Source organism: Phyllostomus discolor, chromosome 12 (assembly GCF_004126475.2).
Source record: "Phyllostomus discolor isolate MPI-MPIP mPhyDis1 chromosome 12, mPhyDis1.pri.v3, whole genome shotgun sequence".
Taxonomy (NCBI): domain Eukaryota; kingdom Metazoa; phylum Chordata; class Mammalia; order Chiroptera; family Phyllostomidae; genus Phyllostomus; species Phyllostomus discolor.
Genome location: NC_040914.2, coordinates 6,263,186 through 6,383,458, shown reverse-complemented (window position 1 = coordinate 6,383,458; position 120,273 = coordinate 6,263,186). Strand labels below are relative to the sequence as shown.

The 120,273-nt window shown below is 49.2% G+C and overlaps 7 protein-coding genes across 15 annotated transcripts; 5 read left to right on the top strand and 2 right to left on the bottom strand.

The window, feature by feature from the left end:
* The first annotated feature begins 50,855 nt into the window (after positions 1 to 50,855).
* Positions 50,856 to 57,159, top strand: FBXO17 (F-box protein 17). Its single transcript, XM_036012766.1, is given in 10 exon segments — positions 50,856 to 50,875; positions 51,090 to 51,227; positions 51,229 to 51,302; positions 51,305 to 51,438; positions 52,138 to 52,247; positions 54,323 to 54,339; positions 54,342 to 54,417; positions 55,321 to 55,397; positions 55,400 to 55,455; positions 56,704 to 57,159. Coding segments are annotated over 10 exon segments (828 nt in total). The 3' UTR covers positions 56,830 to 57,159.
* A 931-nt stretch (positions 57,160 to 58,090) lies between these two features.
* Positions 58,091 to 75,860, bottom strand: MRPS12 (mitochondrial ribosomal protein S12). 6 transcript variants are annotated; one of them, XM_036013144.1, is made up of 4 exons: positions 75,847 to 75,860; positions 68,634 to 68,638; positions 60,893 to 60,959; positions 58,091 to 58,807 (listed from the first exon to the last, which is right to left on the bottom strand). In XM_036013144.1, exons 3-4 carry the CDS (start codon positions 60,939 to 60,941, stop codon positions 58,437 to 58,439), a joined length of 420 nt encoding a protein of 139 aa, XP_035869037.1. In that variant the 5' UTR covers positions 60,942 to 60,959; positions 68,634 to 68,638; positions 75,847 to 75,860; the 3' UTR covers positions 58,091 to 58,436. The 6 variants fall into 6 exon arrangements, with proteins under 6 accessions (XP_035869037.1, XP_035869033.1, XP_035869035.1 ...); XM_036013140.1 differs by lacking the exons at positions 68,634 to 68,638; positions 75,847 to 75,860 and adding exons at positions 60,729 to 60,814; positions 61,372 to 61,500; XM_036013142.1 differs by lacking the exons at positions 68,634 to 68,638; positions 75,847 to 75,860 and adding an exon at positions 61,372 to 61,506.
* Positions 61,406 to 72,581, top strand: SARS2 (seryl-tRNA synthetase 2, mitochondrial). Its single transcript, XM_028529498.2, has 16 exons — positions 61,406 to 61,747; positions 65,183 to 65,278; positions 67,253 to 67,282; positions 67,838 to 67,978; positions 68,059 to 68,113; positions 68,669 to 68,732; positions 68,966 to 69,071; positions 69,782 to 69,829; positions 70,072 to 70,180; positions 70,459 to 70,504; positions 70,587 to 70,674; positions 70,753 to 70,862; positions 71,563 to 71,656; positions 71,752 to 71,844; positions 71,947 to 72,012; positions 72,099 to 72,581. Exons 1-16 carry the CDS (start codon positions 61,430 to 61,432, stop codon positions 72,240 to 72,242), a joined length of 1,608 nt encoding a protein of 535 aa, XP_028385299.2. The 5' UTR covers positions 61,406 to 61,429; the 3' UTR covers positions 72,243 to 72,581.
* CCER2 (coiled-coil glutamate rich protein 2) lies at positions 72,725 to 76,727 on the top strand. The gene is made up of 5 exons (XM_028530291.2): positions 72,725 to 74,349; positions 74,604 to 74,644; positions 74,758 to 74,845; positions 75,252 to 75,760; positions 76,385 to 76,727. The coding sequence occupies exons 1-5, from the start codon at positions 74,274 to 74,276 to the stop codon at positions 76,472 to 76,474; spliced, it is 804 nt and encodes a 267-aa protein (XP_028386092.1). The 5' UTR covers positions 72,725 to 74,273; the 3' UTR covers positions 76,475 to 76,727.
* Positions 76,728 to 76,814: 87 nt separating this feature from the next.
* Positions 76,815 to 87,971, bottom strand: NFKBIB (NFKB inhibitor beta). The gene is made up of 6 exons (XM_028530410.2): positions 87,711 to 87,971; positions 79,541 to 79,646; positions 79,130 to 79,460; positions 78,062 to 78,150; positions 77,712 to 77,972; positions 76,815 to 76,964 (listed from the first exon to the last, which is right to left on the bottom strand). The coding sequence occupies exons 1-6, from the start codon at positions 87,887 to 87,889 to the stop codon at positions 76,869 to 76,871; spliced, it is 1,062 nt and encodes a 353-aa protein (XP_028386211.1). The 5' UTR covers positions 87,890 to 87,971; the 3' UTR covers positions 76,815 to 76,868.
* A 248-nt stretch (positions 87,972 to 88,219) lies between these two features.
* SIRT2 (sirtuin 2) lies at positions 88,220 to 106,077 on the top strand. Its single transcript, XM_028530119.2, has 16 exons — positions 88,220 to 88,369; positions 89,204 to 89,250; positions 92,256 to 92,304; positions 92,537 to 92,650; positions 95,292 to 95,333; positions 95,488 to 95,594; positions 95,706 to 95,762; positions 96,240 to 96,308; positions 101,460 to 101,589; positions 103,575 to 103,634; positions 103,927 to 103,982; positions 104,133 to 104,209; positions 104,318 to 104,369; positions 104,953 to 105,023; positions 105,167 to 105,233; positions 105,354 to 106,077. Exons 1-16 carry the CDS (start codon positions 88,354 to 88,356, stop codon positions 105,507 to 105,509), a joined length of 1,170 nt encoding a protein of 389 aa, XP_028385920.1. The 5' UTR covers positions 88,220 to 88,353; the 3' UTR covers positions 105,510 to 106,077.
* A 193-nt stretch (positions 106,078 to 106,270) lies between these two features.
* Positions 106,271 to 114,911, top strand: RINL (Ras and Rab interactor like). Of its 4 annotated transcripts, XM_036013139.1 has the most exons (12): positions 106,271 to 106,565; positions 107,513 to 107,601; positions 107,806 to 107,953; positions 109,306 to 109,408; positions 110,365 to 110,437; positions 110,524 to 110,588; positions 110,707 to 110,817; positions 110,910 to 111,332; positions 111,726 to 112,037; positions 112,294 to 112,425; positions 112,580 to 112,743; positions 112,827 to 114,911. In XM_036013139.1, exons 2-12 carry the CDS (start codon positions 107,552 to 107,554, stop codon positions 112,881 to 112,883), a joined length of 1,638 nt encoding a protein of 545 aa, XP_035869032.1. In that variant the 5' UTR covers positions 106,271 to 106,565; positions 107,513 to 107,551; the 3' UTR covers positions 112,884 to 114,911. The 4 variants fall into 4 exon arrangements, 2 of the variants coding, with proteins under 2 accessions (XP_035869032.1, XP_035869031.1); XM_036013138.1 differs by lacking the exon at positions 106,271 to 106,565 and having other exon boundaries at positions 106,590 to 107,601; XR_004900264.1 differs by lacking the exon at positions 106,271 to 106,565 and having other exon boundaries at positions 106,587 to 107,601; positions 111,726 to 112,097; positions 112,580 to 114,911.
* The last annotated feature ends 5,362 nt before the right edge of the window (positions 114,912 to 120,273 follow it).

Sequence of the window (120,273 nt, the reverse complement as noted above, 5' to 3'; positions counted from 1 at the left end):
AAACAAGAACTCAAAAAAATGAGGAGAGGCTTAGGAACCTCCAGGACAACTTTAAACATTCCAACATCTGAATCATAGGGGTGGCAGGAGGAGAAGAGAAAGAGCAAGAAGTTGAAAACATAATGAAGTAGAACTTCCCCAATCTGGCAAAGAAAATAGACTTCCAGGAAGTCCAGGAAGCTCAGAGAGTCCCAAAGAAGTTAGACCCAAGGAACCACACACCAAGGCACATCATAATTACATTAGACAAAAGATAAAAGATAAGGAGAGACTCTTAAAAGCAGCAAGACAAAAGATAAGGAAAGACTCTTAAAAGCAGCAAGAGAAAAGGAGACAGTTTCCTACAAAGGAGTTCCCATAAAACTATCAGCTGATTTTTCAAAAGAAATCTTACAGGAAAGAAGGAGCTAGAAAGAAGTATTCCAAGTCATGAAACACAAGGACCTCCATCCAAGATTACTCTATCCAGCAAAGTTATCATTTAGAATGGAAGAACAGATGAAGTATTTCCCAGAGAAGGTCAAGTTAAAGAAGTTCATCATCACCAAGCCCTCATTATATGAAATGTTAAAGGGACTTATCTAAGAAAAATAAAATCGGAACTATGAACAGTAAAATGACAACAAACTCACAACTATCAACAATTGAACCTAAAAAACAACAAACTAAGCAAACAACTAGAACAGGAACAGAATCACAGAAATGGAGATCACATGGTTATCAGTGGGGAGGGGGAGGGGGGAGAATGGGAAAAATGTACAGAGAATAAGAAGTATAAATGGTAGGTAGAAAATGGACAGGGGGAGGTTAAGAATAGTATAGGAAATGTAGAAGCCAAAGAATTTATATGTACAACCCATGGACATGAACTAAAGAGGGAGGATGAGGGTGGGAGGGGTGTGCAGAGCAGAAGGGAATAAAGGGAGCAAAATGAGACAACTGAATTAACATAATCAATAAAATGTATTTTTAAAAAACACTGTTTTGGGAGACTTCTGGCAAGATGGAGGAATAGGTGGATGCACTGTACCTCCTCGCACAACCAAGATTAGAACAACAATAATTTACAGACACAATAACACCCAGAACTGACAGGATTTATCTGAATGGAAGTCGGACAGCAAAGAAGTTGAAGTAGACCCATACATCTAGACTGGTAGGAGAGAACGAGCCAGGCTGGCGCGGGTCAGCAGCGCTCGGAGGTCGGGGAAAACTTGGCACGAAGTTGGCACGAAAGCCATCTGTGCGCAAGAACACAGTGGTGGTCCCTGAGTACGCAAGCTGCGGCTGGTGGACCCAGTGACACGGCGATTGTGGACCAGGGCAGAGCTCGCAGACCAGGATCCCAGAGAAGGGACTGAGATCCCAGGAGAATGGAACTACCGTCATTGTTCCCTCCCGTCCCCGCTCCCACCCCCGCCCCCACATATAATGACACAATCTAGCGACTGGGGTGCTCGGCCCCGGTGAACACCTAAGGCTTCACCCCCCACCGTAACAAGAGCAACCAAACCGGAAAAAAAAAGGGAAAAAAAGGAGAGACAGGGAGAGATATGTTTCCAACAGAACAGATTAGTCCCCCAGGACTCATCCTTTTGAGCGACCAAGAAATAGCCAATCTATCAGATGCACAGTTCAAAACACTGGTGATCAGAAAGCTCACGGAATTGGTTGACTTTAGGCACAATTTAGATGAAAAGATGCAGGTTACCATAAAAGAGCTGCAGAAAGATGCATGGAGGAGAGCCAATAGTGAAAGGAAGGAAACTGGGTCTCAAAACAATACAGTGGACCAGAAGGAAGATAGAATCAACCAAGCAGGAAAGCATGATGAAATAAGAACTCAAAAAAATGAGGAGAAGCTTAAGAGCATCCAGGATATCTTTAAACATTCCAACATCCAAATTATAGGGGTACCAGAAGGGGAAGGGGAAAAGCAACAAATTGAGCACGTATTTGAACAAATAATAAAGGAGAACTTCCCCAATCTGGCAAAGGGAACAGTCTCCCAAGAAATCCAAGAAGCTCAGAGAGCCCCAAAGAAGTTGGACCCAAGAAGAAACACACCAAGGCACATCATAATTACATTAGCCAAGGTAAAAATGAAGGAGAGAATCCTAGAAGCAGCAAGAGATAAGGGGACAGTCACCTACAAAGGAGTTCCCATCAGACTGTCAGCTGATTTCTCCAAAGAGACCTTACAGGCAAGAAGGGGCTGGAAAGAAATATTCCAAATCATGAAAGACAAGGACCTACATCCCAGATTGCTCTATCCAGCAAAGCTCTCATTTAGAATGGAAGGGCAGATAAAGTGCTTCTCAGATAAGGTCAAGTTAAAGGAGTTCATCATCACCAAGCCCTTATTTTATGAAATGCTAAAGGGACTTATCTAAGAAAAGAAGATAAAGAAAAGACATGTATAGTAAAAGGACAGTAAACTCACAATTATTAACAACCACACCTAAAGCAAAACCAAAAGAAACTAAGTAAATAACTAGAACAGGAACAGAACCACAGAAATGGAGATCACATGGAGGGTTAGCAATAGAGGGGTGGGAGGAGGAGAGAGGGGGAAAAGGTATAAAGAATAAGTAGCATAGAATGTAGGTTGAAAATAGATAGGGGGAGGGCAAGAATAGTACGGGAAATGTAGAAGCTAAAGAACTCTTAAGTATGACACATGGACATGAACTAAAGGGGGGGAACGTGGGTGAGAGAGGGGGTACAGGGTGGAGGGGAGAGAAGGGGGGAAATGGGACAACTGTAATAGCATAATCAATAAAATATATTTTAAAAAATAGTGTTTTGGATGTAGCATCTTTAAGATGTCTACTTGGAAAATTGGTCTTTGGTCAGTATCTAGAATGTTGGATTTGGAGAGTGATAAGGGACCAATAAGAGTGATTCACTGTGCCTAGATTGTGTGAACAGTACGGTTTTCACTCTTTTCCTTCTGGAATTTATGTTATGTGCTGGAAGTAGGTCCATGCTGTGTTCAGCATAAGCCACATTGTTTGCACAGATAGTCCAGCCACAGTGAAGCATCCTTATTGGTTAGGGAATGGTAGGAATACTTTCAAAAGCCAAGTTTCCAGATGCCAACCAAGGGCCAGCCTTGCACACAGACCCCTCTGAAGACAGAAGCCTCAGGCCTGCTGTGCTGACCCTCTTCTACAAAGTCCCCACCCACTTCTGTGCGCACAGAGCCACACCCCCCGATCTCTTTTAGTTACCGTTCTGAAATACATGGAGATGTTTTTTAAATTATGTATTCTTTGAGTACCCCAACCCTCTTACCTTCGACTGAAAGGTTGCAACCTTGAAGTTATCTGAATCAGGAGCTTGAGTGGGGTCTTCCAGAAGGTGTTTGCAGCTGGGTTGCCTTCCACTGTCTCATAGGACACATGTATGGGAGATTTTTAGAGGGGTCCGCATGACAGGAGCTTAGCTTTTCCAACTCTGCTGTGTAAGAACTGTCTGGGGTCTAGTTATTTTAGGCTAAGGCCACAGGCGGAGAAGAATCCCTTAGCGGAGTCTATGTCCTTCCATCTCTGTTTATGAATTGGCCAGTTCTTGCCTGCACTCATCTGTCTTACAAGGATACTGGGAAAAACAAAAGGGGGCAATATAGATACCAGCCAGTTCTCTGGGGCCACAAGCTGAGGTGATCGAATGGACTGCCAACCTAATTATCAAAGAAGATAGTTCTACAAAATGTTTTTTCCCTGACCTGTTCACAAAGACAATACCACCTGTCTTAGACTTCTGTTTTTTACATCAGCATACCATGTCTGGTATTAACTGCTATATTAAGATGCAGGCTAGGCTATTGTAACAGACTCTAAAACATAGTACTTCTGTCCTGGCTGGTGTGGCTCAGTGGATTGGGCACCAGCCTGCAAACCAAAGGTTCACTGTTTCAATTCCCAGTCAGGGCACAGGCCTCTGTTAGGCGCCAGGTCCCCAGCTGAGGGCACTTGAGAGGTACCCACACATTTATTTTTCTCTCCCTCTCTTTCTCCCTCCCTTCCCATATTTCTAAAAATAAATAAAATCTAAAAATAAATAAATATACAACATAGTATCTTGGGCGACGTGGAAGCTCATCTCTCATTTAGTATTTTTCTGGTTGTGCGCAGTGTGCAGCAGGCAGATGGCTCTGACCCTTGACCCGTCAGTTTTACCATCTTCAGTATGTGCCTTCCATCTCTAGGTCCAATAAAGCTACTGAAATTATTATTTCTATCCAATAGAATGCGGGAGTATAGAAAATTGGCTTTGCCCAATTGGTGTGGCTCAGTAGGTTGACCATCATCCTGCAAAATGAAAGGTCGCCAGTTTGATTCCCAGTCAGAGCACATGCCCAGGTTGTTGGCCAGGTTCCCAGTTGAGGGTGTGCAAGAGGCAACCTAGATGAACTAGAAATTGCTGTGTCTGTACTTAGCCTCCCATTGGCCTGAACTTAGTCACATGGCCACCTCTAGCTGCAAAGGAAGCTGGAAAGTGTAGCCTGTGGCTGGGTAGCCAGCTAAAACTTGGAGACTTTTATTACTAAGAGAAAGAAAGAAAAATGGGCATTGAAGAAACTGATGGAGTTAACAGCCTCTGCCATGTATGCTGAGGTAATACCTACTCAATATCCTCCCATATCCGTTCTCTATAATATCTCTGGCCACAAAGGCTTCCTGAAATAAAAACTACATATCCTGGTTCCCTTGCAGCCAAGTGTGACCATGTGACTAAGTCCTACCTAATAGAATATAAGGGAAAATGATGTATGCCACTTCTGAGATGCGATTTTAAGGTGGGAGGAAGCACACCCTTTTTATTCCCTCTCCAGAATTCCTGCTTCTTGGAGGGCAGGTGATCTGCCAGAGCTCCGTCATGGGCCATGAAGACAAAGATGAGAGGCCAGAAGCAGCCTAGGTCCTAGACAATGGCTGAGCCACCATACCCAACCTAAACAACCTACATTTGAATTTTACCTAAGAAAAAAATAAACTTACACCTGTATAAATTCTTATGAGTTTTGGCGTCTGGTACGCACAGCCGAATCCAAATCCTAATTAACACAGAGAATGTCACACTTAATGTGCCTGTAGCAACTTGCTTTTTTCCCTTAAGATTACAGATTTTACATGTTAATATTGATTTATGTGTAGCTAATTTTTTTTCACGATTCCTTCAGGAGTCATTACCCTGAGGCTCTCTGTTTTACTGTGGTAAAATAAACATAAGGTAAAACGTATCAGTTTATCCATGTTTAAGTATACAATTCAGTGGCATTAAGTGCATTTACAATGCTGGATTGTACAATTACCACTATCCATTTCCATATCCATTTTCACCATCCCTGACAGAAACTGCGTACCCCTAACCAGCCGCTCCCCACTCTCCCCGTCCCCCAGCCCCTGACGACCTCTCGTCTGTTTTCCATCTCCATAAATTTGCCTCTTCTAGGTCCCTCGTGTACGTTGAATCTTACAATATTTGTCTTTTTGTGTCTGGTCTAGTGCATTCACTTGAATCACCGAATGACATGGTGTCCGTCTCCCTGTTCAGATCATCTTGCCATCCTTCACTGAAGTCCCGTAACTCACTCCAGAATGAACTTAGACGTCTTTTCTTGATATTTGGGCTAGGCACCTTATGTGTCTAGGAACATGGAATCTTTTTTTAAGAATTATATTCTCTAAATGCTAATGGAAAAAATACAATAAAGTTAAGCTATTAAAAATTATATTTTCTAATTAGTCACTGCTGCCATTATAGAAGTACTATTGATTTTTTTTATGTTAATCTTATATCCAGCAGACTTGCTGAAATTTCCTCTTAGTTCTTAACAGGGAATTTTTCTAATTAACTTGGGTATTTGTTACAGGTTTCTGGTTGGCTCCTTACATCAGGTTAGTGCTTCCTTTTTATCTCTGGCTGGTCATCCAAGTTTCATTATAAATCAGTGTTGAATTGCATCCAGTATTTTTCAACTAGAATTTGTTAACATGCTGTATTACATCAGTAGATTTGCTGTTAAATTTTCATTGTGAGATTGTCACAGGTAGGAAAGTGGAGTGGATCCTATCATGTGCCACCCATGCGCCTTCTTGAGGACGGAGGCAATCCCCCGCCAGCTGCCAGGAGGGCTGGCTGCTGACGGCTGACGGCTTACAGCTGGGCCTGTCTGGGCGGTGCCCTCCACCGAAGAGAACCACCTTACTCAAGCGCGTGCCCCTTTCCGAGGGGCAGCCCTCATTCTATGTCTGGTCAATAAGGGGGACGAAATCCTGACTCCATGCCTCAATTAGCTACAACCCAGAAGGGCGGTCGCAACTCCAGGTCCCCTGAGGACAGGCTGAGGCCCTTCTTGTAACTGCAGCCTCGTCTCTCTGTGCCCACCCCGCCCCCTCCCTTCCTTACCCAGAAACCATCTGCTTGTGCAGCGCATCTCCAGTTCACAGCCTGTTTCCCAGGAGACCCTACCTGTCAAAAACTGGATGTATGTATGTGTGTTTATTTTTAAACAAAAATAAAGTAAATACTTATGTGTCTACCAACTAAGTTCTGGAATAGATCAGTGCCACTGCCTAGGAAGCCTGCTCTGGGTCCTTCTGCTTCCGCCCTGTTCAGAGATCATCAATATCCTGCATGTTGTAACAATGTTTCTCTGGGATGGTTTGTGTGTGTCTTCATCTATGTATGTATCTATATATTTCATATACATGTGTGGCTTTGTCTGCTTCTGAATGTTCTATAAGTGGAAGCATACAACATGTATTCTTCTGCAACCTGCTTCTTCCATACAGTCTTGATGTGAAATTCACCCATTTTGACAAAGAGAGCTATTGTTTGTTAATTTTGTCCATCATGCGAATAAACTACAATGTGTGCAACCATCCCACCTTTGATGGACATGGGTGCTGTCTCCGGTCTGGGGGCTATTACTTGCGGCTGCTATGAACGTTCTCATACTTGTGCCTAGGGCAGGGTTTCTCAGCCCTATTGACATTGGGCCTAGATAAGCCTTGGTTGTGATGGGCTGTCCCCGGGATTGTGGAATGTTTAGCAGCATTCCTGTCCTATACTCCCTAAATGCCAGTAGCATCCCCTCCCCCTGGTTGTGACAACCAAGAATGTCTCCAGATACCACCAAACATCCCCGGGGGAGCACAATCACCCCAGCTGAGAACCACTGCCCCAGGGAAGCCACTTAATTTCTAAGAGCTTCCACCTCTACGTAATGGTGCCAATACCTATATTTGCTATACAATAGCTGTAGTATGTACTGTTAAAAGGAACAACAGGCCCAAATGGAGTCACTTGTGCTAAGCCCATGTCACCAAACCAAGACTCAATACCTAACCTAATTGCAGGTCCAGCCTCCCCCATGAATGTAATATTTAACCAGTCAATCTGAAATTACCTAGTGAACTCTAGTGAGGTAATCCACCTGATAAACCCTTTCTGTCCCCAAAGGAAGGTGATCTTGCCACAAACAGTCCACTCTTTGCTAGAAACTTCCTTGCTCTGCCTCCTTCTGCCTATAAAAATCTTCCATTTTGCACAGTTCCTCAGAGCTTTTTACTATCTGCTGGGTGGATGCTGCCCAATTCATGAATTGTTGAGTAAAGTCAACTAGATCTTTAAATTTACTCAGCTGAATTTTGATTTGGGCTATATTTACCTATAAATTAAGCTGAGTGTTAACATGTGTGATGTGCTTACAATAAAGCTTGGCACAGAGGGCAACTGTTAGATTCTTGTTGTTGTTGCTATTATATACAAAGTAGAGGCACATGCTTAGTGCTAAGAAGCTACACTATCTCCTCTCAGGCATCCTGAATTGGTTGCCCACCCTGAGCCTTTTCCTCCTGTGCAAAAGGGTGATGTTCTTCTCTCCTGAGCATTCCTAGGGGATCCCAGAGCAAACAGCAGGAGGGGCTTGGGCTCTCAACAAAGGTCCTCAGGAGGTTATGGAGCAGGGTCCCTCCATCAGCCAAGCAGGTTGTTTAAATATTGACGTACTACCTTGCTGGTGTGAGCACCAGACTGCAGAGTAAAGGGTCGCCAGTTCAGTTCCCAGTCAGGGCACACACCTGGGTTTCAGGCCAGGTCCCCAGCGGGGGACATGCGAGAGGCAACCACACATTCATGTTTCTCCCCCTCTCTTCCCCTCTCTCTAAAAGTAGATCTTAAAAAATAAATATTGACGTACTCCATGCAGACTGGTGAATGTCCACTGCTGAGTGCTCTCTTCTCCTCAGGACTTCCTCCGCTTTCCGTACTCAAAGAGGCACCCAGGGCATTTGAGACCCAGCCTGTGTCAGTCATGACTGGGCCCTGCCATACTATGCCATTATTACAGGCTGTGATGTCACCCTGGCCGGGTGGCCCAGTTGCTTAGAATAGCAGTACTAAGATGGTAGGTTCAATTCCCTATCAGGGTACATGCCTAGGTTGCAGGTTTGATTCCTGGTTGGGGCAAGTATGGGAGGCAATTTATCAACGTTTCTCTTTCACTTTGATGTTTATTTCTTTCCCTCCCTATCAGTAAAAATACTCTCAGCCCTGGCTGATGTGGCTCAGTGGGTTAAGCACCAGCCTGCAAACCAAAAGGTCACAAGTTCGATTCCCAGTCAGGTCACATGCCTGGGTTGTGGGCCAGGTCCCTGGTCTGGGGTGTGCAAGAGGCAAGCACACATCAATGTTTCTCTTCCTTTCTTTCTCCCTCCCTTCCCCTCTCTCTAGAAATGAATAAATAAAATGGTTTTGGTTTTGTTTTTGTTTTTCATATCCTCGGATGAGGATTAAGAAAAAAAGACTCAGGCGTGACCACTAATCCTACTGGGGCAGATCTCTTACTTGCATATTATTCCGCCTTCCTGGCTAACAGGGCCCCAGTGTATTTTCAGTGCAGCGAAGACCCGGCCCCAGAGATGAACTGGAGTAAGCCAGCAATGACTGACCTGCTCCCTGTGCTGGATGCCTGCTCTCTCAGCCTCCTTTGCAGAAAAGGTGGCCACGTGACCCCATTCTGAGCAGGGAGGGTCTGCTGGGTGGCCTCCCCACCTCCCTGCTTCTTCCTGCATCCGTGTGTGGTTATAGAACCTGCAGCCGAGGCCCCGACCTTGGAGGGTGGAAGCCAGCACGTTCGGACTGGTGAGGAGGAAAGAAAAACAGCCAGGCTCCTTGACGACAGCAACACTGAGCTGCTGGAGCCGCTCCGGATCAATGAGGGCCCAGGGTGGGCACTCGCCTGTAGCAAGTCACAGAGTAGGTCCTCAGTGTGATGGGATCGGTTCTCCCCTCCATGTGTCATTTCCTCCATGTCACAGATCCAGGCAGTCCCCTGCAGAAGGAGGGGTAGCAGAGGTGCCTGTCCTAGCCACCCCGCAACCTGCTCACTGTGCCCCAGCCTCACGCACCCTCGCTGCCGGGCAGTGCTTGTTCCTACCACTTTCCCACCCTGGCCCGGGGCCCCGTCCCTGAACTCTTACCTAAGGACATCAATATCCCTGGGGGACCTTCGGGAGCCTCAGCGCCCCCCTCCCACCTCCACGGCCTCCTCAGCCATCACCACTTCCCTCCTCAGGCCCCCAGGCACTCCTGACTCCCCGAGGCCAGCCCGGGCCCCTGATTTCTCTGGGTCAGCGATAAGCCCAGGTTAAGTTTTGAGGGGGTAGAACATAGAACAGTGGTTTCTGATTTTCAGGCTGTGACTCATTGATAAGTCACAATTAGCACTTTTTTAAAATAAAATACAATAAAAAAAAAAAGATTTACCAGAGTACACTACACATAGTATGGGTAAATATGACTGCAAGATATTCTACTTGTATAAGTAGTGATTGCTATGGAAAAGGTAATCATGTTATCACTACAACGTTCAAAAAGACATTGTGCCTTGCAGCTCCCAGCGCATGCCCAGGAAGAACTGATGGTACCCAATTCTGAGCCTCTTCCTCAGGCACCTCAGGACAGGGCCTCTTTGTTTAACCAGCCGCTCAGATCCAAGACCTTGGCCTTATCATGACTCCTCTCTCTCCCTCTGTCTCACACCACATCCAATGCCTCAGCCGAAAATCCTGTTTATTTCTTTTGAATTACATGCAGACTCTGCCACACTTCTGCAGCCACTTGGCTCTTGTCCCAGGGAGGACCCCCTCTCATTTCAGCCATGACACTTAGCTCCACAACAGCAGGATCAAGGAAGAGCACCTGGCACATAGTAGGTGCTATACACAGTAAGGCTGACTCTCTCCGGGCAAAATCACCCATTGAAAACCTGAACTGCCTTCCTGAACTCATGTCTGTGCCTGTGGAAGGGGCAGGGCTGAGCTCTCAAGTGGCTTGGTCAGCCTCCCTCCGCAGTCCTCAACCAGGACCCCCACCCCACGCCGCCTATTACCTGCTCTCCGTGCCATGGGGGCCCTTTGCATCCCCTCCTCCAGGACACAGGGCCTGGTGTGGTTCAGTGGGTTGAGTACCGGCCTGCAAACCAAAAGGTCGCCAGTTTGATTCCCAGTCAGGGCACATGCCTGGGTTGCAGGCCAGGTCCCTGGTTAGGGGTGTGTAAGAGGCAACCAATCAATGTTTCTCTCTCTTTCTCCCTCCCTTCCCATCTCTCTAAAAATAAATAAATTAAATTAAAAAAAAAAATAGTTGCACCCAGCTGCGTGACACACTGCCATCCAGGCTGGTCATACCCTCCCCAATTTCCACTGACACAATCCATCCCAGGGACAATCTCCAGATCCCTGGTGCCGGAGGGGCCCTCTGAGACCTCCCTATTTATTGCTGGGTCACAACCCTGACTCCAGCCCAGCCAGGAGCAGAGACAGGGAAACCGATGATAAGCAGATCCATCAACACACTGACCATCATTTAACTGTCTTCAGGGGTTGTGAGCAGGCCAGACAGTGAGACTCGGAAAGAATTCGGAATGGAGCTGGGCAGTCAACAGACCAGCTGACGCCAGGCCAGCTGTGAGCCAGCTGGGCAGCACTTCAGACTTCCTCTGATTTCAATGGCTGTGAAATGGGACACATGTGAGGTCATGCTTCACCAGGCCTGGGATGCAGGCCAGACGGACCACAGTTTTGTAGCTGTGAAGCCCCTTTGTCATGGTAACTATTTGTCAGCAGCTTCGTTTGTTTTCAACACCAGAAATTCAGAGCACCCCTTCCAACCCCAAACCTCTGGCCAAGAACTAACCTCACCTTGCTAGTAACATTTTCCTTGAGAGTATCTTTTAATGCCCAGTTATAAGGGAGGCATACAATTAAACAGAAAGTCAATCAAACCTACAGAATAAAACACTTTTGTGTTATGTTTAAGACATCCAGGATATTGGTATTTGAAGTATTTGCTATGTTAAGAGAATTCGGCACAGGGGGAAATATGACAAATTTGTCCTGTAAATGTGGCCTTCCAATGTAAATTGTAATGGAGTCATTCATTATTTTAGACTTGTAATTTTTCATGGAAATGTGAAAGAGAATTTTTCTAAATGACTAAATGGTCCTGGAATGTTTAAAAAATCTTGATACTCTTGTAATTTATTATAAGAGTTAAGTACTTAGGAAGGTTTCACTCCTGAGAAGCTTCTGTCGAGTTTCTGGAGAAAATTGAACAGTTTAAATCTGTGAAAGCAGAACAGTGAAGGGGATTTAATTAACTGAGATTCTACATGGCATGTGAAGCTGCTGAAACCAGAGTTGGCTGAACATTAATCAAAGACCTCCCTGAAAGTGACTGTTTGAATTTACTAGATTTATAAATAGACTAACATTTGAAGGAACTTTGAAGCTTAAGAAAGAGTATTTTTAATTGGTAGTTTTAATACATTGAAGGTTAATTTAAACATGAAATATTTTCTATGCACAAATGTCTCACTCAAAGACACCAGAATGCTCACTCAGGCACTGCCTTTCATTGGTGGCTGGAAGCCACTCCCCTCATCAGGGTAAATGACTGGCTTTCCCTTAGAAAAACAGTACCAGATATAGTTAATTGTCCCCAAATCCATCTCCCTTCAGTCCACAATTGTGGGAGGCCACCACTGACCCCGCCTCCTGCTGTTTACCGCCGCCACAAACCGCTCTTCTGGAGTACAGGCTGCAACTAGTGACTCGCTTGTAACAAACAGAAAATGGCAAAAGTAACAAGATATCACTCCTGGGACTGGGCTACAGAAGGACTGACTGTGACTTCTGTCTTGCTCTCTTGCTCAGAGGGAAGCCACACTGGGAGCTGCCTGGTGGTGAGGCCCACCCACTGACTGGGGACTGACGTCCTGCCTGCCGACAGCCAGCCAGTGAGGACCCGGCCGCCCAGAAGCTTGCCCAGGAGCGCCAAAAGGAATCCTCCCCCACTTGACTGAGGTGACTGCAGCTCCGACCAACACCTTGCTTGGAGTTTGGGGAGAGACCCACAGCCAGAGATACCAGATTCCTGACCACAGAAAACACAAGATAATAAATGCTTGTTGTTTTAAGGGGTTTTTTGGGGGAGCGGGAATTTGTTACATGGCAGTAGCTAACTAACACAATAGTAATGTAATTTTATCAGCCATAAGATCCCACCTCTGAAAGAAAACCTACATTTCCCACGTTCCCTTGCAGCCAGGCATGGTGACATGGGGAGGTGATAATGTTGGCGAGCCATCTGACCACACAGACAAGGCCAACACCCAGAAGGAATCAAGGTGTTCGGCTTCACAGGGCAGAGCCATTTTATCAGCCTGAGGAGTAACAGGGAGAGAAAAACGAACTTGGAACAGCTAAGTCTCAGCTTTTCCCAGTGCCACAGATTCATTTAACCCATCTTTTAATCAACACCCTCTTTTTTTAAATGAGTCTCCTTCTGATCAATGATAACCAGAATCTTATGGTTTGATGTGCTTGGTACCTGTTTTTGTTTATTTTTCCAAAAAATATATATTTGGGAAATATATATATATATATATATATATATATATATATATATATATAAAATGGCTAGTAAATACTTATTGCCTCCTGTGTGTCATAGAGCAGCCCACCATCAGCACACATGCCATCAGTGGAAACACTGTTCTTCTCTTTGTTTGCTCAGGGAAGTATTTTTGTGAAGGCGAGATTCTTACTTGCCTTTTCAAATTGTATTCTCATTTGCCAGCAGCCGTCTGGCAACCCCTGGGCTCCTGGTGCCTCAGATGGCCAACATGACAAAAGCTACTGGCTGCCTTTCCTTCTAAGCCTGATTCTTCAAAGCAGATCCATGTTACAGACACTTGATATTTGGCAAACACTCTGCTAAAGAAAACTATGCCCAGTGGGCCCCTGGAAGGATCATTTGTGTGGGCATGACCTGAGCCCGTGGTCTTCAGGGAGTCCCTGCAGTGTGCCAGCACCAACAGGTAATCCACAGCCCCAAGTTCTCGGACCTGCAGGGCCTCTCCTGCTGGGGTGGGCCAACCTCACAATGTGATGGCAGGAGGAATTCTTGACGGGCCATCACAATGAATTGGTTAATAAGATTCAACGTATACAAGGCCTTAGCAAACTCGGGGAGGGGAACATCTGAGGGTAACCAGGGTTTTTATGCTCATAGATGGGTCAGCCCAGGATGGTGGCTTCTCCCTGTCCTGTGTTGTCTTCCCCTGTACCTTAGGGATAGCGGTGGTACCAACCTCAGAGGGTTGCTGGGAGGATTAGATGAGATAATGCACTTCGAGCCCTTAGCCCAGTATCTGGCACATAAGATCCTAGGGCAAACAATCGCAGAACTTTAGTGTGTGATAACAATTAGCATGATGACTACTGTCATTTCATTATAAAAGGACTACAGTCTGTGGTACGCTAAATAATGGCCCCCCTAAATTATCTAGGCACCTCGACTTCAAAAACATTACCTTATGTGGCAAAAAGGACTTCACAGGGTCCTAAGGGGAGAAGATTGTCCTGGATTATCCAATGGGTGTATTAATGGTCCCTTAAGTACCATCACTACCATGAGGGTGGCCAGCTTTGACTGGGGATTTCTTTTCTCTTCAAAGGGCTCACAATAAAGTGGTCTGCAAGGCCGGGCTCCAGGCTAAAAGTGCATTGAAGGGCATCCTCGAGGAGCTGCCACCACAAATGCCCCAAAGGCCAGGCAGACATTGTGACGTGGGATGGGCCCAGGCATGGCACAGGGCAGGGTGGGGACCATGACTGCAGGAGACAGTGTGTCCTCTCTTGCAGTCATTTCCTGCCACCAGAGTGCAGGCCAGGACTACTGGGCCTTTCCATTTCCAAGAGAAGCTGAAAAATTAGGTTTTTTTTGTGACATCACCCCTGTGGTCTTCCAGTGTTTGCAACCAATACACCATTTTTAAAACACAGTACATGACCAGTAGCAGCCAAGAAATGGGCAAAGGCTGATTAACAGACAAATCATGGAAAAGAAACCATAGTGATTCTTAAACATAAGAAAAGATGATCATTTTCCTCATCACAAGAGAAATGCAAAATAAGACTATGACAGGGTACCATTTTCCACTACTCAAGCAAAGATTTAAAACATCTGGGGATCTGTGGTCAAGATGGCAGCATAGGCAGATGTGGCTCACCTCTTTGCACAACCACATCAAAATTACAAATAAAATATAGAACAACCATCACTCAGAACCATCAGAAATTAAGTTGAATGGAAGTCTGACAACTACAGAATTAAAAAAAAAAAAAAAAACATCCAGACTGGTAGGAGGGACACAGACATGGAACAGGCTGGTCCCACACCCTGTGTGGTGAATAACAATTCAGGAGGGATATCTTAGGAGCAAGGAGCCCCAGCCCCACACCAGGCCCCTGAGCCCAGGGTTCCAGTGCCAGGAAGACAAGTCCCCACAACTTTTGGCTGCAAAAAGCAGCAGAGAGTAAGTCGGTGGAAGAAACGTCTGGAGCCCCAAGAAGTTCCTCTTAAAGAGCCCACACATGGACTCACCTACTCAGACTCACTCCCTCTGAGCTCCCGCAGCAGGGTAACAGCACCGAAAGTCATCAGTGCTATACAGCGAGGAACTGAAGTGTCTGGCATCAAGGCAAGCAGAAGCCATTGTCCTTTTCTAAACCCTCCCCCTAAAAAGCTGGCAAGCTGGTGCCATATCTGAGACTCCATCAACCTGGCTGACATTGCTTGACCCACCTTGGAGATCCCCAAAGACTCCACCCCACCCAATTTATAGGCCCACTCAAGCTCCTTTTCTTTTCTTTTTTTTAATTATGTTTAAGATTCTATTTATTTATTTTCAGAGAGGGAAAGGGAGAGGAAAAGAGAAAAGCATCAATGACTGAGAGAAACATGGATTGGTTGCCTCTCACATGCTCACAACTGGAGGCCTGGCCTGCAACACAGGCATGTGTTCTGATGGGGAATCAAATCAGCAACCTTTTGGTTCGCACACCAGTGCTCAATCCACTGAGCCACACCAGCCAGTGTGCCAAGCTGCTTTTCCATACAAATGGATGGCCATGACTCATGCTTCAAACTTCTTAAATCCTACCAAACAAGCAACAGCTGGTCTCAGTAAGCCCCAAGCCTGGCACTAGCAGCAGCCAGCTTAGATTCACAGCTTGGCTTTACCTGGGAATCTCCAAGCCCAGCACAAGTAACAGCTACCTCAGATTGCTTTATAGCTCAGACATGGTGGCACTAAGCAAAACACAGGTGGGGGCTGACCTTGGCCTGCACCACTCAGGAAACTCCAGAACCTGCACACCCAGTGGACAGCTAGAGGCCACATTGGAACACTGTCATCCTGCCCCTGCATAGCTGATCCTCTACAGAAGGCCAAGGTTGGTTGTAAGTGGTCACAGCTGACTAGCCTGAGTGAATCCCTCCCATTGATCTGCCAACAGCAACCAAGGCTCAACTACAAGAGGGGGGTTTACTCAACCCACATGAAGGGTGCACCTCAAGTACCCAGTTTGAGTGATATGAGAGGCTGTGCCACTGGACCCTATAGGACACCTTCTACATTAGACCACACTACCAAGACACAGAGTCAAATCAGCTCTACGTAATACATAGAAACAAACACAGGGAGGCTGCCAAAATGAAAAGACAAAGAAACATGGCCCAAATGAAAAAACAGATCAAACGAAATGGAGATAAACAATCTATCAGATGCAGAGTTCAAAGCACAGGTTATAGGGATGCTCAAGGAACTTAGTGAGGACCTCAGTAGCACAAAAAAGATCCAGTCAGAAATGAAGGATACATTGATTGGAATAAAAAACAATTTACAGGGAATCAACAGTAGAGAGTGGAAGAAGCCCAGAATTGAAACAGTGATATGGAACATAAGGAAGCAAAAAACAACCTATCAGAACAACAAGAAGAAAAAAGAATCCAAAAAGTGAGGATAGTGTAAGCAGCCCCTGGGACAACTTCAAGTATTCCAACATTCACATCATAGTGGTGCCAGAATGAGAAGAGAAAGAACAAGAAAATGGAAATCTATTTGAAAAAATAGTGAAAGAACACTTCCCCAGAGGGGTGTGGAGGAAAGGCAGAACTGTACTTGAACAATTAAAAAAATAAAAAGAAGGAAAGAAAACTTCCCTACTTTGGTGAAGGAAATAGGCATGCAAGTCCAGGAAGCACAGACAGTCCCAAACAAGATGGTTGCAAAGAGGCCCACTCCAAGACATATCATAATTAAAATGCCAAAGGTTAAAGATAAAAGAGACTCTCAAAAGCTGAAAAAAAAAGTTAGTTACCTACAGGGGAGTTCTACTAAGACTGTCATCTGATTTCTCAAAAGAAACTTTGCAGGTTAGAAGAGATTGGCAAGAAATATTTAAAGTCATGAAAAGCAAGGATCTACAGTCAAGATTGCTCTACCCAGCAAAGCTATCACTTAGAATGGAAGGGCAGATAAAGACCTTCCTGGACAAGAAAAAACTAAAGGAGTTCATCATTGCCAAACCATTATTCTATGAAATGTAAAAGAGACTTATTTAAGAAAAATAAAAAGATAAAAACTATGAACAATAAAATGACAAAAAATGCAAATCTATCAACAACTGAATCTAAAAAACAAATGAAGCAAACAAGAACAGAGGGAATCATGGATACAGAGAGCATTTTGATGGTTGCCGGAAGGGAGAGGTGTGTGGAGGAATGGGGGAAGAGGTAAAGGGATTAAAAAGTACAAAGAGGTAGTTACAGAATAGCCATGGGGATGTAAAGAACAGTATAGAAAATGGACTTATACCATGACCCACAGACATGAACAATGGTGGCAGGATTGCCTGTGGGAGTGGGGGGTGCTAGGCGGGTGGGGGGCAAAGCCAAAGAACTTATACTCATGACCCACAGACATGAACAATGGTGGCAGGATTGCCTGTGGGAGTGGGGGGTGCTAGGCGGGTGGGGGGCAAAGAGGGAAAAATCAGGACAATTGTAATAGCATAATCAATGAACTCTGATTTTTAAAAAAGAAAAAAAGAACCCCCTCAAAAGAATAATGAGACATCTTATAATACACTGAATCAGCAAATGTGTAGGGTTTTGATATTTCATGTCTTCATAGTTGATGAAAATAAAAGTTGGAATTGCATACCACTTCACACCTAAACAGGATGGCAATGATGAGGATGATGATGATGATGATGATGATGATGGAAAACAAGTGGTGATGAGGATGTGGGGAAATTGGAACCCTTGTAAATTGCTGGTAAGAATGTAAAATGATACAGTCTCTGTGGAAAACAGTTTGGTTGGTCCTCAAACAATTACACAGAATTACCATAACCATATGACCCAGCTATTCCACTTCTTGGTATATATACCCGGAAGAATGAAAAACAGGGATTGAAGCAGATTCTTGTAGGTGAATGTTTATAGCAGCTTTATCCACAGTAGCCAAAAGGTAGGCACAAACCAAACACCCATCAATAGGATAAATAAAATATAGCATATTCTATATTTTTCATCCCTAAAAAGAAATGAAGTACTGATGCATGCTATCGCATGGATGAACCTTAAACATTGTGCTATGTGAAATAAATCAGACACAAAAGAACAAATATTGCATGACTCCACTTATATAAAATGTGGGATGCCCTGTGCCGTGGAGGTCTCTCAGCCTCGGATGAAATAAGCCATCCTGGACACAGTCTGTTCCAGTGGAATAGGGGTGGTGATTCCCTCTAGTGGAGAATGCCCCAAGCCCTTCTCCAAAATGGCTTTTATTGGGATCAGTATGTGCAGGAGTATACAGTATGCATGCAAAGCTCATAAATCAATGTCCAAAGGTGACAGTTACAGAAAACAGATATTATCCATAGATACCAATTGAGGAAACACAGAGGTCTGCCTCAGGTCAGGGTCTGTTAGAAATGCTGATGCCAGAGGGTCATCCATGAAATTAGGAGTTCACTCCCTTATGCTTTGAATTTAAACATCTGGTTTATGTCAACAGAGATACACAAAGCAAAGCAAGCTTCAAAGGATACAGTGTACTCTTTTTTAAAGTTTTTTAAGACTTTATTTATTTATTTTTAGAGAGGGAAGGGAGGGAGAAAGAGAGAGAGAGAGAAACATCAATGTGCGGTTGCTGGGGGCCATGGCCTGCAACCCAGGCATGTGCCCTGACTGGGAATCGAACCTGTGATGCTTTGGTTCACAGCCTGCACTCAATCCATTGAGCTACACCAGCCAGGGTGGATACAGAGTATTCTTCAGGTCGGATTTCCCATGAGAACCTTCCCTGTTAGTATCAGGTCACGCCTGCCACCTGCATTCCCATCATTAAGGTCGAGACTTACAGGCAAGGCCTTGCTCATGTGGAGCTACAGTTTCTGATACTGCACAAAGTGGTCCCCAACAATAAACATCTAGAATAGGCAACTTTGTAGAGACAGAAAGATTAGCAGTAACCAGGGGATTGGCTGAGGCTGGGGGAGGAAGGAGTGGGGGGAATTATTACTGAAAGGGTAAAGTTTCTGTTTAGAGTGATGAAAATTTTGGGCCCGGGTTGGTGTGGATCAGTGGATTGTGTGCCAGCCTGTGGACCCCAAAACAAGGTTGAATTCCTGGTCAAGGCGCGCGCCTGGGTTGCAGGGCAAGAACCCAGTTGGGGGCATATGAGAGGCATCCAATCAATGTTTCACTCACACATCAGTGTTTTTCCCCTCTCTTTCTCCTTCCTTTCCCCTCTCTTTAGAAATAAATAAATAAATATTTTTAAAAAGAAAGAAAATTTTGGGACAAAATAGTGATGGCTACAAAGCAGTATGAATGCAACTAATGCTATTACATCATACACTGAAAAAGGGGCACTAAACTGGCAAATGTTTTATATCTATTTTACCACAATAAAAATAAGTTGGGGCTTTATTAAGCCACACTGATCAAAGGCTTTGGATTTAACACAATAGAAACAGGTCTGGTCCTGCTCAGAACAAAGAGCTCAGAGGAGACAGGCCAGCCTGTACCATGTGAGATGTTTGGGACACCTGTGACCCTGAGGGGAACACAGAATTGGGCCATTGACAAAATCCATCTATTGGCACATAGCCAATCTCAAGGACAGTCTTGGAGTAACAATTCCTTCAGAGCTCCATGGTCTTATCACCGGTCTGGGCACTTACACCTAAAACTCAGCAGCTCTGAGGCAGTGACCCTGACTCTTCCTCTACATTGTGTGAGTGAAGTCATGCTCCCAGCAGGAAAGCAGAATAGAGTTGAAGTAGCAATAATAGAGACACAAATTCAAATCCATGGTATCATCACATCTGTGACATGTGTCAGTATAAGTTACTAGTTTTACCATTGTAAAATATACAGCTGCTTTGTGTATTTGTTAAGGTAGTCACTATGTTTGAAAGCATCTGCTATTAGATTTGTGAAGGGCTTAAGTGATTGCCTTTGGAACAAGTGACTAAATGGTTACGGAAATCTGATTTTTAAGAACCGCTGATTTAACAATTCTGTCGAAAAATAAATATTAGTTAGTAATCCTGTCCACACACAAGTCCATGTTTGTTAGACAGTCCAGCAGCATGGAAAAATGGCTACTTGCATATATTTCTGGTGAGTGATGAGTAATTTTTTAATAGCTAAGAAAATTATGCTTATACCTTTTCTAAAGGATCACCTTTTTTTAGAGATAAAATTGGAAAAGGAAGAAATAAGCATTCAATCAGAGCACAATGAAGAAACAAGAATTCAAAAAAAAAGAGGAGAGGCTTAGGAAGCTCTGGGACAACTTTAAATGTTACAACATCTGAATCATAGGGGTACCAGAAGAAGAAAAGCAAGAAATTGGAAATTTATTTGAAAAAATAGGGGACTTCCGGCAAGATGGAGAAATAGGTGGATGCACCATACCTCCTCGCACAACCAAGAATAGAACAACAATAATTTACAGATATAATACCACTCAAAACTGTCAGAGGATTTATCTGAATGGAAGTCGGGCAGCCAAGAAGTTGAAGTAGACCCGTACATCCAGACTGGTAGGGGATGATGAGCCAGGCGGGCACGGGGCTGGCGCGGATCGGCGGCACGCAGAGGTCGGGGGAAATTTGGCGTAAAATCAGCGCAACAGCCATCTGGGGCGCAAGAACGCAGCGGTGATCCCTGAGTATGCAAGCTGCGGCTGGGGGAACCAGTGGGGCAGCGATTGTGGACCAGGGCAGAGCTCACAGCCCAGGATCCCAGGAAAGTGTCTGAGCCCAGGAGAACAGAACTACAGCCATTGTTCCCTCCCGTCCCTGCTCCGCCCCTGCCCCCGCCCCCACACATAACATCACAATCTAGCGACTGGGGTGCCCAGCCCCGGTGAACACCTAAGGCTCCGCCCCCCACTGTAACAAGAGTGACCAGACCGGGGAAAAAAAAAAATAGGAGAGACGGGGAAAGACATAAGATATGTTTCCAGCAGAACAGATCAGTCCCCCAGGACTCATCCTTTTGAGCGACCAAGAAATAGCCAATCTATCAGATGCACAGTTCGAAACACTGGTGATCAGAAAGCTCACGGAATTGATTGATTTGGGGTGCAATTTAGATGAAAGGATGCAGGTTACCATAAAAGAGATGCAGGAAGATACGCGGAGGAGAGCCAATAGTGAAAGGAAGGAATCTGAGTCTCAAAACAATACAGTGGACCAGAAGGAAGATAGAATCAACCAAGCAGGAAAGCATGATTAAATAAGAACTCAAAAAAATGAGGAGAAGCTTAAGAGCATCCAGGACACCTTTAAACATTCCAACATCCGAATTATAGGGGTACCAGAAGGGGAGGACCAACAAGTGGAAAAGTTATTTGAACAAATAATAAAGGAGAACTTCCCCAATCTGGCAAAGGGAACAGTCTTCCAAGAAATCCAAGAAGCTCAGAGAGCCCCAAAGAAGTTGGACCCAAGAGGAAACACACCAAGGCACATCATAATTACATTAGCCAAGGTAAAAATGAAGGAGAGAATCCTAGAAGCAGCAAGAGATAAGGGGACAGTCACCTACAAAGGAGTTCCCATCAGACTGTCAGCTGATTTCTCCAAAGAGACCTTACAGGCAAGAAGGGGCTGGAAAGAAATACTCCAAGTCATGAAAGACAAGGACCTACATCCCAGATTGCTCTATCCAGCAAAGCTCTCATTTAGAATGGAAGGGCAGATAAAGTGCTTCTCAGATAAGGTCAAGTTAAAGGAGTTCATCATCACCAAGCCCTTATTTTATGAAATGCTAAAGGGACTTATCTAAGAAAAGAAGATAAAGAAAAGACAGTATAGTAAAAGGACAACAAACTCACAATTATTAACAACCACACATAAAGCAAAACCAAAAGAAACTAAGTAAACAACTAGAACAGGAACAGAACCACAGAAATGGAGGGCACATGGAGGGCTAGCAGCAGGGAGGTGGGAGGAGGAGAGAGGGGGAAAAGGTATAGAGAATAAGTAGCATAGAATGTAGGTTGAAAATAGATAGGGGGAGGGCAAGAATAGTACGGGAAATGTAGAAGCTAAAGAGCTCACAAGTATAACACATGGACATGAACTAAAGGGGGGGGAATGTGGGTGGGAGAGGGGGTACAGGGTGGAGGGGAGAGAAGGGGGAAATGGGACAACTGTAATAGCATAATCAATAAAATATATTTAAAAAAATAATGAAAGAAAACTTTCCAAATCGGGAGAAGGAAATAGACATACAAGTCCAGGAAGCTCAGAGAGTCCTAAACAAGTTGGACCCAAAGAAGCACACATCAAGGCACATCATAATTACATTACCCCAGATGAAAAATAAGCAGAGACTCTTAAAAGCAGCAAGAGAAAAGGAGATAGTTACCTACAAAGGAGTTCCCATAAGACTATCAGCTAATTTCTCAAAATTGACATTACAGGCAAGAAGGGGCTAGAAAGAAGCATTCAAAGTCATGAAAGGCAAGGACCTGCATCCAAGATTGCTCTATCCACCAAGGCTATCATTTAGAATGGAAGAACAGATAAAGTGCTTCCCAGACAAGGTCAAGTTAAAGGAGTTCACCATCACCAAGCCCTTAATATATGAAATGTGAAAGGGACTTATCTAAGAAAAAGAAGATCAAAACTATGAAGAGTAAAATGACAACAAACTCACAACTATCAATAACCGAACCTAAAAAAAAAAAAAAAAAAATGAACTAAGCAAACAACTAGAACAGGAACAGAATCAGAGAAATGGAGATCACATGGAGGATTATCAGCAGGGAGAGGGAGGGAGGAGAATGGAGGAAAAGGTACAGGGAATAAGAAGCATAATCGGTGGACACAAAATAGACAGTGGGAGGTTAAGAATAGTATGGGAAATGGAGAGGCCAAGGAACGTACATGTACGACCCATGGAAATGAACTAAGGGTAGGGGGTGTGGAAATCCTGGAGGGAATCAGGGTACCAGGCAGAGGAGGTAAAAGGGAGAAAAAAGAATGGGACAACTGTAGTAGCATAATCAATAAAACATACCTTAAAAATAGTAATTTTAAAGTGTGTGAATCAGCAGTTTCTAGAATATTTGTAATGTTGTACAATCATCACCACTTATTCCAGAATATTCTCATCACTCCATTCTCTCTAATTCCCCCAGCCCCTGGCAACAGCTAACCTGCTTTCTCTCTCTATGAATTTGCCTTTTGTCATTCAGTATAAATGAAATCAGTACAAGACATGGCCTTTTATATCTGGGTCCTTTATCTTACAATGTTTTCAAGGTTCATCCATGTTATAGCATGGATCTGTATACTTCATTCCTGTTTTTGGCTGAATAATTCCATCCAATAATCCCATTGTATGGATATGCCACATTATGTTTACTTATTCATTCGTTTAAGGACATTTTCATTGTTTCCAACTTTTGGCTAGTATGAATAATGCTGCTATGAACATCTGTATACCAGTTTTTGTGTGAACGTATATTTCATTTCTCTTCAGTATATACCTAGGAGTGGAATTGTGGGTCATATGGTAACTCTAAGTGCAACTTTCTGAGGACCCACCAGGCTGATTTCCAAAGCTGCTGAACCGTTTTACGTTCCCATGAGCAGTGTGCGAGGGTGCCAATGTCTCCACATCCTCAGCAACACTGACTACTGTTTCTTTTAAAAGTTATAGCCATGCACGTAACTTTTGAGCCAGGAGTTCCACTTCTAGAAATGTCTACTCTGATGCCATATTGTAGTTGGCAACACTGTTTGTAATAGCTTATATTTCCATCAGTAAGGGACAAAAGGAAAACACCAGGTACATTAGTACAAGAGAGATCTATGCAGCTGCTAAGGAAAAATAAGGAAGCTTTACATAGTGATACGGAAAGATCACCAAAATACATTAAACGACCAAAGCCAAGTACCAAGCATGAAGTGTGTGGTATGTTACTGTTTGTTTAAGTGTTCATGTGTGTGTGTGTGAAATTCCTTAACTATGTATAAAAAAAAAACCTCTGCAAGAACATGTCATGAGCTCTGGCCAGGTAGCTTAGTTGGTTAGAGCATCACCCTCACACACCAAGGTTATGGGTTCGACCTCCAGTCAGGGCACATATAAAAAGCAACCAATGAATGCATGAATAAGGGGAACAACAAACTGATGTCTCTCTCTCTTCCTTTCTCTCTCTCTCTCTCCCTTCCTCTCTCTGAAATTAATCAATAAATTTTTTTATTAGAAAAAAAGAGAACATGTTAGAATGGAAGGAAAAGCCTGGGTAGCTGAAGGCAGTGGCAGAAGACAGATTAGCTCTGGACACATTTTTCATATATTAAAAATTGTATACAATATGATTATGTTATCCAATTCAAAATAAATACAAAGAGAAATTTTAAAACGCTGAAAGCTAAACAGAACATATCTGTGATATAAACCGGAGGCTGCCAGGCCCTGACCTCTGCATTGTCCAATTTGACCCTCATTCCATAAGGAAATTAACAACACTGGTCACTCAGTAATCAGAGGTGTCACCAGAAGATAAAGTTGGACCCCGGAGCCCACCATCGTAGCACCTTGCAGAACCCTCATACACTCTTATTTGTATAAAGTAATGAAATCAGAAAGGGAATCAGCGGGCAGTGACAAAGAGACTGGGAAGGAGACTGTCTTAGTTTCCTGTTGCTGTTACAACAAATTGTCATAAACTTAATGACTTAAAACAACAAAATTTACCCTTTTACCATCCAAAATCAGTTTCACTGGGCTAAAGTCAAGGTGTTGGCAGGGTTGGTTTCTCCTGGAGCTACTGAGTGAAGAGTCCTGGCCTTTGCAGCTTCTAGAGGCCACCTTTGTCCCTGGACTGCGGCGCCTCCCTCCATCTTCAAGGCCCATCACTCCAGCCTCTGCTTCCAATGATCTCCCCATCTCAAGATCCTTACCTCACCCTGGATGGTGTAGCTCAGTTGATTGAGCACGGGCTGCAAACCAAAGTGTCACAGGTTTGATTCCCAGTCAGGGCACATGCCTGGGTTGTAGGCCATGACCCCCAGCAACCGCACATTGATGTTTCTCTCTCTCTCTCTTTCTCCCTCCCTTCCCTCTCTAAAAATAAATAAATAAAATCTTTAAAAAATACGTATATGTTGTTTATTAAAAAAAAAAAAAGATCCTTACCTCAATAACATCTGCAAAGCCCCTTTTGCCCTATAAGGTCACATTCATGGGTTCCAAGTATTAGGGCATGAATATTTTGGGGGGATGTAGCCCACTAGAGACCATCCACACTTGAGAGATTCCAACACATTTCTAGTAGACAGATCAGGTTGAGGCTTGGGGACTGAATCACAGGAGGTCACTGCATTCTGGAGAGGACTACAGAGAAGCGGGAGCCCAGCACTCCTTGGGTTGTGGGGAGTAGGCAAGAGTGAGAAAAGATAGCTGAGGCAGGCTGGAAGAATGTCTGTCCATGCTTCCTGCACCCTTTCCTACCCCGTTCCCCAGGGCCCAGGCCACCCAACATGCACACACAGGAAAACAAGGACCAAAGAGCGTTCCCTAAAGAGATCCAGCTCTCTGACAGCCGGAAATGGTAAGTAGGGTGGATGCTGGCTTATAAAAAGGCCAGCCCTATTCTGGCAGCCAGAAGTGGGGCTCCTGGCCTCTGACCCACCCACATGTGAAACCATCTGGTGGGCAAGCCCCACACCCAGGCACAAAGCTCCCATTCATGCTCCCACTCAGGGCAGAGGTCCGGAGGGAAAACAGTCCAACATTTATAACAGGAACCACACCCCATCACCTACAGACACGAGCCTTGTCCCTCCTTTGAGAATGGCGAGCAAGAACACCACAGAGGAAGAGAAAACCAGTGCTGAGCAATGAGCAGGAGCACACCCAAAGGCAATGGCCAATTCGGGGCCCAATCAAGGTGCGTGAACTGTTTGCAGTTGTTATATCTCCTTGGTCTCTTTTTGTTTTTCATATACTGACTTTCTTTTTCTTTTGTCATATGCTGACTTTTTTTGAGAAGTCCTGGTCAGTTATTTTGGGTATATCTTTTATTGTCAATGCCTGATTGTTTCTTCATTATTAAATGGAGATTTCACTTTTTTAAAAAACGAATTATCCTGGCTGGCATAGCTCAGTGGATTGAGCTCGGGCTGTGAACCAAAGTGTCGCAGGTTTGATTCCCAGTCAGGGTGCATGCCTGGGTTGCAGGCCATGACCCCCAGCAACCACACATTGATGTTTCTCTCTCTCTCTATCTCCCTCCCTTCCCTCTCTAAAGATAAATAAATAAAATCTTTTTTTAAAAAGAATTCTGCATAAGCAGTCTTGTGCCCTTCCTGCAATGTCACATCAAGAGACATGACATCAGGTTGTCCCACTATGGGGACACGATTTGATCACTCAGTGAAGAAGAGGGTGTCTGCCAGAAAGCACCCCCTCACACACACTAGGCGGCACATTTTTTCCCTTTGTAACAACTAAGTCATCTGTCGAATGCTATTTCTGAACTGCTCCCCAGCAACCTTTCACTGATAGTTTTAGCATCCTTCAACCACTCCATTATTTATTTCATTGGGGATCCCTGTGTTTTTCCTAATTTATCTGTAATACACAGGTATTATTTGTTGAAATAAATCATTTAGTGCCTGTGAACCTATGTATTTATGTAGTCAGATTCACAGCAGGTGTTTAATAATACACAGTATCAATTTTTTAAAACATCACTGCATGGAGAGGGGTACAATCTTATCCACAAACATAAACTTTCTTCCTCAATTAGCCCCCTGAACTGTTTAAGCAGTAAGAGCTGATTGCACTGATCTCCGGTTGGTTATAACTAAGCGTGTTTTCCTCTCTAAACAGACTCTAAGCAGAAGTATCACGTGATAATGGAGTGCTGCCCACCCTACTGGGAATACTGAAGTATTCTAAAAACAAAAACAAAAACAAAACAAGAAAAACAAGAATCAAACCGTCTATCTCTAAACCTTTCATGTGAGGGAGTGTGTGTGCACCTGCACCAAAAACGACCAATAGTGCAGTAATTTTACAATCCGAGGTAGAAAATGTTCTGAAAGGCGGTAGGTACAACTAATGAGGAGTTTACTCGGCAAGCGCACATCTCACGCCGTCCTTACGGGGGCGCTGTGGTGCCTTGCTTACAAAGGGGATGTGGGGACACCATGCTCAAATCCTGCCCCACGGTGTGACCTCCCCCAAACCAAGTGACTTGCACTGCGTGCATAAAGTATCTCTGGGCCTCAGTTTCCCAGGAGAGGCGTCCGTGGGATCATGCATGTAAAGCATTTAGCACAGTGCCTGACGTGAGCGAGCGCCGAGGAAGGCCTGGCATTCAAGACTTGGCTCTGGGATTTCTAACATCAGTCCCCTGAGGTCCCTTCGGCAATCCAGGGCAATCAGAAGAAACTTTGAAAGTCCAAGGGAGAACAGGGTGGTGACCCTATTTTTACTGTTACTGAACCTTCGGATTACTTCTGTTGTCTGCAATTTAGAGGATAGGGAGGTTTTTGAAGTAGGGTGTATGATAGAAAAGTTTCATTTAAGAACAGGCCTGGGCCTGTTATTATTTAACTTAACTATATCATTGGTTTATTACAAAAGGATGTAACTTAGTAACAGCCAGGCGCACAGGGTAAGGTATGAGGAAAGGGGCACAGAACCTCCATAACCTCTCTGAGCTCGCCGCTCTTCCCAAGTCTCGGTGTGTTCACCAGCCCGAAGCTCTCCAAACCCTGCTCCTGTTGGGTTTTCATGGAGGCTTTCTTATACGGTCACGACTGATTAAATCACTGCCCACTGTTTCACCAGCAGCTCCTCGCAGCTCCTCTGGAGTGAGGGTGGGGAATGGGTGGGCCGGAAAGTTCCAACCCCCTGATCACTTGGTGAAGCCCCCCGGGCAAGCAGCCCCCAAACTTAGTTTATCTGGGGTCTTTCTGAGTGTTTTGTCATTAACACAACAAAAGACTTTTACTGCTATAATCGCTTAGGAAATTCCAAGGGTTTTAAGGAGCTCACTGCCAGGGATGGGGATGAAGACCAAATATATTTTATTATAAATCGTAACATCACTGTGGGCATATTGTCAATTGTAATGAATGTTAATAGTACATTTCAAGGATTGCTTTCTAGAAATGGGAACCTGTATTAGAATCGTGGGCTTCTGTGGAATACTTGAAACCCACTGATAAAAGATTCGATTTCTCCTAGGTAATTATAGCACAGGCTGGAGCTATGTATGGGCGTTAAGGGTCATGGCCCAGAAAATGGCGATCGATGAAACACTTTCAGTTTGGGAAAAGATAGTAACTGCTGATCCAGAAGCAGTTAAAATATTTTTAAAACTAGTAGTTTGAATATTGTATCTCTCAAATAACTGGTTCTCTGGTTTCCGTATTGCTTCTCTTTTATAGGCGTAGTCAAAAGAGGAAGGTTCCGAGTTCTCCCTGCGGCCCGGGCTTCTGCGACTCCACGCCGAGGTCACACTGTAGCTACGTGTGGATGAAACTTTCATCCAAGTGTTTCAGTAGAGCCCAGGGTCGGAGTCACAGCCAGGCCCTTCACCAGCAGCGGACAGACGGAGGGGCACAGGTTTTGAACGGCGCAGGCGGCTGCAGGCGGTAGGCTGGAATGAGAAGGATTTGGGGGAGGGGCGGCCGGGTCCGCTGCCGCGGCGAGGGGCTCCCGAGAAGGTGAGACTCGTGCGGAGGAGGCACGTGGGTGTGCGCCGGGGACGCGGGTCTCAGAAGGCTGGGCGCCTGGGCAGCGAGTGACCACGTGGGGAACGTGTAGGCTCCTTAACGGGCGGGAGGCCGGGCGCCGGAGCCGGGGGCTGCGTTTCCCGCCCGCCTGCCCCAAGGCAGCGGGGCCCTCCCCCGGCGCCGGCAGCGCCCCCGGATCCCGCCCCTCCGTCGCTCCCGCCCGCCCCCGGGGCCCATCTTCAGCCACCACCCCCAGGAAAGGACCGAGGACTGCCCACGCCGCCGTCCCGGGGCTCCTTGGGCGGGGCTGACCCCCGCCCCCCGAGAGCCCCCGACTGCCTCCCAGAGCTGGGTTGGGAAGGGGACCTTAGCCCGCCGCCGCCGCCGCCTCCGAGCGGACCGCCAGGTGAGCGCCGGGACAGGTAGGGACCCAGGTCGGACCCCAGGTCCAGTCCCGGTTCTCAGACGCGGCGCCCCGGGCAGGATTTCCGCCCCAGGCTCTGCCCAGAGGGGCGGACCCCGGGGAGTCCTGCTCCTCGGCCCCTTCCTCGGCCCGGCGCCCCGGGCAGTCGCCGCCGGCTGGCGTCCCTTCAAGCCCAGCGTCGCTCCGCGCACGCCCGAGAGCCCCAGGTCCTGTGCGCTTTAACCGGGTCCCCCTCCGGCGCCCGCGCTCCCGCCCGCCGCCGCTCGGCCTCGGTCGCTAACGACCGCGCGCACGTGTCCGCCGCGGCGGCTGGAAGACGGACCACTGGCTACCAGCCCCGGGTTGGCTCCTTCCGGCCCGCAGCCCCCGCGCGGTGCGGGGATCGAGCCTCGGAGCGCCGGCGCCGTCTTCATTCAGCAACTGGGGCGCCGCAGCCGCTCCTCCCAGATTCAATTTTGTTTCTGTAAGTTGTTTTGCGGTTCAGTCACATGTTTTCACACCCCGCATCTTGTTAGATCGAGGTGAGACAGCATTTATTTACTCCCTTTTGAAAGACGGCCATACTATGAACCTACTTTTAAAATAAATACGATTTTTAAATGTCCCAGTAACACACAAAGAAAAGACAAGACACAGCTTTGCAGGAAAAACGGCGGTCCTTTAAATAGCTCCGCCCCCCGCGGCCAATTAAAAACTTTTGTAATCAAATTACTTTTCAAAAATGGCAAAAGTATCTTGTGATCTGTGGTGCATCCCTTTAAACCTTTTTCTGCTTTTTATTCCTCTGGCAGTTATTTTCAAACCTCTAAAGCAAATTCTTGGATTATTTCTTGGTTTACCAACTTTCAGGCAGTGTCCACTAATCCCTTGCTAGAAGTGGGTGGGAACGGCTGTCACGGCCGCAGCGCACCCTCCCCCTCGGGGTCCCCAGCCGCCCTCCGTCCTCCCCTGTCGCGGGCCGCGGGAGCTCCGCCCCGCCGCCGTCCCCACTCTCCCCCCCACCCCCAACACACACACCACCCCGCACCGTGTGCGCGGAGCCCTGCCGGGCGCGGAAGAGGTTGGAGACCGCTGCGGGATCACAGAATTCTTTTTAGTGTCTCCATTGGCTACTTGTGTAACACAAAATAATTTTTTTAAACTGGTATTTCTTGTTCCATTGAACGTATATATATATATCGGATCTGTTGATTACCTTTTTTATGAGACCTGGCTGAGGAGCCTGCCTAAAAACTTTTTTTTTAATTTATTTAAATACAATGTTTTATACTACCAATTTAGATAAATGGTTCACAAATCAAATAGAAATGAGTCTGCCTTGTTTTTTTCTATGATAAAAGTAATAGAATCTGGAGAGAGAAGAGAGGGCGGTGTTTTAGGTTGAAAGGGAGCCAACCCTGCGAGGCCCGACCCGGTGCGGAAGAAGCGGAGACCTCGGGAGTGCGGGGAGCCGGGTCCGAGAGCGCGCCGCCCGCCGGGAGGCGGGATGCAGCGGCCTGAGTGTCGTCCGTCCGGCGGGGTCGCCGCGCAGACCAGCAGACTGACCTTCCTCTTTTTTGGAAGATACGCATGGAGGTATTTCAGAGTTCATCAAAAGAGAGAGAGAAGGCAAATATGGCAGAATTGGTGTTCATTTCCCTAACCTTTCAGCTTTTCAATATGATGGAATTTTCATGGTAAAAATTTGGGTAAAATAGAGACAATTTAGAAACTGAGAGACGAGGACAGGGGCACAGCGGCGCAAGCCCACCCCCACACACCAAGGTCCCCATCCTGACTCTGCCACTCGCTTGGGTGGCGACCTCCGGCGCGCCGAGCCCCTCCTCCCAGCCTCGGTGTGCCCCGCAGACGAATAGCCGCTGCCTCTTGGGTGAGGCTCCCTGAGCAGAGTTCGTGCACCGACAACAACGGTGGCTGTTCGGATTTTGTGAAGGGTTTTTCTTCACCACCACAGTCCGCCCACCTGCGGATCACTGCTGTCTCCATCCTCACTGCTGTCCACCCTCCTTGTACTCTTTTTGTCCTAGAGATGGGTTTTGGACTTGGTGTGTTCTTGTTCCTTTTTAAAATTCCTCGAATGGCTCTGATCTTGCCACTGGCACAGCTCGGTGTTCTGCCCTGTCTCATCCCATCACTCCCTGAGCCCGCCTCCCCTCAGCCCACGTCCTCTAGTCGGGGCTCCAGTGGCCGCACAGCCCCACGCACGGAGGTGCCCACGCCACGCCAGCCCCGCAGCCGGACCTGAACCACTACAGATGGTAGTAACAGGGTCACCGTGGCAGCTGACGTGTGTCAGAGGCCAGGCCTCGGTCTTCATTACACGTGATGTTCACTACATTGGAATTAGAGCATGCCAAAAAGCCAAAGCGACTCTGCTCCCGCTTCACCCGCGCTGGGGCCCGGAGGGCAGCTGGGTAATGAGAGGGCGATGACAGTGAAATGCAGAGAAACTAGGGAGAAGTTCCAAATCCATTCCTGTCTGCTAGGAACGATGGTATTGCCCACTGCGTCTTTCCCTGCTTCATCACTCCATCGAGATGTAATAATTACACTTTTTTAGATCATTTCTTATTTACCTTTGTAACTTTGCATTTTATGCTTCGCTGCTCTGTTCTTCATTCCGACAGCTTTCGATTGCCGCGATGACAGAAAGTAGCTGAGCCCAGCCTCTTGGCTTCCCCTCCCCCCACCTTTCATTCCCCATCTTTTGTCGGTTATGTGGTTCCTGGCCGCACACTGTCAAGGCTGATAACATCTACAGTCTGTTCTGTCACCATATGTGGGCCTCCCATGCTCTAACTGTAAAATTTGCGGGGGCTGGGGTTTGGACAGCTTTATTGAGGTGTAATTTACATACCATGAAATTCAGCCCATTTAAGTGCACACTTCTGTGATTTTTAGTGAATTCCCAGAACTGTGCTGCCATCACCACAATTTTGAAGCATTTCTGTTGCCTCTCAAATGTCCCTCGTGTCTAGTTGTGGTCACTCTCTGTTTCCATGCCCAGCCTCAGGCAACCACTAACCTACTTCCTGTATCTTTAGGTGCGTCTTTTCTGGGTGTTTCATGGATGATGCCCACATCATACAGTGTGTGGCTTCTCTAACCTACCATGGCTGCTCTTGTGGGAGTTCATTCAGACTGTAGCATGTACCAGTGTTTTATTCCTTATACTATTGAGCAGTGATATTCCATTGTACGGATAGACTGCATTTTATTTATCCATCCACCAGCTGATGATGGACATGTGGATTGTCTCCCAGTGTATAGCGCTGCTGTGAACATCTACAGCCCGGTCTGTGTGGACACATGCTTTCATGTCTCTTGGGTAAATAGCCTAGCAGTAGAATTGCTAGATTTCAGGATAAGTGTAAGTTTAACTCTTTTTTTTAATATTCAACTTTTAAAATAACTGCCTACGTGTGGCCCAAAGTGGCTGTGCCATTGTACATTCCACCAGCAGGGTGTGATGTGAGGGTTCCAGTTTCTGTGCGTCCTCACCTCACCAGCCTTTTGGACATTAGCCATTCTGAGTGAGCATGAAGTGGTGTCTCATTTTGGTTTTAGTTTACATGTCTGTAATGACTGATGATGTTGAGCATCTGCATGTGCTTATTCGTCATTTGTATATCTTCACTGGTGAAATGTCTGTTCAAATCCTTTGTCCATTTTTTAATTGGTTTGTCTTATTGAATTTTAAATGTTCTTTATATTACATATTATAGATACAAGTCCTTTACAAATATATGATTTATAAATATTTTCTGCCAATCTATAGCCAGTCTTTTCATTTTCTTAAAGGTGTCTTTTGAAGTGCAAAAGTTTTCAGTTTTGATGATGTTTAATTAATCCATGTTTTTCTTTTATGAATTATACCTTGGTATTGTATCTAAGAAATCTTTACCTAACCCAAAATCATGAGATCTTTCTCCTGTTTTCTTCTAACTTTTAAAGACTTACATTTAGGTCTGCGATTCATATTGAATTGATATTTGTGTATGGTGTGAGGTAAAGGCCTAAATTCAACTATCTGTGTATAGATTTCCCAGCACCATTTGTTTTGTTTTATATTTTTTCTTTTTTATTGTATTTTTATTACCCTTTATCCCCCTTGTATCTCCCTCCCCTCAGCAATCACCACACTGTTGCCCATGTCCATGAGTCCTTTTTCCTTTTTGCTCAACCCTCCACCCACTAACCACCCCTGCCCCAGACTGTCAGCCTGCTCTCTATGAGTCTATCTCTACTTGACTTGTTCCTTCAGTTTGTTCATTAGATTCCACATATGAGTGAGATCATATGGTATTTGTCTTTTTCTAACTAGCTTATTTCACTTAGCATAATGTTATCCAAGTCCATCCATGCTGTTGCAAAGGGTAAGATTTTCTTTTACATGGCCAAGTAGTATTACATTGTGTAAATGTCCCATAGTTGTTTATCCACTCATCTACTGATGGACACTTGGGCTGCTTCCATATCTTGGCGACTGTAAATAATGCTGCAATGAACATTGGGGTGCTTATGTTCTTTCAAATTAGTGTTTTGAGTTTCTTTGGATATATTCCCAGAAATGGGATCACTGGGTCAAAAGGCAGATTCATTTTTAATTTTTTGAGGTATCTCCATACTGCTTTCCACAGTGGCTGTACCAGTCTGCATTCCCACCAACACTGCAGAAGGGTTCCCCTCTCTCCACCAGCACCATTTGTTGAAAAGACAGTCTTTATGCTAAGAGACCAGATTGTAAATGCTCTCACCACAAAACATGATAATATGTGACTGGATGGAGGTTAGCTAACACTACAGGGGTAATCGTATTGCAATATATAAATATACCAAATCAATACATTGTATACCTTAAATTTACACAATGTTATATGTCAATTATATATTTTTTAAAAAATTCTTTTGCAATGAAAACTAATCAACAGGGCACTGTAAGGAGAACGCCCCTAGCCCCAGGTCAGTGGATTCCTTTTTCTCACATTTTGTCCAAGGGACAGGACACGGATACAGGCTGATGTGCGTCACATTTGGGCCATGATTCCTTAAACAGTTTTTTGCTTATCCTGCAGTTTCTCGTAGCTTTAGTTTTTCCCTTTTGAGAGAAACATTTTTCTGTTACTAATGCATCTGGAATGCATTTCCTGGAATATTTTCCTTCTTGAACGTATTCTTCCTTTTCTAATGTCCTGTGCTTGTTTTGAGTATCTTCTCAAATCTAAGTGTATCGAGGACCAGCTCCATAGCCTGCAGGGCCCAGTACAAAATGAAAAGGTGGGCCTCTTGTTCCAAAACAATTAAGAATTTTGCCCTGGCCAGGTAGCACAGTTGGTTAGAGCATCGTCCCTGTATGCCAAGGTTACGGGTTCCTTTATCAGTCAGGGCACAAACAACAAATGCATAAATAAGTGGAACAACAAATTGACATCTGTCTGTCTGTCTCTGTCTCTCTCTCTTTACCCCCCTTCCTTCCTCCCTCTCTCTCTCTAAAATCAGTAAATTTTTTTTATTGATTAAGAATTTCAAGTTGAGTCCTGGCCAGGTGGCTCAGTTGGTTGGAGCATCATCTCAGACACCAAAAGGTTACAGGTTTGATCCCCAGTCAGGTACATATAGGAGGCCACTAGATATTTCTTTCTCGCATTGATGTTTCTCTCTCTATGTGTTTCTCTCCCTTTTTCTTTTTCTAAAGAAAATAAACATATTCTAAAATCAATAAACATATTCTCAGGTGAGAATTTTTTTAAAAAAGAATTTTAAGTTGGCAACAGCATAGCATTAAAACCAGCATGGATCCCTTCTAAGTGAGGGGCCATGTGTGACCACACACGCCCCACGCCCGTGAAGCCTGAAGCCAACCTTACATGCACTGATTAGGGTTTTTCCTTTTCCTCTAAGTTCTTTTCATCCCTCTGAATTGTCTGTTTCCTCTAGAGTCCATTCACTTTAGCTTTGCCTGTTTATCTTAATATTTCTCTTTCAGCCCTGGCTAGTGTGGCTCAGTGGATTGAGTGTGGACCTGTGAACCAAAGAGTTGCCAGTTCGATTCCCAGTCAGGGCACATGCCTGGGTTGTGGGCCTGGTCCTTGGCTGGGGGCGTCTGAAAGGCAACCGATGGATGTATCTCTTGCACATTCATGTTTCTCTCCCTTTCTTTCTCCTTCTCTCTAGAAATGAATAAATAAAAAATCTAAAACAAATTTCTCTTCCAGGCTGCTAGTTTTTTTCAAACATCTGGCGACCCTTGCTTGTCCGATCACATTTTCAAACAAGGAGCCAGGTGACTTTTTTTTTAATTTAATGAATTTAATTTAATGAAGTACTTATTTATTTTTTAAATTATCATACAGTAAAATTGACTTCTTGGGGAGGGATGATACAGTTCTATGATTTTGTTTTTCAGTTTTATGAATTTTAACTCATTTTTTTATGTAGCTACCACCACAGTCAGGACACATAAATATTCCATCACTCCAAAAAAAAGCCCCCTTTATAAGTACACACCAAGCCCTCACATCTCGCAACTATAGATTTGCTCTCCATCCCTATAGTTCGTTTTTTCTAAAATGTCAGATAAATAGAATTGTTATGTTTTTTCAGGTTGGGTGACATTTTTTAAAGTCACTGCCGTGAGACCTGGGGCTATACTATAAATGTAGTCTTGGTGTCCCACTGGTGTGTTGCTCCCCGTGAAGGGAGGGCTGAGACCCTGTTTAGAGACAGCACTTATCATCCTGGAGAGAGGACAATAAGTCCTCCCATCTTTGCTGGGAGCTCATTCCCAGATGCCAGGATGGGGAGGGCTGGGCTCAGGAACCCCAGCCCGGGCACTTCCCAGACGCTTCATGCGATTTCTCTGAACAAGTCATTCAGTACTGTTTCGTTTTCCTGTGTGTGAATATTTAGCGGCCTGAGATCTGTGTGGCAGAGCATGAGGGAGTAAAGAGAGGAATCAGGGAGCCAGGAGGCATGGTTTTTGCAATGATGGACGAACCTCTGTCCTCACTCTGCCCTCTCACTGCTGAGCTGCATTCCTGCCCTGGCTGAGGCCTCTTGAACCCCTGGCTTTGGGTCCAGGGCCTCTGGGGGTCCCTGAGGTTCCATTGTGCCCACCTGGAGTTCTGTCCTAGCCCCCACACTTCTGCCTGGTCTCTGTCTTTCAAAAATATATCAACATTTCTTCTTTTGTTGATGGTCTTCCTCCTGTTCACTTTCCTTTTTAATTTCTCTACTGTACATAGAGAAAAGGCCCTTTGAGAGGGCGAGCAGAGTGCCCAGATCCAGGCCCCACTGCACTGTCAACTCCTGTGTGACCTTCTGTGGGTCATTTCACCTCTCTGGGCCTCAATTTCTTCCTGTGTGCAGATCCACTGGGATAATACAGAAGTCACAAAGCAGCCACCCCGATTCACTCTTGGGTCTGTAGATGTCTTATCTGGCCCATACTGTGCTTTAATTTTTTTAATGCATTGCTAACATTTAAAAATTGGGTGATTTGACATAAAAACTGGAATTGCCAGTTTCTTTTGAAAAACTGGACGATGTGGCAAACTGGGCCCACCTTCCTTCGTGGCAGTAAATCAGGCAGAGTGAGTGTTGGCACAGCATCCAGGTGGGCTGTCCCGGCTTGCCAGAGTCTCCACCACCCCCTGTTCCTCCCACCCAGTCGGCCTTGTTTAGAACACGACCTGTCTCCTGTAGGCATTTGAACTTGGGACTCCTAGGATACTGTTTGAGAGCACCTAGCCAGGAGCAGAGACTTATGAGCCCTTATTATTATGAGACTAGCGGGCAGGGAGGGGAGTGGAAATCGAGATCCAGGGTTGCATTCACCCAGAAGGGCTGCCTTTTTAAAAAATGTACCCAAAGCTCATGTAGGCCAGTGTAGGTCCTGATTATCAGCAGCTCTTTCTGCCTTCTTAAAGAGGGGAGCCACAGTGACTCTTTGAATGCATAAATAATTCTTAAGAGCAAAGGAATTTAATCCTGTCTTATTAATGATTTTTATGTAAGAAAACAGGTTAGAAACAATACAGGCACTACCGTTCAACAGCAAAGAGTTACAGTGAATAAGGGGGAATGTCAGGTAAAGGAAAACCTCCCGGAGGTATGAAAAGGAAGCCACTCTGCCTAAAATGTAAAAGACTGACAATACCAGGTGCTGGCAAAGGCAGCTCTCATGCATAGTTGATGAGCATGTAACTGGCACAACCAGAACTATTGGTGGATTTGGGGGGGGGTTTTGTAAAGTGAAATATACACATATCATGTGATCCAAGAATCCCACTCGCGGGCATTTTCTCATAAGAAATGAAAACATATGTCCACATCAACCTTGTGCATGAATGTTCATAGCAGCTTCATTCATAATCACCTCCAATGGGAACCAACCCAAGTGTCCACCACGGGGAGTGCAGAAACAGGCTGCGGTGTGCCTGTTTGATGGAATACTACCCAGCAATAACTCGGAATGACCACTGACTGACACCTGCAACAGTGTGGGTGCATCACGCAGACAGCGTGCGGAGGGAAAAAAAGACACGGGGAGCATATACTATATTTAATCAGTCAGGGCCCAGTCAGGAGACTGAACCCACACAGTAGTTTGAAGAAAGAATGCTATAGCAGAGGATTGGAGTAAGGGGTTAGCCACTAAGAAATAAAGAGAATGAATGCTAAAGAATACAGAAACAGCAGATCGAAGGAGCAGCCACTAACCCTAAGATCTAAGACAGGGAGCTCAAAACAGAGGACAGTCCTGAGCTGTCTTTGACATCTCAGTGGAAAACACTTGGCCTTGACTCACTAAAGGGCAAAGGATTCTGTGTGGTGCTGCTCCTGCGGAACCTGCTGGAAATCCACCCTCAGGAACTTACCAGAAGTCAGTTCTCTGGGATGCTGGAGAAAGCAGCTCACAGGAAGTGCCTGGAACCACCTGAGGTGGGTGCCAGAGGAAGGTTCCGGCAGTGTGCAGGGTGCTGCTGACTACCAGCGCTGGAGAAGCCGCTTGCCCTGGGGAACCCGGTCTGGAAGCTCCAAGCAAAACCCTTTCCTCCTGCAATGTCCCTCTGGCTCCCCCTACTGGAAAAAGTTAACGTCACGTCAGCCAGCAAAGGCGAAAGATTGAAAAGGGCCGAACTCCAGTTTAGCAACTTGAAACTGTGAGGCAGTAAATCAATAAATGGTACACCATATGACTCCGTTTATATAAAATTCTAGAAAAAGAGAATCGACTTTATAGTGACAGAAAGCAGATTAGTGGTTGCCTTGGAGTGGGGGTTCGGGTTGACGGCCAAGGAGTAAACGTTTTGGAGCAACAGATGCTCTGTACTTTGGTCGTGATGGTCACACGCTTGTAAACTGTAGTTAAAATTTAAAGTACACACTTGAAACATATGCATTTTACCGGATGTAAATAATACATTGATAAAAGTATTTTCATTTTTAAGGCTTCATTCTGGGAAGCAGAGGATTCCTGTGCAAACATAAATGGAAAGACAGGCACGTGTTCGCTCACACAGCAGAAATGCACCCAGAAGCTGACACTGGGGAACAGGTCTCCAGGGCATGTTGTTGCACCTTGGCTTGGTAGCTTGCTCACATATTCTCCCTCAGGAGTTTAAGTTCAACAGGGGTGCCGTGGATAGTTGGCAGAGCTTGGGTATCCACTCCCCTCTCCCATCCCCCCTCTCCCCAAGGTGAATCCCACAGAGGGCATCTCACCACAGGTTCCTAATTCTTTTAGATGATCAAATCGACATCCAAGGAGCTAAAACCTATTTGTTGGTTTATTACCATTGGATCTTATTCCTTGAGACCTGGGCAGGCTTGGGGGTATTAGTCCTTCACGGCCTTTGTCAATCCTTTGAGGCAGAGCAGTAGTCATCCCCATATTACAGACAAGATTCAGACAACAGCCACATACCTGAGAGACCGCCTGTCCCAGAAGAGGCAGAACCAGGATTTGAACCCAGATAATCTGCCTCTATAGTGGGAGCTCTTGACCACCACCCGTCTGGCTAGAGGCAGTAGCCCAGGTCCTGGGCTCTCAGATTCTGCCTGCCCTCGCCAGAAGGGTCCTAATAGGCTTTATGGACATTGAATCTTTGCCAAGTGGATCTTTTTACCCTCATGACTTTTTTTAAAGATTTTATTTCTTTGTTTATCTTTAGAGAGAAGGGAAGTGAGGGAGAAAGAGAGGGAGAGAAACATCAATGTGTGGTTGTCTCTCATGTGTCCCCTACTGGGCACCTGGCCTGCAACCCAGGCATGTGCCCTGACTGGGAATTGAACTGGCAGCCTTTTGCTTCATAGGCCCGTGCTCAATTCACTGAACTACACCAGCCAGGGCTACCCTCATGATATTATGAAAATTGTCAAGCATAAAGAAAGTTGAAATAATTATGGGTGTCCTCACTGAGCCACTGACGTATTTTTTTTGTACAATTTTCCAGTCACCATAAAAAGGTCTGGCCCTACACAATTTGAGGAACTGCTGAGAAGTCAGATAAGGGAACTGTAAATAGTTTGCATGAATTTATTCATTTTAAAATAGTCCTATCTTTTTTTATATAGCTTTGGGGAGAGGTTTTTTAACATCTTTTGTTCATTTCTATGGGTTAGCATCTCATTTTACTATTAAAGTTCATACCTTTTATAGAATGTACAAATGGACAGTCTGATGAATTTTTATAAGTAAATGCACACACGTAGCCAGCCCTCACCTCTGCCCAGTTTGGTCTTTTGCTGCCCAAAATTCTTTCAGCAAAGAAGTTTTTGTTGGTGTTCCACACATACATTCCTCGTGAAATAAATCATTGAGTCATTGGTCACAATCTCAAGATGCAAAACATTCCAGCCCTGGCCGGTGTAGCTCAGTGGATTGAGCTTGGGCTGTGGACCAAAAGATTGCCAGTTCGATTCCCAGTCAGGGCACAGGCCTGGGTTGTGGGCCAGGTCCCCAGTTGGGGGCGTGTGAGAGGCAACAGATCAATGTATCTCTCACACATTGATGTTTCTCTCCCTCTCTTTCTCTTTCCCTTCCTCTCTCTCTGAAAGTAATAAATAAAATCTTTTTTAAAAAGAACAAAAAGGGCCCTGGCTGGCATAGCTCAGTGGATTGAGCTCGGGCTGGGAACTAAAGTGTCCCAGGTTCGATTCCCAGCCAGGGTACATTCCTGGGTTGCAGGCCATAACCCCCAGCAACCGCACATTGATGTTTCTCTCTCTCTCTCTCTCTCTCTCTCTCTCTCTCTCTCTCTCTCTCCCTCTCTCCCCTCCACTCCCTTCCCTCCCTAAAAATGGATGAATAAAATCTTTAAAAAAAAAAAAAAGAACTATACATATAAAAAAAAAAGAACAAAAAGGAAAGATTTCTGATCATTTAAAAAAAAACAGTAGTCAGTACTTTAAAACAGCATCATTTAAAAACAAAACAACATGCTGTTCCTGAATCACATTGTACAAGGCTCAAAGGAGGTTTGTTTTGTTTTGTTTGCCCCAGTTCACACAGATAGAAAGTGGTGAGTCAGGATTTGAATCCGGTTTGGTGTACATTTACAGTCAGTGCTCCTGGCATTGGGGGGCAAGCCAGTTCTTTGTGGGGGTACCAGTCCCACACAATGCAGGTCACTGAGCTGCTTTGCATTCAGCCGGTGCTGCATAACAGACCACTCAAAACCTAGTAACTTAAACCTGTATTTTATTTTTTTTTTTTTTATGGAGAGTGACTTGGCCCAGCAAAGCAGTCCTCAGGGGCAGTTGACACCAGACCATGGTTAGAGCCGGGTCATCCGGCAACTTTCCAGTGCCTGGGGTGGAGTCAAGCAGCTGGGGCTCTCCAGGTACTTCCTGCTCCTCACATGGTCTCCCCCTTGCAGTGACTTCAGGGCAAGCGAATTTCAGTGGTGACCCAGGCAGTGGTGTGCTGGGGCAGTTCCCACCAGCTTGTGTGGATTAGGGCCAACTCTTTCCACCATCTCCATTCAGGCACTTCACGTTGGTAGTTTGCAGTCAGCTGTGGGTGGTACATTTACACCAGAGAAATCAGCAGACTTACAGACCTAGACTTTTTCCCGCCCCGCCCCCCCGGAGAGCTAGCTGTTAACCACTGAGCCGCACGCCGCTGGACTTGGCTCCTGGGCACACATCAGAGAATCAGGCAGAGCAGTTTCTTCCCTTGCAGCACAGCCTCCGGAATCCCTTAGCAATGTTGTGTCTGTGGTCACAAATGCCTGCCCATGGCAAAGGGAGGGTGTGGACTCCACTTCTTACTGGAGAGTGGTCAAGTCCATGAAGAACACATCAGGACGTGTTATTATATAGCCACTTTGGGAAGATACAGTCAGCCACAGCGTCATGGATCCCTGGAAACGGAATACCAGTACATCCCTCAGTCCTTGTGACAACCAATAAAATCACCTCCCTCCCAATCACGCTCCCACACACTGGGCAGCAGGCGGTGCTGTGCCTCCCATGTCCCACCTGACCCAGTCAGTTGCTGGCATGAAGCCGTGTGGACACGGCTACAAGGCACCTCGTGGCTCTCAGCAGAGCATCCCACACAGGAGTTTTATATACCCAGGGCTCAGAAGATACATCCCTTGAAGCTCCTTGAGTTACCAGACAAGATCTGGGCCTGGAGTGGGTCTACCTCAGACCCGCAAGTAATGTGTCAGTTCTTGACGTGACCTAGGAAATATTTCACAACACAAGCCCAGGTGACTATGAGGGTATGTTTATTAAGGCTGGGGTCAGTAAAACAAGGAAGGGCTGAGCGTAGAAGCAGCAGCAGGAGAACATAGCCTAGGCTGCCTCAGCTCACTGGGAAGTCAGAGAAGAGGGGGCCATGGGGAAAGGGTCAGCAGGTTAGCCTGGGACGAGGTACCGCTGCCCACTGCTGCCCTGGTTGCAGGTCTGGTGGGGTCCCTTACAGCTTAGGGGATGCATGCCTATGGAGGAAGGAGAGGGGGAAGGGAATGGCACCGGTTGCTCCCCGGAGGGAGAATGCACATTGGGTCCTTTGTCTTGAAGTTTTTATCTCTCCTGCAGGCAGGAATTGTAGAGGTAGTCTTGTTCCCGTAAAACAGTAAAAGAGTCAGGGCTTTAGGAAGACTCCCCCATGAGCCAAGGTGCTGGCAGTGGGAGGTTCTTTCACCGAGTGCACAAAAAGCTGGCAAGATGATTGGATAGGAAAAGCCCTTTCGTGGCTTCAGGTACCAGTTCGAGGTTGGGACTAGGGAAAGACAGGCACGTGTGCCATAGAAGTCAACATAGCTTGTGGAGAGACCACAGAGGCCTGTTGGTCTAACCTGGGGAAGGAAGGGATGGGTTGGGAGGTGGACCCCCCTGAAGTACTCAGAAGTTTGAAAAGTTGATTTGGCATTTTGAAAAAGCACCTTGTCCATCCCACACCCAAACTAATATAATCCCAAGAGAATAAAGAATCTGTGGCTCTCTCTTGCTCGTGACCTGCACTCACATGGTGCGCTTGCCTGTTCTCTCCATGGGCCACGTGGCCTTAGCAGCCACATGGGCCCTGACCCCCAGGAGGGAGCCTCTCTCGCACTCCCTTGCCCGACTGGTGATGCACTTGCCAGTGCGTTTGCATGCTCTGGCACCCGGGAGCACACAATCATGTGGCCCTGGAAGCTGCATGTCCTGTGGCCATGCGGGCTCCACACTCAGGCTCCAGGAGGGAGCCTGCAATGGACAGCAGCCAGGAACCAGCTAAGCGACCTGGATGGGGACAAACTGCTTAGCAGCCCCCTGCAGGCTCCAAGGGACTGTATGTACTTTAAAACAGAGCAGGGCCACTGGACACTGGCCTTGTCTTGGCCTTGCTGAGGACAGTTGGACTTTTTCCATGGCAGAAAGAGGAGATGGTCCTTGAGAGGGGAGTCTGCCATCCCCCAAGGTTGTGTGGAACCCAAATAAAACCGCACCCTTTTGTGCCAGCATCAGCCTCACAAGTTTGGCTTTTGTGACAACAGGTAGCTGAACCTGTTTTTTGTTTGGTTACAGTCTCAAGGGAGGATTTGAGCAGAATATTCATCTGTTTTCCAGGTGTGCTCTTTCAGGGTTATGGTCTCCCACCGCCGACTGGTCAGGTGTCAGGGAAGGGGTCATGAGTCGCTGCAGCTGGTCCTGGCTTTGCCCACCTTGTTTTCCTGCTTTTCTGGGCCTGGAGATGAAATATAACTGAGACCTGGATGTCGCCTCTAGGGAGATGACCTTCTGTATCTGGCTGTAACTTGGCCAGTTTGCTCAATGGTCTCAGTTCCCTTGTAACACTTGTTCTGACTTGCCGGCCTGTGGGGGATTTGCTTGTAAATTGCTGCTGATTTTTTAATATTATATTTTATTGATTATGCTATTACAATTATCCTGATTTTGCCACCTTTTCCCCAGCCAGCCATCCAGCAACCCCACTCCCTCAGGCAATCCTCACAAACAAGGGTCCATGGGCCATGCATGTAAGTTCTTTGGCTGCTCCATCACTGATACTGTACTTTACATCCCCATGGCTACTCTGTACCTACCTATTTGTACTTCCTAATCCCCTTGCCTCTTTACCCATTCCCCCACCCACTCCCATCTGGCAACCATCAAAACATCTCTATATCCATGATTCTGTCTTGTTTGCTTAGTTTGTTTTTTAGATTCAATTGTTGATAGATTTGTATTTTTTGCCATTTTATTATGCACTGTTTTGATCTTCTTAAAGAAGTCCCTTTAACATTTCATATAATAATAGTTTGGTGATGATGACCTCCTTTATTTTTTTCTTGTCTGGAAAGCACTATTTTCCCTTCAATTCAAAATGACATCTTTGCTGGGTAGAGCAGTCTTGGCTGTAGGTCCCTGCTTTTCATGACTTTGAATATTTCTTGCCAGTCCCTTCTAACCTGCAAAGTTTCTTTTGAGAAATCAACTGACAGTCTTATGGGAACTCCCCTATAGATAACTAACTACTTTTCCCTTGCTGCTTTAAAGAGTCTCTTTTTCATTAACCTTTGGCATTTTAATTTTGATGTGTATTGATGTGAGCCTCTTTGCATCCACCTTGTTTGGGACGCTCTGTATTTCCTGGACTTGGATGTCTATTTCCTTCACCAAAGTAGGGAAGTTTTCTTTCATCATTTTTTCAGTTTTCCAATTTCTTGCTCTTTCTCTTCTCTTTCTGGTACCTCTATGATGAGAATGTTGGAATGCTTGACCTTGTTCCAGAGGTTGCTTATACTACCCTCATTTTTTTTATTCTTTTTTTCTTCTTGTCCTGATTGGTTGTTCTTTGTTTCCTTATGTTCCAAAACATTGATTTGATCCTCAGCTTCACCCACTCCACTTTTTATTTCCTGTAAATTGTTCTTTATTTCAGTTAGTTATCCTTTATTTCTCACTGGATCTTTTTTATGCTACTGAGGTCCTCACTAAGTTCTTTGAGCATCCTTATAATCAGTGTTTTGAACTCTGTGTCTGATTGCTTATCTCCATTTTGTTTAGCTCTTTTTCTGGAGTTTTGACGTGTTCTTTCATTTGGGCCATATTTCTTCATCTCCTCAATTGGCAGCCTCGCCGTGTTTGTTTCATTAGGTAGAGCTGCTTTGGCCCTGTGTCTTGGTAGTGTGGCCTAATGTAGTAGGTGTCCTATAGGATCCAGTGGCATAGCTTCCCCTATCACCCAAGCTGGGTACTCGTGGTGCACCCTTCGTGTGGGCTGAGTAAACCCTCTTCTGTCATTGCACCTTGGTTGCTGTTGGCAGATCAATGGGAGGGATTTACCCAGGCCAGTCAGGTGTGAGGACTGGCTGTGACCACTGACTAAGCCCTCCATGGAGGGTCAGCTGTGCAGGGGCTGGATGGAGTTGCTGTGATGTGGTCTGTAGCTGTCCACTGGCTGTGTAGGGTCTGGGGTTTCCTGGATGGTGCAGGCCAAGGTCAGCCCCCACCTGTGTTTTGCCTGGTGCACCCTGGATGAGCTGTGAAGCAACCTGAGACAGCTGCTACTTGTGCTGGGCTTGGAGATTCCCAGGTGAAGCCAAGCTGTGAATCTAAGCTGGCTGGGGCTAATGTGAGGCCTGGGGCTCACTGAGGCCAACCCTTGTTTGTTTGAGAGGATTTAGGAAAGTATAAAGCATGAGACAAGACCAGACATTCACATGGAAAAGCAGCTTGGGTGGGCCCATAAGTTGGGTGGGGCAGAGTCTCTGGGTATCTCCAAGGCAGGTACAACAGTGTCAGCCAGTTTGATGGAGCCTCAGATATGGCACCGGCTTACCATCTCTGTGGGGGGAGGGTTTCAAAAAGGGGCAGTGGCCACTGCATACCTTGATGCCAGATACTTCTGCTTCTCACAGTGTATCACTGGTGCCTTTCAAGTTGCTACCACAGTGCTGGAGCTCAGAAACAGTATGTCTGAGTAGGTGAGTCCGTGTGTGGGTTCTTTAGGAGGAACTGCTTGGGGCTCTAGCAGTTTCTTCCACCATCTGAATCCCTGCTGGGTTTTGCAGCCAGAAGTGATGGGGACTTATCTTCTTGGCGCTGGAACCCTGGGCTGGGAGGCCTAGTGTGGGCCTGGGACTCTTCACTCCCAAGATATCCCTCCCAAATTTTTATTCACTACACGTGGGTGTGGGACCAGCTCATTCTGCATCTGCACCGCTCCTAGTAGTCTGAGTGGATATGGTTTCTTTAATTCGGTAGTTGTCAGACTTCCATTCAACTACTTTTCTGATGGTTCTGAGTGATGGTTGTTCTGTATTTCAGTTCTAACTTTTTTTCAGAGAGGGAAGGGAGGGAGAAAGAAAGAGAGAGAGACATCAATGTGCGGATGCTGGAGGCTGTGGCCTGCAGCCCAGGCATGTGCCCTGACTGGGAATCGAACCTGCGATGCTTTGGTTTGCAGCCATGCTCAATCCACTGAGCTATGCCAGCCAGGACTTCAGTTCTAATTTTGATGTGGTTGTGCGAAGAGGTGAGCTGTGTCTGCCTATGCCGCCATCTTGACTGGAAGTCTAATTTTTTTCCACTGATTTAGAAAGAGATAAAGGAAAGGAGAGAATGAGACAAACATCGTTTTGTTGTTCCACTCATTTATGCATTTACTGGTTGATTCCTGTATGTGCCCCAATAGGGGATGGAACCCGCAACCTTGGTGTGTTGGGACAACACTCTAACCAACTGAGCTGCCCAGACACAGACAGTAACCAACTGAGCTACCCAGACACAGACAGTTGTCAGTGCAACTAACAACCACCTGGGGCAAAGCACACCCTAGTCCCTAAAGCCCATCTGCACAGCTAAGTCACTCAGTAGTGGGGTAAAGAGGTGTCAGGCTTCTTCCCATGCCCACAGACCACTTGCCTGAGATGGGCTTATTTCTTAACAAGACCTGAATCAGTTTATTTTAAAATTTTAACAGCTGACATGGCAGTAAGTAACAGGACAAGCATTAGATCACTGCAGCTTCTTAACCTAGGACAACCTGCAAGGATCATTTTGGCCATTAAAACAAGATGATGGGACTCAGTGAGATGATCCAGCTTAAATGTTCAGCATGGTGGCTTATAAGGGCCCAGTAAATGTCACCAGATGAAAGTCTCATCACTAAATGGTTGCTCATCATTTTTTATGATGTGTGATAATAATAATAGCAACTAATATAATTTAATGCTTAATTTTGTATGAATATCATTTTTATTTATGAGACACCAGTGGTTTTACTTAAGCATTTTACAAGTATTACTGCATTTCATTATCACAACCCTAAGAAGTAGGTGCTGATAATATCCCCATTTTCAAAAGAGGAAAGGGAGGCACGTGGAGATTAAGTGACATGCCCTTGGTCATGTAACTAACAGGAAGCATAGCTGGGACTTGAACCCAGGCACAAAGCTTTTATTTCTTGGCTGTTCTGCCCCTGATGAGGAAATGAAATGATTTTCTGATTAGGTCTTAATCACTGGGTTCTTGTTGAAGAAAGGTGTTTCACCTCACTGTGCCTCAGTTTCCTCATCTGTGTAGTGGGTTTCTTTTTTTAAGATTTTATTTATTTCTTTTTAGAGAAAAGGGGAAAGGAAGGGGAGAGGGAGAAAAACATCAATGTGTGGTTGCTTCTTGTGCCCCCTATTGTGAACCTGGCCTGCAACCCAGCTATGTGCCCTGACTGGTAATCAAACAGGTGACCCTTGGGTTCACAGGCTGGTGCTCAATCCACTGAGCCACATGAGCCAGGGCTGTGTAGTGGGTTTCTAATGTGAGGATGCATTCACTCATTCATTTAATATTTCTGTATTGAGCACTGGCGTGGACACTGTGGAATGTTGTATGCAAAAGAAACAAAAGTTCTGCTCTCATGGCAATCACAGTGTGGTGAGGGAGGCAGACAAGAAAGGAGATAATTAAGTAAATTATACATACTTAGGTACAGAGCATTAGAAGGTGAAAGAAATTTGAAAGAAATATAAATAAGGAAAAGGGGAGAGTAGGTTGTTGTCGGTCATAAGGCTCTGAAATTATAAATAAGGTGGCCAGGGGTGGTTTCAGGAGAGGCTGATATCTGAGCAAAGACTTGAAGGAAGTACAGAGGTAAGCAAAAAATACTCTGGATCCAGGTGGAGCAAACAGCCCATGCCAAGGCCCTGAGGTATGGAGGCTGGTGTGGCCGGGTCAGTGAGTGAGAGATGAGGGCAAGGAGATGAGGGGGGACAGACTGGGGGCCACAGGGAGGACTTTGTGTTTACTCTGAGTGAGCTGGAGCCACAGGGGGGCTCTGGGCAGGGAGAGAGAGGACCTGATACAAGTATTCAGGCCTGACCTGGAAGCTCGTGAGGAACAGACATTTGAGGAAAGACACAGGGAGAAAGATGGTCCAGGTGAGAGATGATGAGGATGGATGAAATCCCCAGGGCAGTGAGTGGTGATGGAGAATAGAGGAGCTTCAAAGGCTGAACCCCGACTTTTTGAGATTAGAGATAAGAGGACAAACAGCCTAGGAAGCTGACTAGGAACCACCAGGCAGATGGGAGGGATCCAGATGGTGTGGTGGCCCAGAGCCAAGTGTCAGGGGAGTAACCCCACCGTGTCAGGTGCTGCTGATAGGTCAAGCAAGGCGAGGATGGAACAGAACTATTGGCTCAGCACCAAGGGGATCATTGGTGACCTTGACATTTCAGGGTGGTGGAGAGGAGCAAAGCTTGATTAGAGAAGGTTTAAGAGAGAACAGAAGTAGAAAATATGGGGACAACAAGTATAGACAACTTTTTTGAGAAGTTTTATTATAAAGAGGAGCAAAGAAATGGGGCCATAGCTGGGAGGGGAGGCGGGGTCAAGAGAGGGTTGGTTTCTAGATGAGAGAGATGACACGGTGTGGGCTGACAGGAATGGTCCAGTGCAGAAGTGGTCCTGCATGTGCAGCAGAAAGGGGACAGCTGTGAGACCATGGCCTGGAGTGGGTGAAAGGGGTGGGTAGATGTACACAGAGGGACATGTGTGCGTCCCAGGCAAGTAGGTAATAGATGGGGCTTTGGGGACCTGTAGAAGTTTACTTCTCATCATTTGTATTTTTTTCTGGAAAATAGGAAGCAAGAAGAGAGTGAAGAGGTGGAAGGAGGTGTGATGAAGTAGGAGGTAGGGGAGAAGGTATGAAGCAGTTATCTAGCCCTGGCCAGGTAGCTCAGTTGGATGGAGCATTGTCCCAATATCCAAGATTGTGGGTTTAATCCCCAGTCAAGGCACATACAAGAAGCAACCAAGAATAGTTAAATAAGTGGAACAACAAATTGATGTGTCTCTCTCTTTCTCTCTCTTTTTCTCAAGATCCATTTAAAAAGAAAAAGAAATAGTTATCTATAGAAAGGAGGAGTGAGTGGATAAGAGAAACATAATCTGATTGTCAGTCAGTTTTAGGGGCTTGAGGGTCAAGTTCAAAAATTTGAAGTGAGACCAGTCAGTGGACTTGTATATTGTTCTTCAGCCACTTTAACTGTGTGGGTGCAGGAACAGGGTAGGTGGAGGGCTGAATTTAACCAGGGTCACATGTATTGAATACAATACAGGTAGGATGTATTCAAAGAATATAAGGTCAGTCCAGAAAAAGTCCAGCTATTGTTAATATGATGAGAAAGGTCTGTGCAACATCAATGTAACCTGGCAGTCAAGAAATATAAACTGAAATGCAGATACATGAACGATGATGACTTCACTGTACTAGTCAGTGGGGACAGTAGACACCATTGAATGAGCATGTGTACTGTGTGGCCGTACCATTCAAAATGACTGAATGAGTAGCAGGTGTGTCCAACCCACAGCCCATGGGCCACGTGGCTGAGTAGGTTGAGTGAGCTGGATGACTATGGGATGGCCCGGGATGACTATGAATGTGCCCCAACACAAAATCGTAAACTTACTTAAAAACTTTTCTTTTGCTCATCATTTTTTGTTAGTGTTTGTGTATTTAATATGTGGCCCAAGACAACTCTTCTTCTTCCAGTGTGGCCCAGAAATACCAAAACGCTGGACACCCCTGGTAGAACAATGAATCTGCATCATTTTGTGTTAAGCTTGAACATTCCCCTATGGAAACTATTCAGATGATTCAGAAGGCCACAGCTATGGACAAATGGTGATTGGCAGCTTCATCATGACAACATGCCACTCATGCATCACGTCTAGTGCAGAGTTCTTTGGTGAAACATCAAATCACCCAGGTGACTCAGCCCCACTACAGCCCAGATTTGGTACCCTGCAACTTACGGCTTTTCCCAAAACTAAAATCACCTTTGAAAGGGAAGAGATTTCAGACCATTGGTGAGACTCAGGAAAATATGACGGGACAGCTGATGGTGACTGGAAGAACTGTGTGAGGTCCCAAGGTGCCTACTTTGGAGGGGACTGAGGCATCATTGTCCTATGTACAGGGTTTCTTGTGTCTTGTATCTTCTTCAATAAATGTCTCTTTTTCATAGTACATGGCTGGATACCTTCTGGACAGACCTTGTATTTTCAGTGATTAATCAGTGAATGTAAATGATTAGGAAGAAATGAGGACCTGAGGAGTGAGGGAAAGTGAAAAAGAGGTAAGCACCTAGGATGGGAGATCACAGTGGTTTGGAAGGGTTGTGGGAATTTGGGACACTGGAGGGAGAGAACTGGAAAGACAGGAGGTGATGGGTGGGAGAGAGACGCCCAAGATTGAAATTCTGAAGAGGCTGTGATTGAGACAAGGTCTCAGAGCAACCATGGGAGGAGGGAGGGGCTGAGAGCAGGGAAGGGCAGGAAACAGAGGCAGGGGTGGCAGAAGGAAGGATCACCTACCTGGATATGGAAATCACCAAGAATGATGATGGGAGTAGGGGAAGTGACAGTGAGCTTGAAGCTAAAATCATGGAGGAGTGAGCAATAGTGATCTGGGCTAGCAGGTGGTTCACAAGGTGGGTACCATCTACTTTAATGACAAGATTCATAGCTGGGACTTTAGGGAAGGACACAGAGTTGTCTGCAAGCAGCACCAAAGACCAAGGAGATGTACCCACTGGGAAGGGCCATGGGGGAGCTGGGTTCTGGTTAGAGCAAGAAGGTGACAAGAATGTTCAGTGAAGAGGTTGAGGTAATTCATATGTTCCAAAGGCCCAAGGACTTGGGACAGGTTGAGCGCAATAGGGTGGAAATGGTTTCCTCCTGGTGGTTTTCTCGTCTGTCTTCAATGTGCTTATGGTCACATATATATAAAGTGCACATATATACTAGTGCACTGACCAGAGATGGAAGCCATGGTTAACAGTCTGGTGAAGTAGGTCTGGCCAGCAGTCTTTTGCCCAAGAGGGGAAAATCACACTCCACAGCCTAGGTACACGGTTTTCGTGGCCGCGGCAGTGCCCCTGTCCATTAAAGCTGGTGGGGTAACGATCAAGCTGCAAGAGCCCCGCGTTCTGGGAGAACTAGAGGGCAGCGCACTGCCCTGACCCTCCAACCCCTTTACACCTGCAGGATTCCAGCCACTGAAGATGGTCGCCGGCCCTTGCGTGGTGGCGGCTGCCAGTGGACAAGCCCATAGCCTTGGTCGGGCTGCCTCCAGAACTGCTGGTGCAGGTGCCGAGCTACGTGCCGCCGTGCGCATTGGTGACCTGCTGCTGCTCAGTGTGCCACGTGGTGCGACGTAGTGGATGGGCCCACAGTGTGGCTGCTGCAGCTGGCTCACGACCGCAACGCAGAAGGCCGTGACTCTATTCGGTGGCCCAGCGCTGCCCACCCAATAGCAAGGACGAGAAAGAGTTTCCACTCTGCGCCCTGGCGCGCTACTGCCTGTGAGTGCTCCTGGGCAGCAACGTCATTTTTAACTCCTGTGGGGAGCATGCGTGCGAGTGGAGGACTGGCCAAAGAATGGTGGGCGGGGCCAGGTAGACTAAAGGGATAAAAGAGGTGGGGAAACGCAAGGAGGCCAAGTGGCCCGGCTAAGAAAACAGGGGCGGGGCCCGGGTTAGGAGTCAGGGGGCGTGGCTGAAGTAGAGGCCTTTGGGAAACTGGGTGAGCAAGCCTAGGCTATGAGCCATAGAAGGAGACGAAATGGATGGGCGAGACAGAACTGAAGGAACCAGGGGACCGGGCAGTGTCAGGAACCACTAGTGCTGGGACAGTAGACTCCATCAAGGTGGCTAAAGGTGGTGGAGCCAGAGGAGGGCTGAGAAGAAGCCGATTGGGATTTGGTGGGGGCGGAGCTTGCAGAGACCAAAGGCCTCCTTGGAAGCAGGTGGGCGGGGCCAGTGCAGGAGGAGCAAGCTTGATGTGGGCCTGGGGCGGGGTCAGGGGACAAGCCGAGTAGTTAAGCTGCAGAAGGAAGACGACTGTGTGGTAGGGAGCTGGAGTGGGCCTGAGGAGAAACTGAGTGAAGCGATTGTGGGGTGGAACCAGGATTGCCAACTGTTGGGAGGCAGGGCCAGAGTAGAAGCAGGAGGGAGGAGCTTGGTGGGCGAGAGCTAGTTGGGTGGTGGTGGACTCTGCTGGGCCAGCTAGCAGGTGAGTCTCTTGTCTTCAGCCCCATTGTATCACACAGAGGGCTTCAGAGGTTGGAAGGTGGAACACTGTGGGGATGGCTGAGCTGTGGAAAAGGACCTAACAGTGGTGCTGGGGGCTCCTTCCCAGACCTGTTTTGTGACTTCTTTTGAGTGAGTGGCCCTTGATCCCTGGGGCAGGGGCTTAAAGGAGGGTGGCAGACCCTACACCACTGTCCTCATCCTCACCCTCACCCACCTTCACCATCCCCTCATTTACTCATTCAACAAATGTTTGTTGAGGGCTTGCCATATACCAGGCAGTGTTTTGTAGGTCAAGATACAAGGAAAATTCAGAAAAATCAGGAACCTGCTGTTTTCATTTGCATTTTAGATGTAGGGTGGGAGACGGCATTAAACACATAAACAGTAAAATAACAAGAACACAACAAAGTACTTACTCTCTGATGCTTTACATATAACTCTTTTAATCCTGGCAACAACCCTGTGACATAGATACTATTGTTATCTCCACATTATAAGGCACAAAGGGTTACAACATCTGGTCAGTGGTGGAGCTGGGATTTGAACCCAGGTTATCTGGCTCCAGAACTTCTGATTGGTTGGTTGATTTCTCTTTATCCTCATGCCTCATACCCATTTCCTTGTCTCCTGCCCCCATGGTCAACCATTCTCACATGGCATTACCCAGCCTCCTAGTACTTGCCAGTGTATTAGGGGTGAAGTAATATCTCATTGCTGTTTTAATTTACATGTTTTTTATTTAGTAATAATTAAGCATCTCTTCATATGCTTGTTAGCCTCTCAGATTCCCTTTTTTATAAATTGCCTGTTCATATTTTCTATTAGGGCTGATGTCTTATTCTTGTTGTTATACAAGAATTTCTCATATATTCTAGATGTCTGTCCCTTGTCCATCCTGGAAGTTGGAAACATTTCTGTATTAACTCTGTCCATGGTGTTCTTTGTTATTTTCATATGATCAAATTCATCTCTCCTTTTTTTGCTTTAGAATTTGTTTGTGAAAAATTTTTAAAGAATTTATTTTAGAGAGAGGGGAAGGGAGGGAGAGAAACGTCAATGGGTTGCCTCCCACACACATCCCAACAGTGGACTGGCCCACAACCCAGGCACATGCCCTGACCAGGAGTCAAACTGGCGACCTCGTGGTTTGCAGGCCCTGGCGCTGAAACCACTGAACCACACCAGCCAGGGCTGAAACTTTGTTTTAAAAAATCCTTTCCTATCTTAGATTCTCACAATATTCTCATACTCTCTTCTGGTAAATTCCTAACTTTATCTTTCACATTTAGATCTTTAATCCACCTTTCAATGTGTTGTTAGCTAAGGACCTCCCCACCCCCATACATGGAGCCCATTTTCCCAACACCATCTACTAAGAACCCATCCCTCATGGAATGCCAGTGTTGCCTCTATCATTTTTGAAGTTCTATCTCGGTCTATCCCTGAGCACCATGTTCTTTTCCACTGGGCACCTTCACAGTTCTTTCTCCAGTACCACACTATTTCTGTATTACAGCATATTCAAATGCTGGGAGAGGGGCTATTTACAAAGCTGTAGGCAGACCACAAGGGATACCGCATGACCCCAGGGCTAGTAACAATGGGGGGAAAGGTCATTGCCACCCCTAGGCCTGACAGGGGTAAGGGCAGGAAGCAGTTACTGAAACCTAGGTCAGAGAAGGCTGTGAGGAGAGGGCCGTGTTGGAGCTGTGCCTTTTCGTTGACAGACACAGGAGTCCCAGGTGATCCCTTGGGAGGGAGCCGGGAGGTTCAATACCCCAATTTTACTCTCTTCTCTCACTTCTGTCTTCTGCTGGAGCTTCATTGGGCTGACCCAACAGGAAGGAAAGGGTAAGAGGGACTAGTCCATACAGGCAACACATCTTCAGACCTTGAGCCCCCCACACTCTAGGAGGCCCCAGAACTCCCTGCTCAGTGTGGGCCTCCATTTGTACTCATGTCCTTGTGCCCACCAATATCAGAGGCAGGCCTGCATCCCGGAGTCCAGGGCAGGGTGGAAAATGATAGAGGGATGTGAGCACCCAATGGGGATGCCCAGTCCATCACCCATCTTGTCTACAGAGCAGACCCCTCAGGCTGCTTTGACAGGGTTGTCAGGGAGCTTCTGAGAGGAGATGACTTCCAGGCTGTGACGGTCTGCTCCACATACTACCCACCGCCCGCACACCCTCTCCCCCTCCCAGATGGTGCTTCAAGAGGCAGCTGTGGACCTGGTGATGGAAGGGGTGTGTCAGGAGCTGCTGGACAGTGTCCAGGTCAAGATCTGTGTGGCAGACAGGTGAGTGAAGAATGGCAACAGGCCCCCGAACCAACAGTGGTGGCAGCAGTTCTGCAAAAGGGACTCATTTCATGCCCCCATCAATGCTATGGGCTGGCCACTGTTCTTGTGCCCCCCTCACAGTGAGGCTGAGAGGGGAAGTGATGCCCCAGTGAGCCCAGAGCCCCTACTCTGCATTCCTCCCCACCCTCTTCCCAGCACACCCAGGGTTTGCTGTTGGCATGGGGGCCACTAACTGGCTCGGCTGTCTGAAACAAGGTATCTCCCCTCACCTTCACCACCATCTCCTGCAGCTCTGCCCTGACCCTAAGGGCTTGTGGACACCAAGGCCTCAGAAAGGTTGGCAGCATTGTGCCCTGAAAACTGAGTTGGGCCAGAGACACTAGCCGGCTTCAGAGCCTGCAGGCCTATGAGGAGCCCCTCCTCTTAGGGCACTTAGGTTCTTCACAAAGCACTTGGACTCCTCTTCCTTCCAGCTCTTGCTCCTCCACAGAAAATCCAACTTCTGCCCTGGGGTTCTGATTCCTCCCCAGGGCACCCAGAGTCCTACTCCCTCAGGCTCCACTCCATAAATACTGGGGCTCCTCGTCCCATTCCCCAGGCCGTGGTTTTTCTCAGAGCACCATACTCACCCCACCCCCCCACACACACACCTGATTCAGTCTCTGGAATCCACCCCAGGAGGACCCAGGTTCCTCCCCCAGGCTCTGGCCCCACCCGTGGATCACCAGCCTCTTCCCCCCAGAATCCCAAGCTGATACCTCTCCCAGGCTGATATGGCATGTAGGTGTGTGCAGCCCTGACCTGATCAAAGTGCCGGGAGGCTCAGCCCCCAGCCTCCCTCATCCCAACCCACAGGTTGGGGGTGTGGTGGGGGCATCAAGGCTCACCACTACCTGGCAGGTGGGGCGCTGGAGAGAACTGCAGCTGCATCTACTGGCTCCAGGTCCGCCTTCTGGATGTGCACGAAAACGAAGTGGTCAATTCTCTGCCTCACCCAACCCAGCCCTTCAGTGGACAGAGAGAGGCTGCCGACAGGTGGGTCGACACACCTAACCTCTCGCTCCTCTCAGACTCCCTTCTCAGCTCGTCCCACCACTGGACACCTCTAATAGTAAGAGCCAACAATCCTTGAGTCCTCATCACATCCCAGGCCCTGTTCCAAGAGTTTTCCCTTTCATCAGTACAACAGCCTAGTTATTCAACATAGATTTATTGAGCACCTGGTTCTATCCCCATTCTAGAGGTGAGGAAACTGAGGCACAAGAGGTGACATGACTACCCCAAAGTCACACTAAAGTGTGCAGGGCCTCACCATCCAACAGACTCACCATCCAGAAAGATCCCATTACAAAGTGAGTCGGATCACCAGTCTCCCCTGCTTGTGGCCCTCCCATGGCTACATCCCAGAGTAAGAGCCAAAGTCCTCTCATCCTGCTACAGGAGGAAATGAAGTACAGATCCACACTACAACATGGATGGACCTTGCAAACAGTACATTAAATCAAAGAGGGCAGACACAAAGGCCACATATTGTAGGACTGCATTTCTATGAAATGTCCAGAATAAGCAAAGCCTTAGAGACAGAAAGCAGATAGATTAGTAGTTGCCAGGGCCTGAGGGGAGGGAGGAATCAGAAGTAATGGCTAATGGATATGAGGGTTGTTTTTTTTAATGGGGTGATGGAACATTCCAGAATTAGATAGTGGTGATGGTGGCATAACATTGTGAATCTACTAAAAAAACATTGAATTGTACAGTTTAAAATAGTTCATTTTATGTTGGGTGAATTTTTGGTCCATAAAAAGTTGTGAGAGATAAAAAAGCCAAAGCCTTCCTGTGGCCCAACGGCCCCACACCATCTGCTGAGTCCCTACCTGACCTCATTTCCTACTTCTCTCCTCACTGGGCTCATCACCCCCACCTCAGGGCCTTTGCACTGGTGCTCCTGTCTGGAACACCCTTCCTCCAGATCCTCAAGTGGCTCTCTCCCTTCCTTCAGGGTGTGTCTGCTCAAATGTCACCTCAGTGGGCCTTTGCTTACTCATTTCACAGCCTCACCCTCCTGCAGAATCCCCTCTGCCCCAATCCCACCCCTGCCGTGTCCGGGTCCCCTACTGGATGGTCAGCTCCACCGGGTCAGGATCTCTGCGGTGCTTTCCTCACTGCTGTATCCCCAACACCTAAGGCAGGGTCGGGCACCTACTTGATTTTGGGGAGTGTCAGTACAGTTGGAGGAATAGGAGCCCCCAGGTCCTCACCGTCTCATTTTCCTTCCCCACGCAGTTCTCCGTTTTCACCGACTTTGGCAAAGGCATCCAATATGCATCTTTTTACTATGAGAGAGATACACGCTCCTGGGTGGGGCACTACAGCGCCCTTGTGACCCCCTCCAGGACCTGCCTGTCCTAGCCCACCAGCCTGATCAGGCCTTCCAGGACCTACTACCACCTGCCAGGCATCATTGCCAATCACTGGCAGCTCTGTAGCCAGGAGCCAGAGGATGCCCAGGGTGGCTGGGGGCCCATGTGGCTTGTTCCCAGCCAGCTTCCAGCAAACCCCACTTGCTGCTTTAGCATGGTACCCCACATGCTGTTCACCAGGCTGTTCACAGCTTCCCAAGCCAGGGGTTCAAGGATTAACCGAGATTTTTACTTTGCCTGCAAACTGTTTCCTCACACGTGGGTGTCAGCTGGTAGACTTGGTAGACTGAGTCAGAAAACAAAGGCCAAAACTGTATTGCTGAGCTAATTAAGCTGATTGCTGGCAGGGAGCAGACGCCAGTCAGAAAAGCCTGACCTGGAGGAAATCCTTTGTTGTTTGGGGGAGTCTCGGATTCAGTTCCGAGGCCCCTGCGACTTCCTCCAGCACCAGCCCATTAGTGCCTCCCCTCTTTGCCAGACTGGCACTTTCTTGCAGAATCTGAGACCAGGGCTGTGCTGTGCCATTCCCCCCATACCTCCCGCCTCTGCCTCAGGGGCAGCTTGTCTCCTGTAAGGCCATTCCCCACCCCCCTCAGGTCCCATTTACATACAAATTCCAAGGCCGCATACAAGAAGCTACCAATGTTTCTCTCATAGCAATGTTTCTCTCTTTCTCACTCCCTTCCCCTCAAAAAATAAATAAAACCTTAAAAAAGATATAAAAAGTTAGATTTTAAGCACATCTAACCTTAAAATCTAACATGGCGAAGCATAAGATTGGGTAAGGGCAGCATTACTTTCAGGACTGTTTTCTGAGGGGTCAAACAGGCCCAGAGGGGGTAACAATCCCAAAGTCACAGAACAACTAGGAGGCAGAGGCAGGATTTGAACCCAGGACTCTGAGAATAACAGAATTCTCAAGAAGTTCCCATGTAGGCAGCGGCAACCCCCATTCAGTCCTTTCTTGATGCCCCTTCATTGCCACCATTACAATTACTGCCACTTTCAGGAGGAAGCATGGGGGTGGGACTTCCCTTGCCCAGGTCCCAGGACCGGCAGGAAGGGGAACTGGGTCTCAGTTCTGCTACCAGATGCCAAAACTTAAAACTGAGTTCCCATCAGCATGTGCTGTGTGCAGAGTGTCTACTATCCACCAAACCCATCAAAGGGGATGCTGTGGGTAGAGGACGGAGCAGAGGCCCAGAGGACATGTCAGCTGCCAAGACCACAGAGAAGGTAAACGCGGCAAGTGGTACACATCACAACCACAGGGTCTGTGTATTTATTGCAAACCCTTCCCGTGAGGTGGCAGTACAGTGTACTGGCCCAGCAGATGCAGTCTCCTGACCAACACTCTATATGTGGACACCCAGGGTGTTGGCAGAGGGGCACCTTTTTCTAATTCACACCCAGGACCTCCATGGGCTATTATTGGTAGTCCTGATGGAAGAGGGAAATGAAAGAGGCAAAGCCAGGATTTGAACCAGGACAGGCTGCTTCTAGAGCTGGCCTAGCTTCCCGAAGATATTGTAGGAACCCAGAGACAAAGGTTCTTCTTATTCTGCATGAATCCCGGCACAACCATGCACCTGGTGGTCACTTCTTCTTCTGCACATGGCCACAGTCATACTTGCCACGCACAACCTTGAGCTTGACGCCAGGAAGGTCTTGGGTCCGGCCGCCCTGCACCAGCACGATGTGATGCTCCTGTAGGGTGTGGCCCTCTCCCGGGATGAAGCAGACAGCCTCCCGGCCTGTGCTGAGGCGCACGCGGCAGCACTTGCGGTTGGCCGAGTTGGGCTTTTTGGGTTTACGAATGAATGTGCGCAGAACTACACCCTTCAGCTGTGGCCGGCCTTCTGTGGGACCCAGTTTTGTAGGTGGCCACTTTGGAGGGCCCCGGCGGTGCATCTGGTTCAGGGTGGCCATGGGGCGGATGGCCCAGAGCTGGGGGACCATGGCTATACCTGGAGAGACACAACCAGGAGGGCAAGGGGGGGGGGGTATTATCCCAGGGAACAGATAACAGTATTAACGATCCAATTCTGGTGTTCTAGGCACCGTTCCAAGCACTTTATAAGATCCCTATTTATATTTTCCGGGTACTCACAGATAACAGTAATAACAACGAACATTTATTGAGCAACTACCACATGTTAAGGTTCTATTTTCAGCATTTTGCATCAATTAACTCATTTCATTCTGCAAGGGAAGTATTAATTTTAATGCTGTTTAAAGATAATAAAAGCAAATGAGCTCACAATGTTCACCTACTGTTCCGTGCATCACACCTACAATAACTTGTGCTGTCTCCACTGTACCCACTAGGGTCCTGTCCACCCTCTTCTTCTGTGTCCTTCTCCTCCTGGGTCTTCTGACTCCTACTATCTGTTCCAACATGCAGCCAGAGGGATGCTGTGCATACCTAGGTCAGATCACATCCTTTCCCTTCCCACTGCCTCCTGTGGGGCCATCTCACTCAGGGTAAGAATCAAAGTCCTCCCACAAGGCCCCACATGGTCTGGCCCCGGTACTTCCTTCACCTCATCTCCCCACTCATCCCCTCGTTCACCCAGCTGCAGCCTGTGTCCCCAAACACAGCAACAGAAAGGACAGAAGTGTAGCTGCACTGTAGGAAGAGGAAAGGCAGGTGGGGGAGGGAATATATTTCCAAGGCAGACCCACAGGATCTGCTCATAGATAGAATGTAGAATGCAAAAAGACTCTAAGATAGCTGGATTCTTGCCAACATTTATATCTCACCTACTGTGTCTTGGACCCAATAATGGAAGCACGGTGGTGACTGAGATAGCCCTGGATCATGCACTCTTAAGAGTTCCCAGTCCCCTGGCTGGCGTAGCTCAGTGGATTGAGCGTGGGCTGCGAACCAAAGTGTCGCAGGTTCGATTCCCAGTCAGGGTACATGCTTGGGTTGCAGGCCATGACCCCCAGCAACCGCACATTATTGTTTCTCTCCCTCTCTCCCTCCCCCCCCTAAAAATAAATAAATAAAAATCTAAAAAAAAAAGTTCCCAGTCCAATTTAAGGTCCATCCTTTCCTGTCACTGGCATGGATGCCCTTACTTTTCTTTTTAAGATTTTATTTGTTTACTTTTAGAGAGAGGGGAAGGGAGGTAGAAAGAGAGGGAAAGAAACATCAATGTGTGAGAGATACATTGACTGACTGCTTCTTGCATGTACCCAACTGGGGAACCTGGGCCACACCCAAGTATGTGCCCTGACTGGGAATCGAACCTGCAACTTTTTGGTTTGCAGACCGGTGCTCAACCCACTAAGCCACACCAGCCAGGGCTGGATGCCCTTTCATATCCAAAGTCCCCTCTATATACAGGGTAGGTCCTGGCCCTACTCTCCATTTCCACATCTTTGTCTCACACAGCAGAATCCTCAAAGGGGATGAGCCATTCCTAGCAGTCTCTTCCTAGTGGTGTGCCCTTCAGCAAGACTCTTCACCTCTCAGTGTCCTCCATAATCAAGTCTCCCTCCTGAGCACCACGTGTGAGAAGCTACCATTAAACCTGCATGTTAAGCTAACCCAGATTCCCCAGGCAGAGTGCAGGCCTATCATGCTCAGCCTTGTGATCCTTGGTGAATGTCAAACAGAAAGTGCTTAATAAAGGTTTGCATAGTAAATAAGTGAATGAAATACCTCACAAAGGGCATGGCCCATGAGAAGTAGTTAAATGTTTGTAGAAGGAGTAAGTTCATAAACAAAGCGACCCATTCAGTGCCTGGCACATACAAGGCTCTTGAAAAATATTAAACACGTAAACGCTTTGCTTGGATGTCTCTACTACCACGGTGGTATTTAGTAAGTAGAGCAGTTACTAAAGAAATAAGTAATTGAATCAAACTCCTGGTACTCACCCGATGCTAAGTAGCCCTCAATGCAACCACTTCTCATATCTTGCTTTTGCACCCCGAGCTCCACCAAAACCCACCGTGCAACCATCCTGCGGCAGAGGCACTCACGTCCCAGAGGAGATAAGCGTCATCCAGCCTCGTCTCTGCAGCTCACGACTCCCACTTACCATAACTTAAGGACGTGTTGAGGCCACGGAGAAGGTGGGACCAGGACATTCCGCGCCTGCAGCGTTCCTGTATTAGTGGATAACAGACTCAGAAAGGAGTAGGGGGAAGTGACCGTAGTTGGACAAGGACCCAAATTCTCCCCTTCCCGCTCTCAGGACCTTCTGGTTAAATTTAAGTAATGTCCTGTGACGCCTTCCTTTGGGAAGGCTCTTGGGGACCCCACTGCCCACGCCTGCATACTAAAGGGAAACTGAGAGAACCGGAGAGGTTTACAGATAGTCCAGCATCCTTTCGACCTCACCGACCCTAGTAAGGCCCGCAGACACGCAGAATCCAGCTTCTTGCCACTTCCGGGGGGTTAGCCCAGCTGGGATTGGCTGGTTCTGCCTCACGTACAAGACAGGCGTAGCACAGACTACTATTGGGCAACGACAAAGTCAATCTCGGTACACTTTTCTCGGATATGGGAGGGGCTCACCTATTCCAGGGTCTGAGTGGCTCATCCAGAGCAGGACACTGCTTTGCAATTGGTCTAAATGCGGAGTGGACGGGACGAAGGATGCGTGTCTGCTAGTTCTCCTGCCAAGATGGCTGCGTCCACAGCACGGCGTTTGTGGTCTTTTGTGGCCTGCCGAGGGATCCCACCCCGGAGAGGTTGTGTGTGCAACCAGAGCCCAAAGAGGAGTTTCACAACCGAGAGACGAGTCCGGAACCTCCTGTATGAGCACGCGCGCGATGGCTATAGTGCACTCCCTCAGCTGGACATGGAGCGGCTCTGCGCATGCCCGGAAGAAGTCGCGCGCACCCTAGAACACCGCAAGGGGGAGCTGCGGCCAGAAGACCTGCAGGCGATCGTGAGTGAGCTTCCTTGGGCGAAGCCGGCGTGGGGCCGAAGCTCTTTGCCTATTGGCTGTTCGCTTTACGGAAAAGTGGGCGTGCGAGACGCTCTCCAGCTGCGAGCGGTCTCCTTGAAGGAATTTTAGTTCCCTCCCGAAAGTAACCAGTATTGTGCTTGGCCCTCACGAATGTGCTAGTTGTGCCCGGAGTGCAAAGTCCCTGTTCTCCAAACTACCCATTATGCTCTTGTTCCATAAAGCGGGCTGGGTATCTACTCTGCGCTAGGAACTTTGTGCTCACGTTCCCTGTGCTTCGACTTCATGCCAGGCTATCCTAGGACCAAATGCAAAGGCGGGGGGGGGGGGGGGAGGGAAACCGGGGTGTGAATCTGACGGAGTGGGAGAGTGGGAGTGGTTCTTGCCTTTAGAGAGTGAAAGGTCCTGCATCTGCCCCCACGCATAGTAGGCAGTTAAATAGGGTTATTTAATGAATAAACCAGTATGTAAGGAGCGCCTATGTTCCTGGTGTTGAGAATAGGTGGTGAGTAATAATAAAATACACAGCACTTCTATAATGCTATCTTTTGGGGAACTGAAACCAGGATCACCATACTTCTAGGTGAGGAATGGTGGAGACCCCAAATCCTTGCAGCCCTCTCTTGGATTTGCCTACCATCCTGTTCTAAGTGCTTTGTACATATGAACCTAAATCATTTAAGTTTTGCAAGAACACCAGGAAGTAGGTGCCATTATTTCCCCCATTTTATCAGAAGAGAAGCTAAGTCTCAGAAAAGATAATTATCCGTATTTTTCGGACTATAAGACTCACTCCGCGCCCCCCCGCCCCGTGCTGCCGCCATTTGGGAGGAATAATGGTTATTAATGCTGCTGCTGTTGACTTCTGTTTACACTTACATTGGTGAAATATTGTGTCACTTATGTTATTAAATATTTTACCACATTCTTTGCTTCAAAATTTTTTTCCGCCCTGGCTGGTGTAGCTCAGTGGATTGAGCGCGGACTGGGAACCAAAGTGTCCCAGGTTTGATTCCCAGCCAGGGTACATGCCTGGGTTGCAGGCCATAACCCCCAGCAACTGCATATTGATGTTTCTCTCTCTTTCTCTTTCTCCCTCCCTTCCCTCTCTAAAAATAAATAAATAAATAAATAAATTTTTTTCCTATTTTCCTCTAAAACCTGGGTGCTTCTTATGGTCCAAAAAATACGGTAACTTGCCCAAATCATGATGCTTGTGAGTGACAGGTGGGAATTTGAACAATGCCATTTGGCTCCAGAAGCCAGTCTTGACTATTCCACTATGCTTCCTTGTGAGCAGGGCAATCTGAGTTCACAGTCTAGTGAAAGAGATATTTAACATACAATTAAAAACATAAAATTAATCTTTGGTAAGTGCTGTGATGACAGAGTAAAGGACACAGTACTGGGAGGGCTTCTCAGAGGAGGTGGCATTGGGCAAACATTTGTGGGGTGAGTGATGTTAGCCAGGGGAACAGAGGAGAAGAGTGTCCCAGGTGGAGGGACCAGCACTGCCACCAAAGCATACAGGCAGGTAATTTAGAGTGTCACCGCCTTTACTCTGTCTTCCAAATTTTGTGGCCAAGAGTAAGAAACATCGTACATCCTGATCCAGGACACACACCCAAAGACAAAACCAAAGTTTATTGACAATTCTTGCTCTTACTATGTGTGATATATTCTTGTGTTTTATTATATTTAATTTTAAAAGTGCTAGCTTAGACACCCTCTAGGATGGCTGTTGTCAAGAAAGCAGGAAATAACAAGTTTGGGCAAGGGTGTAGAGAAATTGGAACCCTCTGCATTGTTGGTGGGAATGTAAAATGTTCCATCCACTTTGGGAAACAGTCTGGCAGTTCCTCCCAAAACTACACGTAGAGTTACCGTATGACCCAGCAGTTCCACTTCTGGGTATATGCCCCAAAGAACTGAAAGCAGGTCCTTGAACAGATATTTGTATCTCGTGGCAGCATTATTCACAATAGCCAATATGTGGAAATAACCTAAGTGTCCATTGACAGATGAATGTATAAGCAAAGTGGGACACACACACACACACACACACACACACACCCCGGAATACTGAGCCTTAAAAAGGAAGTCCTGCCATATGCTATGTCACAGATGAACCTTGAGGACATTGTGCTAAGTGGAAAAAATCCACTTATAAAAAGACATACTATATGATTCCACTTAGCGTAATCAGCTTCATAGAGACAGAAGAATGCTGGTTGCCAAGGGCTAGGGGAGGGGAGAAGGGAAGTTGGTGTTTAAGATACAGTTTCAGGTGGGGAAGATGAACAAGTTCTGTAGATGGATAGGGGTCAAGATAACACAACAGTATGAATGTACTTTGTGCCACTGAACTGTATGCTTAAAAATGACAAACTTGGTAAATTCAATGTACATTTACCAGTGTTTTAAAGTGCAGATTTAGAGATCCTAAATGAATGTTATAACCCAGTAACGGATCACATTCCAAAGCTTAAAAGACACTTCTTTGGGGCGTGAAGTGTGAAGAAGGATGTGGCACGTGGCTTTGCAGGTAATAGTAGGACGTGTGATTTGCTCCTGAAGGCTGGGCAGGAGGACGGATTTGATGGATATTCACAGACAGAAAGGACAGGACATGTACCTGGGCTCAGGGCTGGGTTGGCATCCAGGAGGAGGCCCAGGGCTTTGGGGTGGGCGACAGGAGTTGGTGGGGCTGTCCTCAAGGAGGAGGAGCAGATTTGAGGGAAATGCTTTTCTCAGAGTCACTTTGCACATGGTGAGCATGAAATGTCCAGGGATCTTCCAGGAGGAGCCACCAAGCGAGTAGCAGCCCACCCTGGGTTCCGCTTTCCCCTTCAGATTCCCAGTCCTGGAGCACTAAGACAGCGTCTGTACCATTTTGTCTAAGGGTCACTGCAACCAGAGAGGACAAAGGGATTTGCCCAGGGACCTGGGCTCCCAGACGGCCTCCATGTCAGTATTCGCACCCAGGAAATGATAGCTGGGGTGCCAGCCTTTCTTGCCCCTCCTGACCCATGTTGGAGAGTGCAGGGTTAGCGGCTGTGGCAGCCCCTCAGATAGAAGCTCTTTTGCTCTGACATGGGAGTCAAGAGTTGAGTGCTCCGGGGGCCTCAGCTCCACGTCCCTCAGGGGATGGATCGTCCCAGATCCTTTCATCTTCTTGCTGTGTGTCCCTTAGGATGTTGTCGTGTTCAGCTATCCTTAGGGCCCATCATCCAATCCAAAAAGAAGCATCGGGAAATCCTAGTGCTGAAGAGAAGCAAGGAAGAATGGCTACCATGAGCAGTGAGGGTCTCTGCCTCAGCCTACCAGTGGTCCTGGTGGCCAGTGTGGTGAGGCTCCAGCCAGAAGGGGCAAAGGATGGGGCCACTTCACAGCTTTCCCTGCTGTGTCCATCCCCAGATCTCGACATGGCGGGAGCTGAGGCAGCTGCAGGAGCAGATCCAGAGCCTGGAGGATGAGAAGGGGGCCGTGGCTGAGGCAGTGCGGACCCTGCTGGTGAGAATGGGGGTCCCAGGTGGCTGGGGGGTGGGGCCAGGATGCCTCTGGCTGCTTTTTCTTTTTTTTTTTAATCCTCATTCAAGGATATGTTACTGAATTTAGAGAAAGAGGAAATGGGGGGAGGCAAGAGAGAAACATTGCTGTGAGAAACATCGCTGTGAGAAACATCAGTCGGTTGCCTCCCTTACGTGCCCTAACCAGGGATCAAACACAAACCCTTTGGATGTATAGGACGACGGTCCGTCCAACCGAGCCACCCGGCCAAGGCACCTCTGGCTGCTGTCATGAGAAACCCAATGGCAGGAACTTGAAGGAGGATGTGGACATTGATTACTTCACATTACATGCTATCCAGGACACTGGGGTCAATAAATTAGCAGCTCCTCCAGCATCCCCAACCCAGTTCCTTTCCCTCTGTCTCTACCCATGACTTCGCTGTGGTGATTTGAACTCAGTTTCCCCTCTCATAGTTCCAAGGTGGCTGCCGTAGTAGTGGTAATATAGCGTCTCTTCTAGTGACTCTGCCAAAGGCAGGAAATGGCACTTCTCTGGCTTGAGTGCCTTTTTCAAGAGCAAGGAGACCTTCCCTGGAGCCTCCAGCAGAGCGCCCTCATTCTCATAGGCCCAGACCCCACCCCCACACCTGTCGGCAACAAGAGACAACCTCACCTGCGCCCACATTTCCTGCACTCCAGACTGCCTAGGCGGGCAAACTGAGTCCGGGGCCTGTGGGAAAGGAGGAAGGAGGGTGGCGAGTTTGCAGTAGACAGCCAACAGCATCTACCGTGGAGGACTGAAAGACAGTCACAAAGATAATAGCAGACGTTTGTATACCAATCACTGTGTGCCAGGTACTGTTCTAGGTGCTTTCCTTACTCTTGATTCTCACAACTCTGAGACAGTTACAGTGCAAACCCAATTCAGGCTGAGGCCCCAAGGGGTTAAAACGTGCCTGAGACTCAGCCAGGAAATGGGGCAGCAGGATTTGTTTCCCGGCATTGGGGCTGCTTTTCACCACTCTGCTGGAAGGCCTCTCTCAACACTGACGGCATCTCCCAGGGCCCTGCTGCGGGCGAGCCAGGCCCTGGGCCATGTGCAGCACGGGGGGCAGACGACGAAAACAACACTGTTGAGCCCTGGCGGAGTGGCTTGGCTGGTGGAAGTGTAATCCCGTGCACCAAAAGTTTGCAGGACTGATTCCCAGTCAAGGCGCATACCTAGGTTGCAAGTTCAATCCTGGTCCAGACACATACAAGAGGCAACCAATCGATGTTTCTCCTATAGATGTTTCTCTCTCTCCTTTCCCCCCTCCCTCTCTCTCTCTGTAAGCAATGAAAACTGTCCTCAGGTGAGGATTAAAAAACAAACAAACACACAGTAGACCTCAGTGAGTGGTCAGTGAGTGCTGGCACATCGTCTCAGGGAAGCCGCGCACCGGCCTGCTGGGCACCCTGTTTCACAGTGGGGATACCAAGGCTCAGGGAGGGGTGGAGAGTTGCCCAGGGCACCCAGCTGGTCAGCACCCAGCATGCAGACCAGGTCTGTCTGATTCCCTGTGCTGCTCGGTCTCACAGAGGCTCAGAGTGTCGAAGGCCCTTGGTCGCAGGCCTCTACATACACTCTCACAGACTGTCTTTCCAAGCCTCAGTTTTCTCATCCACAAGACGAGGTCATGTTGGTGCCAGCCTCGTGGAGTACACTGTGAAGAAATAGGACCGTGCAAAGGCCCTCTATATGGAGCCAGGTGTGAGGCAGCACTCAAAAAAGGGCTGCAGCAGTGATTTCTATTATGTTATTTTGCCTCCTCCCAGCTTTACTGGCAGAAACTGAGGCACAGGCCAGGAGGGACCCAGCCAGGCATTAGCAAAGCAAGGAATGCAGATCCCTTGGCCCTGTTTGACCTTTCACCCTCCCTCCTCCCCACCTCCAACTTCATCCACCTAATCTCCCTGTCTCTCTCTCTTCTACCAGGTGAACCAGGACAGTAATCAAGCACAGCAGGTACCAGGGGAGATGCTGTCCTGTCCCTGGTGGGGGCTGGGCAGCAGGCATCATATCAGTCATGATTCCCCCATTGTGTGTGACAGTGATGGTCATGATTCCTCCATTGTATGTGGCAACTCAAACAGGATTAAGGAAAAAAGAAAACCAGGCACTATCAATTCATGAAACTAAAATGTAAGCTTCAGGTACAGCTGGATCCAGGTCCTGGCTTCATATTTGGTTCTGCTTCCCTCTTATTCCCTGACAGCTCCAGCCATAGTCCTGGGCCTATTCACATGAGTTTGGCTTGTGTCATGTGCCTCTATTTGAGCCAATCACTGTGGCCAAGGCAATGGAGTGTTCCAGTAATCCAGGCCTGAGTCATATCCCCATGGACATGCCATGTGAAGGGGAGGGGAGAAGGGAGGTTTCCTAAAGGAAATTAAGGATATTGGGCCAAAAGAGGAGGCAACGAATGTTTACCATGAGGATCCGCCAGCCAGGATCCCAGTCAGGCTGGTTGAGGGACTCCCCCACCCTGTCCTGGGATGACCCTGCTTGTCCCACCCTCAGGACCCCCAATACCAGAGTCTGCGGGCACATGGTCGGGAGATCCGGAAGCAGCTCGTGCTCCTGTACCCCAAGAAGGCCCTGCTTGAGGAGCAGTTCTACTTGCGGGCACTGAGGCTGCCCAACCAGACCCACCCAGACGTGGTAAGCCCGGTGCTGGGCAGCAGGTGGCCAGGGGCTTGCCTAGTGTCACCTTCCCGGTGATGCCCTCTGTCTCTCTGCAGCCCGTTGGGGATGAGAGCCGGGCCCGAGTGCTGCATGTGATTGGAGACAAACCAGGTGGGTCACACTCAGACCTAGGGACCCTAGGCGGGGGCAGGGCTGCTAGGGTCTGGGACTGCACTCGCACCTGTAGAGCCCCAGGCATGGCGGAGGTGGCTCCAGCTCACTGCCTCGCGCCAGTGTGTCTGGAGCGGTTCTGTTTTCATTCTCTGTCCCCTCACCCCCTCGGGCCCTTCCACCCTGCTGTCTCTGTGTGTGCCCAGGCGTGTGTCTGGCCGGCTGATGGCTCTGTCCTGGGCTCCCTCTCTCATGTGCTTTTCTTCCCTGGCTCTGTGTGTCTCCCTTTCTCTCTGATTCTCTCTCCTTTCCACCTAGGGTTCCCTTCTTCCCTGTCTCCCTTCCTCTCCTTTTCTGTCTCTGCCTCCTTCTTTTTCCCTCTCTCTCTTCTCTTCCTTCCTCTCTCTGTCCCTTTTCCAGGTCTGTGTTCCTCTCTCTTCTTTTCTCTCCCTTTGTCTTGCTGCCTTTCCTTCTTGCTGTCTCTCTCTAATCTTCATTTTCTCTGTCCCAGTCCCCCCACCCCTTCTCACCCCATTGCTTTTCATCCACATCCAGCTTTCTCCTTCCAACCCCGGGGCCACCTGGAAATTGCCGAGAAACTCGACATCATCCGTCAGAAGTGAGCCCCCCCAGCCCCTTCTGCCCAGCCTTTTCCACCCCAACAGCTGGCTGCCGGCTCTGCCTCCCCCTGCCCAGCATGGGATGTTGAACCACCAAGGCCACACCCTGCATGAATGTTTGATGCCCGGTCTCCCGTTTGGCAGCTGGGCCTCTGCCCCAGGGTGTGTGGGCTCCCTCTCCCCGCCAGCCCTAACCCGCGTGCCCATGCCTGTGTGCCCATCTGTCTCCCAGGCGCCTGTCCCACGTGTCTGGCCACCGTTCCTATTACCTGCGTGGGGCTGGAGCCCTCCTGCAACACGGCCTGGTCAACTTCACACTCAACAAGCTCATCCACCGGGTATGGGCAAGGATGGAAGGGCTACCCGGAGCGGGAGGTGTTGAAGCTGACCTCAGAAGGCTCAAAGCGTTGAGGAGGGGTGTGACCTCTGTTCTAGTCCCTGTTTTCAGAACTTTGTATGTATCATTGACACATTTCATTTTTATGGCAACTTCATGAGGTGGGGACTAGTGTTACCCCCACTGTAGAGATGGAGAAATTGAGGCCTGGAGTAAGTCGCCCAAGGCCTTAAGGCTTAGGTGTAGGCGCGAGGCAGAGCCATCCTTGTAACCATGCACTCACCGCCTGCCCACCACGGGAAAGGAGTGCTGGGGAACCACGTGCTCTGAAAACAGAGGGGCCGGCAGATGCTGAGTGCATGAGGCATTGGCCGTGATGAGGGCCTTGAATGCTCCCTGGGGAGCCCTGGGGGGCTTCATTTAAATTGAGCAGGCAAAGAACATGATCAAACTATACTTCTGGCTGCTCTGTGTGGGATGATTTGAGTGTGGAAGCCGTCAAGCACCAGAAGAGGGTCCCAATGACAGGGACCCCAGGGCCAGCTCCAAGCCCACTACTTGGGTCTTCCTCAGTGTCCTCTGGAGTGGAGTGGACTTTGGAGTGGCAGGGGGCACTGTTGGCCCATCTGCAGTGTCCCTTCTTCAGGCCTGAGCTCAGGGTCCAGCGGGGGTCCTGCCTGCGCTTCTCATCCCTTCCCTTCCCCCACACAGGGCTTCACCCCCATGACGGTGCCAGACCTTCTCCGAGGAGCTGTGTTTGTGAGTGAGGACTCTGTTCTCTATGCTAAGCTGTGTGTCGGGCCCCGTTCTGGGGGGCCTGGGCAGGGAGACTAGTCGGCCCCCCGAGGAAAGAGTCCTGGGGCTGGCTCCAGGGGTTAGGACGGAACTGGGAGGCCAGGGTCATTCCAGATGCTCCTAGGGGACAAGTAGGGTTGTGACTGCAAAGATGGAGGATACCATGGTTACCTGCCCCGACCTCTGTGGCTTGGCCTCCTCCTCAGGAAGGCTGCGGGATGACCCCAAATGCCAACCCGTCCCAAATTTACAACATCGACCCCTCCCGTTTTGAAGACCTCAACCTGGCCGGGACAGCAGAGGTGGGGCTTGCAGGTGAGCACGTGCCTGGGGCCAGGGGCGAGTCCACCTCCAGGGCCCTCAGAGCAGAAGGGATTGTGGGGGGACGACTTGGAGCATCCTGAGCGGGGCAGCCGCCTGCCCAGGACACCTCAGCAACCCCAGGGCCGGACAGGTACAGACGTCAGGCCATCGACTGTGCCCCGACGGGAGGTTGCATCTGCCAGAGGGGACACCTTTTCTGATCCTCTCAGAAGTTGCCTGTGGTTGGAAGGCGGCCCTGGCTGACCCATTCTGTCCCCCTCTCCTTCCAGGCTACTTCATGGACCATTCCGTGGCCTTCAGGGACCTGCCCATCAGGTGATGCTCAGTTCCTGTAGACCTTGTCCCCACCTGTGACATTCCCTCTCCCCTCCCTGACCTCCCCCGCTTGCCCCCCCAGAATGGTTTGTTCCAGTACCTGCTACCGGGCAGAGACCGACACAGGGAAGGAGCCGTGGGGGCTGTACCGAGTGCACCACTTCACCAAGGTTGGCATAGCAGGCGCTTTGGGGGGTCACCCCCACAGCCCAGGGTCTCCTGACTCCTGTGCCCCTGCTCTGCCCCAGGTGGAGATGTTTGGGGTGACAGGCCCAGGACTGGAACAGAGCTCACAGCTGCTGGAGGAGTTTCTGTCCCTGCAGATGGAGATCTTGACAGAGCTGGGCTTGCACTTCCGGTGCGGAGGGGGCGGCTGCGGTGGAGGGTGAGGGGGGCGAGGAGGTAGATGCTGGGCTGATGCTTCTCCATTTTGAAAATCCTCCCCACTTCTCCCCCGCCTCCTTTTCCCTGTATTACCATTGTACATAGGCTCTCTGCCTATCAACCTCTGAAGTCCTCATTAGGGTTATGGGGTTGTAACCACAGCTTAAGCAGCACAGGGTTGAGACCCAGGCCCCTTCCTCCCTGTTGCTCCCCATCCCTAGGGTGCTGCCTCCCATGCGTGGTCCCTGCCGGCCCCTCCCGGCCCCATGAGAAGGGGACACGCCCCTGAGTGTTGGATGCCTACTTCCCCTCTCACCGCCAGTCACATGTAGCTTTCAAAAGACACAGAAATGCAAACATCTTTCTGCATGACCCATTACAAAAACTGGGGATGCTGTTATTACAGACAGTGAGACTGGCTGTGGTGGACAGCCTGGAGATGTGGCCACGTGCCTTTTCTCCTCCCCGGCCTCCTCTCCCATCAGCTCCTTCCTGTCCCTCTTACTGTATCTGCTTCTCCATCACCAGCCCCTGCCTCAAGGAGGTGTCCCCTCTGCCACTATCTTCTTTGTTACTTCCATTGCCCACTTTTTTGGTTACCTTCTCTTCCATCGTTTCCATTTTTTCTCTCCTCCTCACCCTGAACCTCACCTTGTCTTTCTCCGTGGCTGCAGGGTCCTGGACATGCCCACCCAGGAACTGGGCCTTCCCGCCTACCGCAAGTTCGACATTGAGGCCTGGATGCCAGGCCGGGGTCGCTTTGGCGAGGTGAGCCCCCGCTCTGGTGGGGACACAGGGTGGAAGGCGGATGACACCACCGCCCACAGCTGATGCCCTCAGCCCAACCCCACCCCCTCGTCCAGGTCACCAGTGCTTCCAACTGCACGGACTTCCAGAGCCGCCGCCTCCACATCATGTTCCAGACGGAGGCTGGGGAGCTGCAGTTTGCCCACACGGTGAGCACCTGCACCTCCCCACACCCACACCACTTCCCGCACGGCCTCAGCCCCTCCCTGGGAGGCCTGGCAGGCCCCTGTCTGAGCATGGCCCTCTCCCAGGTGAATGCCACCGCCTGTGCTGTCCCCCGCCTGCTCATCGCCCTCCTGGAGAGCAATCAGCAAAAGGTGAGGGGCCGAAGGATTGCACCCGGAGGGGCAGAGGGCAGAGGGCTCGTGCAGCAGCAGCAGCCTGAGGTCTGCTCTGTCCCCAGGACGGCTCAGTCCTCGTGCCACCTGCCCTCCAGCCCTACCTCGGCACCGATCGGATCACAGCCCCCACCCACGTGCCTCTCCAGTACATCGGGCCCAACCAGCGCCAGAAGCCCAGGCTCCCGGGACAGCCTGTCTTGAGCTGAGGACTCATCAGCCACCAGGGTTATTGCTGCTTCTTGGACCTCAGGGGACCCCGGGTCCCTGGGACCTGTTGTCCTGGGACGGTCCTGACATCTGTGTACCTCACACCAGCTCTACACCTGGGCCTGTGGACTCCAGGGTCCACCTCCCCCCTTCCCTATTTCCACAGAATCAGTCAGTGACCCTGTTGTCACTAGGGGTCCCAGCCTGTACTGGGAAGCAGAACATCCGGAGACCTGAAGGCTCTAGGGGTGGGGAAAGGAGAGAGGCCTCCAAGCTTCCTTCTCCCCTCCCCACTTCAGTGCTTAGCAGACGGTCCCCAATAAATGGTCAGAACAACAGCCTTTGTGAATCTGTGAGCAAAGGAGATGGTCCTGGCCAGCTTGCGGGGGGTACTGGGCAATTGCTCAGAAGTGCTCAATCATCAAAGGACCATTGCTGGAGTCCAGCAACTTCCAGGGCACCTGGACAGTAGCTTGGGGGCCGCCAGGGGAGCTGAGAGGATGCCGAGGTCTCTCCCCTTACTTTAGGACAGCGGCATCTCATACTCACCTATTTCACCCTCACCCCTTGGTTTCCAGCTTCGGGCCGGGGTCCAGTAGGCAGTACAAACAGTGAAACCAAAACTTGCTCTTCACTCAGGCGTGCCCTGCAGTGCATGGAGCCGTTTTCCCAGCTCCCCTGGCCACAGCCCTGCAGGGCATCCTCACTCCACTTACATTCACATCCACTCGATCTGCACAGCTCCACCTCCAAAATACTCCCAGATCCCGCCCCCTGCCTCTCGTCCCTGGCTCCTCCATGGTCCTGTCCACCACTGTCTCCCATTTGGATAGTCACGCAGCCTCTGCTGTCTCCCTGCTCCTTGTCCCACACAGCCCGAGGGACCCTGGGACACCAGCATCAGGCCATTCCCCTCCTGCCCAGAGCCCTCCTGTGGTTCCAGTCACTCAGGAAAGGACAGAGTTGTCACCGTGGTCCACAAGGTCCCACATGATCTGATTCCTGCCTTTCTCTTCCACTCTCCCTCTCTCTGTCACACTGTGGTCGTTCAAAACTCTGGTCTTTGCACTCACTCATCCACTCCCTTGTGATCTTGTGCGGTTGCTCCATTTTAATCACTCAGGTCTCTGCCCAAGTGTCACCTCAGAGAGAACTACCCTGAACTTCCTGGCCACAAAGGAAAACCCCCAGCACCCACTGATGCACCCACATACATGTAACCCCACAGTCCCTCCCTTCCTCCCTCCTTACATACCATGTGATTATTTGAGTGTCGTCTGCCATCCCTTTTTCAAATGTCTGTGCCTTCACTGCAGCAGCCTCTGGGTCTACAAGAGGGTCAGGCACATAGTAGGTGCTCAACAAAAATTACAGCACTGAAGGTGCTACAACCTGAGCAGTTCCCCACACCCAGAACTGCCTGTCAGCGTATACACACGCTCGTTTATTTAATCCTCGCCATCAAGCCTCAGCCACAGAGTAAGTTGTCACCAGCCCTATTTTATAAATGGAGAAACAGGTCTCGGAGAGGTGAAGCAATTGTCCCGGGACTACAGGGCTGGCAGCTGTGGAGCTGCGAGTCAGGAGGAGCCCAGCCACAACCTCAGGAAACAGGTTTGAGGCCTGCTTTCCAAGATGAGGAAACGGGCCAAGGAAGGGTAGGAGTTGCGTGAGGTCGGTCAGTAAGTGGCCACTGCTGGATTTGAACCTAGCCCTGCCTCCCAGCGACGGCTTAAGCTTGTAGGTTTCTCTGGGGAAACCTACTTCCATCTCGCCCCTCCCCCCGCGCACCCTCCCATCCTGATGCTGAGGTGCCAAAAAGCAGGAGGGGAGCGGGTGCAGGGCGTGGGTCCCCATGAATAATTGAGGGTCTCAGGCAGGTCGGGCGCCCCGCAGCTGCTGTCCAGCCTCGGGCGGGGAGGGGGCGGCAGTGACGTCACTTCCTCCCTCACGGAGGCCAGGGGCGCGGGTTATAAGGAGCTGCCACCCGGTTCTTCACAGCACCAGGTCCCTGGTCGGGAAGCCTCACCATGCTGCTGCACTGCGGGCGCTCGGTGCTGCAGGTGCTGCCGCTGTCCCCGCTGCTGGTGCTGCTGCTGGGGGCGTGTGAGTGCCAGAAACCAGGGAGGGGGCACCTTGGTGGTGGTCTGGGAGCAGGGACTCGGGTGATGGGGGGCTGGGACAGTGCCGCCCACGGAGTCGGATGACGGACTTCATGGGCCGAGTTTCCCGTGGGGACAGTGCACCTGGCAGGTGAACTGGGGAGAGGACTGTGGGTACCAGGACGCCCTTGGCGCTTGGATCAGCATCGGGGACAGCGCCAGGGTCTTGAGCCCAGTTCCCACCTCCTTCCTCCACAGCCTCCGCTGCTCCGTTGGCACCGAGGCCTTCCAAGGAGGAGGTAAGGAGTGTGGACGTCCTGCCCAGCCTCCCCCACGGTCATCTCCTCTGCAGCTGCTCTCCTTACCCCCACCTGCCCTAACTTCAGGTTCCCCTCTGACCCTTCGCCCTCAGCTGACCCGCTGTCTGGCAGAGGTGGTCACAGAAGTGCTGACCCTGGGTCAGGCCCAGCGAGGCCCTTGCACGACTCTCCTCCACAAAGGTAAGGAGGGCCCAGGCTCCAGTTCCTCTGGGAGCTCCCACCCCACCTGGCATTGTTCCAGGCAGCCTGGAGAGTGTCCTCTTATCCCCAACCATTCCTCGCCTCCTCCACTCACCTCCCTCTCCAAAGCCTCTTCCCTCTCCTGCTTAGGCTCCGTTTTTGGCTGGCGGGGGTGACGCCAGTCACCGCCAAGTCCTTGTGTCCTCTCTTCTCCCAGCATGTCCAGCCTGGCCCCAGCCCACCCTGGGGGCTCCCCTACAGTGGTCCGGGGGTGGGGCAATGTCCTCAGCACCTGACCCTCCTCTCCCAGTTCTGGGCAGTCCCCCGGTGGGGCTCTGGGTGAGCCCCAGAATTCCAGATGTTTCCCAACTGGCCATACGAAGAGCATCCTTTCTCTTTCCGCCAGAGATGTGTGAGACAGGACCCTACAGCTGTGTATCCACTGAGGAAAAAGGCCTGCTAGTTGGAGATTTCAAGAAGCGGGAGGCTGGGAAGATGAGGTCCAGCCAGGAGGTGAGGGATGAGGAAGAGGAGGAGGCAGCGGAGAAGATCCACAAGTCTGAAGTGCAGGAACAGGCAATCCGCAAGCAGCTCCACAGCCAGCTCCGCCAGGAGGAAGACCGTGAAGAGGAAGAGGGGGAAAAGAAGAGGGGGCCCTCAGAGACCTTTGAGGGCCTGTGGAAGCAGCAGCTAGAGGGTGGAGGTGGCCCCCAGAAGCGGGTGGCAGAGCAGGCCAGTGACGAGGAGACAGCCCAGTTCGAGGCTGAGAAGGGCATGCAGGTGCTGGGCGGGGGCCACAGCCTGTGGAAGGGGGCAGAGGGCAGGGGAAGAGAGAGGCACGAGGACCTGCTGCACCACCACCACCACCTGCCGGAAACTGAGCCCAAGCAGAAGGCAGAGGCTGCGGAGAGGGAGGTGAGCAGAGGAGGCAGTGGGGAGCAGGGTAGACCTGTCAGTGGGGTTCCTGCCACACAGCTACCAGCCAGTGTTGGGCCATAAACAGTAAGGCCCACCATGAAAGGGTCACAGTGACCAGGACTTGGACAGGAACATCCAAGCAGGGCCACTACCGGACCAAGATGGTTTCCACTCTCATTATAGCAACCCGGACAGCTGTCATTAGTGCACAGAAGTGTCTCACTTAGCCACCATTGCTAGTCCCCAACAACCAAATTGGCCACACGAATAGGCTGATGCTGTGCCTGGTTCACGGCACTGCACATGGGCACTACTGCAGAAAGCAGGGTGTCTCCATGATTGGTGGCTGTAACCGAAATGGCCATCCGCTCCCAAATGGGTTATGGCATCCCAGTTGGCACCTCTGCTGTTGGCTAGGGCAGTCACCATAGGCCCCACCACTGGTCACGCTGGCCAACATTACTCTTCTGGGACTATGGCAACCACTGTGGTCACTATCACAGCCCACGATGACCACTGCTGGCTGCCACTATGCAAGCTGACATGGCCCCCATTCACGGGTAACCACGGAGGAGACCTGCCTCTGGCGGGCGCTGACCACCCCGTTTCTGATCCCACCAGGAGCAGGACGCGGAGCAGCTGGAGCACGCGAGAGAGGAGCTGAAGAAGGCTGCAGAGGTGCTGAGGCAGGAGCTCTGGCGGGAAGGCTGACCCCTGACCTCGCGCCCTCCTTCCTGACACATCCCGTGGCTTAGGACTGTTGACCCCCAAAGCCCCCACCTCACCAGGTGCCCCACTGCACTCCCAACCTGCAGGGGTGGGAGGAGGGTGTGCCTTGGAGCCAGGCCTGAGGGGCCGAGTCTGCGCTGGTGAGACAGGCTGGCTCAGACCAACTCAGGAGACACTCTGCCCCCCACAAAACCCACTCCCACCCTTCTGAGTGAATAAAGCACAAAGCAAACCACCAGGGCTTACTGTGTAGCACTCAATTTGGGATGGGTGGGGCCCAGGAGTAAACTGGAAGACTGGAAAGGCAACAGTCAATCTAGTCTCTGGTTGTCAGAACTGGGATTTTATTACATGGGAAATTCTATTAACAACTGAGTCAGACAGGGTCGTCAGGGAGAGGTTTGGAGGCTTGGGTAGGAGGTATCCGATTTGCGGTCCGGCCGCTGTGGACCACGATGTCGTCATATTCATCCTGCAGGCAGAGCAGGCCAAACAGAGGGGCTCAGGTGGTTGCCACCTTGCCCGCTGCCCAATTTCTCCCACTCACCCAAAAAATTGGGTCTTGTCCTGAAACCCGAGTTTCCCTGCTTGTAGTTCAACTTTCCAGCTCCTGGTCCTCCACCCACCAACTTCAAGGCCGGCTGGGTTCTCCCACAGCTACCACTGGGGCTCTAGCCTGGCTGCTTCTCCAGTCCTTTAGCAGCCGCAGCCACTGCAGTCTCCCTCCCCTGCCCCTTCCCTCTGCCTTTACCCAAATCCCTCAGTCCCTCCTTCCAACATCACCCCCTGCCCAAAGTAGCGGCCTGGGTTCTCCAAGGAAACATCCTCACCGCTGGCCAAGGTCTTTCCCTACTACTGCCAGGGTCCAAATCACTGCTGCCCAAGGTCATCTTCCCACAGCCTGAGCACTGCCCACGCTGCTACTTGCTCACTGCTGCCTACTTATCGGTCACCACAGCCGAGGTCTTTTCTCTCCCTCTGCCTGAGCTGCCCTTTGCCATTGCCTTAACTTCTCAACAACCACAACCCGAGTTCTTGCCACCCCCCCACGTCCGCCCCCCCCACCGTCCAGCTCACTGGGCACTGCTGGCCTCAGTTCTCTAATCGCAGCAGCCCAAGCTGCCTCAGCATGTTGCCTGATTTCCCCTACTGAGGACATTCCACCTGACCGTCTACCCTGAGCCCCCGCTGGGCTGCCCAGCCTCTCCTCCTGACTCACAGCTTCATCCCTGCTATCGCTGTCACTACTGCTGCTGCAGGGGCCAGGCTTGTCGTCCTCATCCTCAGGTTCAGGGGCACCGTGCGCACGCAGGAGGCGGGCGAGGATGGGGTTGGGCCGGAGCATGGCGCTGCCCAGTGGGGTGCGGCCACCATACATGCGGGCAGCGGGGTCAGCACCCGCCTTCAAAAGAAGCTCCAGCACATCGGCTGCTTGGGCCTCCACTGCCAAGTGCAGGGGGCTCCGGCCGCAGGTGGGCTCCTGTGGGGTAGAGCAGAGAGGTCATAGGAAGCCCTGTCCCACCCTGGGGACAGCCCCATCCTGCCACCCTTCTCCCCGGGGAGGCTCACCGGTTTGTTGAGGTCAGCTCCGGCCTCCCGGAGCAGTCGGACCATCTCTGCATCTTTGTGGATGATGGCCACATGGAGTGGGGTGTGGCCTGGGGACAGAACGACTGATGTCAGATGATGAGGGTGAGGGGCTTGGGATCGTACCCAACGTCAGATGATGAGGGTGAGGGTGAGGATCGTACCCAAAGCCATGATCCTGGGAGAGGGCTTTGTGGCCTGAGGGTGACCAAGCTTGGGATCTGGCTCCTGAATTGCTGGGTATGGCACAGAGCCACCTGCACTGTAAATGCCTAAGTCTCAGTGGACTGACAGTGGCTGGTGGTGCCAGTGCCTTGGCTGTGCGGTGTCTGGGGCCCAATGGCTGAAAACCCTGTGGCTATGGACAGGAGGCCTGGATCTTGGGGCCAGGAGCCGTGAGTCTCTGGTCTTACTTCACAAAGAAGCTGGAACCCAAATTCCTGGGTCCTGAGTGGTTGAAGGGCCTGAGTTTGGAGGCCTGGGGTAGGCCCTAAACACAGACTGGGTATTAAATGACCTCAGGCCCCTTGTGAAGGGGCCTGGTCCCAGGTGGCTGGACTTGCAGATGGGAGAGCTGAGACCCAGGCACCAGGGCCCTGGGTAGATAGTCTTTCATCCCATGAGGACTGGCTGCAGATGGCTGTCCCTGAACTCCAGTGTCAATCTCTGGGAACCTGGGCTGCCAGAATTTCAGAGGGCCTGGGCCTACAGTTCCATGATCCTGGGTGGGCTAGGACCCATGGCTGAGGGTAGGGGGGTGTCCAGGGTGAGTTGTGCCTTCCGGCTACGGAGACTGGGCCCAACACCTGGATTTGGCCTAGTAGCTCTGCCCTGTGGGTTACAAGTGATCTGCAGGCTTCGGGTGGGGGTCCTGGGTCCCATGTGGCCAATTCTCAATAATCTGGGCCCTCAGCAGGCCTCTTTGGTCCCAATGCCTGGGTCCCTGAAGCCTCAGTATTGTTTCCCAGGGGATTGGATGTTGAGTCAGGAGAGCTGAGCCCAGAGCCAGGTGCTGCCACCTGGCCCTTCTCAGTGACTGTGAACGCTCACCGTGGTAGTTTTCAGCCTCCAGCTGCAGCTTCCAGTCCTCATTCTTATCCTTTTCCTTCTCCAAGTCAGGTTCGGGGTATGAGGCAACAGGGGTGCGGCTGGTGTCAGGGCTGTGGTCCAGGCCCTGAGTGAGGTAGGTGCTGGGGGCTTCCCTGGGGTGCTGGGGGCGGGGCTGGAGCAGCACTCGAGCACAGGCGTGTGCCCCCACACGGCAGGCCAGGTGCAGAGCTGTGTGGCCCCCACGCTCTGCCACGTGCAATCCGGAGCCTGCCGTGTACAACTTCTCCACTGTAGATGCCTCCCCCAGGATGGCTGCCAGGTGCAGGGCTGTCTGCAGGAGCAGAGTGCAGGGGTTAGGAGTCACACTGAGAATCCTGGCCCCAAGCTTTGCACTGTCCTCCAGTGGCTCACCTGGCCCTGGTCATTCTGCAGGTCCAGGTACTCAGTGCCAGCCACATAGCCCAGGAGGAAATCCAGGAAGGGCTCATGCTGATGAATCACAGCCAAGTGCAGGGCCCTGAGAACAAGGACAGGCATCAGAAGACAGAGGTCAAGTACTCTCACATTTACTCATTCAGTACACACAGAGCACCCACCGTGTGCTAGCCATTGTGACCGCAACTCTAGAACCAGCTGTCAGGAATCTCAGAGGGTCAGGTAAGAGTTAACTCAGAAAATTTGTTTAATCAATGTTTATTAAGTAGGACTTCTACCTCCCCTCAAACATGGACCAGATTTCCCTCCTATCTGAATCAGCCAACAAATCAAATAAAACATAGTATACAATAAACAGCTTCTTTTTTTTTTAAGATTTTGTTTATTTATTTTTAGAAAGGGGAAGGGAGGGAAAAAGAGAGAGAAAAACATCAATGTGTGGTTGCTTCTCATGTGGCCCCCACTGGGGACCTGGCCTGCAACTCAGGCATGTGCCCTGACTGGGAATCGAACCTATGACCCTTTGGTTCTCAGCCCACACTCAATCCACTGAACTATGCCAGCCAGGGCCCTTTCTTTCTTTTTTGTATGAAACAACAGTTTTCAAGATACTGGACATCATGTAATGAATGACAGGGAGAGACAGGAAATAAACAAGGTGAACCCTTCGACTAACTACCACAGCTTACTGTTTTGAGAGTTTCCATGCCACAGTGCAGGGAGGCTCTGGGTGAGGAGATGGAGCTGAGTTCGGAGGGAGCCAGGTGGCCAAGGTCAGAGGATAGAAAACCCGAGAGGAGGGATGTACAGAGAGACCTGGATGTCTGCAGAGGGGCCTCTCCTGTATTTAGGAGGATACTGATCAGGGCCTGGGTGTGAGGAAACTACCCAGGTGTGGGGAAGTATCATCCAAAAGCACCAGAGAAACACGCTCATTGCTCACTTGAGACTGGGAATGGCAGCCGTCCCCACCAGCCAGACTAGGAAAACCCCATCCTTCACAGGACACTGAGTAGAACAGTCCAGAAAGTCTTACCTCAGTAGTGGGGAACAATGAGCTCTAGGGGGAACACTGTCCAGGATGCACTTAACAAGTCATAAAAGCAAAATCAAACTACTTACAAGTTATTTAGCTGAAACCCAGAATAATACTCCAGAGTATTTACAGGAACACAAACTAACCTGCCTAACAAGGTAAATTCCACAATGTCTGACATTGAATCAAAGATGATCAGGCATGCAAAGAGGCAGGAGTACATGATCCATAATTGGAATTATCAATTGACTGAAGTTGACCTAGAAGTGATCCGGATGTTAGAATTAGCAAACAAGAATATTAAAACAGTTCATTAACTCTATCTCACACATTCCAAAAGTTAAGACATGGATGATAAAAGAAAAAGACTCCAGCCCTTGCCGGGTGGCTCAGTTGGTTGGAGTGTCATCCTGTGCACCAAAGGTTGTGGGTTTGATCCCTGGCTGAAGAATGCAAAGAAGATAACAGACCAATATTTCTTTCTCTCTCTCTCTCTCTTTCTTTCTCTCTCTCTCTCTCTCTCCCCCCCTCCCCTCCCACTCCCTTTTTCCCTTTCTAAAATGAATAAAAACACTTCCAGTCAACATGGCACATAGGTAAACACGGCTCATCTCCTCGCACAACCACATCAAAATTACAACTAACATAGAACAATCATCACTTAGAACCATCAGAAATCAAGTTGAATGGAAGTCTGACAACTGCGGAATTAAAGAAACCACAGCCATCCAGACTGGTACAAGGGGTGCAGATGTGGAATGGGCTGGTCCCACATCCACGTGTGGTGGATAAAAATTCAGGAGGAATATCTTGGGAGCGAGGAGTCCCAGCCCCACACCATGCCCCTCAGCCCAGAATTCCAGTGCCAAGAAGATAAGCCCCTATAATTTCTCACTGCAAAAACCAGTGGGGACTGAGTAGGTAGAAGAAACTTCTGGAGTCCCAAGCAGTTCTTCTTAAAGACACCACACACAGATTTAATCAGACTCACTCCTTCTGAGCACCAGCACTGGGGCAGCAGCCTGAAAGGCACCATGACATACAGGGAGAAAGTTAAGAGTCTGGCATCAAAGCAAGAGGTGGGGGAGATCCTTCTGCCAGACAGAAAGGTGGGCAGAGGCCATTGTCCCTTTTCTGAACCCTCCCTCTACAAAGCCAGACAGCTGGCAGCCAGGTGCCATATCTGAGACTCCATCAACCTGGCTAACACTGTTTGCCCTGCCCTGGGGATCCCCAGAGACTTTGTCCCACCAAACTTACAGACCACTCCCATCCCAAGGTGCTTTTCTATATGAATGGCTAGTCTTGGATCATGCTTCACAACTTCCTAAATCCTTTCAAACAAGCAACAGCCAACTTCAGTGAGTCCTTAGCCCCCCATACTTCTTGCTAAGGGGCCCCAGGCCCAGGGCCAGCAGCAAGCAGCCTAGATTCACAGCTTGGCTTCACCTGGGAATCTCCAAGCCCAGCCGAAGCAGCAGCCATCTCAGATTGTTTTACAGCTCATGCAGGGTGGCCCCAGGCAAAACATAGCAGGGACTGACCTTCTCCTGCACCACCCGGGAAACCCCAGGGCCTGCGCGCCCTACAGCTGTAGTTGTAGTAAACAACCTCAGACAACGTCAGAACACCACGACCCTGCCCTGCACAGCTGATTATCCATGGAGAGTAAAGGTTTGTGCTCAGTGGTCACAGCCAACCCTCGCAGCTGAATGGCCTGGGTAAATCCCTCTCATTGCCCTGCCAACAGTAATCAAGGTTCAACTACAGGAGGAAGGTATATTCAGCCCACACAAATGGTGCACCTCAAGTACCTACCTTGGGTGATGGAGAGGCTGTGTCACTGGATCCTACAGGACATCTATTACATCAGGACACACTACCAAGACAGGGAGTCATAGCAGCTCTACCTCATACATGGAAACAAATACCTGGAGGCTGCCAAAATGAGGAGAGAGAGAAACGTGGAAGAACAAATGAAAGAACAGATCAAAACTCCAGAACAAGAAGAAGATAAACAAAATGGAGATAAGCAATCTATCAGATGCAGAGCTCAAAACAGTGGTTATAAGGATGCTCAAGGAATTTAGTGAGGACCTCAACAGCATAAAAAAGACCCAGTCAGAAATGAAGGATACACTAATTAAAATAAAAAACAATTTACAGGGAATCAACAGTAGAGTAAATGAAGCCCAGAATCAAATCAATGATTTGGAACATACAGAAGCAAAAAACCACCAAACAGAACAAGAAGAAAAAGGAACCCCCCCAAAATGAGAATAGTGTAAGCAGGCTCTGGGACAGCTTCAAGAGGTCCAACATTCGCATCATAGGGGGGCCAGAAGGAGAAGGGAAAGAGCAAGAAATTAGTCATCTATTTGAAAAAGGAATGAAAGAAAACTTCCCTAAGTTGGTGAAGGAAATAGACATGCAAGTCCAAGAAGCATACAATGTCCCAAACGAGATGGATGCAAAGAGGCTCACTCCAAGACACCTCATAATTAAAATGCCAAAGGTTAAAGATAAAGAGAGAATCTTAAAAGCAGCAAGAGAAAAGCAGTTAGTTATGTACAGCAGAACTCCCATAAAACTGTCAGCTGATTTCTCAAAAGAAAGCACAGGCTAGAAGGGACTGGCAAGAAATATTCAAAGTCATGAAAAGCAGGGACTTACAGCCAACATTACTCTACTCAGCAAAGATATCATTTACAATCAAAAGACAAAGTGTTTCCCAGACTAGAAAACACTAAAGGAGTTCATCACCAAACCATTATTACATGAAATGTTAAAAGGATTTATTTAAGAAAAAGATCAAAACTATGAACAATAAGATGGCAAAAAATACATACCTATCAACAACTGAATCTAAAAAATAAACTTAGCAAACAAGAAGAACAGAGAATTATTGATACAGAAGCATTTTGGTGGTTTCTAAAATGGAGGGGGACTTGGGGAAATGGGTGAAGAAGTAAGGGGATTAAGAAGTACAAATAAGTAGGTATAGAATAGCCATGGGGATGTGAAGTACATTACAGTGTGGGAAATGGAGCAGCCAAAGAACTTATATGAGACCCACGGACATGAACAATGGTGGGGGGACTGCCTGAGAAAGTGGGTGATGCTGGGTGGAGGGGGGCAAAGTGGGAAAAATCAGGACAACTGTAATAGCATAATCAATAAAATATCATTAAAAATAAGATAAAATCAATAAAACATATCCTCAGATGAGGATAAAAACAAAAAAAATTTTTTTAATTTTAAAAAGAAAGAAAAAGACTCAAATAGAACTAGAGATAAAAACTACAGCATCCGATGAAAAACATACTCGATGGGATTAACAGCAAATTACACACTGCAGAAGGGAGACTCACATATTGGAAGACTTCACAACAGAAACGTTCCAGAACAAAACACAAAGAGCATATTTAAAAATGGCCCTGGCTGGTGTGGCTCAGTGGTGTGAGCACAGGCCTGTGAACCAAAGGGTTGCCAGTTCGATTCCCAGTCAGGGCACGTGCCTGGGTTTCAGGCCAGGTCCCCAGTAGAAGGCGCTCGAGAGGCAACCACACGTCAATGTTTCTCCCCCTCTCTTTCTCCCTCCCTTCCCTTTACTCCAAAAAGAAATAAACAAAATCTTTAAAAAAAAAAAAAATGGAACATCAGTGAGCTGTGGGACAATGTCCCTAATGGGGGAGATGGATTTAGTATCTCCAAACTTGCTGAAAACTCTACATTCACAGAGTTAAGAAAGTGAGTGACTGCCAAGAACAAGAAAAATGAAGTAAACTACACCAAGATCCACCATTAAAAAATCTGCTCAAAACCAATGATTAGACCAAAATCTTAAAAGCAGCCAGAGAAAAGATACATTAAATTATAGAGGACTAGAAATAAGAATGACAGCAGATTTCACATAGGGAACAATGCAAGAAACCCACAATGGAGCAACACCTTCAGTGTACTCAAAGACAGTAGCTGTCCAACCAGAATTCTTTGATCCAGGAAAAATAGCTGTAAAAAATGAATACAAAATACAGATGTTTTCAGATACACAAAAGCTGAACAAACTCATCCCCAGCCGACCCACACCACAAGAAATGTCAGAGGAAGCTGCAAGGAAAAGGAAAATGGATCTATACAAAGGCTAAGGAATGTTGAAAACAGTAATGCTGGGGATCAACGGATAAGTTTTTTTATTATGTAAACCTCTTTCTAAGATAATTTTTTAATATAATTGACTGACTAAGCAAAAATAATAACAATGGATGGTGGGGTTTATAACACCTGTAGAAGTAAACTGTATGAGCACAACAGCATAAAGGCCGGGAGGGGCCAAATGGAAATACACTGCCTAAGGCTCTTTCACTCCTCGGGAACTGGCATCCTATCACTCCAAGGTCAAGTTTGTACACTAAAAGCTCTCAAGCAGGGATCCACAAACATTTTCTATAAAGGGCCAGATAAATATTTCAGGCTTTGGGGGCCACGTGGGCTCTTTTACCTACTCTGCTCTGCTGTGGTGAAGCCAAAGCAGCCAGTGGCAATACAGAAAGGGATGCGTGGGGCTGTATTCCCACAGAACTTGATTTATAGAGCCTGAAATTGGAATTTCATATGATTTTCACTGATGACAAAATATTGTTCTTTTCATTTTTTTTATCTATTTAAAAATGTAAAACCCATTCTTAGCTCACTGCCACACAAAAAGCAGCTGGCTGGCTGGATTCTTCCTGGAGGCCAGAATCTGCCAGCCCCATCTTTCAGAGCCGCCACTAAAAAAAAAAACAACAAAGAGTTAAAGCTAATAAGCCAACAAAGAAATACAATGGAACAAAATGTACTCGCTCCAAAAGAAGGAAGATAAAGAGGAGCCGAGAAACAAAGAAGAGATAAGTATAAAACCAACAGCAATATAATAAACATAACCACATCAATAATTAAATGTAAATGGTCTAAACACTCTAATTACAAAGCAGATGTTGTTGCAGTGACTACAAAAGCAAAACCCAAATATATGCTGCCTATAAAGAACTCTTTAAATATAAATATTTTAAAATAGGTTAAAAATAAAAAGGTGGAAAGCAGTGTGTCACACTCACACTAGTCAGCCAAGAGAAAGCAGGACTCCAGTATTTTAATATCAGAGTAGATCTCAGAGCAAGGAATGTCACCAAGGATAAAGGTTATTTCATGATGAGAAAGAGGTCAATGAAGCAAAAGACATAATTATAAACATCTGTGGCCCTAATAACAGAGTGTCCAATTACACAAAGCAAAACCTGATAGACCTACAAGGAGAAATAGACAAATTCACAATTCTTATTGGAGATTTCAATACATCACTCAACAATGGACAGGACAAGTAGACAGAAATCATCAGCAAGGACATAGTGGAATGGAACACTGTACCCAACAACAGCAGAATACATATTCTTCTCAAGCGCACACAGTATTCTGGACCATACAACAAGTCTTCATAAGTTTAAAAGGATTCTAGTCATACAAAGTATGTTCTCAGTCCACAATGGAACCAAATTAAAAATCAATAAAAGAAAGGCATCTGGAAAGTCTTCCAAATGTCTGGAGACTACCTGGCATACTTCTAAATAATCCACCAACCAAAGAAAATATCAAAAGAGAAATGATAAAGTATAGTGAATTAAATAAAAGTCAAAACAGAACATATCAGAATTTGTGAGATACCGCTGAAGCTGTGCTTGAGGAAATTTATAGCACCCAATACCTGTAACAGAGAAGGACGGTCTCCATGACCTCACTTTCTACCTCAAATACCAGAAAAAGAAAAACAAATTAAGCCCAAATTAAGCAGAAGAAAGGAAATAATGAAAATCACAACACAGATCAATAAAATGGCCAAAAAGAGAGAGAAAAATTAACAAAACCAACTGGGTTCTTTGAGACCAATGTTTATTGAGTGCCACCTACGGGCCAGGCCCTGTGCAGTCACTGGGGATACAGCAGAAAGCACAGCACACAAAAACCCCAGGTGCCGTCCCTCACTTGGGCCTTTCCAAGGTTGCTCTTTCCACCCTCCTACCCAGAATGCTCTCCCCGAATAATCTACTTGTCTCATTTTCCTTCTTGATTTTTCTCCAAAGAAGTTACTACCCTCCGGCACAACATTTTTCTGTCTTTTTTATTTTTGCCATTTCTCTGTCTTACTTTGTGTCTTTCTTTCCTTCTTTTTTTCCTTCCTTTCTTTTTTCAATCCCTTCCTCCTTTCCTGTCTTTCTGCCTATATACCCTCCTCCCTCAAATGAATACTCCAACGGTCTTAAGTTTTTTCTGTTTTCTTCACTGCCTTATCACCAGCACTTAAGACAGCGGCTAAAACGTGGTAGTGTTTGATAAACATTTGCTTGCTTAACAGATGAATCCCTGCTATCGTGGAGCTTACAAATTTTCTCTTTGAATGTGGGATGTGCAGATCAGTGCTCAGAAGGTGGGGCCTTAGAGCCAAAGTCCAAGTGTCAATTTTGGAAATCAAGGTCTAATGCTCATAAATCTAGAGCGAAAGATCAAAGACCATACATATTTTTGGAGGTCAGAGGTCAGGAGGTGCCTGTGTGAGCTGCAGCTTTAATAAAAATCTTAGGACTGGGGTCAGGAAGGTCAAATCGAGTTTTAAGATCAATGGAAGAGTATGTGGAACTCTGAGAACAAGAAGGGAGGTCAGAAATTATTAGATGAGGATCAAAGTCGGGTAGGAAATTGGTTTTATTAAAGATTAAGAGCCCTGGCTAGGGTGGCTCAGTGGATTAAGCGTCGGCCTGCGAACAAAAGGGTCACGGGTTCGATTCCCAGACTAGGGCACATGCTGGGTTGCTTGCTGGCCAGGTCCCCAGTACGGGGCAACCACACGTTGATATTTCTCTCCCTTATTTCTCTCCCCCTTTTCTTCCCTTTCTCCCTCCCTTTCCCTCTCTCGAAAAATAAATAAATAAAATCTTCAAAAAAGAAAAAGTCAGGTCAGGAAGTCAAGCATCAGATTAAGGAGTGACAGATTGGGAAACCGGGATCAGAGACTAACAGGAAATCAGATGTAGTATCCTAGGGCCCAGTTTGGCAGCCTAAGTTTCTTTCACTCACGTGTCCCCATCCTCAGTAACGTAGCTGAAGACAAGGTGAGCCCAAGACAGCCCCGGATCCAACTCCGAGCCCAGTCCCGGTCCTCCAGGAGCCGCTGCATCTGGACCCAGAGAGCCCAGGCCACTGTCGCACCATTCGTCGGCATCCACAGCTTTCCCCAAGCAAGCGACCCCAGCCATGGCCCCTGAAGCCTCAGGGGGCCCTGAACGGCGCCCGCCTTTGCTGGGCTATTCCTGAAGCTCCGGAGCTTCCGCCCTGCGGGAAATTCCCCAACACGCCCCCCTAATCCATCCAATCAGAGTAGGTTAAATCGCTCACGTTTCGCCCCGTAGTACACCATGACCAATCAGATTCTTCATATGGACTACAGCTCTCTACCCTTTCCCACATTTTCCGGGCGCCCTTTATTAGCATGGCTACCGGCGCGGGGCACTTTGGGACTCGTAGTCCGGGCCTCTCCTGTTTTTCCTTGCTCAGGAAGGGCGTACGCCGCAGGTTGAGTGAAAGCTTGTATGCGCCGCGCGGGCTGCCGGGAGTAGTAGTTCTCTGCCCTATCTCTGCCCCATCTCTGCCCCTACTGTTTCCGGTGCTGTCACGGGACAGAGCAGTCGGTGACAGCCCCAAGGGCTCCCGCCCCGTGCCCATGGCCGAACCGGACGGTGAGTCGGGGTCCTCTGTGGGAAAGTCGGGCCGGGCCGCGCCGGGGCCTGGCTGACCGCTGCAGGCCCCGGGGCCCGAGGGTGGGTGTGGTGGGGCAGGAGATTGAGGTTGCATGTAGGAGAAGTGTGGTTCGGGGGTCTGTTGCTAAGTGATCCATATTGTTAGGCTGGTGGGTTTCTGGGTCGCGAGGTTTTAAGGGGCCATTTGACATGTCTCCCAAGTTACTAATGATGGCGTGTTTCTCTAGCCTTGGTTGCCAGGGACCCTCGTTGCTAAGGGCTTAAGTTGCTGTGGCCCCGGTTGCCAAGGGTACCTGGTTGTTTCGGGGAACTGTAGGATGCTAGAGCACCCCTGGTGCCCCTTCCTATCTCTTCCCTCTAGTTCCTGTACGTCTCCTGAACATACCACCCCCATCGCACCTCGTCCCCCACACTTCGCACTTTCAGTCCGAATATCTCTTACCTTCTCTCTTCCTTTCTAAACTTACCACTCCTTGTAAACCGAGCCCTCCCCACACATACACTCACACACTATATGTCGTCCTAACTCCTCCTAAGGTTTCCTCCGTGTCCTGTATCCTTTACTTTCTCCTCCCTGTCCTAAACCTTCGTCTCCACCCCTTTGTCCCTCACTAACCACCTCTCCTCCCAGCACCCTCCACTCTGCTTTTCCCCAGCCCTTCCCTCCCTCTACTCCATTTTTACCACCACCCCGTACCCCAGTATAACTAGGTTGGTGGGTCTTCCTGCTTCCATCCCCCTACTTTGAAGCCCTTGATAACCCCTTAACCATTCCCCCCACTATAACCACATCTGCTCCCCCTCCTCCCTCAGCCTCTGACCCTCTGGAGACCCAGGCAGGGAAGGTGCAGGAGGCTCAGGTGAGATCGGGGAAGGGTGGAGGGAAGGAGAGAAATGGACTTGTTCCCACACCCCACTCCCCTGGGGGGAGGTGACAATAGGGAGAGTCACCCCAGGGCCCTCAGCACACAGCCCCACTCCCTTGCCCCACCGCCCAGTTCAGCCTCCTGGGGAGTGGTGGATCCTGAGGACTGAGAATCAAAGAACGGTGGGCAGCCTCAAGCTGAGGCCTGCCCTACTGAGCTTTCCTCTCTCCTTGCCCTTCTCACCCCGCCCCCCCACACCTCAGTCTCTTCTGAACTTCATTTATGCTGTTCCTGGGACAGGCATCCAGCTTGGTCCCTGAACTCACAAATCTCGTGGACAAGTGACTAGAAAATGATCTTACATATAAAAGTGATTGTGAAAGTAGCTCAGGGCATTGTGGGAGCCCAGAAGAAACTTTGTGGGGTCACAGAGATTCCAGCCAGTCCCTCCTGAAGGAATCCATAGGCTAGTCTAGGAGTCAGACTGAGGTAGACATGTTTGTAGTACATGAAGAATGACTTGGAACTTTCTCAGGCAAGTTGAGAAGTGGTATTTCACACAGAGGGTACAGCTAGTGCCCAGGCCTGAGAGAATGGAAGAGTGTGGTGGGTTTAGTAGGCGGTGACTGGGGGTGATCAACTAACTATGCATGGCTGGCATTATTGAGTACTTACTTCAGCCGGGTACTGTGCTTAGTGCTTTATGGGCATCACCTCATTTCATCTTCCCAGCATTCCTGTGGGGGTCAAGGCCTATTGTGGCCATTTTACAGATGAGGAACTTGAGGCAGAGTTGTTAAGTATCCTGTCCTCTGTCACTCAGAATACCAGAGAAGGGTTTGCAGCCCACAGTGCACAGCACATTGCCTTTCAGAAGCTTCAGGGAGAGGTAGACAGGCCGCCTCAGGGAGGCCTGAAGGCCCTGTGAGCAACTCCAGCTCCCACTTAGGCCAAGTTGCTTCCACCTGCTGGGCAGGGCCCCTGAGTCCTTCCACAGAGCCTGTCTGCAGCTGAAGGCATGCTGTCCACCCTGCAGTACGTCACTGTTCAGGTGCAGGTGGTGCAGAGGCTGTGAGTAAAGCACCTCCCAGGTGCACAGTAGAGGGTACAAGAGTTCCTTGTCAGACCAAGGCTTCTCCCTCGCCTGGCTCCCAAAACAGGGCCACTGTCAGAGAAAAAGGTTTAATGTTATAAAGGATCCTCAGTCCCAAAGAGAGATTCGAAGGCGTAAATTGCAGCATTGTCCATAATGGGGCAAAACTGGAAGCAGCCCAAGTGGCTGTCAGTAGACAGTTAAGTGAACTGTGGGCCTCCTTACAATGAATGCATCGCAGTGTAGCTGGTTAAAAGAATGAGGTGGGTCTATAGTATCTCGTTCTGCAGAATATGCAAAGTGCAGCATTATGTTATGATATGACCCATTTCTGGGAAAATAATGTTTTATATTCAGAGAAAAAAATCTGGGGAAATGACCATTGTACAGTTAATAGTGGTTATCTCGGGGGGAGGGGGTGAAATTACAAGGCAGGCGCCCCAAGTTATACCTTATCTAAAAGTCAGACTTTTTGCAAAGCTTAGATAATCTAAAATGCAATAAAAATGTACCGGTAAATTTGTTTGGAAGAGAGGTTCCTATTCAAAAAGACTTGGAACCAGATAGTGAGCAACGGGGGAGAGGAGTTGTTGGAGGGGTTTTAAGCAGGAGAGTGAGTTGATAAGAATTGTTTTTACCAGAGCCATTGTAGGTCCCAGCCCTGGCCTAACACACAGGTATCCATCCATTCAGTGCTGGGTAGTTCTGGAGCGCTGCCGGGTGCCAGGCCCTATTCTCGGTGCGGGACATCCTGTGGTGAAAAAACCCGGCCTCCTGGAGCTGGCATCACGGTGAACCCTGTAGATGCTCATGATGAGATGATTAGAGTGGAGACAACGAGGAGAAGAGACTGTGAGGTGGAGGGGACAGGCCCTCACACAGAGAGGGTAGTGAGGTGGATCAGAGGTGGAGACCGAGGCTGGGAGCCTGCATAGGAGGCTAGAACAGAATCCCTGAGGGGAGAGGACAGGCTGGACCAGGGGAAACACTGAGGAGGGGACACATTATGGCAGGAGGTCAGGGGAGGGAGGCTGGAGGCGTTTGGCAGACTGCGAGTTGGAGGCCACACTGAGATGGCATCCAAGGGGAGGAGCAGGTTTGAGGGCAATGCTGAGGCTAGTTGGGCACACAGTGGGAGTGAGGGCCTGGGGTCTCTTAGAGGGAGGCATCCAGGAGGCCACGGGAACCTTGGATCAGAGAGATGGCATCATCAGTGACTGGGCTGAGGCCATTGGCTTCGAAGAGGCAGCTGCCCCAGGGAAGGTGGAGAGAAAAAGCAGGGAGCACCCAGGACAAAGTCCCAAGACCTGCAATTTGGGAGCCTGGCCAAGAGGGGGAGTCAGCGAGATGGAGGGGTTGGAGAGGTGGTATCTGAGGCTTCTTCCAGCAGGCGGGCTGCCGGCCACAAGGTGAAGGCTGAAGTGTCTTCACTGGCATTATCCCATCATTACAGAATGACTCTGGTGAGGACGGCACAGGCTACAGGGGGAATGGGGACTCAAGGCGAGGAAGTGGACTTGGCACATGAAATAACAAGAGCCAGCGCTTCCTGTGCACTTACCCTTCTGGGTGCTGTCTGAGCACCTCGCTTATGTTAACTCATTTCCTCTCACTGTAGCCCCTTAGTGGGGGGCCCTTGAGCTCCATCTCCAAGATGAGGGGCCCTGAGACTCAGGAGCAGAGCCACTTATGTGAGATTATTTCCTTGGGAGTGGCAGGCCAGGTCCCACTGCAGGTGCCCTGTCCCAGAGCCCCCACACTGGCCCCCAGAGCTATCCCTCCACTGCCCCTCACTTCCTTGGGCCCACCTCCCAGCCAGACCTTTTTCCCAAACCAGGGTGTCACCCACCTCCCACCCCCTAACCCCACTTCTTGGGCCTGGCCACCCCACCCCCACCCCTTCCAGGACTCAGATTCAGACTCTGAGGAAGGAGCAGCTGGTGGAGAAGCAGAGAGTGAGTATCTTCCTTAGAAACCTGGTTCTGTGGGGGGAGGGGAGGGGCAGCTCCATCAGGGGTGACATTCAGGTAGGTAATAATGGGTACAGTGCCAACTCTGGGAGGCTGCTGGCTGGGTCAGGGATGGAGGCTGAGCTGTGGGAAGGCAAAAGACCCCTGGGCTGGGGCAGGGCGGCTCTGGGCCTCCGTGCACCTTGGCTCAATGCTACTACTGTCTCTCTTCGACCAGTGGACTTCCTGCGGAATCTCTTCTCCCAGACACTGGGCCTGGGCAGCCAGAAAGAGCGTCTGCTGGACAGCCTCACCCTGGAAGGGGTGGCCCGCTACATGCTGAGTGAGCGCTGTAAGTCCTCCCGTCCCTGCGCTGCGCCATTCCCCCCTTCTCAGCCCCAGCCACTTGAACCATTTATACCTTCTGTCTGCCAGTAACAAGAAACCCAAATCAAACTGGTTTATACCCCCCACCCAAAAAAAGGAGTCTGTTGACCCCTTAACTAAAATCCAGCTTGAAGCCTGGGGCCAGGGGCTTCCATGTTGTCAAAAGTCTTAACCATCTCAGGTGCTGCTTTGTGTCGGGGTAAAGGTAGCTCCTGGCAGGTCCAAATGCAATTCCACCGGCCCTGCAGCTCCGACTGAAGAGAGCATCTTTCTCCCAGTCGTTCAAGCAAAGAAGCAGACATTGGCTTCAGTTGGCCCAGGGTGGGTTATGTTCTCACCCCAAACCAACCACAATGGTCTCTGATTGGCCAGACCTGGGGTTACATCTGCACTGCTGAATGACTATGCTCTGACTGGCCAGTCCTATTTGATGGGATGATAATAGCATTTACCCCATAGTTACTGGGGGTTAAAACAATAAATATGTAGATGCCTGGGACAGGGCTGGAACATAGCAAGAGCTGTGTCAGTGTTCCCTATGATTATTATTACAGGAAGCTTCTTTCAGGTGGTGCATGTAGGTGCCTCTTTACTGGGTCACCGTGTGGTGTCCATTTCTTACTGTGAGTTGAGGTCACCAGAGTTTGAGAAACCAAGCCCTAGGCAGTCCTCAGCCACAACAATCAACCCTTTGAGGGTCCTGAACAGCCCTTTGTTAAGGACGCCTTCTCCGGTTTCCCTGTCCTCCAGCTGCTGCCGGCTCCCTCCTCGGGAGCCAGGCCCACCACCCTGGGCCTCCCCCTCCTGGGCAGGCTGGGCAGCTGTCTGCAGCCAGCTTCTGGCTTGGGTGGGCCCCAGAGGACGCAGGCAGTGGCTACAAAGCTTTTGTTTCTTCCGTCCTCCTGCACCTGGATTTTAGGATAATTGACTCATGAGAGGGCCTCTGAAGGGATAATAATAAATAATAACAGTTAATCAAGCGCTCACCACTTGCCAAGCACTGGGCCAAGCACTTGACAGGCCTCCTCCACATTGTATCTATGAGATGATTACAGAGGAGGAAGCTGAGGCACAGTACCTATGGCACAGAGAGGCAGTGAATTGGTGCAGGGTCACACAGCCAGTTAGAGGCAGCCTGAGGCCCCTGAATCCAGACACACACCCCCTCCCCGGAGCCCCCAGCTGGGTCCAGCCAGGTCCTGTCTGCTGGCGTCCTTGAGATGGAAGCTGAGGATTGAGGCTGTGGCAGGCGTCAGCCTTTGTCACCCCTGCTGTCCTCCATTGGACAGGACACTCCAGAGGCGCCTGGCTCCCAGGGCCTCTCCTGCGGCTGTCCGTCAGCTGACGGGCAGATGCCAGGGCACTGCGCCGCAGGGCCGTCTGCCAGCCAGCAGCTGAAGGGGCAGCCTGGCTGTGGGGAAATGATTCAACCCCTGCCAGGCCTTCCCGTCCTCTCTTCTGAAAGCTGGTGAAAATGAGGGAATAAACTGCTTATCGGTACACAAATTTTGAGTCTCAAGAAGCTTAGTACAATCGACTCAAAGAACAGCAGCAAACACACACAAAGCTGACCCTTGAATGATGCAGGTTTGAACTGCACAGGCTCCCTTATAGGCAGGTTTTTTCAATAAATGCTGTGAATGTATTTTCTCTTCCTTATGATCTTTGTAATGGTTTTATTTTCTCTAGCTTACTTCATTGAAAGAATACAGCATGTAATACATATAGCGTAGTTATGTATCAATTACTCTTTAAGTTATAGGTAAAGATTCCATCAGCAGTAAGGTATTCATGGTTAAGTTTTGGAGCAGTCAAAAGTTATACATGGATTTTCAGCTGCTGGGGTGGGGGTGGCGTCCTCTCTAGGAAGCCCTCACATTGATCAGGGGTCAACCATGTAGCGTTTGCTCAGCCTGGGCACAGATCGAAGCTTTACATGAATACATTCATTCAACAGCTCTGCAAGGGCATTGCTGCATGCTCATTTAATTAATAGAGCAGGCAGCTGAGGTCAGACCGCTGATCTGACTGAGGCGACCGAGACGCCCTGCTGGTGAGCAGGAGAGCCAGGATCTGAAGCCCCCACCCACTGTCCTGTTCACTAGGTCTGGGCTGAGGGTGGCAAGTCTTTGGTCTTCACCTGGAAGTTGCCAGACTTCGGGTGGCTGATGTGTGTTTGATTGCGGAGGAAAGGAATGTGTATGATGTGCTAGAAATAGATGGTCATTCAGGATGGTGTCCAAAAGAGGAAGTGCTGCCAGAGAATTTTACAATAACCTGTAGCTTTTCTAGGGGAACCTCCACCCCAGCCTCCTCATTAAGATCTCGTGTTTTTCTCTAGCTCTGGTTAGGGACAAATTTCTCTCCTAGTTAGGGGCCTTTTCTTGACAAAGTTGTATAATTTCAAACAGTAGATTCTTTGTCCTCATCCTGGCTCTTTCAACTGTGTGACTGCTTCCCCTCTCTGAGCCTTGGTTTCCTCATCTGTAAAATGGGAGTCTTAACACCCCCCACCTGGCACTGAGTGAACAGTGTCAGGCCCTGATGGGTGGTGTTATTTTGGGGCTGAGCAAACCAGGTCACGTGATGCATATACTCTCTTCCAGGTCGCAGGGTCATCTGTTTGGTGGGAGCTGGAATCTCCACATGTAAGCGCCCCTCCCCCAGTAGCCACACCCTGGTTTGGGAGAGCCCTTTCTAGGAGCTAGGGGAGCCATGTCTGGGACCTCACTTGGGAGGGTCACTGTGGAATAGATGGGGCCCAAGTCCCTGATGGATTGCCCCCTGCCTCTCCTCCCCTAGCCGCAGGCATCCCCGACTTCCGCTCCCCATCCACGGGCCTCTATGCCAACCTGCAGAAGTACCATCTTCCCTACCCGGAGGCCATCTTTGAGATTGGCTACTTCAAGGTACGTGCAGGGAGGAAGGGCTGCAGCGATGGGGTCGGGGATGGGGTTCTCTGCTCTCCTCTCACCAGGGGCATCTGGGTGCCCACCTGCCCTTCGCTGTCTCTCCCACAGAAACATCCAGAGCCCTTTTTTGCTCTCGCCAAGGAGCTGTATCCTGGGCAATTCAAGGTGAGCTCATTTTTCAGCCGAGGGCAACAGAAAAGGGTGGCAGACACAGGGCCTGGGGAAGACCACTTGGACAAGCATCATGTGGTCAAGAAACTCATGGGCTCTGGGCCCAGGCTGCCTGGGTCTGACTCCTAATCCGTTCTTTCCTGCTCTTTTGATCCTGAGCCTCAGTTTCCCCACCTATAAAATGAAGCTGCTGATATCATCTGAAGTGGGTTGCTATGAGGCTTAAATGAGTTAACAGGATGTGTAAAAGCCCGGACTCTGGAGCCAGGCTGCTTTTGTACAAATCCCAGCTCTACAGCTTGGTGGCTGTGGGACCTTGGCAAGACAGTCAGCCTCCTTGGGCTTCAGTTTCTCCACTACGCCAGGGGGGTGATGGTGGGCTCCACCTCACCAGGCCCATGTGGCGATCCCCCGAGGTAAACCGGGATCTTCTCTGTTACTGTCAGCATTGTTCTGGTTGCTCCCCTCCAGCCGACCCTGTGTCACTACTTCATCCGCCTGTTGAAGGAGAAAGGGCTGCTCGTGCGCTGCTACACTCAGGTAGGCGGGCGGTGGGCGTCTGTCCGGGAGGAAGAGGGTGGGCTGCAGGTGACCTGGTGCCTCAGGGCCCAGAGTTCAGGCCGCTGCTTCTTTGTCACGTGACCTGCAGTAAGTCGTTTCCCTTCTCGGCCTCAGTTTGCCCTTCCATAAAGCAGAGGCCAGAAAAGCTTCACACTCTCAGGTCTGTGGTGACATGACCGGGAAGTCCTCTCAGGGCCGTCCCCTGTGCACTGAGAAAGGACTTCAAGTCTGAGGGGGTGGTCACCATGGACACCATAGATTTCATACATGTTAGGGTTTTCCAGCAGATGATACCAGAGTGACCCGATCTAACAAAATCCATACACTGTGACAGCACCCTAACTGGTGATGTAGTGTCTTATGGAAGGAACATCTTTCTGTAATTTGCACAAAGGCCTCATAGGTGCCATGTCAGGCGCTGAGCCAGATGCCTCACCCTGGGGCAGGCAGGTGAGGGCAGCGCACCTTTTTGACTCCTGGACTAGTCAGCAAGAATTCTAGGACATCGTACCCCTGACAGTAAAACATGTTTGTGCCTCTACCTTTGTTTTATGATTACGTATTGAAATTCTGTCATGCATGCTATAAATTATACCTCAGAACCCAAAATTATAAAATAGGGAACAAATGAATATAAAGAGGTATTCTATTCATTTTTAAAAGATTTTGTTTTTATTCATTCTTAGGGAGAGGGGAAGGGAGGGAGAGAAACATCAGTCAGTTGCTCTGGCTGGGAATCAATCTGATGACCTTTGAGTTCGCAGGCTAGCACTCAGTCCACTGAGCCTCGCCCGCCAGGGGAAACACGCACTCGAATTTTTCCTTCCCGACCTGGCCCTTTGCAGCCTGCAGCCTCAGAAGCTGCCACCAGGGGGAAGATGAATTCTTTGTAGGTACAGATTTGGCAAATGGGGCAGGTGCTCCTGCCTAGAAGCTGTGATGGGGAGGGGCACAGTCACCTTTGAGGAGGAGCCCAGGCTCAGGATAAACCTGACCTTTCTTCCCAGAGGGTCGACTGTATCCGCAGGAGGCGGCTCAGACGGGACACTAACAGCTCACCTAAAGCCAAGTGCCCTCCATGCGTGATTTCATGGACTCCTCACCTTGGCCCTGCCAGCATCCCTGTTTGTCCACTTCCGGCACCAATGTTTACTGATGGTCAACCCGGTGCCAGGCCCTGCAGGCAGCAAACAGAGCAGGCGCCCCTGCCCTCCCAAAGCTGACACTCTCATGTGGGATGAGATGGTGGACAAGATGAATAAGTAGCTTATCTAGGGTGGCAGATGGTGAGAGTTCTGTGGAGCAGGATTAAGCAGGAAAGGGGAATCTAAAACTCTATGTATGTGGTGGGGGGTGGAGTGTTGTCGTCAACCAGGTATCAGGAAGGCATCATGGAGAAGGGGACAATTGAACAAAGACCTGAAGGAGGGGAGGAGGGGACCAGAGGATTATCTTGAGGGAGTGCATCCCAGGCACAGGGAACAGCTGGTACAAATGTCCTGAGGGAGACTGTATTTGGCATGTTCAAGAAGCTGGATCAAGTAAGCTTGAGGACAGTGGCAGGAGAGAATGGCAAAGACGAGGTCAGGGAGGTGACAGGGGTAGACCACGTGGGGCCTCGGGGGCCATGGCTTTGTCCATTACTGTGCATGAGATGGTACCACGGAGGGGCTCTGAGCAGGGCAAGGACGAGACCAGGAGTCCTGCTGGCTGCCTGTAGGGGCTAGACTGTGGGCATGGGGGAGGTGGGGGGCTGCAGAGCCCAGGGAGGAGGCTGCTGTGATGGTCCATGCAGGAGAGAATGGAGCCTGGGCCAGGATGCGGACCGTGGAGGGAGAAGGGGTGAGTTAGGAATCCATTTTGAAATGGGAACCAATAGGCCTTGCTGACGAATTAGATCTGAAATGATTCATGAGAGCGAGGAGTCAGGACAGTTGGACAGCTCTTAGCCTGAGCACCTGCCGCTTTTTACTGAGATGGTGGGAGGTTGGAGGGGCAGGGGCAGAAGAGGGCTCTAAGACCTATGGGAGTTGAGATGTCCACGTGGAGATGTGGACAGATGGTTGGACACCGGAGTACTAGACTTGTGCCTCAGGGGCAGCATATAGACAATGTTTAAACTCAGCGGACGGGCTGAGTTCACAGGGGCTCAGCATGAGGAGCCCAGGCCCAAGACAAAGAGGCCCATCAGGGCTGCTTGGTGGGTCACTTCCCAGCTCTGCCAGGGCCAAGACCCCTGCCCTCGACCCTAACAGCACACTGACTGCCCGCTAGTTTTACAAGAGAGCCGACATGAATGCCTTCTGGGGTCCAAGTGCACTGTCAAGCACTCTCCCCACAAGCTGCAACGTTTAATGCATGAAATTTACACATAATACTCCAAATGGTATACCCCCTAAAATAGATAAAGGTGGAAATAATCTTTCCTCTCTCACATTTCACGAAACCATTTTTTTCACCCTCTTCTTTGATCTCAGCCACTATTTGAGTCACTGACCCAGTTTTCTGGAACATGCTGTCCTCACTGCTTTCTGAATCGTGGTGATGCAGCAATCCTGAAGCACATCTCGAGCTATTTTTATCTCGGACACATGTGTCCACTCAAATGCGAGAACAGTTGTCCTGCTCCTTTAGGTCACTATGATTGCCACAGCCAAATGTTCTATTACATATATGTGGCATTTGTACTTTCTTTATGACCAATTTATTTGCCTCTATTTCTCTTACACTTATCGTGAAAATCTTTTAACTGGGCAGCTAAAGGAAGGAAATTCTTTGTCACCACGAACTCATTGCCCTCCAACCTCAGATCGCCTTTTGGTAAGGCACAGACAGCCACACTTTTGACTAATTTTTTAAAAGATTTTATTTATTTCTTTTTAGAGAGAGGGGAGGGAGAAAGAGAGGGAGAGAAACATTGAATCAGTTGCCTTTTGCACTCCCCCACCTGGGGACCTGGTCCACAACCCAGGTGTGTGCCCTGACTGGGAAGCAAACCATCAACCTTTCAGTTTGCAGGCCAGCATTCAATCCACTGAGCCACACCAGTCAGGGCAACAGCCACACTTGTAAAATAGAAAATTATTGTAAGTGTGTATTTGAGCCAAACCAATGCCATGTGTTGGGGAGCACAGTCTCCCCCCACTGCTCCCTGGGCTGGCTCCTTCTCACCTGACCCCTTGTTGGGAGGACTCTTCCATATCCACACCCACGTAGCAGCTTCATGCTTTTGAAAAAAAATTTTAAAGATTTTATTTAATTTTAGAGAGAAGGGAAGGGAGGGAAAAAGCAAGGGAGAGAAACATCAATGTGAGGGAGAAACAGCAATCAGTTGCCTCTCTTGTGCACCCCAACCGGGCACCAAACCTGCAACCTGGGTATATGCCCTGACAGGGAATCAAACCAGTGACCCTTTGCTTTGTGGCACGACACCCAACCAACTGAGCCACACCGGTCAAGGCATTTTTTTAAAAGATTTTATCTAGTTAATTTTAGATAGAAGAGAAGGGAGGGAGAAAGAGGGAGGAAACATCCATTCTCTTCATGCTTTTTAAAAGCTGCCATTGGCGATGTGTCAACCAGGGACATGATGTTTTGAAATGAAAAGGGAACTAAGGTTTAAAAATCAGGAGATTTCAGGTGAAAAATCCAGACTTCAGTCTTCTCCTGAAAACCGGGAGGAGCTGCACCCTGGGTGGCTGTCCCAGGGAGAACAGGGGCCGGAGTTGAGTAGCCACCTCCCACTCCGGGAGCGGCCCACCCTTGCCCGGGGCCCACCTCCCCTCCACGGCCACTTCCTGCCCAGCTCCGGCCGAGGGGCAGTGGCTGTGTGTCACCTGGTGTTCAGTGCCCGTGCTTCCCTACAGAACTTGCCTGGGCCGGACTGCCCCGCGCCCCCACAGGCTACTGCTGCTCACTCCTTCGGGAGTCTCCTCTGAAGATATGCTACACTTAGGCAGGCAGATACACAAATTCAAATATGTTTCTTCACATCCTGTACACATCGCTTTTGTGCTCTCGTGCCTTTTAACACCTTGGCGAGATCATTTCATACCAGTACATACGGGTTGGCCTCATTCTTTGTTTTTGTGTGTGGCTTCTTGATTACGTATGGTGTCAGAGAATATCAGGGTCATTTAGGCAGTTCTTCGAGCTCTTGAATTATTTGCAGGCACACGGCTTAAGCAAGGGAGTTAGGAGTAGGCTGAATCAAGTCACAGGCAAAACTAGGGTTTCTAGTAGAGAAGGGCCGGTGGCAGGCAGGGAGCAGACAGGGCCGTTGGTGCCATCTGCCCTTGAAAGAGAGCCTTCCAGTTGCTCGTGGAGTCTCCAGGAACCTGGTCAGTTCAGCTACGGGCGGCACGTGATGGGCCATCTCTGTTACGTCTGCCAGTGTCCCCCGTCTGCACCTGCCTGGTGGGCAAACAAAAGCTGCTCCAGAGGGGCTGCGTGTTTAGAGAGAAATGAGAGAGCACAGATGTCTCTGTGGAAGGGGATGTTCTTGTTTGGTCAAAAAGGAGAGTATCTCTGTCTTAAAGGAATGCAGGTTAGGATGCTATCCATGAACCAGACCATAGTCAGAAACCTCACTGTGAAATAGGAAAACAGTGTGATTAAAACTGAATAGTAACCCCTGAGTTTTTAATTTCTTTTAATGCTGGGCCAGAGCTGCCACATATGGCCGTGCAGCTTGGGTACTGTGCCAGGACACCGCATCTGGAGCGAGGGGCTCCGGTTATAGTGGAAACAGTGTACATTTCTACATCATTTCAACGGATTTCTGGTTGGTGGCACTAAAGTGTGTGGTTCTGACAAAACAAATAATCAGAAAATTAGAAGAACAGTGGCTTGAATTTGCAGAAAAACACCCTATGGGCTGGGTGGTGGCCATGAGCCTGGCCCATGTACATTGTAGTTTGGGCCCCTGCCTGGAAGCATCCGTGACTTTTACCCTTTTAGTGGCACCATCAGAATAAACAGAAATTTTCAGGCACACTTTGCCTCTTGCCTGCCTTCTCTTTCCCGCTCCCTGTCCCACTGGTTTCTCTTGGTGACAACTCCCTGCTCCTCTTCCTGCCCCAGGGGAGTGTAGTTCACTCCCAACCCTTTTCCCTCCATCTCTCCTTCCAGAACATAGACACCCTGGAGCGCGTGGCAGGCCTGGAGCCCGAGGACCTGGTGGAGGCCCACGGCACCTTCCACACGTCGCACTGCGTCAGCCCCCTCTGCCAGCAGGAGTATCCGCTCAGCTGGATGAAAGGTGAGGGGCTGGAGGTCATCCACGAGGGTGGGTCTCCCGCCCACTGTCCACCTCTCAGCACCAGGGACGGGGCCTCTATCCAGTGGGCACTTATTCTGTCCTGCACACCTGTGTGTCTCAGTAATAGCAGCCTCCAAAGATTTGAGGTGACAGTGAGATCCATCGCTCCCAACACCACCTCACAGCCACCGTAGGACGGATGCGCACTCCAGACCCAGTTCAGTCACACACAGAGACATGAGTTAGCAGAGAGGGTCCCAAATGGTCACACAGCCTGTTCGATGAGGTCATGAAACCCTTGCCATCTGTCCTTTGAGGGGCTCCAACCCTATTGTACATGAGATGCTCCTCAAGAAAAATGGAACTAAGTACTTTTTTTTAATTTTTAAAAATTGTATTTATTTATTTTTAGAGAGAGGGGAAGGGAGGAAGAAAGAGAGGGAGAGAAACATTGCTGTGTGAGAGATACATAGATCAGTTGCCTCTCACACACCCCCTACTGGGGACCTGGCCCACAAGCCAGGCAGGTGCCCTGACTGGGAATTGAACTGGCGACCCTTCAGTTCACAGGCCGACACCCAGTCCTTTGAGCCACACCAGCCAGGGCGGGACTAAAGTTCTAAGAAGAACAGAACTGTCCAGTAGAACTTTCTGAGATAAGGGAAACCTTCCATATCGACATTGTCCAATACAGCAGCCACTTGCTACTTGTGACAGCTGAGCTCTTGAAACATGGCTAGTGGGACCGAGGAACTCAATTTTAGGTTTTATTAACTTAAATGTAAAAAGCCATTATCTACTGTGATGACTGTATTGGACAGTACGTGCACGAGCAGCGCAGGATTCAGCCCAGTGGTTTCGGGGGAGCAGAATCGGTGGAGCGTGAAGCCAGACGCAGGCCTGGGGAGGGCCGAAGGCTGAGCCGTCCCACGGGGCAGATGGCAGGGCTTGCTGAAGTCCCAGTGTCTGTTCATGTCAGGGCAGAGTGTTCAAAGAGGGGGAAACCAGCCAATCCACATTTCTTGAATGCCAGCAAGAGACTATTTCTGGCATCCATTGTGCTGATTAAGAAGTCACTTATTTCACCCTGGAAACCCATTTCTGGCATTCTTTATGCTGACTTCACAAAGCCTCTGGTGTCCGTGGGAAATAAGGACAGCCCTCATAGCAGGGCCTCTGGAGCGTGGCCTTCTGGACAAAACACCAGCTGGCTGGCCCTGGGGTGAGGAGGCCTGAATGGGGAGCCACACACAGCTGGGGTCCTGTACAGTTAACATTGCCCCATTATGTTCATGGGCAGCACCCGCAAAAGGGCATAATGTCGGTGCAGAAATGTTTTAAAGCAAATGACAGATATTAAAACAGTGCTCTAAATATTCGTTGAAGAAATGAATAAATAGTTGAATGAGCAAGCTAGGATTCTGTGGGTTGCAAGTGACAGAATACTTCTTAAGTTCTTTAATCAATAAGCAATAAGGAGCGTGATTGTCACAAGGACGGTGTGTGTGTGGTGGGGGGCCAGTCACGGAACCCAAGGGTGGGAAGCAGCTGCACACACAAGACCATCTGCATACTCTTTCCTCTTGTTTTGCCACCGGCCTGCGCCCACCAGGCCTCTCTGACCCTGGAGGAAGCAGAGCTGCCCTCAGAGACCCACAGGCAAGCTTCACTCCGATTCCCCAGGTTGGGGGTAGGGCATCCAGTGGCCCCTATTAGGAGCAAGTGTCTGCTCATTTGTTTATTCTTCCATTCAGTAGCTAAGCCTGGTGCTGGGGGCCACCCCTGCACTCCTGAGGCATGCGGTTGGGGGAAGGGACAGTTTCCTGAGGAGAGGTCCTTTCTGAGCAGGTCAGATACCCCAGGAGGCTCTCCGGTGACTAAGGTGTGGTTGTGTGGAGAGTGAAGGAAGGCGCAGGGGGAGGTGGCTGGCAGGCTCTCTCACCGAGAGCCTCTCACCGCCTTCTCTCCTTCTTCTCCACACCCAGAGAAGATCTTCTCCGAGGTGACTCCCAAGTGTGAGAAGTGTCAGAGCGTGGTGAAGCCCGGTGAGCCTTGGGGCCTGGGGCAACCCAGGGAGACGTGGAACTGGGAGCCCGCCCCACACCCCACACTAATCCTTCCCAAGAAGACCACACTCACCATCCACCCACCTCCTGGTCGCCCTCTCTCCGGGGAGAGGCTTCCATTCTCTGGCCTGTCCCTGCTGCTCTGCACTCCCACGCAGCTCCAAGGTCTGCCTCCTGCTCCTGCCTGTTCTCACCTCCTTCCCTTTCTCTGTCTCCCCCACTCACTGTCTCTTTCTGTCCTGTGTGGTGTGTCCATCTGTTTCCACCTCAGACATCGTGTTCTTCGGTGAGAACCTCCCAGCTCGTTTCTTCTCCTGCATTCAGTCAGTAAGTATCTCCGCTACCACCCTGTGCTCAGCCTGTGTGGGAGCAGCCTGGGCCCTGCCCAGGGTCACTGGAGCTTGCGGTGAGGTGGGGGTGGGGACGGCCGCCCAGACCTCCCAGTTCCGGAGCCCTCACGGCACTGCCCCTCCACAGGACTTCCGGAAGGTGGACCTGCTCATCATCATGGGCACCACCCTGCAGGTGCAGCCTTTTGCATCCCTCATCGGCAAGTAGGTTGGGGGTCAGGGCTGGGGGGATGCTGGGGTACTACGAGGTTGGGGGGGAGGGGGCTCGGGAACCAGAGTAGGTCCTCAGCACTCAGTTTGCCATCCCCCCAGGGCACCCCTCTCTACCCCACGCCTGCTCATCAACAAGGAAAAAACTGGCCAGGTGAGTCAGCTTTTATTCATGTACCACCGCCCACCCCAAATTCTTCCCTTCCTGCATCTGGGAGTCTGTAGGGAACCCAGTAGTTCAGACCCCTGGGGCTCAGGACGAGGGATTCCGGGATCTGGAGGGATCAAGTTCCAGGCTGCCCCGACTAAAAGTCCATAGTTCTCTGGGGCGTCGGGGAGCCTTCTGAGCAAGTGACAAAACCCCAACCCAAAGCCACTGAAGCCAAAACTGGGATGTTGCACTTCCTGGGACTGAAGGGTCCGGGTGAGCTGGAGCCAGCGCCTTGGGCAGTGACATCAGAGTCGCCAGTTTTGGGCTCCTTCCTGAGGAACGATGTTTCCTCAAACAGGCAAAAACATACCTCACACCAGACACTCCTGTAAGTGTTTTTCCTGCATTAACTTACTGACAGTACAACCCTAGGAGTGGTTCGATGATCGTCCCCCTCCACTCGTAAGGAAACTGAAATTTGGAGAGGCCAGGTCACTTGAGCAAAGTCACAGAGCTGGGATACAAACCCAGGCCACCTGGCTCAAGGGTCTGTGCTTGGCTCCCCCCACACTCCCCTTCCCTGCAGACTGACCCCTTCCTGGGAATGATGATGGGCCTCGGAGGAGGCATGGACTTCGACTCCAAGAAGGCCTACAGGTGAGGCCTGGGTCTGCTGTGAGGGGTGGGACCTGCAAGGGACAGGTCCAAGGTGGGAGGATGGGCATGAAGTCACACAGACAGGGCAGAGCTGGCAGGGTCCCCGGGCAAGCCTGGGAGATCTGATACTCAATCCCCCGCAGGGATGTGGCCTGGCTGGGTGACTGTGACCAGGGCTGCCTGGCTCTCGCCGACCTCCTCGGATGGAAGGTGAGGAGCCCCGGCCACCCCAGCCCACCCCAAACCCAGCCCCTGGGCCCCTGCCTCATGGGTCCTCTGACTTCATGCGGCATGGCAACCTCTGACCGCCGGAAATACTGTCCCCCACAGAAGGAGCTGGAGGACCTTGTCCGGAAGGAGCACACCAGCATAGATGCTCAGTCAGGGTCGGGGCACCCCAACCCCACCACTTCAGCTTCCCCCAGCAAGTCCCCACCTCCTACCAAGGAAGAGGCCGGGACCACGGAGGGGGAGAAACCCCAGTGACGGCTGTCTCCTAGGCAGGACACCCAGCTCCTGTGAGACAGCTGAGCCCCAACCAGCTGTGGCCCTCCCTAACTTGAAGCTCTTATCTGGGGAGCTCAGAGCATTCCCTCAATTTCATAACCACTCTCTCCCAAAAGTGGGGTCCCAGTCCCCCAACCCCCAACCCTGCCAGATCTCTAACATCTCCTGGGGGCTGAGGCCTGGGCAGCCTTGTCTAACAGCCCGGAGCCTCTAACCTCCCCCAGGGGTGAGGATCAACCTCCCCTAATCTCTAACTGCTTCCAGGGGGCTAGGGGGCCTCCAAATTTTAACCATCCCAGGACAGATCACCAGGACCCCATACTACTGCTCCCAGGGGTCTGTGGCCAAGCAGACAAAATCTAACCTACCCTGGGGGGCGGGGCTCCAAATATAATTCATCCAGTGGTGGGGGTTGGACCTCCCCCTTCTCAGCCTCCAACTCCCAAAGTGGGTGCTGGGCCACCTGCACTCAGGACCCACCTCCATGTGTGGATGGGCAGATGATGTTGCTTATTGGAGACAAATTAAAAACAAAAACTAACAATCAGCTGTCTGGCTTTGCTGTTCCTTTCTGTGGGCGCACCAGGAAGCAGCCGGAGGGAGTGGGGGAGATCTCGGGCCACTGAGGAAACCAGGGCACCTAGATAGATGCTCTCGTGAGAAACAGCAAGGGGTCCTACGAGGGGACTCCAGGGCAGTGGGAGCCTGAGGGCTCTGGGCTCTGGGCTCTGGACTCCAAGTCTACCAGGGTCTCTTCCTCCAAAGCCCTGCCACCTGAGGCCTGAGCCGCCAGAAACAGGGAGGGAGGTCGATGTCAGATACCCCCAGCCCCGCCTCTTCCCCCCTGGAACCCAGCTTCCTCTCTGAGAGGAACACTTTCACTTCCTGCTCCTTCGGCCTCCGAGAACAGGTAGGGCCCCCAGGGACCGAGCAGCTGGGGTTGTTACCTGCAGTTGCCTCCTTTGGTATTAGGCGGCTCCCCAGCCTGCCCTGCCCAGCACCACCCACCTCCTTCTGCCCTCTCATGGGACCCAGGTGAGCACCTGCCTCCCCGCCCCCAACCCCCGCCGCCGCCTGCCCCTCCCTAGACAGGGTGCCTGCTTTGGTCCTCTCTTCCTAACACTCTGGGTGTCTGGTCAATGGACTGGTTGATTTGCTTAGCTGTTTATTATCCCTATTTTCTGTCTGCCCCAAGAAGAATGGATACCCCTGAGAGCAGGGCCCATTCTGCATCCAGAGCACCTAATTCTGGGCCTGTACTCAATAAATATCTGTGGGATGCATGGACGCATGGACCTAAGCCCCCTACTCCTGGGAGGGCTACAGGGGAAACATTCAAAAATGCCCACCTCAAACAGTGACCCACTCTAGGACTCTGTACCTGGTTAAGAGCTGAGGTCTGACGGACAGATGGCTAGAGAGAGATGGCTGTGTGAAAAAGCAGAGAAAAATAACGGTAGAATGTATGTAGCGAGTATGTGGATGTTCACTGTAAAATTCTTCCCATTTTTCTGAATGTTTGAAATTTTCATTAAAAAAATGTTGAGGGGAAATATTTGAGGGCCCCTTCGTGGTCTGGGAAGGGAGGAGGAGAGAGGATGTGGGGTAACATTTGTCTCATTTATGGAACCTACTGTGGGCAGAGCCCTTTTGCAGGCACTGGGTTATGGGTAGGCTTGTTACTCAGCGCGCCCGCATCCACACGGCTGCTCTGGATGTTAAAACCTAAAATACTGTCCTACCACTTGGTAAATACTTGTCATTTTGAGTCCTCTCCTCTCCCTTCATCCCAAGACACACTGACCTCCCTCCTGGGATCCCCAGAGCACCCCACCATCCAGTGATGAAAGAATTCACTCCTGGCACAGCAAGGGGCCTTGGGTCCATTCTGATTGGTCGGGGTCTTTGCCACATTGGTTGTAAATGTTTTGAACTTTACTCCTGAACTGGAGCAGCCTTGAGCCTGATCTTCCCCCTGCCAGAGGCCAGGCCATGGCTTGCTGGCCTCCCGAATCCTGAGGATGGCCCAGCCAGAGGACCAGGCCTCGGCAGGCCCCACCTATGGGGAGAGGTAAGGGCTCCTGGGCTGGGGTCTCCATCTCCTGCCCCTGGGTTCAGAAATCCCTTCCACCCAGTGCTGCCCCCCACCCACAGGACACTGAACCCCCTCTCTCACCCTCTGCCCCTGGGCTACCCCTTCCTGACCTCTGGGCCCCACCTCAGTGTCCAACTGCCCCTTTCTGACTCCTGGTCTCCTGAACCCTGCACATCCCAGACTGGAGGATGGAGCAGGCGAGGCCTGCTTAGGGGTCCTCAGGGCCCCAGAGCCACTTCTTCGGCTGCAGAGGACGAGGGGTGTGTGGCAGATCCCAGAGCTGGATGCCCAGGGTGCAGAAGCCCTTCTGGAGCTGTGGCCACCGGGGGTGAGTACTCACAGGCGGGGACCCTCTCGAACCCTCCTATGACACCCTGGATCAGTCAGGACTCTGCCAGTTGCTAGCGACAAACACAACACAAACAGGCCAAACCGAAAAGGCCGCTTACTGATTCAAATGACTGAATAACCGAGAAGTGGTTTCAGGAATGCCTGGATCCTGCGAATCAGACAACTTACACATTTCTTTTCATCCTATTTCTTGGCTTTGCTTGAAACTGGGGAATTCTGAATGTTTGGGGCTGTAAGTAACAAGCACTCATTCTACAGTTGTTTTAAAAAGTAGGCATTTATCTTTCCAACATGACCAGAAAGGCGGCTGCGGACTCTGGTTCAGCAGCTTGGGTGGTGTCAAGGGCAGCGACACCGCAGTTCTCCTGGACTCCCTCCTGGTTGCCCAGTGGCTGCCCCAGGTCCATGCACACGCACGTGTTCCAGGCAGAAGAAGAAAAAAAGAAGCTCCGGCTGTATCTGGTTTTTTTTTAAGATTTTTAAAATTTATTTATTTACTTACTTATTTTTAGAAAGGAAGGAGGGAGGGAGAAAGAGTGGGAAAGAAACATCGATGTGCAAAAGAAACATCCATTGGCTGCCTCTCACATGCCCTCAACTGGGGCCGTGGCCCCCAACCCAGGCATGTGCCCTGATGGGAATCGAACCTGTGACCTTTCATTTTGCAGGCCAGAACTCAATCCACTAAACCACACCAGCCAGAGCGCATCTATTTCTTTTACCAGCAAAAGCAATATCCTTCCGTTTGATTCAGAATATATGGATGGCACCCAGTAGCAATATTTTTTAAAGCTTACCTAGGAGTTATACAGCCAGAGAGGGGAAGCACTGACTACTCATCTTTGATGGCTCTGCTGAACAAAGCTGGTGTGCTGCAAGGAAGAGGGGGTGGATTTGGATAAGACAACTAATGGGTCTACTGTAGCTCCCTCCTTGGGGGAGCTCTCTCCCGGTGGTGGCAGAGATAGCTGTCCCCAGCTCAGCACCACATCTCACCAAGTTAGTAACCCCATTGCAAAAAGAGGCCTCTTCCCAAAGTGCTCTAGCAAAAGTCTTATGGAAGATTTCCATTGGCTGTTTGGGTCACATGCCCATCTCTGAACCAATCACAGTGGTCAGCACTGTCATCCTACTGGCTAGGTCAAGTCCTGGACCCACTCTGAGGACTTACAGGAGGTCAGTCCTACCCACAAGTGGACTGAGGAGGAGGACCTTCTCTAAAGGAATTTCGCAGCATGCAGCCCTAAATAAGGGAAATGGATGCGAGGCAGGCAAAAATAACACATCTGCACAAATCCTCTTTGTGCTGACCTTTGTCTCCACCCCCAGAGTTTCCTGGTCACAGGACATGACCCCAGCCAGGTCCTGGTGCTGAGGACAGGACCTTCACCAGGGGAAGTCAACACTTACCAGATCCAGAAACTTCCTGGAGGTGAGGAACCTACCCCCCAGGTTTCCAGTCAACAGCAAATTTAGCATCAAGAGCTGTCGACTTTATTTCCAAAACATCTCTCAGATCTTCCCAATCCTTTCTGCCTCCATAGCCCTATTCTGAGCCAACATCAGCCCTTCCCCAGACAAGTTCAGCAGGCTCCTCTCCGGTACCCCTGTGCCCACCCTTTCCTTCCTGCGATCCATTCTGAGCCCAGCAGCCAGAGTGGTATTTTCAATCAATCAGATGTTACACATTTCTGCCTTAAACCCTGCAAAGGATATGCAATATCCTTAAATAAAAATGTAAACTCGTTGGCATGGTTTATAAGGTGTTTCAGTAGCCAGCCTGCCCACCTGTCCATCTGCTGCCCCTCATTTACTCCGCCCCAGCCACACCACTCTGTCCTCTCTTCCTTGAGCACACTAGATGAATCCCAGCCTCAGCACCTTTGCATTCATTCACCCCATCTGAATTAACGCTCCTCCTTGAATGAGTGGTTTGGCCTCCATCCTTCAGCCCTCTGTGGAACTGTAGCCTTCCTGACCACCACAGTGAAGATAGCCCTGGCCATTTTCAATCACTCTGCTTTGTTCAGAGCACACAATACAATAGATTTATCTTTATTTTTCTAATTTATTTTCTGTCTCCCCCCACTAAAAAGGTAAGCTACAGGAAGGCAGTAATTGTGTCTGCCTTTTCACAACTGGATCCCCAGTACCTGGGAATAAAAAGGTGCTCGACAAATACTTGTCTAATGAATAGATACTTGGTGGCATTGGTGGGATGCAAGCATAAAGACGCAGGAAAAGGTGCAGGTGCAGACTCCAAGAAGTAGAAATTTCCCTGGGTGAAGGTACCTGGAGGGATTCAGAGCTTGGAAGAGAGAGTCCCAGGGAAGACGAAGCTGCCACCCTCGTATTTTCTGACTTGTCCCTCCTTGCTCCCTCCCACAGGTGTGTGTCTGGAATCCTCTAACCTCTGCATGCCAGACCTGCCCCATCTCCTGGCCTTCCTATCAGCCAGCAGGTACAGTTCACCCATCACAAGGGTTAAGGGGGATCCTTTCCTAAGCCACCTTACCCACATTATGGCTCCCCCTTATCTTTTCTCAGGGATGTTTTGCCCAGAACTCTGCTCTTGCCCCCTCCTGCTCTAGGGCCTGGGGAACAACACGCAGGTGAGGCATGGTTGTGTAAGGGAGGGGGAGGCCAGCTTTCTGCCTACTTGGCCTAGAAGGATGGCACTTGGGGGACCAGATCCTCTGCAGATTGGCAGTGTCCAACTCGGTACCTCAGGGAGGGTGCTCTCCGTGGTGAGCAAGATCTACCTGGAGACCCACAGAGGCCTGGGGATGGAGCACACTTCCCCAGAGACACCTCCAGAGACTGCCAAGAAAAATGATCCAGGTTAGCTGGGCGGTGCTCTGGGGCCCTGGGGCCCTGGGATGAGGGAGCTCTTTGCGGCTGTTCTGTGGAACCAACCCTCTCCTCACATCCAGCCCCCAGGAACCCTGCCCCTCATCGGGTCTCTTGGGTAGAAGGCCCACTCAGCTCAGAAGTACACCATTCTGGGCCAGCTCTGGCCAGCCTGGGGGAGGAGGAGGAGGAGGAGGAGGAGGAGGAGGAGACGACTGGCGACTACAAAGATGAAGAGGAAGAACCTGAGGATGTGCTTACTAGTCATGTCCAGGCTCTGGCCAGGTCCAGAAGCAGCTACGTGGCCAGACAGTTCCGAGGCCTCAAGGCACGCCTCACCTCAGACGCTGGGGGCCCCCACAGGCCCGGGGACCCCGCCACCGAGCTGCTTCAGGATGTGCGGCACCTCCTTACTGACCTCCAGGATCACTTAGCAAAGGACCCCAGTATCAGGGCTTTCTTGCGGAGCAGGGGTCCTGGGGTCCCCCAGAAGGACGAGGATCTTGGTAATGAAGAGGACAGGGAGGAGACTTATGGCCACTCCCTGAACCCACGCTCTTCACATTTGCCATCACTTGGTCCGACATTCGTGTTCACACACACGTTCTTCCTCTCTATCCCTGTGCACACCTTTTCGACTCACACGCCCTTTCCCACACACAGTAACCCCCATTCTGTTCACCGCTCCGTCTCACACAGGTGTGACAGCCCTGATTCCCCCTCTCACACGCGTGTTCACACCCAGGGTCCCTCTTCCACACATGTTCATACCCATGTCTACACTTATGGCGGCCAGAAGCTAGGGAGGGGTGGCAGTGAGCCAGGGTGGTTTGGTGGAGCGAGCAGGTGGGCGAGGGACAGCCCGGCGACTCTTCCCTCCCCCACCCCACATCTCGCAGGCCCCGCAGTGGAGGCGGCCTTGTGCCGCGTGGTACTGGCGCCTCTGAAGCCGGCCCTGTGGGCACGACTCCGAACGCTCCGCGCCCCAGAGCTGCGGCGACTGCGGCGGCGACAGATAGCTCTGCGGGCAGGGGCTGGGCCTCCCGGACCTCAGGGGGCGGGGCCTGAGGGACAAGGCCCCGCCCTGCGCAGCCGCATCCACTCGCGCCTTGCGCACCTCCACGCCGCTTGCGCCCCACGCCGCAAGGTGGCGTTGCTGCTGGCGGTGTGCAGTGATGTCTACGCGGGGCTGGCTTCGGGCAAGAACGAAGGTAAAGGAGGAGTCTGCATCTACCTGGATGTGGAGCGGCCTTGAGGGTTGCGGGAGCCAGGTAGGAGGCTCCTGTGTGGACATCGATGGGGTAGGGTGACATGCTCTATGGGAGGCGTCTTCGCAGGCCTGGGGGTCAGGTAAGAGGCATTTGAATGCCCAGCAAGGTGAGAGGCAGCCAGAGCTCGTGGTACTGGAGATCGGATGGGGGCCTGCACGCCCTCATCTATCTCAGAACCTGCCCTCGACTTCCACAGAGCCCCTGGGCGCCGACGCCTTCCTCCCAGCGTTGACCGAGGAGCTTATCTGGAGTCCGAACATTGGGGAGACACAGCTGGACGTGGAGTTTCTTATGGAGCTCTTGGATCCGGAAGAGCTACTGGGAGAAGGTGAGGCCCCCATCCCCAGAACGTCAGGACCGGATAGGGTGGGACCCCAAACAGCCTGACCCTGCAGCAGGTGGAAAGGCGGGCAAACTGAAGGGGCCTTCATGCCACAAGGGAAGCCAGGAGAGCTGCATCAACCTCTTCTTCTTGCCCCTAGCTGGGTACTACCTGACCACGTGGTTTGGGGCACTGCACCACATTGCCAACTACCAGCCCGACGCCGGACGTGCGCCAAAGGGGCTCAGCTCTGAGGCCCGTGCCTCCTTGCGCCAGTGGCACCGCAGGCGGACGCTGCACAGACAGGGCCTCACCAGATCCCAGGTGACCAGCCAGTTGGACTGTGGGTAGAGAGGTGGGCTGGCCCTGTTGCCTTTCTGACACGAGGCTGCTGCCTGCCCCCTCAGGCTAACCTGCCTTTGGAGGATCCCTGGGGAATAGAGACTGTGTCAAGAGACCAATGATGAATAGGGGTCTCAAACCTCTCTGTTCTTCAAGCAAGGTGCAGAGGCACCTGTTACTTAGCCGCAGCAAGGAGGAGGAGGTCCCAGGAAAAGGGAATGGCCCACCTCTGGGCCTTTGCATTGGCTGTTCCTGCTTCTTGGAATGCCCTTCCCTAATATCCACACTGCTCACTCCCTCCCTTCTTTCAGATTTTTAGACACGTTTCATAGTCTCAGTGAGGCTCTCTCAGACACAACTGTGTAAGACTGTAATTCCTCTCCTTTGACCTTCCCTGTGGAAGGCAGAATAATGCATCCCACCCCCCATGTCCACTTCCTAATCCCCAGATTCTGTGACTATGTTACTTCATGTGGTAAAGGAGACTTCACAGATGCAATTAAATTAAGGATCTTAAAATGGGGAGGTTATCCTGGATTCCAGTGGACCCAGTGTAATCACAGGGGCCTTGTAAGAGGGAGGCAGGAGGGTCAGAGTCAGAAGAAGAGCTACAACGATGCGAGCAGGGACTGGAATGAGGGCTGGGAGCCAAAGCAGGCGGGCACCCTCCAGGAGCTGAAAAAGACAAAGAATGTGTTTTCCCCTGGAATCTCCAGCAGAAACTCAGCCTTTAATTTTAGATCCCTAAGGTATATTTTGGACTTCTGACTTTCAGAACTGCAAGATAATAAATTGGGGGGGGGGGTGCGGTTTAAGCCATGAAGTTTGTGGTAATTTGTTACAGCAGCACCAGGAAACTAATACACTCCCTTACCCTAATCTTTCTTTTCATAGAAGTTATCACCTCCTAATATACCATATAATATGCTTATTTATTATGTTAATTGTCCATAGTCTCCCCCCCTTAGAATAGCTCCATCCAATAGGAATACAATGCAAGCTACACATGTTAATTCTAAATATTCTAGTAGCTAGATTTAAAAAAAAATGAAAAAGGAACAAGTGAAGTTAACTTTAATAACATTTGATTTAACCCAATATATCCCAAATATTATTACTTAATATGTAATCAATACTTTTAAATTATTGAGATATTTACCATTCTTCATGTGTATGTGCTCAATCTCCAAGATCCACTGTGCAAATCATACTTCAGCACACCTCAGTTCAGACCAGCCACATTTCAAATGCTCAGTGAATGTATTAGGGCTCGTGGCTACTATTTTGGACAGTGCAGCCTTAGAATGTCAGCTCAAAGAGGCTAGGCATCTCTGTTTGGTTCATAGCTGAATCCTCAGTGCCTAACAAATGCCTAGCACACAGTAGGTATTCAATAAATACTTGCTGAATGATCCAACAAACAAAGTTTCTGGGGTAAACTGAAACGGGCTTCCCAAAAGGTATCTGTGTCCTAATCTCTAGAATCCATGATTGTTACCTTATTTGGAAAAGGGCCTCTGCAGATGTTGTTAAATTAAGGATCTTAAAATGGGGATTATCCAGGGGGGCTCTTGGGCAGTCATGTGTATCCTCATAAAAAGGAGGCAGATAGATTTGACCCAAGTAGGAAAAAGCAACGTGAAGACAGAGCATAGAATCGAAGACAATGGCCCTGAGGTGACGTAGCCTGAAGCCACCAGGAATGCTGACAGCCACCAGGAACTGGACAAGGCCAGCGCAGTTCTCCCTCAGAGCCTCTGAGCCGCCAGAAGGGGGCCCCACTTACCCCTGGATTTAGCCTGGTGAACTGTTTTCAGGCTTGCAGTCTTCAAACTGTAGTAGAATAAATATCTATTGTTTTCAGGCAACAAGTTTTTAGTCATTTGTTACCGCAGGCAATAACAATGCAACAGTTTCTCAGCTCTTAACATAAAAAATGAGTAGAATTAATATCCAATTCAGTCTCACTGTAACAAGGGACATTCATCTACATAGACAGTAATTAAATAAAAAAACAGGAATGTCACCAGACAAGGACTGGGCCTGGAGTAGGTCTGCTTCAGGCCAGTCAGTGTGTGTGGGTTCTTGACTTCTTGCAGGAAAGAGCTCCGAACACGAGTCCAGGCGATTTTGAGTATGTTTGAGTATGTTTATTAAAGCTGGGGACAGTGAAACAAGGATGGGCTTAGCACAGAAGCAACAGGAGAGAGCCCAGGCAGTGCTCTGCTTTGGCTCCCTAAAGATGTTATAGGAAAGGAGTGAGCCAAAGGCAGGGCTGCTGGTAGCTCACTGGGAAGTCAGAGAGAAAGGGGTTTTGGAGACAGGATCAGGGGATAAGCTCGGAATGAGCTGTTGCTGCTGCTGCCCACTGCTCCCTGGGTTGTAAGTCTTATGGAAACCTTTAGATTTAGGAGGAAGTAAAAGGTTCATGCCCAGGAAAGGGCAAGGCATGTTCTACGACAGGGGTCCCCAACCTCAGGCCTGTACACCAGTACTGGTCTGGGCCTGTTAGGAACCGAGTCACAGAGCAGGAGGTGAACTTAAATCCAATGCACTTGAATCATCCCAAAACCATCCCCAACCCCCAGCCCCGGTCCATGGAAAAGTCATCTTCCATGAAGCCGGTCCCTAGTACCAAAAAGGTTTGGGACCACTGCTCTAGAGCCAGCCCACCCAGGTCTTTGTTGTAAGGGTTTTTATTTCTCCTCTGCAGGTGAGAATCTTAGGGGGGAGGGTTTCAACAGAATATTCACCAGCTTTCCAGTTGCATTTTTAAAAAGATTTTATTGGAGCCCTGGCTTGTGTGGGTCAGTAGATTGAGCGCCAGCCTATGAACCAAAGGGTCGCTGGTTTGATTCCCAGTCAGGGCACAGGCCTGGGTGGCACATGCCCAGTAGGGGGCTCATGAGAGGTACTGATGTTTCTCTCTCTTTCTCCCACCCTTTCCCCCTTGGGGGAAATCCCAAGGATTTCCCCTTAAAATCCAAAGATTTTATTTATTTATTTTTAGAGAGGGAAGGGAGGGAGAAAGAGAAAGAGAGAGAAACATCAATGTGTGGTTGCTGAGGGTCATGGCCTGCAACCCAGGCATGTACACTGACTGGGAATCGAACCTGTGACACTTTGGTTCACAGCCTGCGCTCAAGCCAGCCAGGGCTGAGCTACGCCAGCCAGGGCTCTAGTTATATTTTTAATATGCTGATGCATCAAAATTAGCATATAGGGGAGTCTGCAGTTATTTTTTGGTCTATTGTATTGTTTCACTTTTATTGGGGGTCTCTCTGGCCTTAGTGGGGTTTTTGTTTATTTGTTCCCCTGATTTCATCTGTCCTTAGGTTTAGTTGGCACAAATGGCATTAACTGGGTCTCGGTCATCTATCTCCCCGACCAGGGTGGTTTAAACTATGTATTCTCTAGTCCGCAAGGAGAGGTAGAAACCATTTGTTCTCTAGCGTTCTTTTTTTTTTTTTAAGATGTTATTTATTTTTAGAGAGAGGGGAAGGGAGGGAGAAAGAGAAGGAGAGAAACATCAATGTGTGGTTGCCTCTCACGTGCCCCCAGCCAGGGACCTGGCCCACAACCCAGGCATGTGCCCTGACTGGGAATCAAATCAGCAACCCTTTAGTTCTCAGGCCGGTACTCAATCCACCGAGCCATACCAGCCAGGGTGATTTCCACCTTTTTAAAGACTAAAAAATTCCTTCTCTATGCATGCACCACATTTTGCTTATCTACCCATCCGTCAATGGACACTTGGGTTGCTTCCACCTCTTGGCTATTGTGGGTAATACTGCAGTAAACTTGGGTGTGCGACTATCTCTTTAGGACCTTTCATTTCTTTTGGAGATATACTGAGGAGTGAAATGACTGTATCACATAGTAATTCTATGTTTCTTTTTTTGTTGTTTTTATTTATTTTTTTGGTTTTGTTTGTTTTTTATGTTTCTTTTTGTTTCTTGATTTTTTTTGAGGAAATGCTAAACTGTTTTCCATAGCAGCTGCACCATTTTACATTCCCACCAGCAGTGCACAAGGCTTCCAGTTTTTCCACACCGTTATCCTTGCCCACAGCTACTTTCTGTTTGTTTGTTTGTTGTTGTTGTCATTTTGATAGTAGGGATCTTTATGGTGGTGAGGTGATACCTCACTGTAGTTTTGGTTTTCATTTCCCTAATGATTAGCGATGCTGAACATCTTTTCGTATTCTTATTGGCCTTCTGCATATCTTCTTTGGAAAAATGTGTATTTAAGTCCTTTGCCTACTTTTAAATTGGGTTTTTTTTGTTGTTGTTGTTGTTAAGTTATAGGAGTTCTTTATATTCTGGATATTAATCTCTTACCAGATATATAGTTTACAGATATTTTTTTCTAATCTGTAAGATTACCTTTTCACTTTGTCAATTGTTTCCTTTGATGCACAAAAGATTTTGACTCAATCAAAAATATCTATTTTTACTTTTGTTGCCTAATCTTTTGGTGTCATATACAAGGAATCATTGCCAAATTCAGTGTCATGAAGGCTTTTCCCCATGTTTTCTTCTAGGAGTTCTATAGTTTTAGGTTGTATATATGTATTTTTTAAGAGTTTGTTTATTTACCCCAGCTGGCGTAGCTCAGTGGATTGAGCGTGGGCTGCGAACCAAAGTGTCGCAGGTTCGATTGTCAGTCACGGTACATGCCTGGGTTGCAGGCCATGACCCCCAGCAACCGCACATTGATGTTTCTCTCTCTCTCTCTATCTCCCTCCCTTCCCTCTCTAAAAATAAATAAATAAACTCTTTAAAAAAAAAGAGTTTATTTATTTTTAGAGAAGGGAAGGGAGGGAGAGAGGGAAACATCAATGTGTGGTTGGCCTCTTGCTCACCCCATACTGGGGACCTGGCCCACAACTCAGAGATGTGCCCTGACTGGGAATCAAACCAGTGACTGGCTTGCAGGCCCATGCACAACCCACTGAGCTGCACCAGCCGGAGCTGTATGTATGTATTTTTAACATTGTTTGGGTCACATTATCTGACATATAGTCCAAAGTCTTATTTCTCCACCTGTCTCTCCAAAAATAGCTGTTGCATCTTTTTTTTTTTAATCTAAAACTGAATCTGGGCCCTGGCCAGGTGACTCAGTTGGTGGGAGCATCATCCTGTACACCAAAAGGTTGCCAGTTGATTGATGTTTCTCTCACATATTGATGTTTCTCTCCCTCCTTTCCCCTCTCTCCAAAAATAAATAAAATCTTTAAGAAGAGAAGAATACAGTAAAATCTGGGCTTACATGCTGCAGTTGGTTGGCACATCTCTTTGGTGTCACCTAATCTGAAACAGCCCCCTTGTCTCTTTCGTTTTGTCTTCCCCAACATCGGCCTTCAGAAGAGCCCTGGCCGGCTGTCCTGTGGACAGTCCCACTTTCTGGATTTGCCTCGTGTGTCCTCCTGATCAGATTCTGGGCCTGCACTCAGAGGAAGAATATCCCACAGGTGACATCCAGTCAGGGGCCCCGTGGTCCGATGCTAACATGGTCCGTGGAGTTCAGGAGCACATTAGTTTGGTGGATCCGCTGTAACAGAATACCACAGGCTGGGCGGTTACATAAAAGAAATTTGGGTAAAAATAAAAACAAATTTGTGTTCTCACAGTTCTGGAAGTCTGAGATACAGATGTCAGCAAGGTTGATTTCATTCTGAGGCCTCTGTTCTTGGCTTGTCAGTGGCTGTCTTCTCCCTTTTGTCTTCACATGGTGTCCCCTCGGTGCATGTCTGTGTCCTAATCTCATATGAGGACACCACACATATTACACTAGGACCCACCCATATTGTTAGGAAGGATAAGGGTCTCAAGGCCTGGGCCATTCTTACTAAATACTATTCTTGCTAAATGGTAAATGTGGCACAGTATTTTGCAGACCAGCTATAAGCAGGATGAGCTGACAGGAACACCAGCCCAATAGTGTAGCTAACTGAAATCAATGTGTGGTTCACCAAATAGCATATGTAAGCAATGGCTAAACCTGCCTTCTGGAGGGCAGAGCTTTCAACCCAAACTCCCCATCTCCTTTACTTGCTGCAAGTAAATAAAACTACCTTGTGACAACTGTGTCGATTTTGAATAGAGCACACCCAGTGGTGAGCCCCTTGAGTTTAGTAACAATATGACCTCATTTTATCTTTTTCTTTTTTTAATTGAATTTATTGGGGTGACAATGGTTAAAAAATTATATAAGCATAGAATTCTATAATACATCATTCTATCTTAATTACCTCTTTGAAGGCTCTATTCTGAATACAGTCACCTTCTAAGGACTTCAACATATGAATGTAGGGAGGGGAGACAATCAATCCATTACAGGAAGTGGGTGCCAGATCTCTTCCCCATAAAGATGTCTTTCCCTCTTTGCATTAGGATGTCACCTGTGGGTAGTTCTTTAAGACCCTGTGAATAACCTCTCTCCAACAATCTTTTACCCAATGCTTTTCGCACTTCTTGATCCTTGCTGAATTATTGGGATTATTTGTCTATTATATTCTATTTATGTCAGTTGACACTGGGGCCCATGTTATATGAAAAATATATTTAATACACCTGGCTGGTGTAGCTCAGTGAATTGAGTGCAGGCCTGTGAACCAAAGGGTCACGGGTTTGATTCCCAGTCAGGGCACATGCCTGGGGTGTGAGCCAGATCCCCAGTTGGGGGCATGTGAGAGGCAACCACACATTGATGTTTCTCTCCTTCTCTTTCTCCCTCCCTTCCCCTCTTTCTAAAAATAAATAAATAAAATATTTTTTAAAAATAGAAAAAGAAAAATATATTTAGCCCCAGCTGGTGTGGCTCAGTGGATTGAATGCCAACCTGCAAAGCAAGGAGTCACTCATTCAATTCCAAGTCAGGGCACATGCCTGGGTTGTGGGCCAGGTCCCCACATGGGGGCACACGAGAGGCAACCACACAATGATCTTTCTCTCCCCCTCTTTCTCCCTCACTTCCCCTCTAAAAATAAATAAATATTTTTTAAAAAGGAAGAACACACTCAAATCACATTCAGCCAAGTAAGAGCTAGGAACCAAGGGAGCATTAGATTACTGCCTCCGATCTCATACACACTGGGTACATATTTTGCTTCCTGAGTGAGTGGAGTGGAGGGCAGGGTAATTTTCCGGTTTAAACATTTCTTTCTTTCTTTCTTTTTTTTTTTAGGGAAGAAATCCATATTAACATATCTTTAAAAAGAAAATATTTTATTTATTTATTTTTAGGGAGGGAAGGGAGGGAGAAAGAGAGAGAGAGAAAAACATCAATGTGTGGTTGCTGGGGGCCGTGGCCTGCAACCCAGGCATGTGCCCTGACTGGGAATTGAACCTGCGACGCTCTGGTTCACAGCCCACGCTCAATGGTTTAAACATTTCTTATGACCTCTTTTGGTTTGTTATGGGAGGCTCAGTTCTTCTTGCCGATTCAGTAAAGTGTTACAGATCAGCAAGCCTATTAGTGTGTAAGGAAAGTTTATTAGTGATACGTTCT

What these genes read in the sequence shown, in the direction of transcription:
- MRPS12 (XM_036013140.1), bottom strand. Translation starts at nt 61,396, where the DNA reads ATGAGCCACTCAGACCCTGGAATAG. An exon ending in CAACACGTCCTTAAGTTATG is followed by an intron (nt 60,815 to 60,892) that starts GTAAGTGGGAGT and finishes CCTCTGCCGCAG; the next exon opens with GATGGTTGCACGGTGGGTTT. An exon ending in TGAGGGCTACTTAGCATCGG is followed by an intron (nt 58,808 to 60,728) that starts GTGAGTACCAGG and finishes GTGTCTCTCCAG; the next exon opens with GTATAGCCATGGTCCCCCAG.
- SARS2 (XM_028529498.2), top strand. Translation starts at nt 61,430, where the DNA reads ATGCGGAGTGGACGGGACGAAGGATGCGTGTCTGCTAGTTCTCCTGCC. An exon ending in TGTGATTGGAGACAAACCAG is followed by an intron (nt 68,114 to 68,668) that starts GTGGGTCACACT and finishes ATCCACATCCAG; the next exon opens with CTTTCTCCTTCCAACCCCGG. An exon ending in GAGCTGGGCTTGCACTTCCG is followed by an intron (nt 70,863 to 71,562) that starts GTGCGGAGGGGG and finishes CCGTGGCTGCAG; the next exon opens with GGTCCTGGACATGCCCACCC.
- CCER2 (XM_028530291.2), top strand. Translation starts at nt 74,274, where the DNA reads ATGCTGCTGCACTGCGGGCGCTCGGTGCTGCAGGTGCTGCCGCTGTCC. An exon ending in GGTGCTGCTGCTGGGGGCGT is followed by an intron (nt 74,350 to 74,603) that starts GTGAGTGCCAGA and finishes CTTCCTCCACAG; the next exon opens with CCTCCGCTGCTCCGTTGGCA. An exon ending in CGAGGCCTTCCAAGGAGGAG is followed by an intron (nt 74,645 to 74,757) that starts GTAAGGAGTGTG and finishes CTTCGCCCTCAG; the next exon opens with CTGACCCGCTGTCTGGCAGA.
- NFKBIB (XM_028530410.2), bottom strand. Translation starts at nt 87,889, where the DNA reads ATGGCTGGGGTCGCTTGCTTGGGGAAAGCTGTGGATGCCGACGAATGG. An exon ending in GTTACTGAGGATGGGGACAC is followed by an intron (nt 79,647 to 87,710) that starts GTGAGTGAAAGA and finishes CCTTGTTCTCAG; the next exon opens with GGCCCTGCACTTGGCTGTGA. An exon ending in GGAGGCTGAAAACTACCACG is followed by an intron (nt 78,151 to 79,129) that starts GTGAGCGTTCAC and finishes TTCTGTCCCCAG; the next exon opens with GCCACACCCCACTCCATGTG.
- SIRT2 (XM_028530119.2), top strand. An exon ending in TCGTGCGCTGCTACACTCAG is followed by an intron (nt 96,309 to 101,459) that starts GTAGGCGGGCGG and finishes CTCTCCTTCCAG; the next exon opens with AACATAGACACCCTGGAGCG. An exon ending in GACTCCAAGAAGGCCTACAG is followed by an intron (nt 105,024 to 105,166) that starts GTGAGGCCTGGG and finishes AATCCCCCGCAG; the next exon opens with GGATGTGGCCTGGCTGGGTG.
- RINL (XM_036013139.1), top strand. Translation starts at nt 107,552, where the DNA reads ATGGCCCAGCCAGAGGACCAGGCCTCGGCAGGCCCCACCTATGGGGAG. An exon ending in GATCCAGAAACTTCCTGGAG is followed by an intron (nt 109,409 to 110,364) that starts GTGAGGAACCTA and finishes TCCCTCCCACAG; the next exon opens with GTGTGTGTCTGGAATCCTCT. An exon ending in GGCTTCGGGCAAGAACGAAG is followed by an intron (nt 112,038 to 112,293) that starts GTAAAGGAGGAG and finishes CGACTTCCACAG; the next exon opens with AGCCCCTGGGCGCCGACGCC.